Here is a 144,179-nt window from a genome sequence, read left to right as displayed (position 1 = left end):
GGCAGCCAAAAATTGGGAGGCTCCACATTGTCCCTGGATAGAGACGTGCATGATGGCCTGTAAACCTGAAGTGCCCATTGGAAGGAAGCGGGTCTATTGTAGTATAGCCCTTAGGCAGGGCAGCCAAAAATTGGGAGGCTCCACGTTGTCCCTGGATAGAGACGTGCATGAGTGCCTGTAAACCTGAAGTGCCCATTGGAAGGAAGTGGGTCTATTGTAGTATAGCCCTTAGGCAGGGCAGCCAAAAACTGGGAGGCTCCACGTTGTCCCTGGATGGAGACGTGCATGAGGGCCTGTAAACCTGAAGTGCCCATTGTCAGGAAGTGGGTGTATTATAGTATAGCCCTTAGGCAGGGCAGCCAAAAATTGGGAGGCTCCACATTGTCCCTGGATAGAGACGTGCATGATGGCCTGTAAACCTGAAGTGCCCATTGTAAGGAAGTGGGTCTATTGTAGTATAGCCCTTAGGCAGGGCAGCCAAAAATTGTGAGGCTCCACGTTGTCCCTGGATAGAGACGTGCATGAGGGCCTGTAAACCTGAAGTGCCCATTGGAAGGAAGTGGGTCTATTGTAGTATAGCCCTTAGGCAGGGCAGCCAAAAATTGGGAGGCTCCACGTTGTCCCTGGATAGAGACGTGCATGAGGGCCTGTAAACCTGAAGTGCCCATTGGAAGGAAGTGGGTCTATTGTAGTATAGCCCTTAGGCAGGGCAGCCAAAAATTGGGAGGCTCCACGTTGTCCCTGGATAGAGACGTGCATGAGGGCCTGTAAACCTGAAGTGCCCATTGTCAGGAAGTGGGTGTATTATAGTATAGCCCTTAGGCAGGGCAGCCAAAAATTGGGAGGCTCCACGTTGTCCCTGGATAGAGACCTGTTAGGTTCTTAGTGCCTCCGTGCTTGCATTTAAAAACCGCACGTGTGTGCCTGTTGGTGGCAGCTTTCCGCTGCATTTGTGTGAGTTTTGCAAAAACTTGGATATAACGCACAAGTCTAGTGAATACACATCAGCACAGCATTGCAAAATGCGCAAGGGCGTTGTCAACGAACAAGGAAGTGGACGTGATGGTGGTGCAAGCAGAGACCGAGGTTGTGTGCAAGCTCTAATTTCGCCACAACAAAGGGCCACATCTAGTCGCTCGCACGTCCTGTCCCAAATTCTTGGGGACCGCAGCAGTACACCGCTCTTGAACCAAGACCAGTGTCAACAGGTTGTTAGTTGGATAGCGGATAATGCTTCCAGTCAGATTGGCACCACCACAAACACTCTGTCTTCCACACGGTCAAGTGTCAGTAGCCGTGATACTGCACCGCACATTTCAGAACCTGATCCTCCTTCCTACCACCAGGCCGAGTACACGTCCACGGACATTACTGATCCCACACTTGGACACTCGGAAGAGCTGTTCGTTCACGTTTCCATTCACAAATTCTGGCCTCTCGCCAGCTCCTGTTGAAGTGGGCCATGACGAGATTGTATGTACAGATGCCCAAATATTTGAGCAGCCACGTTCTCACGAAGTTGGCAACGTGTCTCAACAAGGGGTGGACGATGATGAGACACAATTGTCAGGAAGTCAGGAGGAGGAGCAGGGTGCGGAAGAGGAAGACGACGTGGTGGATGATCCAGTAACTGACCCAACCTGGCAGGAGGATATGCAGAGCGAGGACAGCAGTGCACAGGGGGAGGGAGGCGTAGCATCCCAACAGGCAGTAAGAAGCAGAGTGGTTGCCCCAGGCAGACGTCAGGCAACTGTTCCCCGGAACAACACGACACAAGGTGCCTGTACAAATGTTAGGTGTTCCCGAGTCTGGCTGTAATACTATTGTATGTATTGAGGATTTCGATTGCGTTAGGGCAATGACAACCAGAGACGAGTTCTTGGTGCAAGACGTTTATAATATGCAACCAGCAAATATGTACATAAACGGAACGAAAACACAGTAGAACATAAATACAGGAAATACCTTCCAGGGACGGAGCGAAAGGGAATTCCCGGGACCGCGCACCGGACTCCCCCAGGGAGACCACCAAGAGCGAACCCCTATACAGGGACTGTCTGGCAATCACCCCAGAAGCCCTAAATGCGCAGCAGCCGGGACACAAAAGGGCAATAGGTAAGTCCAAAAATGTCCGTACGTGATGTGAGTCCAGAGTGGTATTAAACGGAAGGAACTGGGCAGAAGTGCCGACCAAAGACGGCAAACAGAGTCCGGGCACAGCTAGATGATACCAGATGAAGTCCAGAGTCGGTGTCGGTTGTTTTCCAAGAGGATCCGAATAACAATCAGGAACCAAAAGCAGCAGGGCAGGAGCACACAGGAAGCAGTATACTCAGGCACTGGACTAAGCTTTAGGGGCGGCTTTTAAACAGATGGACAGGAAGTAGGGCAACAGAACAGAAAACTCCATGTTAACAAAGGGCAAGCTCTTTCAAAAGAAAACTGGAAAACCCGGAACTCTGACACTGGCAGTTTTTTAAGTTGGCTCCAGATGATTCTAAAAAGGCCATTTGCAACACCTGCCATGCCAGCATCAGCAGGGGTACCAAAACTAGCAGCCTGACCACCACCAGCATGATCAGGCACATGTCAGCCAAGCACCCGACTTTGTGGGAAGTACAACAGAGTCGAGGAGCAGTGCTTGCTGATGTCACTGCTACGTCTTCGCTGGTTGTGCATGCGAGCCAATCCCCTGTCCATGCTGCCTGCGAACAAGCCTCCTCCACTCCTGCACCTGCAGTTGCCTACGCAGAAAGAACACTATCATCAAGCACGTCCTTGTCCCAGCGCAGCGTTCAGTTATCCATTCAGCAAACCTTTGAACGCAGGCGCAAATACACTGCCAACACCCCACATGCCACAGTTCTAAATGTTAACATTTCGCGACTGCTTGCGCTGGAAATGTTGCCTTTTAGGCTGGTTGAGACAGAAGCATTCCGCGACCTGATGGTGGCAGCTGTCCCACGTTACTCGGTCCACAGCCGCCACTATTTCTCCCGGTGTGCCGTCCCCGCATTGCATAACCACATGTCACAAAACATCACACGTGCCCTGAACAACGCTGTTTCAGCCAAAGTCCACCTAACCACAGACACGTGGACAAGTGCATGTGGGAAAGGCCGCTACATCTCGTTGACGTCACACTGGGTTAATATTGTGCAAGCTGGGACCCAGTCTGAGCGAGGGACGGAACACGTCCTTCACACACCAAGTTTTGCAGGCCCTACCTCAGTCAGGGTTTCACACACACTCTACAGCTCCGGAATGTCATGCTCCTCAGCCTCCTCCTCCTCCTGCGCATCCTGATCCACTTTACCCTCCACACCAGTCCCAAGCTGGAAGTGTCGCGGGCGGAGGAGGGGACGGTGCGCTCTCCCACTGCTCGGGTCCGGCTGACGCTGCTCTACGGCTGCTGCTGCTCGTTGGCTCGAGCGATGGCCGGATCCCGGGGACTCGAGCGGCGCTACTCGCCCGTGAGTGAAAAGGGGTGGTTTGGGTTTTGGGGATATTGTCCGTGACGCCACCCACGGTTGTGGTGATTGTGTGGACACCACCGCTGCTCTGGACGGGGATCCCGGGAGCCTGTGACAGGGAGCAGCTTTGTTGTTATTTCTCCCCTCCGTGGGTAGGGGGGTTGGTTGTCCCGGGGCCTGGTGATGGGGTAGAGATGGATGACAGGTGGGTTGCGGGGCCTGATGAGGTGCAGGGTCGCAGGGGCAGCGCTGTGCCGCACGGCACGGAGGTACTCACTCATGATGACACAGTTCACGGTAAAACAAGTGGCTGGATGGACGGGTCACTTGGACGGCTGCGGTTGTTCCTCCCTGCAGGTTAGTGATGACTGTCTCTCCCTGCACCTAAGTTAAGTGTTGGTAGTGATGGTTTCCCAACGGTAACCCGCTCCCCGACCTGGATATGGGCCGGAGGAGCCCCTTTTGCCCACAGGCGCTGGCCCTGGGAGACGGTTGCCCTTGGCGGTGGCGGTGTCTCCCCTTCACGGTTGGACGGTTGCCTTCTATCTGGACTTGGCTGTTTGGAAACCCTGAGGTCCCCTTCACTAACGGATTTGGCAAATTCACGGCGACACCAAGCCTTGCCGGGATCCAAAAGTCCTCTGCCAATGGTGCTGGCTTCTCTTTGTATACCGGTCCGGTACGGCCGGGTCACCACCCGTCCACGATCCTTACGGCAGACTCCAATCGGCCTCCACTGCAGACGGTCACCACATCCTGCCAACCTTGCTGTCCTGTCCGGGCCACACACCCGGACCAACTTCAGGCTCTTTGCTGTCACTTTTCTCCTCTCTACTACTTTCCTCCTTCCACTTCCTTAGCTTAACTCTCACTGCCTGTGTTTTCCCTCCTCCTCGGTGGGTGGAGACCAACCGCCTGGCTCCACACCCTGGTGTGGACAACAGCCCCTGGGGAAGGCAACAAGGATTTTGTGTTTTGACTATGATATGCCTGCAGGGAGTGTGGGGTGTTTAAGTGTTGTGCTCTGTGGCCCCTGGCTTGTCCAGGGCGACACAGAAGCACTGCAGCACTGCCTCGGCGAAGCGGCAACAGGCAGTGCTGAAGCTAATCTGCATAGGTGACAAACCCCACAATGCAGAAGAGGTGTGGACAGCTCTGAAACAGCAGGCAGATCACTGGCTCACAACTCTGAACCTAAAGCCAGGAAAGGTCGTGTGTGACAATGGCCGGAACCTGGTGGCGGCTTTGAGGCGAGGCCAGCTGACACATGTTCCATGCGTGGCCCATGTGCTCAACCTCGTGGTTCAGCGGTTTCTAAAGTCATACTCAGAGCTGTCTGATCTGCTGGTAAAAGTTCGCCGCCTGTCTGCACATTTTCGAAAGTCACCTACTGCTTCAGCCGGCCTTGCCGGCTTAAGACGCCGTTTGCATCTTCCGGCACACAGACTGGTGTGTGATGTCCCCACGCGTTGGAATTCAACTCTGCACAAGTTGGTCAGGATATGTGAGCAGAAGAGGGCAGTTGTTGAGTACCTGCATCACCTAAGCCGTCGGGAAATGGGTCAAACTCCACACATAACACCTGAGGAGTGGAGATGGATGTCCGACCTATGCACCATCCGCCAAAACTTTGAGGACTCCACCAAGATGGTGAGCGGCGATGACGACATTATTAGCGTCACCATACCGCTTCTCTGCCTTCTAAAATGGTCTCTGCTCAAAAAACAACCATGATGCATTGCAGGCGGAGCGCGATGAGTTTGAGCAAGAAACAGTAGTGGGTGTGGGTGATAACACACAGCCCAGCCTCGTCTCATCACAACGTGCAGTGGAGGACTATGACGAGGAGGAGGATGAAGACATGGAGCAACTCTCTGGCCAAATTGAGGATATGACATGCAGTCATATCCTCGGTTCAGCGTGGCTGGCCAGAGGACAGGGTAGATGATGAGGAGGAGGAGGAGGAGGACAGCATGTTCAGTCATCGTGTTGGTCAGGATACTGAAGTGATGGCTGTTAAGAGTCTGGCACACATGGCTGACTTTATGGTAAGCTGCCTGTCTCGTGACCCTCGCGTTAAGAACATCTTGGCCGACAATCATTACTGGTTGGTAACACTGTTAGACCCACGCTAAAAGGAGAACTTTATGTCTCTTATTCCCGAGGCGGAGAGGTCAGGCAAAATGCAGCAGTTCCAGAAGGCCATAGTCACGGAAGTAGGCAAAGCATTCCCCTCACAAAACGCTAGCGGCATAGGTCAGGAATCAGTGGACAACCAAGGCGTACAGCCGAGAGGGGCACAAGTCCAATCCGCCAGAGGTAGGGGAACAGTCTTTAAGATGTGGGACAGTTTTCTCAGCCCCTCACATACCACAGCCCCTGAGGTGAGGGGTAGTGCCACAAGAAATCCTAAGTTTGGCCAGATGCTCAAGGAGTACCTTGCAGATCAAACAACTGTACTCCGACATTCCTCTGTGCCTTACAATTAATGTGTATCCAAGCTGGACACGTGGCATGAATTGGCTCTCTACGCCTTGGAAGTCCTGGCCTGCCCTGCCGCTAGCGTTTTGTCAGAGCGTGTTTTTAGTGCCGCAGGTGGAATCATTACAGATAAACGCACCCGCCTGTCAACTGTAAATGCTGACAGGCTGACTCTGATCAAGATGAACAAGGGTTGGATTTGGCCAGACTTCACCACACACCAACAGCAAATGACAGCGGAATTTAAAGTTTGTAACGGGAATTTGCCATGTACCTCCACTCACCCATGGTAACACACTTCTGGACTTTGGCTAATCGCTGGACTGCTCCTCCTTCTCCTCATGCGCCATCATGGTGACCGTTACAATAGTTAAGCCGTTGTTTCAGGTATACCCCCAGTGGTAAATTTTTTCGCCCATTCTTTCTGAATGGGCATTACAACGACAGGAGACCCGCTCCTTTGCAATGGGAACAATGTTTTGAGGCCCTCATGCACATCTCTATCCAGGGACAATGTGGAGCCTCCAAATTTTTGGCTGCCCTGCCTAAGGGCTATACTACAATAGACCCACTTCCTTACAATGGGCACTTCATGTTTACAGGCCATCATGCACGTCTCTATCCAGGGACAATATGGAGCCTGACGCTGCCACCGACTGCCACACACATGCTGTTTTTAAATGCAAGCACGGACGCAATAAGAACCTAACTGGTTTTTAGGAGCGACAATTACTGAGAAGTCTGACACTATCAGACACTGCTGACTGACGTGTATTATACACTAGACTTGTGCGTTATATAATAGTTTGTGCAAAACGTGCACCTGTACGCTGCCACCGACAGACACACACGTGCTGTTTTTAAATGCAAGCACGGACGCAATAAGAACCTAACTGGTTTTTAGGAGCGACAATTACTGAGAAGTCTGACACTATCAGACACTGCTGACTGACGTGTATTATACACTAGACTTGTGCGTTATATAATAGTTTGTGCAAAACGTGCACCTGTACGCTGCCACCGACAGACACACACGTGCTGTTTTTAAATGCAAGCACGGACGCAATAAGAACCTAACTGGTTTTTAGGAGCGACAATTACTGAGAAGTCTGACACTATCAGACACTGCTGACTGACGTGTATTATACACTAGACTTGTGCGTTATATAATAGTTTGTGCAAAACGCGCACCTGTACGCTGCCACCGACAGACACACACGTGCTGTTTTTAAATGCAAGCACGGACGCAATAAGAACCTAACTGGTTTTTAGGAGCGACAATTACTGAGAAGTCTGACACTATCAGACACTGCTGACTGACGTGTATTATACACTAGACTTGTGCGTTATATAATAGTTTGTGCAAAACGCGCACCTGTACGCTGCCACCGACAGACACACACGTGCTGTTTTTAAATGCAAGCACGGACGCAATAAGAACCTAACTGGTTTTTAGGAGCGACAATTACTGAGAAGTCTGACACTATCAGACACTGCTGACTGACGTGTATTATACACTAGACTTGTGCGTTATATAATAGTTTGTGCAAAACGCGCACCTGTACGCTGCCACCGACAGACACACACGTGCTGTTTTTAAATGCAAGCACGGACGCAATAAGAACCTAACTGGTTTTTAGGAGCAACAATTACTGAGAAGTCTGACACTATCAGACACTGCTGACTGACGTGTATTATACACTAGACTTGTGCGTTATATAATAGTTTGTGCAAAACGCGCACCTGTACGCTGCCACCGACAGACACACACGTGCTGTTTTTAAATGCAAGCACGGACGCAATAAGAACCTAACTGGTTTTTAGGAGCGACAATTACTGAGAAGTCTGACACTATCTGGACTGTTTTAGACTGTGTACACCAGCCCCAGATATGATGAAGGCTGGTATACGGTCACCACTAGGAATGGCTATATACCCTGCCTGCCTGCCTGCCTGTATACTGCTACAATAGTCCTGACAAGGACTCTTCTGGTCACTAGCCTGTATTCCGACCTGGCTATACCCTGCCTGTATATAGCAACAATAGTCCTGAGAAGGACTCTGCTACTGTACTCCGACCTGGCTATACCCTGCCTGCCTGTATACAACTAGAATAGTCCTGAGAAGGACTTCTGGTCACACTGTTTGCAGCCCTGCTCCGGAACTAACTATAAAGGGCCGCAAAGCTTTCCCTGAATCAGCGACACTCTCCCTGCACTGACTGTCTGGATAGCTGTGAGCAGAGCACAGCGCGCCGGCCGGTATAAAGGCTCGGTCACGCTGTGCAGGCCGGCCAATCACTGCAATTCCACAACTAACAGGGCTGTGGCATTGCAGTGGTCTGCCAGCCAATCCCTGCATGAGGGCTGGCTCTCAAAAGAGCGCCAACATGCAGAAATGAAGACCACGAGTACAGCACGAGTATCGCGAGATTACTCGGTCCCCGCCGAGTAGCCCGAGTACAGTGATACTCGTGCGAGTACCGAGTAGTTACAAGCATGCTCGCTCATCACTAGTGCTGCCGCAGGAACGAGGAACAACATCGTTACTTCTGCAGCAACGATATTTGAGAATGGACCTCCATGTCACCGATGAGCGATTTTGCACGTTTTTGCAATGATGCAAAATCGCTCAAAGGTGTCACACGCAACGGCATCGCTAAAGCGACCGGATGTGCGTCACAAATTCCGTGACCCCAACGAGATCGCTTGAGCGATGTCACAGCGTGTAAAGCGGCCTTAAGTCTATGTCAGTCTTTTGCAATACGTTTTGTACCGCTGGACGCAGTTGAGACCCGGGTTGCCTCCGTTGAGGTCTCTTACTCACTACGGTGGGATAGAGGTACTCTGCTGTCCTGTCCTGCACTTGAATTTGTACTTCTGGTGTTGGGAACTTGGTCTATTGACCTCCGGTGTTTCAGCAGGCTTTCACTCAAGTTCTCTCAACTTGACTCTAAGGGGCACTTTGCACACTACGACATCGCAGGCCGATGCTGCGATGCCGAGTGCGATAGTGCCCGCCCCCGTCGCAGCAGCGATATGTGGTGATAGCTGGCGTAGCGAAAGTTATCGCTACGCCAGCTTCACACACACACTCACCTGCCGTGCGACGTCCCTGTGGCCGGCGACCCGCCTCCTTGTTAAGGGGGCGGGTCGTGCGGCGTCACTGCGACGTCACACGGCAGCCGGCCAATCAGAGCGGAGGGGCGGAGATGAGCAGGATGTAAACATCCTGCTCACCTCCTTCCTTCCGCATATCCTACGGAAGCCGCAGTGAGGCCGGTAGGAGACGTTCCTCGCTCCTGCGACTTCACACACAGCGATGTGTGCTGCCGCAGGAGCGAGGAACAACATCGGACCGTCGCGTCAGCGTAATCATGGATTACGCCGACGCTGCACCGATGATACGATTACGACGCTTTTGCGGTCGTTAATCGTATCATCCAGCCTTTACACACTGCAACGTCGCATGCGATGCCGGAAGTGCGTCATTTTCAATTTGACCCCACCGACATCGCACCTGCGATGTCGCAGTGTGCAAAGTGCCCCTAACTCAACACACCTGTGTATTTTGCCTCCATCTCCACCCTTCTTTTTCTTTAATTGACAGTTTTGGCTTTGTAGAACCAGAGACGGGCGGAGATATATGGAAAGCAAGCAAGTGAAAGGTACACTTCAATGACTGGCCCACCTTGATGCATGCACTTGTTTCGATCAGTCATTCTGTGCTGACAGAGTCCCCTGCACCAAAATGCATGCATTTCCTTCCTCCAGCAAAGTCTATGAGATTTCTGTTTTGCTGTCTACACTGGGCATCTTTAGTTGGCTGCATTTTGGCTGTGTTTTTGAAGATGCAACATTAAATTCTTTTTGCAGCGTTTTTGAGTCCATCTAGTCAATAGATTTGACTTAAAAAAACGCATTGGGCAAAATCGCGGTAAAAATGCAATGCATTTTTTGCCACGGTGCGTCTTTAGTGCATTTTTGATGCACTGAAGATGCACTGGCAAAAAGATACCACGTGTGAACATAGCCTAATTAGTTTTTTTATTGGATTACTTTAAACCAGATTCAATTATTTCGCTTCTTCACAGCAGTCACATGCACATTTTTTATAATTTTTTTTATACTGTCTTTATCAAAACTTCTTCAGGATAAAAAAAGTTAAAAAATGTATTGGATTTATTAGTGGATTTCCCATAGAAATGAATAACATGAGTTTTTTCAGTATTTTTTTTTTAGACGTTTGGAGCCAATGTACTAAAACAACTCCACTGGATGAACATAACTTTAACGGATTTGAAAAAGTTAGTGATAACTGTGTATAAAACGGAGTTTTACACGCAACGACATCGCTAACAAGATGTCATTGGGGTCACAGAATTTGTGACGCACATCCGGCATTGTTAACGACGTAATGGCGTGAGAAACGTACAAACGACCGCTAACGATCAAAATTACTCACCTAATCGTTGATCGTTGACACGTGGTTCTAATCCCAAATATCGTTGCTGTTGCAGGACGCAGGTTGTTCGTCGTTCCTGAGGCAGCACACATCGCTACGTGTGACACCCCAGAAATGAGGAACAACACCGTACCTGCGTCCTCCGGCAACAAGGTGGGCGTGTCTTTCTTTCGGCTGCTCTCCACCCCTCCGCTTCTATTGGACACCTGCCATGTGACATCGCTGTGACGCCGCATGAACCGCCCCTTTAGAAAGGAGGAGGTTCACCAGCCACAGCGACGTTGCTAGGCAGGTAAGTATGTGTGACGGGGACTAACGATGTTGTGCACCACGGGGGGCGGGTGTGATTGGCAGCAACATCGCTAGCGATGTCGCTGCGTGTAAAGTGGCCTTTATAGATCAGGGGAGAGGTGGACAATGGCAAGAAAGCATACTTACTGATTTTTAAACCTTGCGTAGATTTCATGGTCTCTCATCACAAAATGGCACATTGTCCCTGTACCTGAGCGCCCCTCCATGTCTCACCTACCTGACTTTTGGCCCTGTGCAGTTGCTTTGGCTTCGACAGCTGTCAGGTACAACATAAAAAGATAAAAAAAAACTAGAAAAATGAAACTAATGAGCATAATGTAGATTGCAGAAGGTCCGACTACTTCGTAATGTTCCCAAGGCAACGTTCGGGTTGAATAAGAGTGTTTTCTTCAATTATAGGAAACTTTCATCTTCACTAGTTATATACAGAGCTAAGGAGCATTTCCATTAGGAATATATTTATACATACGTATATTTAGCTGGTATTCATGTATAATTATAGCATGCAGTCATTTTTTTTTTACAAGAATTACCATAAATCTTTTTCATGTACTTTGATTTTTCAGGAACAGAATACGTTGTGTTCAGTTCAATCTAAGAAAGTTTGTCCTTTCTCTGAGGGCATTCTGGAGATGACGGAGAACTCTTTGGGGCGGAGAGGTGGTGTAAAAATCCAAGGCATGATTGGGCATCGGAGAAATTTTTGTGCCATGAAAATTATTTTCAGCATTGGACACAGACAACTGGAATTCCAGATGTTTTAGTATTCTTATCTACAGACTTAGGGTGGCTTTGCACGTTGCAACATCGCACGTGCAATGTCGGTGGGGTCAAATCGAAAGTGACGCACATCCGGCGTCACTTTCGACATCGTAGTGTGTAAAGCCTAGATGATATGATGAACGAGCGCAAAAGCGTCGTTATCGTATCATCGGTGCAGGCTCCAACTTTTTCATAATTACGCTGCCGCGACAGGTACGATGTTGTTCCTCGTTCCTGCGGCAGCAGCTGTGTATGAAGCCGCAGGATGCGAGGAACATCACCTTACCTGCCGCCGGCGGCTATGCGGAAGGAAGGAGGTGGGCGGGGTGTTTACGCCCCGCTCATCTCCGCCCCTCTGCTTTAATTGCCCGCCTGCCGTGTGACGTCGCTGTGATGTTGTACGACCCGCCCCCTTAGGAAGGAGGCGGGACGCCGGCCACAGGACAGGTGAGTCCATGTGAAGCTGGCGTAGCGATAATGTTGGCTACGCCAGCAATCACAAGATATCGCTGCTGCGACGAGGGCGGGGACTATCGCTATCGGCATCGCAGCATCAGCTTGCGATGTCGTAGTGTGCAAAGTACCCCTTAGAGGTGACTTTGAAGCCAATCAATTCTTACCAAAGTCTTTTTCTTACAGAATGATTTACAAATAGTGTATTAGATCAGACCTCGACAAAGTGCTGTCCATGCATCTCATGGGGCCTCTTTGGTTGTTCTGGTGTATCCCGCAGACCAAGACAGCCAAAAAGCTTAAAACAGTACCCCTCACTAGAGTTGAGCGCGGTTCGTGGTTCGTGGTTCTCCAGTTCGCGGCTCGAGTGATTTTGGGGGCTGTTCTAGATCGAACTAGAACTCGAGCTTTTTTGCAAAAGCTCGATAGTTCTAGATACGTTCGAGAACGGTTCTAGCAGCAAAAAAAACAGCTAATTCCTAGCTGGCTTTCCGCTGTAATAGTGTAAGTCACTCTGTGACTCACACTATTATGACATTTCAGTGTATAGTGTGCGGGAACAGCGCCTTCAGATCACTGCTGTATGTATAATGGCGATCGCCATTTTTTTTTTTTCCTTGTCTTCCTTCCCTAAGCGCGCGCGTGTAGTGGGGAGGGCCATTTTGTCAGCCAATCCCAGACACACACACAGCTAAGTGGACTTTTAGCCAGAGAAGCAACGGCATGTGTGATAGGATGTCCATGTCACATGTCCCTGCATTATAAAAACGAGTATCTGCCCGTCCGGACGCCATTATCTCTTCTGCGTCCTTGGTGTCAGACATCACTGGCGCAGCTCCTATCGCCGATACAGCTGTATGCGCTCCATACACAGCGCTAGACAGCTTAGGGATAGCACTTTCTATCAGTCCTTTTAAGGGCTCGTACCGGCAGGGTCAGAACCATAGGTGACAGGTCCTGAAAACAGAGACAGCGTCTGTGTAGCTAAGGTCAGGGATTTCCTCGCTGCATTTCCCCATTAGGAGGGATAGAAAGGCAGGCTTCCATTCCTCTACCCAGAGCCCCACAACCCTGGCACTGTACCCTCCTGCCCTTTGCACAATCCAACTCATTGTTACTAAGCCATTATACTAGCAAACACTGAGTGTACCTAGTGTCATCCTAAACGTGGCTATTGGACATCTGTATAGTCCCAGTAGTGCACAGATATTTGCAGCACGTCTGCCTGCATTGCACACTCAAACTGATAGTTACTAAGTCATTATACTAGCAATTTATGCTGCCAGTTTAAGGGCCGTAGTTGCATTGTCAGGGATATTTATTCTTTATTATTCTGCTGTTAATAAAGCTAGACCACCGCTGCAATCTACACCACCTCTCAATTTTTACTACCACATTTTCAGTGCATAATCTTGTCACAATCAACATGAGTGACAAAATGACAGATGCTGATGGAAAGAGGAAGAGGCGTGGTGGAAAAGGAAAAAAAGGGTTTGTCCGTGGGGAAGGTGGCAAAGCTCCATTATCATCTGCTGAAGATAGACCATCTACCAGCAAAAGTAAGATGTCTACTACTTACCGTGGACAATCCGATGTGCTCCCTTTTTTACGGACACAAACAACAGGAACATAGGTAGATGATGGCCAAAAAAGGAAAATGCTTGAATGGATCTCAAGTGGTCCAACAAGTGCCCTCTCAGCCACTTCAAGTACCGCATCCAAAAAACACCTGTCCTCTGAGTTGTCATCCCAATCAAACTTGCTTTCTCCCAGCTCTGAAGTCTCCATCAGCCCTGCACAGTATGGTGGAACTGAGATGGCTGAGTCTGCAGAGCTGTTCAGTTACACTATAGCCTGGGAATCAGAGGTCTGCTCCCAAGCTACAGTGAGTACAGACCAGGAAATGGTCTGCAGTGATGCCCAGAACCTTTGTGACTCTGATTCAGGCCGTGAGGACCAAGTTTCTGAGCATAATGTTGACCCTTTGTCACAAACTGTAACACCTGTGGTTATAGACAATGAGGAACATACTGATGACGATGAGACGCAGATACCAGATTGGGATGACAACTTAAATATTCGGTCAGGGCAAGAAGAGGCTCAGTCTGAGGGGGAGGGGAGTGCAAACACAACAATTGATGATGAAGTTCTAGATCCCACCTACTGTCAACCCCCAGTCAGGCACTCGAGGAGGTCAACAGAAGCGGTGGAGGAGGATGCAACCGACGACGAAGTTACCTTGCGCCTTCCTGGACAGAGTCGGAGCACTGGTAGCACGTTTACAACTGCATCATCAGCCACCACTCTGCCTCTGAGCACTAGTCGGGGGGGCTCAGCAGGTCGCATGCCCTCTAAGCCTTGCCTAGCCTGGTCCTTTTTTGACATAGAAAAAGATCGCCCAAATTATGTGATGTGTAAAATTTGTCGTGATTCTGTTAAGCCTGCTTTACACGGTACGACCGATTGTGCGATTTCACAATCGATCGTACCCGCCCCCGTCCTTTTTGCGTCACACATACTTACCTCTCGTGCGACCTCGCTGTGGGCGGCGAACGTCCACTTCCTGGAGTGGGAGGGACGTTCAGCGTCACAGCGACGTCACACGGGCGCCGGCCAATAGAAGCGGAGGGGCGGAGATGAGCGGGACGTAAACATCCCGCCCACCTCCTTCCTTCCACATAGAGACGGCGGCGGCCGCGGGAGGCAGGTGAGCTGCTCATCGTTCCCGTGGTGTCACACGGAGCGACGTGTGCTACCACGGAAACGATGGTCAACTAAAGTAAACGATATTATGGAACCTAACGAGCAGTACCCGACTCACGATTTGTGAGCGATACTGCGTCGCTAGGAGGTGTCACACAGGCCGGCATCGCCAGCGATGCCGGATGTGCATCTCAAAAACCGTGACCCCGAAGATCGAACGCACGATAGATTGCCTGGTGTAAAGCAGGCTTTAGTAGAGGTCAAAACCTCAGCAGTTTGACAACTTCTTCCATGAATCGTCACATGAATAAATATCATAGGTCCCGGTGGGAAGCTCACCGTGCTGCAATGTGGCCTAGCGGAGCGAACCATCCACTGCCTGCCCCTTCCAGTGCATCCGCGCGCTCTTCATCTTCTAGGACTATTGGGACAGCTGTCACACCTGGTTTTCCACGCACAACTTCCACCACTGTAACCGCAACAGGCAGTTTGCTTGGTAGGTCGTCAGTTGGTTTGGAAGGGGAAACAAGTGAGTGTGTACAGCTCTCTCAGACATCGATAGCACCAACGTTGGATGAAGGCAACATCATGTCTCCGCCTGCACTTTCCTCACAAACCTGCATTTTTCCAGGGACACCCTACTCAACACCGTCTACACACAGCAGCCAGATCTATGTCCCTCAGATGTGGTCAACTAAAAGGCCATTTCCTGCGACCCATGACAAAGCTAAGAGGTTGACTCTATCCCTCTGTAAGCTCTTGGCTACCGAAATGCTGCCTTTGTGCCTAGTGGACACACAGGATTTTAGAGACCTTATGTCTGTCGCTGTGCCCCAGTACCAGATGCCCAGTCGCCACTACTTCTCTAAGAAAGGTGTGCCCGCGCTACACCAGCATGTCGCACACAACATCACCGCTTCCTTGAGAAACTCTGTGTGTGAACGGGTGCATTTCACCACCGATACTTGGACCAGTAAGCATGGACAGGGATGTTACATGTCGCTGACTGGGCACTGGGTAACTATGGTGATAGATGGTGAAGGGTCTGCTGCACAAGTCTTGCCGTCCCCACGACTTGTGTGTCAATCCTCTGTCTGTCCAAGTTCTGCCACTGCTTCTGCCTCCTTCACCTCATCTGGGTCCTCCACCTCCGCCCCAAGCCTGCCTGGTGAGGCCACCAGCGTTCTCACTGCGCAGAATGAATCACGCACCCCTCATTACTATGCTGGCAGCAGAGCGCAACGGCATCAGGCGGTCTTTAGCTTGACATGTCTTGGGAATAGGAGTCACACAGCTGAGGAGTTGTGGTCAGCTCTGCGGTCCGAGTTTAATAAATGGTTGTCTCCACTCAACCTGCAGCCTGGTAAGGCCGTGTGCGACAATGCTGCAAACCTGGGTGCGGCCCTTCGCCTGGGCAAGGTGACACGCGTGCCTTGTATGGCTCACGTGTTGAACCTTTTTGTCCAGCAATTTTTAACACACTATCCCGGCCTAGATGGCCTTCTGACCAGGGCACGAAAACTGTCTGCTCACTTCCGCCGTTCAACCGCCGCAGCTGAGCGACTTGCATCGCTCCAGAAGTCTTTCGGCCTGCCGGTTCATCGCCTGAAATGCAATGTGGCGACACGCTGGAATTCGACTCTCCACATGTTACAGCGACTGTGGCAGCACCGCCGAGCCCTGGTGCAATACGTCATGACGTATAGCCTGGGCCAACGAGATGCAGAGGTGGGGCAGATCACCCTGATGGAGTGGTCTCAGATCAAGGACCTATGCACCCTTCTGCACAGATTCGACATGGCGACGAATATGTTTAGCGCTGACAATGCCATTATCAGCATGACAATTCCAGTCATTTACATGCTGGAGCACACGCTAAACACTATTCGGAGTCAGGGGGTGGGACAACAGGAAGGGGAGGAACTACAGGAGGATTCATATGCGCAAGGGACAACAACATCACCAAGGTCCAGACGTTCATCATCACCAAGGCGGCAGGCATGGGACCATGGTGGACAGGGATCAACAAGGGCGCATAGTAGCAGGCGAAATGTTGAGGAAGGTGCAGGAGAACATGAAGAAATGGAGGACGAACTGTCCATGGACAAGGAAGACTCAGCGGATGAGGGAGACCTTGGTCAAATTTCAGTTGAAAGAGGTTGGGGGGAGATGTCAGAGGAAGAAAGAACGGTTAGCACCTCTATGCCACAAACACAGCGTGGACTTGGTCCGCATGGCTGCGCAAGACACATGAGCGCCTTCTTGCTGCACTACCTCCAACATGACCCTCGTATTGTCAAAATTAGAAGTGATGATGACTACTGGATTGCCACACTATTAGATCCCCGGTACAAGTCCAAATTTTGTGACATAATTCCAGCCATAGAAAGGGACGCACGTATGCAGGAGTATCAGCAGAAGCTGTTACTCGATCTTAGATCGGCTTTTCCACCAAACAACCGTGCAGGTGCAGGGAGGGAATCTCCCAGTTGTAACTTGACAAACATGGGACGGTCTCGTCATCTTCAACAGTCTACCCGTACCAGCAGGACTTTATCTGGTGCTGGTAACAGCAATTTTATGGAATCTTTTCCTAATTTTGTTAGACCCTACTTTGCAAGGCCACCAGAGACAACAAGTCTGACACATAGTCAACGGCTGGAGAGGATGATACAGGAGTATCTCCAAATGAACATCGATGCCATGACTTTGCAAATGGAGCCTTGCTCATTTTGGGCTTCAAATCTAGAAAAATGGCCAGAGCTCTCCACTTACGCCTTGGAGATTTTGTCGTGTCCAGCTGCCAGCGTTGTCTCTGAACGTGTCTTCAGTGCTGCTGGGTGTGTGCTGACAGATAAGCGCACGCGTCTGTCCAGTGACAATGTGGACAGACTGACGTTCATCAAAATGAACAAGTCATGGATCCAGAAGGAATTTACTACCCCGGTGTCATCCTGGGGAGAGTAAATGCTTGTGGATTTGGAATGTGCTTGATGCAAATCTAGCTGTGAAGTGTACAACTGGGGCACAACTGCTGCCACTGAAGGAGTGGGTGTGTGTGGGGCACAATTTTTGGAAAAAGGGACACTCCGCTTGGAGTAACCCTTGCTTACATTGTTTTTAAAATGATCCAAGATGAACAGAGCTGGGATCAGGAAAGACTTTGCTACCTACCCCGGTGTCCTCCTGGGGACGGTTAATTATGGCGTATTTTTGAATATGCTTGATGAAAATCTAGCTGTGAAGTGTACAACTAGGGCACAACTGCTGCCACTGAAGGGGTGGGTGTGTGTGGGGCCCAATTTTTGGAAAAAGGGACACTCTGCTTGGAGTAACCCTTGCTTACATTGTTTTTAAAAAATGATCCAAGATGAACAGAGCTGGGATCAGGAAAGACTTTGCTACCTACCCCGGTGTCATCCTGGGGACGGTTAAGTATGGCGTATTTGTGAATGTGCTTGATGCAAATCTAGATGTGAAGGGTACAACTAGGGCACAAGTGCTGCCACTGAAGGGGTGGGTGTGTGTGGGGCACAATTTTTGGAAAAAAGGGAGACTCCGCTTGGAGTAACCCTTGCTTGCTGTGTTTTTTAAAAATGATCCAAGATGAACAGAGCTGGGATCAGGAAAGACTTTGCTATCTACCCCGGTGTCATCCTGGGGACGGTTAAGTATGGCGTATTTTTGAATGTGCTTGATGCAAATCTAGCTGTGAAGTATACAACTGGGGCACAACTGCTGCCACTGAAGGGGTGTCTGTGTGGCCCAATTTTTGGAAAAAGGGAGACTCCGCTTGGAGTCACCTTGTGGTGTTTTACATGATTTTAGAAGGGCGTGCCATGCCTATATCTGTGTCTCGTCCTCTTTTTCCTCGTATCGCTGTTTTGTTTTCACATGAGAATTTGTCCTTGTCACTTTCCAATGTGTTTGTGTTGTGTTGTGAGTTGTTTGTCACCTTTTGGACACCTTTGAGGGTGTTTTCTAGGTGTTTTTATGTGTTTGTGATTGCCTGCCATTGTTTACTATGCAGTTCGAGTTCGGTTCGTCGAACGTTCGACGAACCGAACTCGAACCGGACCTCCGTTCGGCGAACCGACCTCGAGCCGAACCGCGACCGGTTCGCTCATCTCTACCCCTCACCACGCAGCCACCCTCTGCTAATCCATCAATCTGCAAATACACATTCTCTGATACACAAGCCTTGGTTTCAGGATTTTTCTTTAAGTACACAAAAAATTGACCGATACACATCTCGTATATTAAATTATATCCTAAACTGAAGCTACTCCATATGAAGCATATAAAAGGAGAATGAATGAATAGGAGCATTAAAGGCTAACTATAAAAATATTTCTTTATTTGTCATAAAAGATAAAAATTCACACCATTAATACATATACAGTTAGGTCCAGAAATATTTGGACAGTGACACAATTTTCGCGAGTTGGGCTCTGCATGCCACCACATTGGATTTGAAATGAAACCTCTACAACAGAATTCAAGTGCAGATTGTAACGTTTAATTTGAAGGTTTGAACAAAAATATCTGATAGAAATTGTAGGAATTGTACACATTTCTTTACAAACACTCCACATTTTAGGAGGTCAAAAGTAATTGGACAAATAAACCAAACCCAAACAAAATATTTTTATTTTCAATATTTTGTTGCGAATCCTTTGGAGGCAATCACTGCCTTAAGTCTGGAACCCATGGACATCACCAAACGCTGGGTTTCCTCCTTCTTAACAGCTTCCAAAAGCAAAACCACACACCTGTAATCAACCCCAGACCTTTTAACTACTTCATTGATTACAGGTTAACGAGGGAGATGCCTTCAGAGTTAATTGCAGCCCTTAGAGTCCCTTGTCCAATTACTTTTGGTCCCTTGAAAAAGAGGACGCTATGCATTACAGAGCTATGATTCCTAAACCCTTTCTCCGATTTGGATGTGAAAACTCTCATATTGCAGCTGGGAGTGTGCACTTTCAGCCCATATTATATATATAATTGTATTTCTGAACATGTTTTTGTAAACAGCTAAACTAACAAAACTTGTGTCACTGTCCAAATATTTCTGGCCCTGACTGTAATAAATAGAAAAGATGGAAAAAAGTGCTAGATGTCAAAAAAGGATGACCACCCATAAGCTTTCAAGGGAAAATAGAAGGTTAATAATTAATACAGGAAGTCTAAATGGGCGCAATATCCCTTAAAAAATTCTGTATAGCCCTATGAGTTAATAGCTGTAGCTATAGTAGGGATGGAGAATAAATTAAATTAAAGAACACACATGAAGCCACACAGGCAGAGCTCTATATATGTACAGTCCCCCTATAATGACTCTATAGGCCCAGTCACACACAATGACTTACCAGCGATCCCCACAACGATACAACCTGATAAGGATCGCTGGTAAGTCGCTGGGAAGTCGCTGGTGATATGTCACACAGTCAGACCTTACCAACAACGCAGTAGGGATGAGCGACCTGTATAACGATCTCGGCGGTCATTGGAACCCTGTTAGGAGGTGGTTGGTAGGCGTCAAACTCAGTGATGCATCCTGCCCAGCAGGACATCGCCTTTGAAGAAAATGGTCTGGACCATTCAGCAACAACTATCAATCTCACAGCAGGGGCCTGATCGTCGGTAGGTGTCACACAAAACGAGATCGTTGGCAAGATCGTTGCTATGTTACAGAAACTGTGACTCCGCAACAATCTCATTAGCGATCTCATTGTCTGTGACGGGGCCTTATCAGTCTAGCAATAAAGTAATAACCAAAGGGGTCATAACAATCAAAAGAATTTGCCCAACAGCTTACCTGTGAGTCAAAGGTAAATGTTCAAATCCCTTGCAAACAGATTAAACAACCCTAAGGGTACCTTCACACTTTAGCGATGCAGCAGCGATCCGACCAGCGATCTGACCTGGTCAGGATCGCTGCTGCATCGCTACATGGTCGCTGGTGAGCTGTCAAACAGGCAGATCTCACCAGCGACCAGTGAACAGCCCCCAGCCAGCAGCGACGTGCAAGCGACGCTGCGCTTGCACGGAGCCGGCGTCTGGAAGCTGCGGACACTGGTAACTAAGGTAAACATCGGGTATGGTTACCCGATGTTTACATTAGTTACCAGCGCACACCGCTTACCTGTGTGTGCAGGGAGCAGGGAGCCGCGCACACTGAGTGCTGGCTCCTTGCTCTCCTAGCTACAGTACACATCGGGTTAATTAACCCGATGTGTACAGCAGCTACATGTGCAGAGAGCCGGAGCCGGCAGCACAGGCAGCGTGAGAGCTGCAGAGGCTGGTAACTAAGGTAAATATCGGGTAACCACCTTGGTTACCCGATGTTTATCTTGGTTACAGCTTACCGCAGCTGCCAGACGCCGGCTCCTGCTCCCTGCTCGCTTCATTTGTCGCTCTCTCGCTGTCACACACAGCGATCTGTGTGTCACAGTGGGAGAGCGCCTTTGAAGAAAACGAACCAGGGCTGTGTGTAACGAGCAGCGATCTCGCAGCAGGGGCCAGGTCGCTGCTCAGTGTCACACACAGCTAGATCGCTAATGAGGTCACTGCTGCGTCACAAAAAGCGTGACTCAGCAGCGATCTCGGCAGCGATCTCGCTGTGTGTGAAGCACCCCTTAGGCAGAGTAATACTAAAATGCCTTCCTGATTTTCATTTGGAAGAAGAAAGAAAAATGGTGCAGTATTTCAATATATGACAGATCAATCAATTCCCAGTCACACTGATTCTGCAGATTCGGCACCTCTCTATTCAAAGTCACACTGATTCTGCAGATTCAGCACCTCTCTATTCACAGCCACACTGATTCTGTAGATTCAGTACCTCTCTATTTACAGTCACACTGATTCTGCAGAGTCAGCACCTCTCTATTCAAAGTCACACTGATTGTGCAGATTCAGCACCTCTCTATTTACAGTCATACTGATTCTGCAGATTCAGCACCTCTATTCGGTCTCACTGATTCTGCAGATTCAGCGCCTCTATTGACAGTCACACTGATTATACAGACTCAGCACCTCTCCCTTCACAGTCACACTGATACTGCAGATTCAAATGTCTCTATTCACAGCCAGACTGATTCATCAGATTCAGCACCTCTCTTTTTTCAATCATTATGATTCTGCAGATTCAGCACCTCTATTCGGTCTCACTGATTCTGCAGATTCAGCGCCTCTCTATTAACAGTCACACTGATTCTTCAGATTCAGCACCTCTCTGTTCACAGTAACACTGATTCTGCAGATTCAGCACCACTATTCACAGTCACACTGATTTTGCAGAGTCAGAACCTCTCTATTCACAGCCACACTGATTCTGCAGATTCGGCACTTCTCTATTCACAGCCACACTGATTCTGCAGCTTCAGCACCACTATTCACAGTCACACTGATTTTGCAGAGTCAGAACCTCTCTATTCACAGCCACACTGATTCTGCAGATTCGGCACTTCTCTATTCACAGCCACACTGATTCTGCAGCTTCAGCACCACTATTCACAGTCACACTGATTTTGCAGAGTCAGAACCTCTCTATTCACAGCCACACTGATTCTGCAGCTTCAGCACCACTATTCACAGTCACACTGATTTTGCAGAGTCAGAACCTCTCTATTCACAGCCACACTGATTCTGCAGATTCGGCACTTCTCTATTCACAGCCACACTGATTCTGCAGCTTCAGCACCACTATTCACAGTCACACTGATTTTGCAGATTCGGCACTTCTCTATTCACAGCCACACTGATTCTGCAGATTCGGCGCCTCTCTATTCACAGTCACTCTGATTCTGCAGATTCAGCACCTCTCTATTCACAGTCACACTGATTATACAGCTCCAGAACTTCCCTATCACTTGAATGTTTTGGATTATTGTTCACAGACTGAGACTACAACTCCCATTTTCAATCTTCTTGAACACTGCAATAGTAAAGCACAAGGTTTAGGCCTTTTTTTATTCCTGTGTTTGAAATACCAGTTTTTATTTTTTCTTTTATAATCTTTTCAAATTGTAAATTTTTCACATTCCCCGGGACCTGCGAATTTCAGGAAATTCAACTCAGTTTGCAGCTGATTGATCTGCTCATTTCTAATTATCCATTCTTGCACTTATGGACACAAAGACTTTACGCCTAATCATTAATTTCTCCCAGTTACTAAAAAATTGATCATCAGCAGCTGATGTATTTTGGGCTGACCTCTATTGCTCTTTCACCCTAAAATGGTTCCTGCTTGGCTGATCCAATTATTTTTCTCCCCTTCTTCATCCTCTCCATGAAGGAAACATTTTATTACTTCTGTCTATATGTACAATATATATGCTCCATAGCAGAACAGCCCCTTTTTCCTTGACCGCTGTCCATTAGGATCTACTGTAAATGTGCAGAACATTAGGATTAGCAATAATGGATGAAAATCCATGACCATCAGTGAAGACAATCTCATTATTTTGGTGCGCCCACTTCACGTATAATTGCTGTTCCATAAGGATTAAAGAACCAATGTGTGTACTGAATGATCGTTAGGATAATGGATGAATTACATAGACCTGATCCCTTCGTAGACTCATTATTAGCAGCCATAATGAGTTTTTATACTATCCACACTCTTATCCTCACATATTGATTTCCTTATAACTCAGATGACGATGTCATTGATTTATCAGTGACATCATCAATAGCTCCAGTGAGATCTCCTCAAGATAATTACATTCTTATCTGTCTGGAATGAAAAAAGAACATTTGATACTGAAGATGACTCTTTATAGATACAGCTTCTAAATTTAGCCAATTAGCTATCAGTTACATTTGTTTCCAGAAACAGCTCCTAAAGAAAAATAAATACACTATACAGTCCCTGACAGAAGTTCTGTCACTTATCCTTGTTTTGGAAATAAAAGCTTATAACCTGACTTTAAATTCATCCATTGGTTTTATAAATTACTCTTTTGAAAGCTGAAACCCTCCCAAATTTGGTTTAGGTTATGAAAATAAAGTTGCTGCAAAGCTGAAATATTGATCATTTAATGAACACAGAAAGGTCAGATTTTGGCAAGACAAAAGTTTTGTAACCTTGTCATATAATGCACCCAATCCTAGTTTACATCCTCACCTGTGCTCACTAAATGATTGGTTAATTAGTGGGTGTGCATAAAAAGAGACCCAGCACCCCAGACCTTCACTTGAACTGCAACTTGACATCTGAAAACATGCCAAAAATCTACCCTGCGACCAAAGCCTTGATTATCAAGAGGCTGAAGACCAGATCCACTGCAGAGGTGGCTGGCAACTTTAATGTGTCTCAGCATCAAGTACAAAGAATTAAAAAAAGAATTGAAGAGACTGGAGATGTTTTGACAAGCCCAGGTCCAGCAGACCCCGCAATACAACTGTTCAGGAGGAACGTTTGTTGGTTAGAAAATCCAAAGCCAGCCCCTCTTCCACTGCAGCAGAGCTCCAAAAGACCTGGTCACCTGAAGTCCCTGTGTTAACTAGAACAGTTTGTAGGATTCTGTCTCGAAACAGCCTCCATGGTCGAATTGTGACGCCCTGGGCAAGCCAGGGGTCACAGGTCATCACACCACCACACCCTACACCCCAGTTAGGCACATCAGCTAACCCAAAAATCCTTGTTGCCTTCCTCCAGGAGCTGGTGTCCACACCAGGGGGTGGGCCAGGCGGTTGGCTCCGCCCACCGAGGAGTTCACAGCTCTGGAGGCGGGAAAACCAGGCAGATCAGTTGAGGAGTCCAGCTAGGGATGGAAAGGAGAAAACAAGCAGATAGAGTTTGGAAGTGAAAGTAGAAGGAAGCGAAGTGGCAAAGGAGGAAAGCTGAAGTAAAGTAAAAAGTGACAGTTAGTGAAGCCTGAAGTTGGTCCGGGTGTGTACCCCGGGCTGAGAGACAGCAAGGTCAGCAGACGGCGGTGATTGTCCGCAGGGGTGACTGCTCGGAGGTTACTGGAAGGACCGCGGACGGGTGGTGACCTGGCGGTCTGGAGCAGTGTACAAGGAACGGTCAGCACCAGGGCAGGGGCCTTTCGGATCCCGGCAAGGCTAGGAGTCGCCATAATTTGCCAAATCCGTCAGTGAAGGGGACGACTGTCTCCAAACAACCAAGTCCCGATTGAAGGCAACAGTCCAACCATTAAAGGAGAGACACCGCCACCGCCAGGGCACCAGTTTCTCAGGGCCAGCGCCTGCGGGCAATAAAGGGCTCCTCCGGCCCATAACCAAGCCGGGGAGCGGGTTACCGGTGGGAACCCATCGCAACCATCATCATCTTAGGTGCAGGAAAAGGGACTGTCACCGTCAACTACTGGGGAAAAGCAAGTGCAGCCGTCCGTGGGAACCGTCTTTCCAGCCGTGTGTTTTACCGAGAACTGTGTCATCGTCTCAGGCTGAGTGAGTACCACAGTGCCGCAAGGCACAGCGCTGCCCCCGCGTCCCTGCTCCCACCAAGCCCTGCATCTCCCACCACATCACTGGGCCCCGGGATCACCAACCCCTACCCACGGAGGGGCAACACAACAACTTGCTGCTCCACACCATCATTCCCGGGATCCCCATACAGAGCAGCGGTGGTGTCAACAAATCACCACAACCGTCGGTGGCGTCACGGACAATAGACTATATCCCAAAACCCAATCCCCTTTCACTCACGGGCGAGGAGCGCTGCTCGAGACCCCCGGGATCCGGCCCACCGCTCGAGCCACCACTGAGCAGCAGCAGCCGGACCCGAGCAGAGGGGTGAGCGCAGTGCTGACACCCTCCTCCCCGCCCGCGACAGAATCAGTGCCCAGAAGCCAGCACTAAATAAAAGGCAATTAAAAACCATGTGTCATTTGCCAAGTCCAACAGCCTGCTAAACAGATGGATGTTGGAAAAGTGGCAGAAGGTGGATTTCTCTGATAACTCTTCAGTTGAATTACACCACAGCCGCCGCAAATACTGCAGGAGACCTACTGGAGCTCGTTTGGATCCAGAAAACAGTTAAGTTTGGTGGTGGAAAGATCATGGTCTGGGGTTACATTCAGTATGGGGGTGTGCAAAACATTTGCAAGGTGGAAGGCAATATCAATAACCTAAAATATCAAGAAGTATTAGCTACCTCTTACATTCCCAATCATAAAAGGGGTCAAATTCAGCAGCAGGATGGTGCTCCATCTCATACATCCATCTCTACAACAAAGTTCCTCCTGGCAAAGGAGATCAAGGTGCTCAATTACTGGCCAGCCCAGTCACCAGACATGGACATCATTGAGCGTGTTTGGGGTAGGATGAAAGAGGAAGCTTGGAAGACAAAACCAAAGAATCTAGATGAACTCTGGGAGGCGTGTAAGACTGCATTCTGTGCTATTCCTAATGACGTCATCAATAAATTGTATGAACCATTGTTGTACCGCATGGATGCATCCTTCAAGCTCATGGAAGTCACACAAAATATTAAATATGGCTCTAATAGCACCACAACTTCATTCCCCAATGTTATGCCACATATCTTTGCATTAGAAGTTAATTATTTGTTTGAATTTCACATTACTTTCTATGGGCGACAAAACTTTTGTCTTGCCAAAATCTGACCTTTCTGTGTTCAATAAATGATCAATATTTCAGCTTTGCAGCAACTTTATTTTCATAACCTAAACCAAATTTGGGAGGGTTTCAGCTTTCAAAAGAGTAATTTATGAAACCAATGGATGAATTTAAAGCCAGGTTATAAGCTTTTATTTATATAACATGGATAAGCAACAGAAATTTTGTCAGGGACTGTATAGGACATTTATGTTTAAGCCATACCTAATATTATTATTATTATTATTGTAACATTATATCTCCCCAGCCTGTACCATATTGTAATCAGGCCTAGTTCAACATCTAGTGGGCGACTGTGTCTTTGTTCTTCTCCACATGGGACTCATCCAATGCCAGCCTGTAGTTCCTGGAAATCTCTCCATATAAAGTCAGATTTTTAAAATTGGGTGTGAACCCTTTCACATCCAGGGGGTGGATCTAAGGAGAGGTGGAAGAATCAGACACATGTCATTTAGTTGATGCTTTGCTGGCTGAAGGGCCAAGGATCTGTTGCTGAAGCCAGATTCTGGCGCCTGTATATGGACTATGGGACATTGAAGATCAGCTGCTACATGGGATTGTATTGTCTCAGCCACGGTACCGGATTTAAGGAACTCATCTAAGGACTGTTGTTGCATTTTCCTTGGCGTCGGATTGCTGGGGGGCGCCCTGGATCTGTTTGCTTTGTGTGAACTCATTGTGGACTTTAAAGAATCATTGGGATCTTGGATGTTTTATGCTCCCTGTCTCAATAAAAATTCTTGGATTGTTCATTGGCTTGGTGTCCCTGCCTGCTCTGTGGCATACCGCGTCAAAATTATTATTATTATTATGAGATAGATAGTAACACTGACAAGCAAAAGGGTAACAATATTTGTTCTTTTAACTTTTAGGTTCCATAGGTCTCCATCCACTACAGCTTTGAGCGTGAGATGACCTTCATTTTATACACAATCATCTTGGCTATCTCATACATAGTTGTGACTTACAGCTATTTATCATGTGATTAGATATGCAAATTCTCGTCATGGCACTGCATTGTTACTGTTTTGTTCCTAAAAATCTACAATTAAATTTTTATTATTTTGTTAACATTTTGTAAATTCGCCTTTGGCTTTCACGTCTGCCTGAATACTTCTTGGCTCTCGATCAGATTCAAGCACATCCCAGTCTCTACTACACGTTCCCAGTGTTGGTGTATACTGGTCAGATCACTTGGGAATGTATACAGCTTTTTATTCAACTTTACCCACCAGTGTTGGATTGGGTTGAGGTCTGGGGACTGTGGGGACAATCCAGCTCCTCTACTTCATTGTGACTGAACCATTTCTTCGTCTGTCTCACAGTATGCTTTGGATCGTTGTCCTGCTGGAATGTCCTCCCTTTCCTATCCATAGCACTTAAGTATACAAGTAGCACGTCGAGTAGGACACTCACATATAGCTCAGCATTGAGACTACCATCAATCCTTGTCAAGTATCCAATGCTTTTGGCTGTGAAACAACCCCATATCTGTTGCGCCAGAACTGATAGACTTTGTGATGAGCTGACTTCTTGATGCTCATACTTTGCCTGGATGTCACTTCTTGGCTTTTGAATGGATGGATGGACTTCATTTCATATTCTTCCACCTGTCATGGCCTCACATGATGCAGTTTGGCAATGTTCTTGGCTGAGAGACCACTATCAATGAGCTGGATGATGTTGTTTCTCTTTTCTTGGGAAATCTTCATTGCTGCTCCTCAATTCAAACCAGTGACCTTACGGTTGAATGAATGGATGAACGGACTTAATTTTGTATTCTTCCAACTGTATGGCCCCACATGACGGAGACCGGCAATTTTCTTCATAGCTGCTCCTCAATTAGAACCAGTGACCTTCCACTTGGGAATCAATCTAATAACACACTGAGCTGTTAGTGAATGTGAGAACAGGTTGTAAGTTGTAGTATACAGGAAGAAAAAGATTTTTCCACCACCAGGAGCAAAACAGTAACAATCAAGTGTCATGACAAGAATCTGCGTAACTAATCATATGCCAAATAGTTACAAGTCAAATTTATGTATCAGATAGTTAATGTGATTGTCTATAAAATTAAGTATAAACTGAAGAATATCAAACCTGCAGTGGATGGTGAGATACGAAGCCTGAAAGTAAAAAAAAAAATTACAAACATTGTTACCCTTTTGCTTGTCAGGAAATATAGATAGATAGAGAGATAGATAGATAGCTAGATAGATAGAAAGATGGATAGATAGATAGAGGGATAGATAGATAGATAGATAGATAGAGGGATAGATAGATAGATAGATAGATAGATAAAGGGATAGATAGATAGATAGATAGATAGATAGATAGATAGATAGATAGATAGATAGATAGATAGATAGATAGAGGGATAGATAGATAGATAGATAGATAGAGGGATAGATAGATAGATAGATAGATAGATAGATAGAGGGATAGATAGATAGATAGATAGATAGATAGAGGGATAGATAGATAGATAGATAGATAGATAGATAGATAGATAGATAGATAGATAGATAGATAGATAGAGGGATAGATAGATAGATAGATAGATAGATAGAGGGATAGATAGATAGATAGATAGAGGGATAGATAGATAGATAGATAGATAGATAGATAGAGGGATAGATAGATAGATAGATAGAGGGATAGATAGATAGATAGATAAAGGGATAGATAGATAGATAGATAGATAGATAGATAGATATGTGGCGCCCCTGACCTGGTCAGGCACCACTGAGTACTGCACCCATGCTGGGGACAGTACAATACAGGTAATCCAGAAGGCTGACAGGGGTGTGGAACACAGGCGCATAGTGATCAGGTCTCACACATGTACCTTTGAGAGGACCCCTGGGGATCCCAGGAGGGGGCAAGCCTTCACCTTCACTGGAATAGTGGAGGGGGTAGAGCCTCCATCTCCTCTCAAGGGGTGTGGTGGAGAGTCTGGTTGCTAGGTGGCGTAGGCAAGAACAGGAGAGGAGGGGCAGTGAGTCAGTTAGAGTGAGAACTCCATAGGGCTCAGTGAGGAGCAGACCTGTGGGGCTGATGCTGTCTAACAGCGCCCGCGCAGTGACTACAGACGGGGGAGAACGGTCAACTAGGAGTGCTGCCTGAAAGCCAGCTTCAGCTAGAGAGTGCACGGAGTGGGAAGTAAGGAGACTTCTAGAGAGCACCAGGCCCAACCGGGCGGCAGATCCCGAAGCGAGGATAGATTCACCTTTCCCTGCTAAACCTGCCGGTGTGGGGCTCTTACAGCCCACACCACAACAACCAAAAGCCGCAGCCACGTAACCGCAAGATTGGGCCCATAGGTCACAGGAGGCAAGAGGCTGGAGTGGCCTGGTCCGGGGAACAAGCACACGGCAAAACAAGAAGGGGAGAGAGGCTTGGAGCATCTTCCCTGGGTGACCCCCATAGGGACTCAAAGTCGGGGTTACCCCAAACCACCAAGGGCTAAGGAAGGCGAGTCGGTAGTCACCCTCATAACGTCAGCCTGAAGGATACTTGATTCCCACCTGGTTCACCCCAGCTACGCCCGGGCTACTCACCCTGCCATCAATTGTGAGTAAAGCCCTTGAAAGACACTCTGCCTGTGTGGTTATTCTGCGACTTGTAGTACTACGCATCTACACCGGGCCCTGGGGCTTGCCTCACTCTCAGGAGGCTACTACATCTGACTGCACATATCATCAGCCCCAGGCACCCCTAACCTGCAGTGGCGGTCCCCACTGACCGCAAATACTGAGAGTGGCGTCACGATCAAAAACCGAAGATTTCCTACCTGTGACCAGATCCAGACTAACCGTGGAGTCCCTGAAGGTATGCACCGATACAACACCGGTGGGGCTTCACATCTGGCGTCACGAACAGGATAAGGACTAGACCTGTTCAGACAGGTGACCATGTGCCTAGGCGGTCCGCTTGGAAAATTGGAAGCGCCGCCATATTGCCACCATGAAAAGCGCGCTGAAAAACAACAGCAGCCCGCGCTGGAAGAAGTTACCGCCCACGAAGAGGTGTGGCTACCCAGAGATCCCCTGCAGAGTTCTGACCTTGCCAGCTATGAGAGTGGAAGCGTCGAGAAACGGCGGAACAGAAAGGGAGCCACAAGCCTGCTGCTGGGAGAGGAGCTGCTGAAAGAGGCAGAGCAGAAACTGGACAGCTTGCTACAGGAGGCAGCGACGAGCCCACTGCTGGGAGACCGTGCAGAAGACGGCGCAGAAGGAATGGCGTCTGACCGCAGGAACCCAGAACCAGGCTCCGCTGCCTGGTGGTACCGAGAGCTGGCCCAGTTTTGCAACCGGCTGGAGACCCGGGTCGTGGAGCAGATTCGGGAGGAGCGGATGGAACTGCAGGAGATGACCGCGGCGGTTCGGGCCTATGAAGGGAGAGCTGCGCGCCGAGTGTCAGACAGGACGGCGACGACGCAGACCCCGATGCTGCCACCGGTGGGTGAGTCAAGTGATGCCCCGGCCAGCGCCAGTGCCCCGACCCCTGCTGCCACGTCCGCGGTCCCTGAAGAGGCGCCCGGCGCGGCGACGCTGAACCAGGCCGCAGCCACGCCAGGTGCGGCCCGCCAAGCCCCGGCCGCCGCAGCGATGCCCTGCTCGGCCCGCCAAGCCCCGGCCGCCGCAGCGATGCCCTGCTCGGCCCGCCAAGCCCCGGCCGCCGCAGCGATGCCCTGCTCGGCCCGCCAAGACCAGGCCGCAGCCATGCCGGGTGCGGCCCGCCAAGACCAGGCCGCCGCCATGCCGGGCGCGGCCCGCCAAGACCAGGCCGCCGCCCTGCCGGGCGCGGCCCGCCAAGACCAGGCCGCCGCCATGCCGGGCGCGGCCCGCCAAGACCAGGCCGCCGCCAAACAGGGCGCGGCCCGCCAAGACCAGGCCGCCGCCATGCCGGGCGCGGCCCGCCAAGACCAGGCCGCCGCCATGCCAGGCGCGGCCCGCCAAGAAAAGGCTACCTCAGCATTTACCCCGGCCTGTAAGGCCAGAGCAGACACCGCTCCCCGGTTCACAGAGGTTCCTGATAGGCAGCCCACGGTGGGTGAAGACCCTGCATATTGGCAGATGAGGGCTGACCTGGAGGCCAAATTTCCACAATGGTTGGTGAGCCAGTACATACCCCCTCCGCATACCCCAAAGAGTCTCCTGATAACTCCTGCAGCAGCTACACCAAGGAGTCCCTCACCTGGGCCGGCTGAAGAGCATCCATCCCCGGCACTGCCACAGCTGGAGTGCCAGGAAGAACTAAGGGGGAGAGGAGGCCAGGAAGCAGAAGGGTTGACTCCGACTCCAGTGCCACCCGCGGCAGATGTGTATTCAGAGCCGGAAATGCTGCCCTATTCCCGCTGGGACGAGGAGGACCTGACCCCCTCTGCAGAAGAAGAGCTGCCTAAGAGCTTCACCTGGGAGCCCACAGGCATGGATCCAGCCCGCAAGACACGGCGCAGAAGAACACAGTTAGCTCCAGCACCACAGTCTCCTGAACAGAGAGCAGTCACCGCCAGAGACCTGCAGGAGAAAAGGAGCCTAAGAAGGTCCAAAGCCCAGGCCAGAGGACCCCTGTGTTATGGCATAGTGGAAGACTTTAATCTGCGAAGTGGTTATGGCTTCATTGTGGCACCAGGAATAAAAGAAGGGATATTTGTAAACCGCAGAGATGTGAACGCTCATCTGCCAAGAGGACACCCTTGCAGAAATCTGAAAATGGGAGATTCGGTACAGTTTACCATGCACCAAGGTGAAAGGGGATTGTACGCACTTGATGTAGCGCTATGTCCCAACAAACCTTACAGCCACCCCATGCAACAAGAAAGACAAGAAAGACAAGAAAGACAAGAAAGACAAGAAAAACAAGACAGAGATGGAGAAACAGATACAGAAAAGGAAACAGATGAAGACCAAGAAAGGAAAGATAAAGATCCTGATGAAACAACCACAGATGAAGAAAGAGACAAAGAGCAAGCAAGTCACAGGTGCCGGTGCCCTACATGCCCACGCCCTGTTGAAAAAGAGGAGTAAAAAGTAAAGTAAAGTAAAGTAAGAAGTTACTGTTTTGACCAGTTTTGAAAAGTTTTGTTTGCAACGTTTAAGCATGTGCCCACAAAAACTATTGTGAGAAATCAACTTTAAGGCTATGAACTTGCTATAGCCACAAACTCTCGCAGTGTAAATAGTTACACCAGTGGCACCACCACCAGGGCCAGCCTGTTTAGGGGCTTGGCTCGTCTGCAACCAGGGGGGCCCGTCCGTAGAAAAGGGCCTTGGCTCACCTGCGACCAGAGAGCACGCCTGTTTATGGGGCCTTGGCTCACCACCACAAAGAGGGTACCTGGTCAGCACCACCTGTGGAGGCCGCCTCTGCATCCTGCCAGAAGAGGCTGAAGGCGCGGATCCACCAGGCCAGGTATACCCTGAAACCACCAGCCCATGAAGGCCGCCTCTACATCCTGCCAGAAGTGGCTGAAGCCGCGGCCAACGTGAAAGGGTTTTGGGTGGGTTAACGGACTTGTGGGTGGAGGGTGGTGATGTCTGATACCTGGTGCTTTTAAAAATGTTTTACATGTTTTAATGTTTTATGCATTTTAAAATGTTGTCTTGCAGCCCGAGGACGTGCTGGTGATAACTAAGGGGGAATGTGGCGCCCCTGACCTGGTCAGGCACCACTGAGTACTGCACCCATGCTGGGGACAGTACAATACAGGTAATCCAGAAGGCTGACAGGGGTGTGGAACACAGGCGCATAGTGATCAGGTCTCACACATGTACCTTTGAGAGGACCCCTGGGGATCCCAGGAGGGGGCAAGCCTTCACCTTCACTGGAATAGTGGAGGGGGTAGAGCCTCCATCTCCTCTCAAGGGGTGTGGTGGAGAGTCTGGTTGCTAGGTGGCGTAGGCAAGAACAGGAGAGGAGGGGCAGTGAGTCAGTTAGAGTGAGAACTCCATAGGGCTCAGTGAGGAGCAGACCTGTGGGGCTGATGCTGTCTAACAGCGCCCGCGCAGTGACTACAGACGGGGGAGAACGGTCAACTAGGAGTGCTGCCTGAAAGCCAGCTTCAGCTAGAGAGTGCACGGAGTGGGAAGTAAGGAGACTTCTAGAGAGCACCAGGCCCAACCGGGCGGCAGATCCCGAAGCGAGGATAGATTCACCTTTCCCTGCTAAACCTGCCGGTGTGGGGCTCTTACAGCCCACACCACAACAACCAAAAGCCGCAGCCACGTAACCGCAAGATTGGGCCCATAGGTCACAGGAGGCAAGAGGCTGGAGTGGCCTGGTCCGGGGAACAAGCACACGGCAAAACAAGAAGGGGAGAGAGGCTTGGAGCATCTTCCCTGGGTGACCCCCATAGGGACTCAAAGTCGGGGTTACCCCAAACCACCAAGGGCTAAGGAAGGCGAGTCGGTAGTCACCCTCATAACGTCAGCCTGAAGGATACTTGATTCCCACCTGGTTCACCCCAGCTACGCCCGGGCTACTCACCCTGCCATCAATTGTGAGTAAAGCCCTTGAAAGACACTCTGCCTGTGTGGTTATTCTGCGACTTGTAGTACTACGCATCTACACCGGGCCCTGGGGCTTGCCTCACTCTCAGGAGGCTACTACATCTGACTGCACATATCATCAGCCCCAGGCACCCCTAACCTGCAGTGGCGGTCCCCACTGACCGCAAATACTGAGAGTGGCGTCACGATCAAAAACCGAAGATTTCCTACCTGTGACCAGATCCAGACTAACCGTGGAGTCCCTGAAGGTATGCACCGATACAACACCGGTGGGGCTTCACAGATAGATAGATAGATTGATAGAAAGATAGAGGGATAGATAGATAGATAGATAATGGATAGATAGATAGCTATGGATAGATAGATAGATAGATAGATAGATAGATAGATAATGGATAGATAGATAGATGGATAGATAGATTGTTACGGTTGCTGTGGCACTGGAGACTATGTTCGGATTTCTTGCTACTGCACATGTGCAAGCTCTGGAGACTAAGTCCTATCTTGGAGCCATTGCACATGTGCGGGTGACATCATCGCTGACACGAGGTCACATGTCTCTGACACCTTCTAAGCTGATTGGCCGCTGGTCATGTGCTTGTGACACGTGGTCACATGTCTCTGACACCTTCAATGCCGATCAGTCGCTGGTCATGTGCTTGTGACGCTTTGCTCGGTGATAGGCCAGCGTGACGTCATTCCTGTCGTTCTGGCAGCGGATTGGCTCTGGTGTCCTCCATCTTGGAAGAGGCACAAAGTCTATATAAGACCCTGACGCACGCCGCCCGGTGCTCAGTCCTCTTGGCTCATGCATGAGAGTAGATGCTCTGTGCACGTCCCTCTAGGCATCTCTCTGTCTATGTTGGGTGAGCGCTACCGGCAGGGTAGCGTTCTTATACCTTACAGCTTCGGCTGCGGTCCGTATCCTTACATCTTAGTGGAGCGGACATAGGCAGGTGCCTGAGGCACATGGTCCGGCTGGGCCTTGTGATTCTACTCGTAGGTGGACGTTGCCGCTAGGGTAACGTTCCTTATACTGCATCTGGCAGTTGTTCGTATCCTCGCACACTAGGGGAGCGAACATAGGTAGGAGCTTTGTGCGGCTTATGCTGCTGTCCGTCTCTTTTGCACCACTAGTGGAGCGGACCCAGGCAGGTGCCATATCTAGTGGTTCGTGTCCTCGCACACTAGTGGAGCGAACGCAGGTAGGAGCTTTGTGCGGCTTACGCTGCTGTCCGTCTCCTGGCACCGCTAGAGGAACGGACCTAAGTAGGTGCCATTTCACACTCACTGCTTTTGTCTCTGTGATCTTTAACAGAGACCATACCACACACCCTCCAAGTAAGGGAGGAATTGCTTTATTTCCTAATTATATTCCTCTGTGAGTTTAACAGAGGTATTGCACTCTGCACTTGTGCTATTACTATTTACAGTGGCACACTTATATACCCCTTATCCTCTGCCATAGTCTGCAGCAGAGTCTTTGCACGGTGGACCCTGACTGTCTGATACTCCTTTAGGTTATTATGAGACAGCCCCCTGTAACATTAGGACTGAGCCAAGGGTCTGGCAGTTATGGCAGAATATCAGCAGTTACACCGTTACATACAAGTACTTGAGTCGCGGCTTAAGACTATTGAGGATAAACCTCAGACCATGGTGACATCTGCACATGATCCTCGACTTGCTCTGCCAAACAGATATTCTGGCGATGCCAGATCATGTCGTGGTTTCATTAGTCAGTGTCAGATACACCTAGAGGTCAACTCTTCTCGCTTCTCTACGGAGAGATCTAGAGTAGGCTTTATCATATCCTTACTTCAGGACAAAGCCTTAAAATGGGCGACTCCCCTATGGGAGCGCTCTGATGTGGTTGCTCTGAGACATCAAGACTTTCTTGAAGCTCTTAAAGCGGTATTCATGGGTCTGCAGGTTACCCATGATGCGGCCCTGAGACTGTTAGATCTATCTCAGGGTTCGTTATCCACTAGTTCGTATGCCATTGCTTTTAGAAAGCTGGTGGCAGAACTAGATTGGCCAGAAAAGGTGTTGATTCCTATCTTCTGGAGAGGGTTGGCAGGCTATGTCAAGGATGCCCTTGCTACTCATGAGGTCCCTGCTTCTCTGGAGGACTTAATCACTGTAGCAACAAGGATCGACGTACGCCATAAGGAACGTAGACTCGAGGTCTCTTCCTCACGCCCTAAGCATCGGGCTATTTCAGTTGTTGAGGGTCCACTACCATCTTCCTCAGCATCTGAGATATCTCCCACTCCTATGGAGTTAGGTCATACGTCCTCCAGACTACGCAGGTCTGGTCCTCCTATATGTAACGTATGTCGTCAGACTGGGCACTATGCCAACAAGTGTCCTAGCCGTCAGGGAAACTCCCAGGCCTAGTAACCATTAGAGGGGGGTTACTAGAGACGTCTTCTGCACCCTCTAAGTGTAGTATCCCAGGTCAGCTCTCATTCTCTGAGAATACATGGCCTATTATGGCTTTTGTGGATTCTGGAGCTGACGGGACTTTTGTGTCCTCAGGATTTGTAAAGAGACACAATATTCCCTCTATCATGTTAGAGGCGCCTATTCCTGTCCGTGTTGTTAATGGGACTATGTTGTCTGACTCCATTACATTGAGGACAGTTCCCTTGCGCCTTTCCTTGTCTCAGGGTCACATAGAGGAGATTTCTTTTCTTGTTTTGCCTGAGGGTATAGACGACGTTCTTCTGGGTCTCCCATGGCTTCGGACCCATGCTCCTCTAATTGACTAGGAGTCTGTCAGCATTATTAGTTGGGGTTCGAAATGTCAGTCCCGATGTCTTCCCTTACCACCTAAGGTCATTGCGGTTGCATCAACTGATCTCTCTCCCATACCTACACCCTATTTGGATTTCGCTGACGTGTTCTCCAAACAGGGTGCTGAGGTTCTTCCACCCCATAGGCCGTATGACTGCGCCATAGACCTTATCCCAGGTTCGGTTCCACCTAAGGGCAGGGTTTACCCTCTGTCAATACCTGAGTCGGAGGCCATGTCGACCTATATAAGAGAGAGTTTAGATAAGAGGTTCATTCGTAAGTCTGTCTCTCCCGCGGGAGCTGGGTTTTTCTTTGTTCGGAAGAAAGAGGGTGATTTGCGTCCCTGCATAGATTACAGGGGTCTCAACGCAATCACAATAAAGAACAAATACCCGTTACCTTTAATTTCAGAGCTCTTTGACAGACTGAGGGGAGCTCAGGTTTTTACGAAGTTGTATCTGCGGGGTGCGTATAACTTGGTACGAATTCGAGAGGGTGACGAATAGAAGACCGCTTTTAACACCCGAGACGGTCACTATGAATACCTCGTCATGCCTTTTGGTTTATGTAATGCACCTGCAGTATTTCAGGACTTCGTAAACGATGTGTTCAGGGATTTACTGTTATCCTCTGTCGTGGTGTATCTGGACGACATCCTGATTTTTTCTCCTGATCTGGAGACTCATCGTCAGGATGTCGTTCGTGTCCTTTCCCGTTTAAGGGAGCACTCATTGTTTGCTAAACTCGAAAAGTGTGTATTCGAGCAGTCATCCTTGCCTTTTTTGGGTTACATTATCTCACAAGAGGGTCTGGCTATGGATCCTGCGAAGCTCTCTGCTGTCCTGGAATGGTCCGAACCTCATTCCTTGAAGGCGGTGCAACGCTTCTTAGGATTCATAAAGTATTACCGGCAGTTCATACCCCATTTCTTCACTTTGGTGGCCCCTTTGGTGGCCTTGACTAAGAAAGGTGCTAATCCAAAAGTCTGGTCTACTGAGACATCCCAGGCTTTTGAGGCAGTAAAAAGACACTTTTCAGCTGCTCCCGTTCTTCAAAGACCCGATGAGAATAAGCCCTTCCTCTTAGAGGTTGATGCCTCTTCAGTGGGTGCTGGTGCGGTCTTGTATCAAAAGAACGGTGTAGGCAGAAAAAGGCCGTGTTTCTTCTTTGCTAAAACCTTTTCACTGGCAGAGAGAAACTATACCATTGGGGATAGGGAACTGCTCGCCTTGAGATTAGCCTTGGAGGAGTGGCGTCACTTGCTAGAAGGAGCAAAACATCCTTTCCAGGTCTATACAGACCATAAGAATCTGACGTACTTACAAACCGCTCAGCGTCTGAATCTTCGCCAAGCCCGCTGGTCCTTGTTTTTCTCCTACTTTCACTTCTCCATCAACTATCTGTCTGGGAGTAAGAATAACAAGGCAGACGCCCTGTCTCGCTCTATGGTTTCTACCCAGGAAGAAATTGACGAACCTCATCTTATCCTTCCCTCCAGGGTTTTTCATACGCTCCCCCCTGTGACGTTAGACCAAATCCCACCGGGCAAGACCTTTGTTCCGCCGGATCGACAGGATGATATACTGTCGTGGGCCCACACCTCAAAGGTGGGTGGGCATTTTGGTATTAGACGGACACGAGAGTTACTCGAGAGGTGGTATTGGTGGCCACACTTAGCCAGCCACGTCAAGAGATATGTCGGTTCCTGCTACTCGTGTGCTCGCAACCGTCCAGTACGGCAGAGACCGGCTGGGCTCTTGCATCCTTTACCAGTGCCAGATAGACCATGGGAGATGGTAGGCATGGACTTTGTGGGTGATCTTCCGTGTTCACAGGGACATAGATTTGTGTGGGTCATTACGGACCATTTCTCCCGGATGGTTCATCTCGTACCGTTATCGAGAATCCCATCTTCCAGGGTACTAGCCAAACTATTCCTCAAGCATGTCTTTAGGCTTCACGGGATGCCAGATCGTATCATTTGTGATAGAGGTCCGCAATTTGCTTCCCGTTTCTGGCGAGATCTTTGTAGCCTTCTGCAAATTGAGTTGAATCTCTCTTCCGCATACCATCCGGAGACCAATGGTTTGGTTGAGCGTACCAATCAATCCATGATTATATACCTTCGACACTGTGTTGCTGAGAACCACAATAACTGGTCCTCCCTCCTACCCTGGGCAGAATTTGCCCTTAACAATTCGCTGGCTGAGGCCACTGGGCAGACACCGTTCGTACTCAATAATGGGCAACACCCTAGGGTACCGGTACCGTTTCCCGCTGCTGCACCTCCTCCTCTTGTGGCTGACTGGGCAACTAATGCCAGAGAGGTTTGGGATCGGACTCAAGATTCGATCCAAGCAGCTAAGGACCGTATGAAGATGGTGTCCAATCGGTTTCGTCACCCGGCTCCTGTCTTTTCTCCAGGGGACTTTGTGTGGCTCTCTGCCAAACACGTGAAACTTAGAGTGAGCTCTGTCAAATTTGCTCCTCGCTTCCTGGGTCCTTATGAGGTTCTTCGACAGGTAAATCCTGTAGTCTACCAATTGAAGTTAACCGTCCATCTTAGGAGCCATGACAAATTCCATGTCTCACTGCTAAAGCCAGCTATTTTACCTCACGCTCGTGAAGTGCACTCTCCTGCCTCTGATTCCTCTCGCTCTAGCTATGAGGTACGAGCCATAGTTGGTTCTAAGATGGTTAGAGGGCGCAGGTTCTTCTTGATAGATTTGGAGGGCTATGGCCCGGAACATCGCTCTTGGGAGCCTGAGGAGGCTGTCCATGCTCCCGACTTAGTTGCCGATTACCTGCGTCACCGGGAGGGGGGCCCTTGAGGGGGAGGTACTGTTACGGTTGCTGTGGCACTGGAGACTATGTTCGTATTTCTTGCTACTGCACATGTGCGAGCACTGGAGACTATGTTCGGATTTCTTGCTACTGCACATGTGCAAGCGCTGGAGACTAAGGCGGGCTTTGCACGCTGCGACATCGGTAACAATGTGTTACCGATGCTGCAGCGATAGTCCCACCCCCGTCGCACGTGCAATATCTAGTGAAAGCTGCCGTAGCGATTATTATCGCTACGGCAGTTTCACACGCACATACCTGCCGTGCGACGTCCCTCTGGCCGGCGACCCGCCTCCTTCCTAAGGGGGCGGGTCGTGCGGCGTCACAGCGACGTCACACGGCAGGCGGCCAATTGAAGTGGAGGGGCAGAGATGAGCAGGATGTAAACATCGCGCCCACCTCCGTCCTTCTCATTGCAGCCGGCGGCAGGTAAGGTGAAGTTCCTCGCTCCTGCGGCTTCATACACAGCGATGTGTGCTGCCGCTGGAGCGAGGAACAACATCGCACCTGTCGCTGCACCGGCATTATGGAAATGTCGGAGGCTGCAGCGATGATACGATAACGACGCTTTTGCGCTCGTTCATCGTATCAAAAAGGATTTGCACGTTGCGATATCGACTGCGACGCCGGATGTGCGTCACTTTCGATTTGACCCCACCGACATCGCACGTGCAATGTCGCAACGTGCAAAGCCGCCCTAAGTCCTATCTTGGAGCCATTGCACATGTGCGGGTGACTTCATCGCTGATACGAGGTCACATGTCTCTGACACCTTCTAAGCTGATTGGCTGCTGGTCATGTGCTTGTGACATGTGGTCACATGTCTCTGACACCTTCTATGCCGATTGGTCGCTCGTCATGTGCTTGTGACGCTTTGCTCGGTGATAGGCCAGCGTGACGTCATTCCTGTCGTTCTGGCAGCGGATTGGCTCTGGTGTCCTCCATCTTGGAAGAGGCACAAAGTCTATATAAGACCCTGATGCACGCCGCCCGGCGCTCAGTCCTCTTGGTTCATGCATGAGAGTAGACGCTCTGTGCACGTCCCTCTAGGCATCTCTCTGTCTATGTTGGGTGAGCGCTACCGGCAGGGTAGCGTTCTTATACCTTACAGCTTCGGCTGCGGTCCGTATCCTTACATCTTAGTGGAGCGGACATAGGCAGGTGCCTGAGGCACATGGTCCGGCTGGGCCTTGTGATTCTACTCGTAGGTGGACGTTGCCGCTAGGGTAACGTTCTTTATACTGCGTCTGGCAGTTGTTCTTATCCTCGCACACTAGGGGAGCGAACAGAGGTAGGAGCTTTGTGCGGCTTATGCTGCTGTCCGTCTCTTTTGCACCACTAGTGGAGCGGACCCAGGCAGGTGCCATATCTAGTGGTTCGTGTCCTCGCACACTAGTGGAGCGAACGCAGGTAGGAGCTTTGTGCGGCTTACGCTGCTGTCCGTCTCCTGGCACCGCTAGAGGAACGGACCTAAGTAGGTGCCATTTCACACTCACTGCTTTTGTCTCTGTGACCATTAACAGAGACCATTCCATACACCCTCCAAGCAAGGAAGGAATTGCTTTATTTCCTAATTATATTCCTCTGTGAGTTTAACAGAGGTATTGCACTCTGCACTTTTGCTATTATTTTTTACAGTGGCACACTTATATACCCCTTATCCTCTGCCATAGTCTGCAGCAGAGTCTTTGCACGGTGGACCCTGACTGTCTGATATTCCTTTGGGTTTTATTATCAGACAGCCCCCCGTAACATAGATAGATAGAAGGATAGATAGATAGATAGATAGATAGATAGATACTGATAGATAGATAGATAGATAGATAGATAGATAGATAGATAGATAGAGGGATAGAGGGATAGATAGATAGATAGAGATAGATAGATAGATAGAGGGATAGATAGATAGATAGATAGAGGGATAGATAGATAGATAGATAGATAGATGGATAGATGGATAGATGGATAGATGGAGAGATGGATAGATGGATAGATGGATAGATAGATAGATAGATAGAGGGATAGATAGATAGATAGATAGATAGATAGATAGATAGATAGATAGATAGATAGATAGATAGATAGATAGATAGATAGATAGATGCACATACTACTTTTTGGATTAAGTTTCCACATCTGATTTTTGCCAGGGTTTGGATAATCACTCAGGAGCGTCAGGAAAACCAATCACGTCAGCTTGAAAATCGTTTGACAGTGATCAGTTGTTCCTTATAGTCTCAAGACACCTAACAAAGCAGATTTTCAGTGGACCAAAAAACTCAGCAGAAAATGTAATAAATTAATTTCTCCCCCCCTGAACTCATAGTTTGATCCCAAAATTGAATCCACTATGTTTGATTGTTCAAATTCTATTTTGCGTGCAGTTGTAATTATGATAAAAGGAGACGTCCAGTTTAGAAATAATCATTTTAAATAATTCAATGAGGAATTGTGAATCACAGTAATATTGTGAAGTCCCCACTCCAGGATCCTCACCCCCGACCATTCTGGAGGTCAGGTGCTGATGTGATGGATGATAAATCTGGACTGTTATCTATGATTATGATTTTCATTGTTTATTAAGTTTGGGTTCTTCCACAGCTCATTTAGCAAATGATGATAATCATTGTCTTCTTTGAGGCACAAACCATGCCGAATAAATACCGTAATACCTCCATGATAGTTTACAGTTGGCATATGTAGCCAGGGGGTATCATCAGGTTTTTCTTCACATGTGCACACATTGAGTATTCGGTTGCAGAAATTTCTGTACCATTTCTTCATCTGTTGGCAGGAAAATGGCAGAGCAAAAACATCCTCTCAGCTGTGGTTGGTGACAGTGTTGGGCTCTACATCCAACCTTGGCTGTGGCCAGTTCCCTCTTCTCCGGTGTGTACCAGGAAATTGAAGCAACCAGGAACACATCCTAAGGTCTTATAGGCCGGTTTCTGTGGCCATCCAGAACTCTGCTACCTCACTGGGCTCTGCTAAACTGCCTCTAAAGTACCTCCTGATGTATCCAGCAATGTTGCCACTCCTAAGCTGTGCTACATCACATCTTTCTGTTACCTAACTCTTCCTCTATTTGAATCACTGGGCTCTGCTACATCAACTCAAGTGTGCCTATTGAGTCTTGACAATCGCAGCATAGCTGGGTTTTGCTATATCACCACAAGTTTGGCTCCCTCTTATGCTGTGTGTACCAGGAAATTATAGCAACCAGGAACACACTCTTGATGTCACTACCTAAAGGGGGCTTTACACGCTACGATATCGCTAATGCGGAGTCGTTGGGGTCACGGAATTTGTGACGCACTTCCGGCCGCATTAGCGATGTTGTTGCGTGTGACACCGATGAGCGATTTTGCATCGTCGCAAAAACGTGCAAAATCACTCATCGGTGACATGGGGGTCCATTCTCAATTATCGTTACTACAGTAGTAACGAAGTTGTTCCTCGTTCCTGCGGCAGCACACATCGCTCCGTGTGACACCGCAGGAACGAGGAACCTCACCTTACCTGCGTCCCGGCCACAATGCGGAAGGAAGGAGGTGGGAGGGATGTTACGTCCCGCTCATCTCCGCCCCTCCGCTTCTATTGGGCGGCGGTTCAGTGACGCTGCTGTGTCGTCGCTGTGACGCTGAATGAACCACCCCCTTAGAAAGGAGGCGGTTCGCCGGTCACAGCGACATCGCAGGGAAGGTAAGTCCGTGTGACGGGTCTGGGCGATGTTGTGCGACACGGGCAGCGATTGGCCCGTGTCGCACAACCGATGGGGGCGGGTACCCACGCTGGCGATATCGGGACCGATATCGCAGTGTGTAAATCGGCCTTTAGACTTAATACAATGAGTTACCGACTACATGATTGGGTCAGAGGGCTCAGATAACTTCGACCAAGGTTTCAGACCTTAATGAGCCTGTTACGGTTAAGCTTGTTCACCCTCATCATTAGGAAAAGCCAGGTGATGAAAATGTAACAGTTTTATACAAACCCAGCCTCCTCTAACCTTGTGTCAAAAAACAGCAGCCACGGATTCTTCTAAGCAGCTGCCTGGCACTCTGAAAATAAAAATGGTGGAGGCTACAAATCAGGAGAAGGCTGTAAGAAGATAACAAAGTGTTTTCAAGTAGCCCTTTCCTCAGTTCAAAACATAATAAATGGCAGCTACCAGGAATAGTGGTACCAGGAGCGGGGTATATGATTGGGAAGACCCCTGTAAGGTCTTCGGTCTCGTGTATGATAAAAGTGCTGAGTGTTATTATGGCGCCCTGGACTAGCCAGGTCGTCACAGGTAACATACATACACCCCCACCCCCACTAGACAGCAACATTAGCCAAACACAAAACCATTGTTGCCTCCCTCCAGGGTCTGATGTCCACACCAGGTGGGGCGGAGCCAAGCGGTTGGCCCCACCCACCGAGGAGTTCACAGGCCTGGAGGCAGGAAAAGTGACAGATTTGTCCTGGAGGTTGAAGTGAGAGGAGTAAAATGGAGAGTGTCTGGGTTTATGGCCCAGGCACTGACAACAAGGTTGGCAGAGGGTGGTGGCCGTCTGCAGGAGTGGTGGATCGACGCGGAACCGTAGGACCGGGGTCGGGCGAAGGCCTGCCGGTACCAACCGGGGAGCGAAGTGAAGCCGGCACACACAGGCAGGGCCATCGGACCCCGACTAGGCTTGGAGTAGCCGTCAACAGTCAAATCCGAGTGTGACAGGAACCCCAGGGGTTTCCTAACAACCAAAGACCCGTTAGAAGGCAACCATCCGCACCGTGAGGGTATACAGCTACCGCCAAAGGCTAGAGACCCAAGGGCCAGCGCCTGCGGGCAAACGGGCTCCTCCGGCATCCATACGCCGGGGAGCGGACTACCGTTGGGGACCCATCGTAGTCAAGACAGTACACAAAGGTGCAGGGAAAGACAGCCGCCGTCACCTGTCCGGGGAGAGACACTGCAGCCGGCTACGGGACCCGTCCATCCAGCCGTTTGGTTTACCGGAGACTTTGTGCATCTCTTGCTGTGTGAGTACACCCGTGCCATCCGGCACCGCGCCGCGCTGTCCCTGCAACCCTGCACCTCACCTACCCTGCCTCCCCGTTACACCACCGGGCCCCGGAACCACCAACCCCTACCCACAGAGGGGGAAAACAACATCCCAGCTGCTCCCTACCATCGCTCCCGGGATCCTCGTCACCAGCAGCGGTGGTGCCCATCTTCACCACAACCCGTGGGTGGCGTCACGGACTAACTCCCCAAACCAACCACCCCCTTTTCACTCACGGGCGAGGAGCACCGCTCGAGTCCCCGGATCCGGCCCACCGCTCGAGCCACCAAGCAGCAGCGCCGGACCCGAGCGTTAGCGAGCGCAGCGCCCCTCCGCCCGCGATAACTTGGTGTCACGAACAGGTTAGAACCCATCTACTTACCAGTAGAATTGCGCCTTGTGATCTCCGCCGGCGGCGGACGAAAATTTTGAAGCGCCGCCATCTTTGGCGCGAAAATCTCCCTCTCAAGCGTCTTCCCCAAGCAGGGAAGGCGCAAACGCGAAGCCCCGCCCCCAACAAGCGGAAGTGCTGAAGAGAACCAAGGGGGGACGGGAAAAAGATGTCTGCGCCCAACGGAGCTGTTGGAGGAGTGGCGGTCGCAGCCGCCGCCGCACCCGTAGATGGAAATGGGATAGCTCGTGCTCCGGCCGCAGGAGCGGGGGAGGCCGCAGGCCCAGCGGTCGCCCAGGTGATGCCATTCTCCCTGCCCTATGTGCCCGGTGCTACCTGGCTACCGCAGTACGATGGGAAGCCTGATGCTTTGCAGATGTTCAGGAAAAAGATTAGCCCGGTCCTCGATTTATAGCCCTTGGCTGATAGGCAACGGGCAGCGGTAGTGCTAGGGCAGCTAACCAGCGCGGCTGAGCAAGAGGCGGAGACCTGGACCGACGCGGACCGGGCCTCGGTGACTACCATTTTTGAGAAACTACAAATCGCTTTTGAGACCCGCACAGAAGCGGAGCTGCGGATGCAGTTCTATCAGTGCCGACAACGGCCTGCGGACAATATAAGAGACTATGCCCTGCGCCTGCAAACAGCCCTCCGGGTGGACACTATTAATGATGCGGACAGCAATAAGATGCTAGTGGAACAATTCCTGCAAGGGCTGGGGTTCGCGGAAGACCGCAAGCAGCTGCGGCTGTGGGCCCTAGAACACCCCAATCTGGACTTTGCAGTGCTGAAAGAGCGGGCCATCAAGGCCCTGCAGGCTCCAACGCAAGACGCTCCTGAGGCGGCCCCGTGGCCGGCTGAAACCACTCCCATCACGATGGCACCTCCTCTCCCGGCTCTACCAGCCCCTGCAGCGCCCGTCGGGATGATGGAGGAGCTAGCTGCCCAGGTCCGCCGCATGGATGGAGACCTAGCCAAGATCCTTGCCGCACTCCAGCTTCCTTTGAGAGTCAAGCCCCCAGGGGGGATCCAGCTCGCCGACAGCCCGGAGGACGTCCCCTGGATGCAACGGAGAAGGACCATTGACTCACGGTATGGGCCTCCTATTTGTTACAGGTGAAGCAAGCCTGGCCACTACTCTAGGCGGTGCCCGTTAAACGAGCAACCCCTGGGGCCAAGGGCCAATCCTCAGGAGTAGACACCAATGGCCCCCCTGATTGGCGAGACCGGTACGTCGGAGCTCGCCCCATCATTCCTCTGTCGGTGGATGGCATCCCGCTCATGGCCCTCTTGGACACAGGATCACAGGTAACCACTATACCATATACACTGTACCATCGGTATTGGGGTACTGACGAACTTGCCCCCTCTGATGATAGCCTGACCCTGGTCGCAGCCAATGGACTCCCTCTAACCCAAGTGGGATACAAGCAAGTGACCCTGACCGTGGGACGTGCGGAGTTAAAGGACCAAAGGATGATTGTGGTGATGAATGAACCCAGTGACCATAACCCAAAAGTAATCCTAGGGACCAATGTGATGGAGCATTGTATGAGTGAGGTGCTGAGTCTGTTGCAGCAGTTGGCCGCCACGGCAGTAGGAGGTAGACAAAGGGCTGTGCAGCGCGAGATCCGGGCCCTTCTGTATCGGCAGCAAGTGAACTCAACTGGTGGAGAGATTGGTGGATTAAGGGTGATGGATGTGGCCCCCTTGGTAGTGCCACCCCGAAGTGAGATGATGATTTGGTGCAGGGCAGCAGTAGGCCCCAAGGGGCGCGACTACCCGGCGATGGTGGAACCCAAACCTTCTGAACACTGGACCACGGTGATGGCGGCCAGAGGGGTGGTTGACGTTAAAAAGGGGAGAGTGCCTGTAAGAGTGCTGAATTGTGGAGAGGAGGAAGTCAGGCTCCCCCGTTATGCTACCCTCGCCAAGTTGCTCACCTTAGACCCTCACACCATTCACGAAGCCGTCCCTCCTACCTCAGCAACCCCTGACAGTAACCATACACCCCCTGAACAGTTAGAGGAGTGGTGCCAGGAACTACACGTAGGTACTGAAACCACACCCACGCATCACAAAGAGGGGGTATACAGGGTAGTGCAAGAGTATGAACAGGTTTTCAGCAAGCACCCATTAGATTTTGGGAGGATTAAGGGGGTTCAACACCATATCCCTACAGGCCTACACCCACCCATCAAAGAGAGGTATAGGCCCATTCCGCCAGCACACTATCAATGCGCCAAAGACATGTTGAGGATTATGAAGGAGGCAGGGGTCATTCGGGATAGTTGTAGTCCCTGGGCAGCCTCACTGGTGCTGGTAAAGAAGAAGGACGGCACCATGAGAATATGTGTGTATTACCGGAAGATCAACCAGATCACGCATAAAGATGCCTATCCTCTCCCCCGTATCGAAGAGTCACTAGCTGCGCTGAGAACTGCTAACTTCTTCTCTACCCTTGACCTTACTAGCGGGTACTGGCAGGTAGCGGTCGCACCAGAGGATCGTGAGAAGACGGCATTCGCCACTCCCATGGGACTTTGCGAGTTTAACAGCATGCCGTTCGGGCTGTGCAATGCCCTGGAAACGGTCCTACTGTACCTGGACGATGTGATCGTGTATTCCCAGACGTTTGAGGCCCACCTGGAACATCTGGCTGAAGTGTTCGCGTCCCTAGCCAAATATGGGATGAAATTGAAGTCCTCTAAGTGCCACCTACTGAAACCCAGAGTGCAGTACCTCGGACATGTGGTGGGCGCGGAAGGCGTCTCCCCAGATCCCGAAAAGATCACTGCCATTCAGGACTGGCCGAGGCCGACCACGGTGAGAGAGGTGAGACAGTTCCTGGGCCTGGTGGGCTACTATCGCCGCCTCATTAAGGGATACACGAAGATGGCCGCCCCCATGCAAGACCTCCTCGTGGGACAGACCAAGGGTGGCAGGTCCCCTGGAACCCTGTTGGCATGGGAAGAGAAGCATGAAGAGTCCTTCCGCCAGCTGAAGACGGCCTTGACCGAGGAGGAAATCCTGGCGTACCCCGACTACAGTCTCCCATTCATCCTCTACACCGATGCCAGTAATGTAGGCTTGGGAGCAGTCCTGTCCCAGGTCCAGAACGGAAGGGAAAAAGTGATCGCCTACGCCAGCAGAAAACTCCGGCCCACGGAAAAGAACCCTGAGAATTACAGCTCCTTCAAGCTTGAGTTCCTAGCCCTGGTGTGGGCCATTACCGAGCGATTCCGCCATTACCTCGCAGCAGCTAAGTTCACCGCCTATACGGACAATAATCCGTTAACCCATCTGGACACGGCCAAGCTGGGCGCGTTGGAGCAGAGGTGGGTGGCCAGGCTGTCTAACTATGACTTCACAATCAAGTACCGAGCCGGCCGCAAGAACACCAACGCGGACGCGCTATCCCAGATGCCCCACCTACCGGATGAGGGGTCGGAAGGCGATGATCTCGAAGAAATCGAGTTGCCCGCATTTCACCGGCCACCAGTTGAGAAGTTGAATGTCAAGCAGCAACAGGCGAACCTGGACCCGCTATGGCAAGAAGCCCAAGACCAAGGGCCTGCCGTCCAAGTGGTCAAGACCATGATTGAACAAGGTTCTGCTAGAATGGACCCTGCTGCTCCTCCCGAGGCCCAACGGCTGTGGAAGGAACGAGCCTGGCTGCATCTGGACCAGGGGAAACTGTATCGGGAACTGATCAACCCGAAGACTCATGAGAAGGTTCGTCAGCTGGTGGTTCCTCTGGTAGTGTGCCCACAGTTCTACGGGCTTACCATGACGGTGCCGGGCACTTTGGGTGGAAGAAGCTGGAGATGCTGTTAAGAGAGCGGTTCTATTGGAGTGGGATGAGGGAGTCTGTGGAGGCCTGGTGCCAAGAGTGTGGTCACTGTGCACTGAGAAGAAGGGACGAGGCCAGCCAGAAGGCCCCTCTACGCCCAATCATCACCCATCAGCCGCTGGAGTTGGTAGCTCTGCACCACGTCAAACTCACCCCTAGCCGAAGTGGGTACACCTACGCCCTGACCATCGTAGACCACTATTCGAGATTCATGGTGGTTGTCCCAGTCAAAGACCTGACCGGCCGTACCGCCGCTAGAGCATTCCAGGCCTACTTTTGCCGACCGCACGGGTACCCGGAGAGGGTGCTTACCGATCGGGGCCCGGCTTTTGAAGCGGAGGTGTTTCAAGAATTCTGCCAGTTATGCGGCTGCAAGAAGATTCGGACCACGCCTTACCATGCCCAGACTAATGGCATGTGTGAAAAGATGAACCATCTGGTCCTGGGTCTCCTTAAGATGCTACCGTTAGAAGAGCGGAACCTGTGGCCAGAAAAGCTGCCTGACCTGGTCGACATGTACAATAACATTCCATCTAGCTCTACCAAATGTACACCAGCGTATTTGATGAGAGCCCGGATGGGCCGGTTGCCGGTGGACCTAGAAATGGACTTCGAAGCTCCAGAGGCCTTTCCTTCGACTGCTGGTTGGGACACTCGGCAGAGAGCGCAGTACCGACAGGTCCAAGAGTACGTGGAAAGGAACCTGTGTCGGAGGCGGGAACAACAAGAACAGTACTTCAACAGGCGGGCTCCAGCTGGTCCCTTTAAACCTGGGGATGTAGTACTAAGGCTGCTTTCACACATCCGGCTTGAGCTCTGCGGCTCAATCCGGCTGTGCAAGCTATGCAACGGATGCGGTGAACACACCGCATCCTTTGCATAAGTTTTTCCTTTTGCGGCCAGTCCGGTTTTTGCCGCTTGCGGCATGCTACTGAGCATGCGCAGTGGCAAAAAACGCATGCGGCGGCCGGATGCAGTTATTGCCGCATCGCGCCGCATCCGGCCGCCATAGGCATGCATTGAAAAATGCGCCGCATCGGCCGAATGCGGCGCGATGCGTTTTTTTTTGCCGCACGAAAAAACGTGCCAGGCAACGTTCCATCCAGCCGCCGCATCGGCTAAATCTGCCGCATGCGGCAAAAACCGGACGGACCGCAAGGCCATGCGGCACAATGCGGCACTAATTAAAGTCTATGCAGGAAAATCGCAACCGGCAGCAAAAAAAATACGGTTGCGATTTTCCTGCAAAGTGCCGGATTGTACCGCATTGCAGAAACCGGAGGTGTGAAAGCAGCCTAAAACGGAAAAGAAGAACCCACAAGCTTGATGACCAGTGGGAGAAAACCCCGTATGTCGTGCAGCCCACTGAATGGGAGAATGAGAAGGCCTACCAGATTAGTCGTGACCAGGGGAAGACTTCGGCCACAGTTTCCAGGGACCACCTGAAGAAGTGCCCATCTCCATTGAAGGTGGCAGCTGAAGTTCCGGCCCCCAGACCAACCCAGCGGACTGGCCTACGCAGAATGGCGCGGTGATTATTCCAGTAATAATGTTCCCACAACCCGTGGAGGAAAAGGAGACGGAAGTAACCGCCAGTGAACCAGTGCCCAGGGCTGCATCTGTACCTAGTCCCCTTGGGTCTCCGCCTGCCCCACACGATATATGGGAAGAGGAACAGGTCGTTTCCTCTGTCCCCTCACCTGTAACCACCGACATTGGGCCCCGAAGGTCCACACGCTCCAACCTAGGTAGGCCTCCGCTTAGGTATAGGGAAAACGACATTTAGGGGAGCAACCTGTTGATTGTGTAAATGACAATGAATCAAACCGAAAAATCACCTGATTACCGTCCGAGAAGAGAACCGTCCCCGTTGGGACTGGAGTAGTCCTTGTTAGTTAACACCCCCATACCCACATGAGAAACTGCTCATAAACATGGCCGAGAACTGGCAGGCCACCCACGAACTTGTGGGCCTGTAAATAATGTTGTGGGATGGAAACCGTTGCCGCCTCCGGAGAGGCAGATTGGAGGAAGGGCCCGCAGCAGAGCAGGCTGGGGCCCGGCCACCACCAAAACCGGTGGCCATCCTCTGGGGGTCAGGGGTCCCCCTTGGACGTGGGGTCCCCTGAAGTGACAGTCGGGTGCGAGTAACCGTACCCGTTCCCGCTCGGGCAGCCTGAACCTGGACTGGGGTCAAGGGGTGCTGCCCACTTCTTAGGGGCAGCATCAGGGCTAGGTTGCTTGGGTGGGAGAGCGGAAGACATCCGTCCGTCCGTCATTATTAAAAATGTTTTTATGTGTAACGTTCAAGTGATCTGAAAAGAATGCTTATGTTTTATATGTTTACTGTTTACATGTTATTTATATTTTACAGTTTTGAAAAATAAAACCGGTGATGGACGGGCAGCCTGCGGACGGTCTGCATTTCACCAAGGGGGAATGTGGCGTCCTGGACTAGCCAGGTCGTCACAGGTAACACACACACACCCCCACCCCCACTAGACAGCAACATTAGCCAAACACAAAACCCTTGTTGCCTCCCTCCAGGGTCTGATGTCCACACCAGGTGAGGCGGAGCCAAGCGGTTGGCCCCACCTACCGAGGAGTTCACAGGCCTGGAGGCGGGAAAAGTGACAGATTTGTCCTGGAGGTTGAAGTGAGAGGAGTAAAGTGGAGAGTGTCTGGGTTTGTGGCCCAGGCACTGACAACAAGGTTGGCAGAGGGTGGTGAGTGGTGGATTGATGCGGAACCGTAGGACCGGGGTCGAGCGGTGGCCCGCCGGTACCGACCGGGGAGCGAAGTGAAGCCAGCACACACAGGCAGGGCCATCGGACCCCGACTAGGCTTGGAGTAGCCGTCAACAGTCAAATCCGAGTGTGACAGGAACCCCAGGGGTTTCCTAACAACCAAAGACCCGTTAGAAGGCAACCGCCCACACCGTGAGGGTATACAGCTACCGCCAAAGGCTAGAGACCCAGGGGCCAGCGCCTGCGGGCAAACGGGCTCCTCCGGCATCCATACACCGGGGAGCGGACTACCGTTGGGGACCCATCGTAGTCAAGACAGTACACAATGGTGCAGGGAAAGACAGCCGCCGTCACCTATCCGGGGAGAGACACTGCAGCCGGCTGCGGGACCCGTCCATCCAGCCGTTTGATTTACCGGAGACTTTGTGCATCTCTTGCTGTGTGTGACACCCATGCCATCCGGCACCGCGCCGCGCTGTCCCTGCAACCCTGCACCTCACCAACCCTGCCTCCCCGTCACACCACCGGGCCCTGGGACCACCAACCTCTACCCACGGAGGGGGAAAACAACATCCCAGCTGCTCCCTACCATCGCTCCCGGGATCCTCGTCACCAGCAGCGGTCGTGCCCATCTTCACCACAACCCGTGGGTGGCGTCAAGGACTAACTCCCCAAATCAACCACCCCCTTTTCACTCACGGGCGAGGAGCGCCGCTCGAGTCCCTGGATGCGGCCCACCGCTCGAGCCACCGAGCAGCAGCAGCGCCGTACCCGAGCATTAGCGAGTGCAGCGCCCCGCCGCCTGCGACATTATTATTTACAGACCCAAGCCGGCTCCATCGCATTGGTGTTGATGGGAATACAGAATTATCGGACTCCTGGGTATGTTGTGTAAATATAATGTTACCTTTGTGGTGTGTGATCGCTGGGATGAAACAAGTGGAGCGATCACAAGACACCAGTGTGGGCGGGTGACACATCGATTACAATGGAGGTGCGTATCATCCGGTGCACCCACTTTCTGCCACGAAATGCCTAGAAAATGTGGGGGCTCGGCTAAAAACAACCACTATACAGCCCACCAAAATGTGGCATTTGGTTTTCACAATGTAAAGTTGGGAGGGGTGTCCTGAGCAATCAACTAGTGACCCATGAGACCACCCAACCCTACCAAACGGAGCGATGGAGACGACAGCACAATCACAGCTGATCCCTCTGCTCCTTTAAGAAGACACTTTCTTATCTCCTACTAGACATGGTTCAGTCCTACTCACTAAGGTCAATATTCTGTTTACAAAACAGAAAAAAGCTGAATTACTGAAGAAACTTCCTCCAAATCCAAGGGCACCGTAGTTAAAGAGAAGCCCTGAATAGCTGAGAGTCGGAGCCCCTTATAGTATATGCGCTGCCCAAAAAGCTGACACAAAACCCCCTCATGGGACCTCGAAGAATGAAAGATTCAGGCTGAGAGTCATTACTGACTTATTTAGTATGGGCTGATTCCAGATCACTCTGGATCCAAAGGTGGATCCAAAGTGCAAAAATTTAATATCTACCACTGCTAATGTGATTTAGCAACATAGAGTGGTCTGCCAGCGTGAGGGGCAAGGGAAGCACCCCTAACCTATGGATCATCAGCACTCCCTTCCACCAGATCCCCTTATTGTAATGCCCATACCGGCCTCCCCATTGGGGAAGAGGGGCAGGACAGTGCGGGGACGCCGGTATGGGCACAATCACCCTCCGGGTCGCTCAGCAGTGGCTGCGCTGTCTCTGGTCCTTGCCACCGACTTCCAGGGCACACACTTGCACTTTTTCTTAAAGGGCCAGCATGCCCTAACCCGGATGTGCCTTTCTGCCTATGGCTGAGAAGCACCAAGTGTTTGAGGCACCCTTCCCTAATGTGAGGTGCCTGGGCAATGCGGTCTAATACTAGAGACGTGTTGTAGTTGTGCCGGTCCCTTACCTATGTGCTGCTGCTGTGTTATTTACACTTGTCTGTTTTGTAGTGCCGGCTGCTGCTGCATTATACCATATCTTCCGCGCTGTTGTACTGGCCCCCTCCTGTATCGTTAAATATCGACCAACCCTGCTGTACTGGCCACTACAGCATTGTACCAATTCGAACAACACAGCTGCTGTTGCATTGTACTATATCGGCCTAAAGGGTGCTTTACACGCTGCGACATCACTAGCGATTGCTAGCGATGTTGCGAGCGTTAGCACCCGCCCCGTCATTGGTGCGATATGTGGTGATCGTTACCGTAGCGAACATTATCGCTACGGCAGCGTCACACGCACATACCTGTGCAGCGACGTCGCTGTGACCGCCAAACAATCCCTCCTTCAAGGGGGAGGGGCGTTCGGCATCACAGCGATGTCACAAAACGGCCATCCTATAGCAGAGGAGGGGAGGAGATGAGCGGCCGGAACATGCCGCCCACCTCCTTCCTTCCTCATTGTTGGTGGAGGCAGGTAAGGAGATGTTCGTCGCTCCTGCGGTGTCACACGTAGCGATGTGTGGTGCCGCAGGAACGAGGAACAACCTCGCTACGTACGAGACAACGATTTTTGGTAAATGAACGACCTCTCATATACCAATGATTTTTGTTGTTGGGTCACGTTGTTTCTGACGCACATTCGGCGTCATTAATGATATTGCAGCGTGTAAGGGCGGCTTTGCACGTTGCAACATCGCACATGCGATGTCGGTGGGGTCAAATCGAAAGTGACGCACATCCGGCGTCACTTTCGACATTGTAGTGTGTAAATCCTAGATGATACGATTAACGAGCGCAAAAGCGTCGTTATCGTATCATCGGTGCAGGCTCCGACTTTTTCAAAATTACGCTGCCGCGACAGGTCCGATGTAGTTCCTCGTTCCTGCGGCAGCACACATCGCTGTGTGTAAAGCTGCAGGAGCAAGGAACATCACCTTACCTGCCGCCGGCGGCTATACGGAAGGAAGGAGGTGGGCGGGATGTTTACATCCTGCTCATCTCCGCCCCTCCACTTTGAGTGGCCGCCTGCCGTGTGACGTCGCTCTGACGTTGTACGACCCGCCCCCTTAGGAAGGAGGCGGGACGCCGGCCAGAGCGACGTCGCAGGGCAGGTGAGTGCATGTGAATCTGGCGTAGCGATAATGTTCGCTATGCCAGAAATCACAAGATATCACTGCTGCGACGGGGGCGGGGACTATAGCGTGCGACATCGCAGCATCGGCTTGCGATGTCGCAACGTGCAAAGCCCGCCTAACAGTTCTGTGCAATTTAAAACAATTGCAAAAGCGCACAAAAATCGTTTGCCGTGGAGAGGTTGTCCTAAAGCAAAAAATCGTTTATTTCTCATTAGCGATATTGTTCCTCGTTCCTGCAGCAGCACACATCGCTGTGTGGGACACCGCAGGAGCGACGAACATCTCCTACCTGCCTCCATCGGCAATGCGGAAGGAAGGAGGTGGGCGGGATGTTACGCCCCACTCACCTCCGCCCCTCCGCTTCTATTGGTCGCCTGCCGTGTGACGTCGCTGTGACGCCGCACGACCCGCCCCCTTAGGAAGGAGGCGGGTCGCCGGCCAAACCGACGTCGCAGGACAGGTATGTGCATGTGACGGGGGTAAGCGATGTTGTGCGACACGGGCAGCGATATGCCTGTGTCGCTCAACTGACGAGGGCGGGTACGATCGCTTGCGACATCGCTAGCGAGATCGCAGCGTGTAAAGCCCGCTTCAGTCTTCTCCATCCCTATATATCTCCGTGTCCGTAACTAGTGGCAACACCCGATTCACAGAGTTGGCATTATGGATCGGTATTGGATTCCAGTCCATCAGCATCAAGGTCCAATTGCAGTGTCGCCTGTGGATGGAAAGCCTCTGTCAGCTGCTATCCAGTTTGTCACGTAGCAAGTTGATCTTCAGGTGGGAATGTTGCACACAGAGAGAATTGTTTCCTAGGTGGTCCCAGGAATGTCGTATCCGCTGTTATTGGGCCTTCCGAGGTTTCAGAGACATGAACTGGTTTTAGACTGGAGATCTGGAGAGGTACTCAGGTAGGGTCATTCATGTCACCAAAAATGTCTTCACTCAGTTCAGCCTGTGAGGCCCTTAAATCTTCCGGGTCTGCCATCCGCCTACTGGGTCTACGAGGGGATCTTCGAAAAGAATGAGACTAAAGGCTGCTTTACACGCAGTGACATCGCAAGCGATGTCGCTGGTGTAAGCACCCACCCCCGTCGGTTGTGCGTCACGGGCAAATCGCTGCCCGTGGCGCACAACATCGCTAGGACCCGTCACATCTACTTACCTGCCTCGAGAAGTCGCTGTGGCCGGCGAACCGCCTCCTTTCTAAGGGGGCGGTTTGTGCGGCGTCACAGCGATGTCACACGGCAGCCGTCCAATAGAAGCGGAGGGGCGGAGAGCAGCCAAAAGAAAGTGACGCCCACCTCGATGCCGGAGGACGCAGGTACGGTGTTGTTCAGGAACGACGAACAACCTGCATCCTGCAACAGCAACGATATTTGGGATTAGAACAACGTGTCAACGATCAACGATTAGGTGAGTAATTTTGATAGTTAGCGGTCGTTCGTACGTTTCGCACGCAACAACGTCGCTAACGAGGCCGGATATGTGTCACAAATTCCGTGACCCCAACGACATCTCGTTAGCGATGTTGTTGCGTGTAAAGCCCCCCTTTAGACTCTTCTAGCACTTTGGCCGTATAACTGTCCTATCGACCTTCTTTCTGGTTCCACTCCTCTCTGTGGCCGTATCTACCCTCTGTCTCAGGTGGACATCCAGGCCATGTCTGAATACATCAGTGGGAACCTGGCAATGGGATTCATCCAAAAGTCCTCCTCACAAGAAAAAGTAGGCAGTTCCTCCTTTGGGACCGGTGTGGTTCTCACGCAGCAGTTTGCTGCCGGTAAGATGGTAACCTGCATCTGTTTTCCAAGGCCTTCTCAGCTTCTGAGCGCAAATACTCGATTGGCAACCAAGAACTGCTCGTGATCAAGATGGCTCTGGAGGAATGGCGATACCTTCTAGAGGGTGCGGTGCATCCAGTCATCATCTACACTGACCACAAAAACTTTGCCTACCTACAGTCGGCTCAGAGGCTGAATCCGCACCAAGCCTGGTGGTCTCTGTTCTTTACCGCTTTGATTTTGTTTTACATTTCCGTCCGGCTGAAAAAAACGTCAAGGCAGATCCACTTTCCAGGTCCTTTCTGTTGGCGATCAAGAAGAAGAGCCTCAACATATTATTGAGCGCTCTATGATGCTCCGGCGAGCGTTTCAGGTTCCCCCAGAAACTCGTTAATTGCTGAGGCAGATAGGAGCTGTGTGTTGGAGCAATAATCTAAGCTGGCCAGTCACACAAGACAAAAGAAAACAATGAATCTCTGTTCTACATAGTGTATGGACAGCAGCCGAAAATCCAGTTCCCTATGGCGATCACCTCTGGCAACCGGCCGGTGTTCTCATCAAAAATGTTTCCAAAATCTGGACGGAGACAAAGTCCTTCCTGGATCAGTCTTCCATCCGTATGAAAAGGCATGCAGATAAAGAGATGCCTAGACCGTCCTTGTTCCAACCTGGAGACAAGGTATTGCTCTCTTCCAAATACGTCCGCCTGAAGTTGCCATCCTACAAGTTGGGTTCCCGGATTATCAGTCCCTTCGAGGTGCTCCAGCTGATGAATTATGTCTCCTACAAGCTAAAAGGTCCCGGCCTCCTTGCGTATTGTCAACTTGTTCCATGTGTCTCTCCTTAAACCTGTCGTCCTGAGCTGCTACTTCAGGGATCCAGGTACTTTGCCTCCCCCGATCAGTGAAGAAGACGTCTTTGAGGTAACATCCATCTTTTCTGTAAAAAAGGTTAGAGGTAAAGCCCTCTTCTTTGTGGACTGGAAGGGGTTTGGTCCTGAAGAGAGGTCATGGGAACCCAAGGAGACAATTTATGCCCATCTTGTCCTTAAGAGATTTCTGGAAAAGGGTGGTTGTAAGGGGGAGGGTACAGTAATGCCCTTATTGGAGTCCTTGCACTGTCCAGCCCCCTCACCCGATGGGGACACCAGCACACTCACCCTCCTGGCCGCTCAGTGGTCGTTGAGCTATCCTCAGTCCCTGTTGTCGGCTCCAGGGGCCTGCACACGCCGCACTGGCTTTCTGGGAACATTCCTGAGGCCTGCACACACTAACCTGGAAGTGTGTCTCAGCCTATGGGTAAGAAGCAGCAGGTATTTAAGGCACCCTCCCCTTATGGAAGGTGCCTGGGCATTGTGGTCTATTCCTAGAGACATTTTGCTAGTTCTATAGGTCTGTTACCTATGTGCTGCTATGTTGTTGTGCTGCTTACACTTGTCTGTTTCGTAGTCCCAGCTGCTGATGCAACATCGTTCCATAATGGCCGAACCTGCTATCCTGGCCACTGCTGCATCATAACACATTGGCCAAGTCTGCTGTACCAGCCGCTGCTGCATTGTACCACATCGGCCAAGTAGTTCCAGCTACTGGTGCTACATCGTTCCATAACGGCCGAACCTGCATCATCACACATTGCCCAAGTCTCATGTCCCAGCTGCTGCGGCATCGTACCACATCGTCCAAGCCTTTTTTTATAGGCCACTGCTGCATCGTACCATATTGGCCAAACCCGCTGTACCGGACACTGCTGCATCGTACCATACCAGCCATGCCTGCCACATCAGCCGTCGTGGCTGCACCTGCCACATCAGAGACTGTCAGTGTCCATGCCCCTGGGGTCCGCTATCACAGGACCGAGTCTACTTGAGTAGCACCTGGTTTCTACGTGCAGTGCAATCCATCCTCACCATTAGAGGCTCGGGAGAAAATCTGGCATGAACCATCAGATATTCTGTGTGCTGTGGCCCAGTGGGTCCATGTCATGATGTATTTTACCTTCTCACTGTATTTGCTGTAATACTATGTCAGGATGTGATGTCACTTTCCTTTGGTTGTACTTACTGAACACTTTGAAATGTCTTGGGATGTAAGTAACCATACCTTCCCCCCATCTCCTGTGTCTCTGGGCCCATAATGCAATTATCTCTTGTCCACACAGCCAGGGGAACTTCTCATTGTTTCGTAAGCAGTGGATAACGCCAACTACACAAACCTGTAGACATCTCGGAGCCAACCTTCTAGAATCTTCTAGTGGGCCCAACCATTGCATAGACCCCTACCCTTGAGGGGCGGGCCCACGAGCTCAAACAATTCACTCCTGTTTCTAAATGCAGTTGGGAGTTGAGTTTTTGAAGAGGAAGGGAGCGAGATCTGAATCTGCGGACAGACCTCGCCGTCCAGTGGATTGTGTGGGATTTCTGGGACTCTGAAAAGGACTATTACGTTGTGATCTGGCACTTTGGATTATCGGGAGGTGCCCCCGAATCTGTTTTATTTGGACTTGTCGTGTGCTGTTCCTGTATTCCTGTTAGTAAACCTGTTGGATCATCCTCGGCCTGTTGTCTCTCTTTGCTCTGATGTACACCCCGTCACAAACTGGTGGCAGCGGCGGGATCAGAGCAGAAGAAATGGAGGACAACAGCCAATCGACGTCTGAAACCAGAACCTCAGGATACAGGAAGTGGACTGTGGCGAGTCTACAAACAAAGGCCCGTGAATTAGGTGTCGGCTACAAAGGACTCTCTAAGGAGCAACTAATTGAGGCATTGGAACACGCTTGCCTGCAAGATGGCACCGAGGAACAATTTCCACAGCAAGAGGAGCAAAGACGGGAGCCGGAGGTGAATACCCAAAAAAGTCAATGGGTTGTGTGGTACAAGGAAAAGATGGCACTGCTTGGAGATGAGGCCACCATAGAAGATAAGAGGGAGGCCATGCGTGGAGCTGAAGAGAAGGAGCGCAGGATGGAGGAGATGGCATTGCTGGATAAGCAGCTCGCTGTGGAAGCCGCGAGAGGTTCCAGACAGACTGTAACCCCAGCACCCATCATGAGGGAACTTCCCAGAGTGTCCCGCAAAGACTTCAAGCAGTTTAATGAGGCTGCTGGTGACATTGAGGGCTTCTTCCAGGACTTTGAGCATCAGTGTCGATTAATGGAAGTCCCAGAAAGGGAGCGCGTCCGGCATCTGGTTGGGCTCTTAGAGGGTGGAGCTGCTGCAGCCTATAGAGCTATGGACCCTCGGTGGAACTGTGAGTATGCGGATATTAAACAGACTATTCTAGAACATTATGCTGTAACGCCAGACACTTACAGGACTCAGTTCCGTACTCTAGCATGTGATGAGGAAGTGTCCTTCAAGATGTATGCCCACAAACTCAAACATCTGTGGCATCGTTGGCATCGCTATGTATGACGCCGCAGGAACGAGGAAGCTCTCCTTACCTGCCTCCCGGCCGCTATGCGGAAGGAAGGAGGTGGGCGGGATGTTACGTCCCGCTCATCTCCGCCCCTCCACTTCTATTGGGCGGCCGCTCAGTGACGTCACTGTGACGCTGCACGGACCGCTCCCCTAGAAAGGTAAGTAGTGTGACGGGTCTGGGCGATGTTGTGGGGCACGGGCAGCGATTTGCCCATGTCGCACAACAGATGGGGGCGGGTACCCACGCTAGCGATATCGGGACCGATATTGCAGTGTGTAAAGCGGCCTTTATGCCTTATAGACTGGTTTCTGTGGCCTTCCAGAACTCTGCTACTTTGCTAGGCTCTGCTAAACTGAACTGCCTGTAAGATACTTCCTGATGTATCCAGCAATGTTGCAACTCGTAAGTTCTGCTACATCACATCTTTTTGTTACCTAACTCATCCTCTATTTGAATCACTGACCTCTGCTACATCATCTCAAGTGTGCCTTTTGACAAACGCAGCATAGCTGGGTTTTGCTATATCACAAGAAATTTGGCTCGGTATTTGTGGCGCCCCTGAGGCCCTGGTCGCCACAGGGTACTTCACCTCAATTAAGGTGCGGTATCTATCTCAGGTAAGGAGGGGGTTAATCAGTGGTGTTCCACATTCACACATGACATACAGCTTAGGAGCCTTCACGTAGGGTGGGTTGGCACAGGGTAATGGTCATGGGACTTCCCGATCACTGAAGCCAGCCACCTGGGGAGCGGGTTCCACCTGGAGTAGAAATAGGTGCAACACACTCACATCAGGGAGAGACCCGTCAGGACTATTGTTCTAGCAAGACATCTCTGGAAAACTTGGACTTTACTGGGCCCGGGGCTTGGCGTGGGAGCTTAGCCAAGGTACCTAACTGCTGAGGGGGACACCCTAGAAATAGGACTCTCTCACACCTTCTCTCTCAAAACATTGGTGGTGACCCCTTAACGGATCTGGGATTGACCTGAGCCCATCATGGCAGTGACCAGTGTGACCGGACTGGCAGCTGAAGTTGTGAGAAAACTACACCCTGAACCCACAGAGACTGTGTTGGCTTGTCCTTACCAGTGCCGCCGCCAAGCGCTTAGGCGCCAACAGCCATTGCCTTCCCTCTTCATCTACCCAGGGCCCGCTCCACCTGTGGGGAGCAACACTATCCCAGCTGCCATAACACCTACCCCGGAGAGGAATACTGCAGCGGCGGCTACTCTTGGCCGCATACCACAGGTGGCATCACGACAAACTTTTCCCAATACCCCACTTCCCCCACCATTAACTGTACGCCTCGGGGCAACGGAACCGGGCAAGGCCACCCCGTGACAATGCTTCTGACTCGCCCACCCCAGGGCTATGGGACACCCGGTGCCGGGCCGGACTAGTCCGGGGGGTCGTCAGTGGTGGCGGGGCCCGACTCCGTGACCCTGGCGGGAGTCAATTAATATGGCGGATGTGGTGGGGGTGATTAAAGTTTATAATATTCGTGACGCCACCTGTGGTTTGCGGCTATTAAGCCGCCGCTGCTGTATGGGGCCTCCGGGGCTGGTGGAATGGCAGCTTAGATGGTCTTGCTCCCCACAGGTGGAGCGGTGCCCCGGGGAAACTGTTGGTGCTTGTAAGTGTCGATGTAGTTGCGGTGTAGTGCAGGGCCGACAGGGCGGTGAAAGTGTCGCGGGCGGGGAGGAGGGTGTCAGCACACCGCGCTCACCCCTTCTGCTCGGGTCCGGCAGCGGCTCAGTGGTGGCTCGAGCGGTGGACCGGATCCCGGGGTTTCTCGAGCGGCACTCCTCGCCCGTGAGTGAAAGGGGGGTTGTTTGGGGTGTTGGGATAATGTCCGTGACGCCACCCACGGTTGTGGTGATGTGTAGCACCACCGCTGCTCAATGCGGGGATCCCGGGGATGGTGATGGGGAGCAGCCAGGTGTTGTGTTGCCCCTCCGTGGGTAGGGGTTGGTGATCCCGGGGCCCGGTGATGGCTTGGGAGGTGCAGGGCTTGGTGGGCGCAGGGACGCGGGGGCAGCGCTGTGCCTTGCGGCACTGTGGTACTCACTCAGCCTGAGACTTGGACACAGTTTGTACGGTAAACCAAACGGCTGGTAGGACGGTCCCACAGACGGCTGCTTTGCTTTCCCGGTAGGTGACGGTGATGTCCCTCTTCCTTGCACCTGTATGTACGGATGGTTGCGATGGGTCCCCACCGGTAACCCGCTCCACGGCTTCAAGCTGGGCCGGAGGAGCACTACACTTTGCCCGCAGGCGCTGGCCCTCAGAGACTGGTGTCCTGGCGGTGGCGGTGCCTCTGTTGTACGGGTTGGGCTGTTGCCTTCAATCGGGACTTGGTTGTTGGGGGAATCTACGTCCCCTTCACTGACGGATTCGGCAAATTTGGCGACTCCTAGCCTTGCCGGGGTCCGAGAGGCCCCTGCCCTGGTGCTGACTGTCTTTCGGAACACTGCTCCAGACCAGTGTCCAGTCGCTGACCTTGCTGTTCTGGCCCTACACAAAGCTGGGCTCTCAGGCTTGCACACTCTCTGCTCTGTCACCACTTCTTGCTTTCCTCCTTTTCCACTTTTCTTTCCTTCACTTTCACTTCTCTGCTGTTTACTCTAGCCCTACCCGGGCTAAACTGCTGTTGACACAGGCTCACCCTGGGCTAATCTGCTCTTCACTCTTGCCCTCCCCGGGCTACTCTGCCTGACACTTCCTGCCTCCAGAGCTGTGAGCTCCTTGGTGGGCGGAGCCAACCGCCTGGCCCACCCCCTGGTGTGCATCATCAGACTCCTGGAGGAAGGCAACAAGGATTTCTGGTTCAGCTTAGGTGTGCCTACCTGGGATGTGGGGTGTGGTGGTGTTGTGACCTGTGACCCCTGGCTTGCCCAGGGCGACACATTCCCCCTTAGCAAAATGCAGACCGTCCGCGGGCTGCCGTCCTACACCGGTTTTATTTTTCTGTAAAAAGGGGTAACAGGGTTAAACAAAACATAAGCATTTTTAATAAATCTTCCCAAGACGGGAGGCACATTTTACTTTTAACGTTTCAACGGTGTACGGTCACGGTTTCCGCTCTCTCCCACCCAAGTAACCTGGCCTTGATGCTGCCCCTAAAACCCAGGCAGCACCCCTTGACCCACAGTCCAGCACACGGTACCCGAGCGGGATCTGTCCTTCCCTCCAGAGGGTAGCCACCGGTTCCTTTGGTGGCTGGGCCCTAGCCTGCTCTGCTGAGGGCCCTCCCTCCAACCTGCCTCTCCGGAGGCGGCCTGCGGAAACGGTAACGGTACCCAACATATTTACAAGCCACTAACGTTTGTGGTTGCCCTGCAAAGTTCACGGGCTTGTCCATAGATAGTTCTCCATGCCAAATAACTTTTTAAACGGTCCCCACGGGGACAACGGTGCTCCGCTGCCCTTTTGCGGCTCAGCAGTCCATTCTTACTCGTGGGGCTATAGTGCCACCTTCACATGGTGCACCGCTCTGGACCCCAATGGTAGCTCGCTGCAGGCGATCTTCTTCCATATACATGCGGGCATGCACATCCGCTCTACACCCCTCTCGGGCATCGATCCCCCTGCGCAGCTGCTGTTGCCGCCGCTCCCAGCCGGGAGCACTTTCTGTTTGCTCCGGTTCAGCGTGTGCGGGGGACGGACCCAGCCAGAGTCCCTCCGTGTCGGCTACGACCGGCACCTTCAGTAATGAGGGACCCCGCTGTGACATGGCCTCCTCTGCCTCCTGGCAGCTGCATCCCCGCCGTGCCTCCGGTGCATCTTTGCTGACGGGCTCAGCCTTTGGCTTCTTCCATAGAAGCGGTTCAGGGTGGTCATGAGCTTCTGCTGCAGGTCGGTCCGCCGGGGCGGATTGGCAGGGTACCGCTACCGGTGGTGGTGGTGGCGGGCCTAGTGGCGGGGTAGCAGCAGCTAACGCGGGTAGCGGGAGAGGCAGCAGGGTGAACGGGTGTAGGCCGGGCCCCTCAGCCGCAGTGGCCGATCCCTCGGGAATACAGGGACGTGGGTCTCTTACCCGTTCCTCCAAATCTTCCTCCACCTCGCATCTCCACATAGCAGCCACCACTTCCACCATGTCGGCCTCCCACTCCTCCAGGAGGAGCTGCATGCGGACCTGCAGACGGCTGCTTAGCTGGGCGGTCCGGACTTCCACCCACGCCGCCATGCCGGGCGCGGGGACCACGGTGTTGTTGGTCGGACTCAGCATCTTTAGCAGTGGCCTCTTCCAGGAACCAATAAATGGCCGCAGGGTCCTGGCGTCCCTGCTTCCACAGCCGCGCTCACATGCGGCCAGCCGCCATTTCGTCCCCCTTAGCTCTTTCCGGCCCCTCCTCTCTTGGGGCGGGGTTTTGGCCTTCGCGCCTCCACTGCTCGAGAAGACGCTCGAGCGGGAACTTTTCGCGCCAATGATGGCGGCTTCTGAAATTTTTCTGCCGGATACCTCCGGCGGTAACAAGGCGCACCTCTACCAGACGGCAGAGCGGTAAGATCCTGTTCATGACGCCAAGTTGTCGCGGGCGGGGAGGAGGGTGTCAGCACACCGCGCTCACCCCTTCTGCTCAGGTCCGGCAGCGGCTCAGTGGTGGCTCGAGCGGTGGACCGGATCCCGGGGGTTTCTCGAGCGGCACTCCTCGCCCGTGAGTGAAAGGGGGGTTGTTTGGGGTGTTGGGATAATGTCCGTGACGCCACCCACGGTTGTGGTGGTGTAGCACCACCGCTGCTCAATGCGGGGATCCCTGGGATGGTGATGGGGAGCAGCCAGGTGTTGTGTTGCCCCTCCGTGGGTAGGGGTTGGTGATCCCGGGGCCCGGTGATGGCTTGGGAGGTGCAGGGCTTGGTGGGCGCAGAGACGCGGGGGCAGCGCTGTGCCTTGCGGCACTGTGGTACTCACTCAGCCTGAGACTTGGACACAGTTTGTACGGTAAACCAAACGGCTGGTAGGACGGTCCCACAGACGGCTGCTTTGCTTTCCCGGTAGGTGACGGTGATGTCCCTCTTCCTTGCACCTGTATGTACGGATGGTTGCGATGGGTCCCCACCGGTAACCCGCTCCCCGGCTTCAAGCTGGGCCGGAGGAGCACTACACTTTGCCCGCAGGCACTGGCCCTCAGAGACTGGTGCCCTGGCGGTGGCGGTGCCTCTGTTGTACGGGTTGGGCTGTTGCCTTCAATCGGGACTTGGTTGTTGGGGGAATCTACGTCCCCTTCACTGACGGATTCGGCAAATTTGGCGACTCCTAGCCTTGCCGGGGTCCGAGAGGCCCCTGCCCTGGTGCTGACTGTCTTTCGGAACACTGCTCCAGACCACCGGGCACACAGCCAACGGGTTCCTTCCAGGAACTTCCAAACGGTCCCCCTCCGGACAGTCACCGCCGTCGCTGACCTTGCTGTTCTGGCCCTACACAAAGCTGGGCTCTCAGGCTTGCACACTCTCTGCTCTGTCACCACTTCTTGCTTTCCTCCTTTTCCACTTTTCTTTCCTTCACTTTCACTTCTCTGCTGTTTACTCTAGCCCTACCCGGGCTAAACTGCTGTTGACACAGGCTCACCCTGGGCTAATCTGCTCTTCACTCTTGCCCTCCCCGGGCTACTCTGCCTGACACTTCCTGCCTCCAGAGCTGTGAGCTCCTTGGTGGGCGGAGCCAACCGCCTGGCCCACCCCCTGGTGTGCATCATCAGACTCCTGGAGGAAGGCAACAAGGATTTCTGGTTCAGCTTAGGTGTGCCTACCTGGGATGTGGGGTGTGGTGGTGTTGTGACCTGTGACCCCTGGCTTGCCCAGGGCGACACAAAAGGACCGGACACAAACAACAGTCTCTTTACCTTCTCCTCTTTTACTGGGCAAATTGTTAGTCCTGGGAGACCGTTACAGGTGGTAGAGGGCTCCGGTCGGCCTGGAAGTAGCTGAGGTCATCTCTTTGGCCAGTCGAGTATGAGGCCTACTCCGTGCTCTTTCTCTGCTTCAACAGGACCCTGCGTCCGAGGTTTAGCAGTGGCCCTTTCGCTGCTGGGACTTGTGGTGCGTCCTGTTCCCGCGTGGTATGCTGCACAAGCCCTCTCTGGTGCTTCTCTGCTGGAGTCCACACCGGGCCTTGGTGATGCAGCTGGAACCTCAGGTTATTTTTGGGGGCCAGGAGACCTGCAGTCCTCCTGCCCTTCGGATTCGGCTACCAGGGAGGATTTTAGGCCCTGGTGGCCACAGACTCCGATGTCCACTTCTGTTTCCTTGCCTCTCTGTAGCTCTTGCTTCACTGGACTGAGCTAACCAGCTCCAGCCCCAGTTCCACAGACTGCACTACTCTGCGTCTTCACTCTCCAAACTTTCCTCTCAGACTGAACACTAAGGCTATGTGCCCACGCTGCGGATTTCTCACGGATTTTGCCGCGGATTTACCGCGGATTTCCTGAAAATCTGCAGCAGCTGCACTTCCCAGCCATTTCAATGGCATTTTGGAAATGCTGTGTCCATGCTGCGGATTTTTCCACGGCGGATTTGCCGCGGATTTTGATCCGGAAAAATCTGCAGCATGTCAATTATTGTTGCGGATTTTGGTGCGGATTTTGGCTATAGAATTGGGGAAAAAAAAAAATCCGCATCAAAATCCGCGGCAAATCCGCGGTAAATCCGCGGTAAATCCGCGGCAAATCCGCGGCAAAAAAAAGGTGTGGATTTGCCGCGAAAGTCGCGGATTTTCATGCAGAAAAATCCGCAGGTACATTCTACCGTGGACACATAGCCTAACTCCTCCCTCAGGTCAGGCTTGAGGAATGCTCCCTGGAACTCCAGGTTCAGAGCTCCCTCTGCTGGCCTGAGGGAGAAACTGCGTTGGATGTTGGTACTTACTGGCCAATGATTTCCCCAATTACCTCCAGGCTCAGTATTAACCCTTTTGAGGGGGCAACACTGTTGTGGCAACCCGGTGCTGGGGCGCCACACTTCACCCAACCCGAAATGGCCTGGGGATGAGTAGGTTAACCGCTTACCTCGTGGGGCACTACATATGTACCCAGCCATGCCGTACCAAGGGACTCTGCTTTATCACCCAAAATGTGTCTCTCTTGAAGTCCCAGATCTGCTACATCACTGGACTCTGCTACATAATTTCATGCATTTCTTCTGACATATTCAAATCTGCAGTTCTGCTAAGCTCTGCTTCATTATCACAACTGAGAGTTCAGCCATATCTAATTCTGCGGCATTGTTGGGTTTCACTACTTCACTTTATTCTGCTACTTTCTTAAGTCTCTGGGGTCCCCTATTGTTCACAGCTGCTTCTAGGCTCCCGTCCTCTGTCTGCCGTCCTCTGTCCGGGGCATTTAGTTCAAAAGGTGACGTGATACAGGTCAAACCTCAATATTCTGGTGACTTCTTTTCTGGAATAAAATATCTAAATTGTTCATTATTTTAACTTGTACAAATAATTGAAAATTTTAAAACAATTGAAAAATAATTGTTATTGAGCTCAAGAAGCGACGAGGAAAATAAACCGCATTACTATTGATCGTAGGAACCTGTCAGAGTAACGATTATATTACCCCGCTCGGGAGATTGACCTCATGATAGAATTAGCCAAATTAGTAGCAAATGTTAAATTTTCTCATTAATATAAGACAGCGTGAAATGTCACCCAGAATTCCCCGCAGCAAGACGCGAGACGCAGACATTTTACTCGTGTTGGATGAAATTTTCATTTTAATTATTTAAGAAGTAGAAGGATTTCCACTTATCATTTCTCACAGACTTTAAAACTAATTCCATGCTACAAAAACACAGAATGTTGATTTGGGAATTAATATTTGAAATTGGGTGTAAAGAAAAAAATAAGACAGACGGTTCCTAAAATGTTTAAGTCACTTTATTTAATCACTTCAAGACAGAACCGTTTTTTTTCCTCGACACATTTTGAGATTTTTTTCACATGCTGTGTTAAGTGCTCTAAAAATGTTCTTGCTCAGATATTAATTTATTTTTTGCATTTTTTATGATAGCTGGGGCCTTATTTTTCTGTTTTATTTTTTTTTCTACCAATACAGGCAATACAGAGGGAGCGGAAATACATGTATGTTTTTAACTGTTTTTATTTTTTTATTTTATATGCTGTCCCTCACGCTATTGGATATTATGCTATCCATAGCCTCAGGATTACTCCTAATGGTGGAGATGCCTCAGTTCATTGCTATTCTCCTGACTACATCTAAGCTGTGGAAGGAAGGGGCAGGAGTGAGAAGATAACACAGATAAAGACAGACAGGGGAAAACTAAGACTCAGACACACTGCAAGCTCATAAGAACAGACAACAAGCAGTAGGAGGAGTAAGGAGTAAGGAGAAAAGCAAGAGCAGGAAGGTAGCAACTAAAAGAAAACAAAACTTAACACCATAACTGATCACAGCAATAATGCACAACAATCACAAGTAAAGGCCCTGTCACACGCAACGACGTATCTAATGATATATCACTGGGGTCACAGATTCCGTGATGCACATCCGGCATAGTTAGCGACGTCATTGCGTGTAACACCAACGAGCAACTGATAATGATGGAAAATACTCACCAAATCATCCATCATTGACACGTCATTCATTTTCAAAAAATCGTTGATTGTTGAGGACGCAGGTTGTTCGTCATTCCCGAGGCAGCACACATCGCTACGTGTGACACCTCGGGAACGACGAAATGCAGCTTACCTGGGGCCGCCGGCAATGAGGAAGGAAGGAGGTGGGCGGGATGTTACGGCCGCTCATCTCTGCCCCTCCGCTTCTATTGGGCGGCCGCTTAGTGACGCCGCTGTGACGCAGCACGACCCGCCCCCTTGGAAAGGAGGCGGTTCATCTGCCACAGCGACGTCGCTAGGCAGGTATGTGTGACGGCTCCAAACGATATTGGGCGCCACGGGCAGCGATTTGCCCATGACACACAAACGACGGGGGCGGGTACGCTCGCTAGCGATATCGCTGCATGGGATGAGGCCTTTAGTCTGGATCACAACACCTCACCAGACTAGAATAGGTAAGCAACAGATGGCATTAATGAAATAGTCCAGCCAGTATATAGAGTGACAAGCAAAAAGGTAATGTCATGGTGAAGGTGGAGAACAGGGGTCAGCGGCATCTATACTGGCCCATAGGCTAGGGGATCCAAGCTATCTATAATCCCAGAGTTACCTCTGATAGTGATGACATCTGGGTCACCTTCCTTGCCCTGCTCCTTAGCAGTCCTGATCTTATATCCCTCCCGCAACCCCTTATGGGAGGGCTGGGGTAAAGTGATAAAGCCAACAGAAATAGACAAACAGGGGAAACCAAATCTCTATCTTACGGCAGACACACATGGAGGTATAAGACAAAAAGAGCTTAGGAGGAAAATACAGTTAGGTCCAGAAATATTTGGACAGTGACACAAGTTTTGTTATTTTAGCTGTTTACAAAAACATGTTCAGAAATACAATTATATATATAATATGGGCTGAAAGTGCACACTCCCAGCTGCAATATGAGAGTTTTCACATCCAAATCGGAGAAAGGGTTTAGGAATCATAGCTCTGTAATGCATAGCCTCCTCTTTTTCAAGGGACCAAAAGTAATTGGACAAGGGACTCTAAAGCCTGCTTTACATGGTACGATCGATTGTGCGATTTCACAATCGATCGTACCCGCCCCCGTCCTTTCTGCGTCACGGGCAAATCGCTGCCCGTGTCGCACAAAGTCAGTAACCCCCGTCACACATACTTACCTCTCGTGCGACCTCGCTGTGGGCGGCGAACGTCCACTTCCTGAAGTGGGAGGGACGTTCGGCGTCACAGCGACGTCACACGGCCGCCGGCCAATAGAAGCGGAGGGGCGGAGATGAGCAGGATGTAAACATCCCGCCCACCTCCTTCCTTCCACATAGAGCCGGCGGCGGCCGCGGGAGGCAGGTGAGCTGGTCATCGTTCCCGTGGTGTCACACGGAGCGGCGTGTGCTACCACGGAAACGATGATCAACCAAATTAAACGATATTATGGAACCTAACGAGCAGTACCCAACTCACGATTTGTGAGCGATACTGCGTCGCTAGGAGGTGTCACACAGGCCGGCATCGCCAGCGATGCCGGATGTGCATCACAAAAACCGTGACCCCGACGATCTATCGCACGATAGATTGTCTGGTGTAAAGCAGCCTTAAGGGCTGCAATTAACTCTGAAGGCGTCTCCCTCGTTAACCTGTAATCAATGAAGTAGTTAAAAGGTCTGGGGTTGATTACAGGTGTGTGGTTTTGCATTTGGAAGCTGTTGCTGTGACCAGACAACATGCGGTCTAAGGAACTCTCAATTGAGGTGAAGCAGAACATCCTGAGGCTGAAAAAAAAGAAAAAATCCATCAGGGAGATACCAGACATGCTTGGAGTAGCAAAATCAACAGTCGGGTACATTCTGAGAAAAAAGGAATTGACTGGTGAGCTTGGGAACTCAAAAAGGCCTGGGCGTCCACGGATGACAACAGTGGTGGATGATCGCCGCATACTTTCTTTGGTGAAGAAGAACCCGTTCACAACATCAACTGAAGTCCAGAACACTCTCAGTGAAGTAGGTGTATCTGTCTCTAAGTCAACAGTAAAGAGAAGACTCCATGAAAGTAAATACAAAGGGTTCACATCTAGATGCAAACCATTCATCAATTCCAAAAATAGACAGGCCAGAGTTAAATTTGCTGAAAAACACCTCATGAAGCCAGCTCAGTTCTGGAAAAGTATTCTATGGACAGATGAGACCAAGATCAACCTGTACCAGAATGATGGGAAGAAAAAAGTTTGGAGAAGAAAGGGAATGGCACATGATCCAAGGCACACCACATCCTCTGTAAAACATGGTGGAGGCAACGTGATGGCATGGGCATGCATGGCTTTCAATGGCACTGGGTCACTTGTGTTTATTGATGACATAACAGCAGACAAGAGTAGCCGGATGAATTCTGAAGTGTACCGGGATATACTTTCAGCCCAGATTCAGCCAAATGCCGCAAAGTTGATCGGACGGCGCTTCATAGTACAGATGGACAATGACCCCAAGCATACAGCCAAAGCTACCCAGGAGTTCATGAGTGCAAAAAAGTGTTACATTCTGCAATGGCCAAGTCAATCACCAGATCTTAACCCAATTGAGCATGTATTTCACTTGCTCAAATCCAGACTTAAGACGGAAAGACCCACAAACAAGCAAGACCTGAAGGCTGCGGCTGTAAAGGCCTGGCAAAGCATTAAGAAGGAGGAAACCCAGCGTTTGGTGATGTCCATGGGTTCCAGACTTAAGGCAGTGATTGCCTCCAAAGGATTCGCAACAAAATATTGAAAATAAAAATATTTTGTTTGGGTTTGGTTTATTTGTCCAATTACTTTTGACCTCCTAAAATGTGGAGTGTTTGTAAAGAAATGTGTACAATTCCTACAATTTCTATCAGATATTTTTGTTCAAACCTTCAAATTAAACGTTACAATCTGCACTTGAATTCTGTTTTAGAGGTTTCATTTCAAATCCAATGTGGTGGCATGCAGAGCCCAACTCGCGAAAATTGTGTCACTGTCCAAATATTTCTGGACCTAACTGTAAGAGCAGAGAAGAAACAAGACAACAGGAGACCTTCATAACAACTCCCCACACAAAGTAATATAATCATCAGCAGGACTGGGATACAACAGCACACAGATCACTTTTAGCAAAAGCTATAGTCAGCATGGGAAAACAGTCTCCAACATGTTAAAAATACGGGGAGTGACTGTGACAGGTCTCCCAAAACATGTGATCCAAGAGGTAACCAGCAGGTTAGAAAATAACTCCTGCAAGCTCAATCACTAATAAGAACACAGTGTAACACCTGCCTGGATCAACAGACTCAGGGGGAACGTAATGGACAGACTAGAGGGAAGCCACTCACCAAGCAGGACCCCCAGAACCCTGAAACCCTTTAACGCCTATACAGGGATTTGGAATTACACAGCGCCCTGAAGATCACTACCTGTGGAAGGCTGCAGTCCGATGAGAGTAGTCGTCAGGCAGGGTCAAACCAGGAATAGCAGAACAGGGACAGAATCGGCAGACAAGGACGCAATCAGAAAACGGAGCAGAGGTCAAATCCGGATCGGGCAGCGAGGTACAAAAACAGCAGACAGAAGGGTAGTCAGAAAACACGCAGAAATCAGCACACAGGAATCACACAACAGAATAGGGCGGACCAGGAGCCAGGAAATCAGAACTATCTCTGGCAGTGGTCATGTGACAGGAGGGGGAATAAGAAGGGTGTGGTGTCTTTCCATTGGCTATAGCTGAATACTGGCAACTTCAGCAGGAAGACACACGCCACCCACAGTCAGCCAGTGGTACTGCAGATCCCAAGATAACCCAGCCCAGTGGATGATCGGAGCCTGCGCCCACCAGTGCCGCTGGCATCGACTCCTCTCCCATCACCAACACCATCCACGGCAGGAACACGGCGTTGCCTGGTGATCGGAGCAGAAGTCGCTGGAGCAGATCCGGCGGTGACGTAACACACAGCTGGTCGACACCCGAGCCTGTTGGTGTAACTCAGAAGCATCAAAGCAGGCATAGCGAGGAGCGTCAGACTCTGCAGTGTGAACAGTATCAGATGCCGCCATGACACTTGGCAAGTTTAAAGCCAAACACTGTGTGGCAGTTAATAATGCTTTGAATTTGTATTACTTTCACCCTCTGTATCTCACCATCAACTACAGTTTTGAGTATGAGACTATCTATATTTTATAGACAATCATCCTGGCCATATCATACATAAATGTGACTTGCAGCTATTTAGCACATGTTAGTTATGTAGATTCTTGGCATGTCACTGCATTGTTACTGTTGTGCTCCTGGTGTTTGATTTTTTTTTTCTTAACGTAAACTACAAATTACAACTTGTTCTCTCATTCACTAATAGCTCAGGGTGTTATTATGTTGATTCCCAAGCGATTGGTCACTAGTTGGAATCGAGGAGCAGCCATAATGACAAAGAGTAACAGCATCATCCAATTCGTATATAGCAGTCTGTTGACCAAGAAAATTTACAAAATGCATCATGTGAGGCTATGACAGGTGGATGAATACAAAATGAAGTCTATCCATCCACTTGAAAGCCAAGAGGTGACGTCCAGGCCAAATATCGGAGTCAACAAGTCGGCTCATCACAAGATCTATCAGGTCTGGTGCAATAAACCCGGCAGTAGAGGCGGCTTATATGCGTCATAATGAGATCACAGACGTCCATGCAAGCACCATGCGATGAATGTTACACAAGTCTGGAATAGTGACCCAAAAAAAGATGAAGAAGCCTCGACTTTAATATGATCATAAGAAGCATTGGCTCAGGTTTGAATAGAAGTATGAAAAGTGGACAGTAGAAGATTGGAAACAAGTGATTTGGAGCAATGAGACAAAAGTCAGTAGACAAGGCACTGAAGGGTGAAAATAGGTCTGCAAGAAACAAGGAAAAAAGGGTCTAATGAATCGAGAAATTGAATGAACTGTCAATTTCAGTGGAGGAAGCCTGATGATATGAGGTTAGTTTAACGCCAAAGGCGTTTGATACTTGACCAAGATCAATGGTGATCTCAATGTTGAGCTTTATGAGAGTGTTCTACAAGACGAGTTACTTCATACCCTCGAGTACTATGGATATGAAAAGGGCGACATAGTGTTCCAGCAGGACAATGACCAGAAGCATATGGTGAGATTGGAGAAGAAATGGGCCAACGACAAAGAAGTAGAGGAGCTGGCTTGTCCTCACAGTCCCCAGACCTCAACCCAATCCAACACTTGTGGGTAGAGATGAAGGAAAAGCTGTATACATTCCTAGTGACCCGACCAGTCTACATGAACACTGGAAACGTTATGCTAATGGAATTGTTGCCTTGGAGGCTTGGCACCTACAGATTGAAGGTGAAAATAGTACTGCTCTAATTTTTAACATTGGGAACGTGTAGAAGAGACCTGGGATCAGATTTGAGTGGAGACATGCTTTAATTTGATCAAGAGCCCAAAAGGATTCAGGCAATCCTGAAAGCCAAAGGTGGAGTTACAAAATACTAACAAAATAATAAAAAATAAAATTTAGATCTTTAGGAGCAAAATAGTAACAATGCAGTGACATGACGAGAATCAATAGAATAAATGGACCCATTCACACAGAGACTTTTACTTCTTGTAAGGTAATGACTTGAGATGTTAGTAAGTATAGCTGGGAGCAGAACAGGAGTAAAATATGTTATACCTAAAAAACAATTCAAAGAAGAAATGTGAAGGCTACATCATCATGAACCATGGAAAATTATATTGATCCAAATTCATGTTGCTGCCTTCCAACATGTTTCACACTTGATTGTTCAGGAAGGAAGTTTTTTATGTCCACAAAGGACCTCTAAAATACATATTACATTTTTTATCCCCTTTTGATAACTAGAATCAGCAATTTGGGAAGACGGCAACTTTTTCACATTCATTATTCCTGGATCTCTTTATTACTTTGTTTCACAATCTTTGCCCCCTCTGATCAAATAAGGTCATAAAATAACTTTGGAAGGCAAATCAGCATGTAAAGATTTCTATATACATATACTTGCAATCACAAATTCTTTGGTATTATTATCTTCATTTATTTTGCTTGCAATGAAAAAACACAAAAGAGAATGAAACAAAAATCAAATCATTGATCATTTCACACAAAACTCCAAAAATGGGCCAGACAAAAGTATTGGCACCCTTAGCCTAATACTTGGTTGCACAACCTTTAGCCAAAATAACTGCGCACAACCGCTTCCAGTAACCATCAATGAGTTTCTTACATTGCTCTCCTGGAATTTTAGACCATTCTTCTTTGGCAAACTGCTCCAGGTCCCTGAGATGTGAAGGCTGCCTTCTCCAAACTGCCATTTTGAAATCTCTCCACAGGTGTTCTATGGGGTTCAGGTCTGGACACATTGCTGGCCACTTTAGTAGTCTCCAGTGCTTTCTATCAAACCATTTTCTAGTGTTTTTTGAAGTTTTTTGGTTATTGTCCTGCTGGAAGACCCATGACCTCTGAGGAAGACCCAGCTTTCTCACACTGGGCCCTACATTATGCTGCAATATTTGTTGGCAGTCTTCAGACTTCATAATGCCATGCACACGGTCAAGCAGTCCAGTGCCAGAGGCAGGAAAGCAACCCCAAAACATCAGGGAACCTCCGCCATGTTTGACTGTAGGGACCGTGTTCTTTTCTTTGAATGCCTCTTTTTTTTCCTGTAAACTCTATGTTGATGGCTTTTCCCAAAAAGCTCTACTTTTGTCTCATCTGCCCAGAGAACATTCTTCCAAAACGTTTTAGGCTTTCTCAGGTAAGTTTTGGCAAACTCCAGCCTGGCTTTTTTATGTCTCGAGGTAAGAAGTGGGGTCTTCCTGGGTATCCTGCCATACAGTCCCTTTTCATTCAGACGCCGATGGATAGTACGGGTTGACACTGTTGTAACAATAAAGCAAACTTGCCTAGAGGCAATAAGGTGCAGCCCAAATCCTGATATAAGCAACAATATATAGCAAGGATTAAAATATAACTTTTACTGTTATCTGTCTAAAAACAATAGACCTTAATAGAATAGTAGATAAAGTGCAGTGCATAAACAAGAGTGATAAAAAGGATGGATATCACCCGGTTTTTCTCTCCCGAGCAGATGACACACCACCGGAGCAGACTACAGGCGGAAGAGGGCAAAATCAGACAAAAGGGGAGGGAACAATAATTTCAATAATTCCTATCCCTGTCGTGCCCATGCAAAGTGCTTCAGCCCTTACAAGGGCAGCACCCAAGTCAGATAAAGCTACCCCAATGGAGATATACACCTCCCAACGCGTTTCCCTCTCCGCGTTACCAGAGAGTTCATCAGGGGAGATTAATATGTACAACCTGCAATGGCAGGAAAATACAACACAAAGCACGTTGGTGGCATATGTGTTCACACACAGCTCAATTTGCGTGTGTGCGCTTGTGGCCAGTGGGACCGCGTCGATTTATCTGGCGATATGTCGTCGGGATCACGGATTGACGCACATCCAGCATTGTTTGCGACGTCGTTGCGTGTGACACCTACGAGCGACTCTGAATGATCGCAAATAGGATGAAAATCGTGGATCGTTGACACGTTCATTTTTAAAAAAATTGTTCGTTTTGGGGAAGCAGTCGACATATTTCTCCGTTTGACACCCTGCCAACATCGAACAACATTCAAACAACTGCCTGGGTGCAACAATATATCATTGATCGCTGATGCGTCGATTTTGAGATCGTTACGTGTTAAAGCAAATAAACGACCTATAAGCGATACCGGTACATCGTAAATACGATCTGGGCGTGTCACGTCACACATGCGATTGCCAGATAAATCGACACGTGCAACGGGCCCTTTAGGCTACATCAACTAAACTACATATTTGGGTCTGTGAAATGGCTGAATTAAGTATTTCAGGTTACTCAATTCTTATCCTCAACACCTATGTATTCGCTTTTCCAGTGCACGAGGTAGACGAGTTTTGCGATGTCCTCAAAGCAGCGAGCCCCGGTTAATCTTAGCAATTGTTCAGCTTAAGGAGACTCTTCTTTCTTCCTAGAATGCACTGGAAATATGCATGTGAGGCTTCCTTTGAGAAGAGGTTTTTTAACCCTCAGAAAAATTGTTGTGGGTTTCAGCTTGTACTTTTGGGTGAGGAGCGAACAAGCTTGAAGAAGAGAAGGAGGTCTCTGGAGGACAGCAGATTACATGTTGGAAGATGTTGGAAGATTATTTTGGAGATCTGCAAGTAGACAGATTTGTAGATGGCTTTGTCAATGTTAGTGTTTTGTACTGGACACATTGGGGAATTGGGAGCCAATGAAGGTATTTTCAGAGGAGTAGTGAGGAGAGAGGTGGATTAGTCGGGCAGCAGAATTAAGGACAGACTAGAGAGGTGCGAGAGAATAAGCAGGGAGGCTACAGAGGCGGATATTGCAGTATTTGAGGCGGGAGATGATGAGGGTAGCACTAACAATTTAGAAGATTCTGGGTTGAAGAAAGGATGGATTCTAGAAATAATTTTAAGATGGAGGCAGCAGGGAGTGGTGAGTGGTTGGATGTCTGGTTTACAGGACAGTGCTGAGTTGAGGGATACTCGGAGGCAGCAGACTTCTGGTACAGGGTAAAGTGTAATGTAATTTATTGTGATAAATAGATCAGGTGGAGAGTGTAGGCGAGATGGAGGAAATATGATGAGTTCAGTTTTGCCCATATTGATCTTTAGGAAGCGAGAGGAGAAGAAGGAGGATATGGCCAATAGACACTCTGGGATTCTGGAAAGCAGAATGCCTTGAAGCAAGACAAATAAATAAATAAAATGCCAGAATTTCCTTTTTTTTGTTCATTTCTATTGCCCCCCCCCCCCAAAAAGGCAAACAGTATAAAAATCTGTCAATACAATTCATGCACCTCAAAAAAGCACCTACGAACACTGCAGCTTAAAAAAGTCTTCACTGTTAAAATCATGATGTTACGGATCCCAGAAAATGATATCACAAAACAAATTAAATTTTTTATTTCTAAACTTTTTTACAACAGCAAAAAAAAAGAAAAACTATACAAGTTTGTTATCATTATAGGTATTGATCTGGAGAATAAAGCTGCCAGCTTATTATTACTGCATAATGAGCAAAGTAAGAACAGAGCGCCGAAAAACACCGGCAGAAATTTTCAACATTTTTAAGGACATCATAAGGTAATGAAAGGTGTAATTCCAAAGGAAAAAAAAAAGTCCTATTAGGGAAAAATAAAAAAGTCATGGCTCTTGGAAGGAGGAATGGAAAAATAAAGAAAGGTGCAGGAATGGAAAGTGGCGGAGTGGTGAGGAGTTAAGGGCATTTCAACTGTCCACTTCTCTGCACTTTTATGTTAATGTGACCTACAGTGTAAATTGCATCATTGATTTTATCTATTCCCTAAAGTGATTCCAATTCTGTGTTTACAAACTAATTTTCTTTCAATGTCTCAAATGCAGTCACACAGAGGGGTGTCAGGGGTCTCATTAACACTCGGGGGAGGGCAAGGTGACCGCTCAGTCATCCTTCATAGTACTCAACCATTATCAAAGACCAAATTTACACATCACAGACAGATAATACCAGGTGATTAGGATAATGATTATCTGCTATCAACTATCTATACACCCACTATATCCAGTGTGGTCATACATTATTCTTCATTAGTCCAGGATCAATTATGCATAGTAATGGTTATTTAATGGTAAAGACAGATATAGATAGATAGATAGCTAGATAGATAGATAGATAGATAGCTAGATAGATAGATAGATAGATAGATAGATAGATAGATAGATAGATAGATAGAGGGATAGATAGAGGGATAGATAGAGGGATAGATAGATAGATAGATAGATAGATAGATAGATAGATAGATAGATAGATAGATAGATGATAGATATATAGAGGGATAGATAGAGGGATAGATAGATAGATAGATAGATAGATAGATAGATGATAGATATATAGAGGGATAGATAGAGGGATAGATAGATAGATAGATAGATAGATAGATAGATAGATAGATGATAGATATATAGAGGGATAGATAGAGGGATAGATAGATAGATAGATAGATAGAGGGATAGATAGATAGATAGATAGATAGATAGATAGATGATAGATAGATAGATAGATAGATAGATAGAGGGATAGATATATAGAGGGATAGATAGAGGGATAGATAGATAGATAGATAGATAGAGGGATAGATAGATAGATAGAGGGATAGATAGAGGGATAGATAGAGGGATAGATAGATAGATAGATAGATAGATAGATAGATAGATAGATAGATAGAGGGATAGATAGATAGATAGATAGATAGAGGGATAGATAGATAGATAGATAGATAGATAGATAGATAGATAGATAGATAGATAGATAGATAGATAGATAGAGGGATAGATATATAGAGGGATAGATAGAGGGATATATAGATAGATAGATAGATAGATGATAGATAGATAGAGGGATAGATAGAGGGATAGATAGATAGATAGATAGATAGATAGATGATAGATAGATAGAGGGATAGATAGAGGGATAGATAGATAGATAGATAGATAGATAGAGGGATAGATATATAGAGGGATAGATAGAGGGATAGATAGATAGATAGATAGATAGATAGATGATAGATATATAGAGGGATAGATAGAGGGATAGATAGATAGATAGATAGATAGATAGATGATAGATAGATAGATAGATGATAGATATATAGAGGGATAGATAGATAGATAGATAGATGATAGATATATAGAGGGATAGATAGAGGGATAGATAGATAGATAGATAGATAGATGATAGATATATAGAGGGATAGATAGATAGATAGATAGATAGATGATAGATATATAGAGGGATAGATAGAGGGATAGATAGATGATAGATAGATAGATAGATGATAGATAGATAGGTAGATAGATAGATAGATAGATAGATAGAGGGATAGATAGATAGATAGAGGGATAGATAGATAGATAGATAGATAGATAGATAGATAGATAGATAGATATATAGAGGGATAGATAGATAGATAGATAGATAGATAGATAGATAGATAGATAGATAGATAGATAGATAGATAGAGGGATAGATAGATAGATAGATAGATAGATAGATAGAGGGATAGATAGATAGATAGATAGATAGAGGGATAGATAGATAGATAGATAGATAGATAGATAGATAGATAGATAGATAGATAGATAGATAGATAGATAGATAGATAGATGGATAGATAGAGGGATAGATAGATAGATAGATAGATAGATAGAGGGATAGATAGATAGATAGATAGATAGATAGATAGATAGATAGAGGGATAGATAGATAGATAGATAGATAGATAGATAGATAGATAGATAGATAAATAGATAAATAGATAGATAGATAGATAGATAGATAGATAGAATAGATAGATTGTGCAGGTTTTCCCACTTATAAAGATGAGGTTGGCCTGTAATTGACATCATAGGTGACCACAACTAGGAGAGACAAAAGGAGAAAACAAATCCAGAAAATCACCGCGTCTGATTTGGCAAGATTTTTTTTTTTGCAAATTAAGGTGGAAAATACTGTAAGAATTTAGTCACCTAAAAACATGCAAGATTTCTGGCTCTCACAGACCTGTAACTTATTCTTTAAGAGGCTCATCTGTCCTCCGCTCATTACCTGTAGCAATGGCACGTGTTTGAACATGTTATCAACAAGTGTAACCTGTCCACAACCTCAAACAGTAAGGGTGGCGTCACACGCTACGATATATCGGGCGATATGTCGTCGGGGTCACGGATTCCGTGATGCACATCCGGCATCGTTAGAGATATCATAGCGTGTGACAGCTACGAACCACTGTGAACGAGCAAAAATACTCATCTTATCGTTGCTCGTTGACACGTCGTTCATTTTCATAAAGTCGTTCCTACTTCTGTGCGCCGGTTGTTCGTCGTTCCTGATGCAGCACACATCACTCCGTGTGACACCCCGGGAACGACGAACTCAGCTTACTTGCGTCCCGCCGGCAATGTGGAAGGAAGGAGGTGGGCGGGATGTTACATTCCGCTCATCTCCGCTCCTCCGCTTCTATTGGGCGGCTGCTGTGTGACGTCGCTGTGACGCCAAACGTCCCTCCCCCTTCAGGAACAGGATGTTCGCCGCCCACAGCGAGGTCGTTAGGAAGGTAAGTACGTGTGATGGGGGTTAACGACTTTGTGCACCACAGGCAACAAATTGCCCATGACGCACAAACGACAGGGGCTGGTACGATCGCTCATGCGATCGCATGATAAATCGTCTCGTGTAACACCGCCCTAACAAGCCCAAACTCCACTATGGTGAAGACCAAAGAGCTGTCGAAAGACACCAGAAACAAAATTGTAGCCCTGCACCAGGTTGGGAAGACTAAATCTGCAATAAGCAAGCAGCTTGGTGTGATGAAATCAACTGTGGGAGCAATAATAAGAAAATGGAAGACGTACAAGACCACTGGTAATCTCTTTCGATCTGGGGCTTCACGCAAGATCTCACCCTATGGGGTCAAAATGATCACAAGAACGGTGAGCAGAAAAAACAGAACCACACGGGGGGACCTAGTGAATGACCTGCATAGAGCTGGGACCACCGTAACAAAGGCTACCATCAGTAACACACTACACCGCCAGGGACTTAATTGCACAATTGGTAGCTGACTAAATACTTTTTTTCCCCACTGTAGATAGATAGATATGAAGGCAACACTCCAAAAATTTTATGTAAAACATTACTTTATTAGTACAAATGCTGTGGCGACATTTTGGTTCTTATGAACAAACAAAAGAGAAATCTAAATCCCATCAATATTTGGTGTGACCATTAGACATGGGGGAATTTTTTAAATTTCATATTTGTTGGGTTTGCCAATTTTTCTCCAAAAATTCAATCAAAAATTTCATGCAAATTGGAATATTGGAAAACCTTTAATTGCTTGCAAAAAAGGAATGGGAAAAGAAAGGGAGAGATAAATCATTTTTTTACACCCTAGTTTGTATGTTTTCATGGATAGGTGAGTCACTTGGCCTTGTTTCCATGTTAAAGTTTGGCATTTTGGCTGCAATTTTTCCATGGAGACAAATTCTGTTCAGACTTCTCCAAAAAGCAGATGGTTTTAGATGGGCCCCACTGGTTGCTGCTAGTTCTAAACTGATGGCACTGCTGAATATCTGCTCATTTCAAAGGGAAGTAAGCATCTGTCTTTCATCTGCTACAATAGGTTTCGTTTGCCAACCATTGATTCCTTGGTCCTCAATGTTGCACATTCCTTGGTGCTTCTTCAAAAGAGCTTGAGCAGTACAGCTTGAAACCCCAATCTGCTGTGAAATATTGGCCTGGGAGAGAAATTGCTAATGCAGTATAACTACCTTTGTCCAATTTTTGTGCTCAGTTTTTCCACTGTCCACTGTGATTTACTCTTTAGGCATGGAAAAAAACACAAAGCTGTGACATTTATGAAAATAATAAATAAAGAGAAACAGGGAAGACAAAAACCTATACTACCTATAGCCCAAAGCTTTTGAGACTACTCAGGTCTCTTCATCAGGCATGGTACCATTATCGCAGCATGCAGCGATTGCCAGCAAGAGTCTTGTCATTTGCACCCATACAAGTCTATTGGTGCCAGTGAAACATTGGACTGCACTCGGATGTCATCCAAGTGCAATGCGATATAAGCAGAGGCTGACAATGGAAGAGATGGGGGGATTAAGCCCTCCCTCTCCTCTGCAGCTGTGATCTGATGGTAGGATCGGATCACAGTCGCATGACACTCGCAGCAGAGTCCTAGCTGAAGGTCATTAGCATATCGCATCCGATGCACTCACATACGATGCCATACACTACTGTCACTCCGGCCTTTTTTTTAAAAAAAAAAATTCTATCCAGTGGCTAACACGGTACAAACATATAATACAAATAAAGGAAACTACATTATTAACATTCCCAGGAGTACCAGCTCTTTTTCTTAATTTTTATGTTCTATCAGCAAGCAGTGGAGTGGCACCCATTTACTGCACAGTGGTGAGATCGCAATACATGCACTGAGCCCAGAAAACCTTTTAATTTTACTGTAATGTTTACTATAATGTTGTAGCCCTTATGCTGACTGAAAGTATTGGGGAGTAAGATTAATTCCAGAGCCAACGGTGAAGATGATAGCAGCACCACAATGTTCTCACATTGGATGGGGTCTCAGGTGGTCACTTATCCTCTCTGCCTCATCTCAGCTATGGTTGCAGGTTGTTGTGATTTGTGGTGTAACAAGTCTAATGGGCCCCGATACCAAGTTTGGACCTCTCCCCCTATATGTTGGTGGGATATACAGGCCCTTAAAGAGCTCTAAATTCTATAAAGTTATATGTGTTGCCACACCCCATTCATTATATAGTAGTGTCCTCCATCTTGGTATGTGTTACGGGGGGCTGTCTGATAATAACCTAAAGGAGTATCAGACAGTCAGGGTCCACCGTGCAAAGACTCTGCTGCAGACTATGGCAGAGTGCAATACCTCTGTTAACTCACAGAAGGATATAATAAGTAAGTAAAGCAATTCCTCCCTTACTTGGAGGGTGTGTGGAATGATCTCTGTTAATAATCACAGAGACAAAGGCAATGTGTGCGAAATGGCACCTACCTAGGTCCGCTCTTCTAGTGGTGCAAAAGAGACGAACAGCAGCATAAGCCGCACAAAGCTCCTACCTGCGTTCGCTCCACTAGTGTGCGAGGACACGAACCACTAGATATGGCACCTGCCTAGGTCCGCTCTTCTAGTGGTGCAAAACAGACGAACAGCAGCGTAAGCCGCACAAAGCTCCTACCTCTGTTCGCTCCCCTAGTGTGCGAGGATACGAACAACTGCCAGACGCAGTATAAGGAACGTTACCCTAGCGGCAACGTCCACCTACGAGTCGAACCACAAGGCCCAGCCAGACCATGTGCCTCAGGCACCTGCCTATGTCCGCTCCCCTAAGAGGTAAGGATACGGACAACAGCCGAAGCTGTAAGGTATAAGAACGCTACCCTGCCGGTAGCGCTCACCTAGCATAGACAGAGGAATGCCTAGAGGAACGCGCACAGAGCGTCTACTCTTATGCATGAACCAAGAGGACTGAGCGCCATGCGGCGTGTGTCAGGGTCTTATATAGACTCTGTGCCTCATCCAAGATGGAGGACAGCAGAGCCAATCCGCTGCCAGAACGACAGGAGTGACGTCATGCTGGCCTATCACTGAGCAAGGCGTCACAAGCACATGACCAGCGACCAATCGGCATAGAAGGTGTCAGAGACATGTGACCTCGTGTCAGCGATGATGTCACCCGCACATGTGCAATGGCTCCAAGATAGGACTTAGTCTCCGGCGCTCGCACATGTGCAGTAGCAAGAAATCTGGACTTAGTCTCCAGCGCTCGCACATGTGCAGTAGCAAGAAATCTGGACTTAGTCTCCAGCGCTCGCACATGTGCAGTAGCAAGAAATCTGGACTTAGTCTCCAGCGCTCGCACATGTGCAGTAGCAAGAAATCTGGACTTAGTCTCCAGCGCTCGCACATGTGCAGTAGCAAGAAATCTGGACATAGTCTCCAGTGCTCGCAGCAACTGTAACAGTATGTATGTCATTATCCTGGACACCTTCCTAATATATATGTCCCACATCCTGGGCTCATCCTGGTATATATGTCCGCCATCTGGGTATTTATGCCCCCTTCATGGTATATATGTCTCCCATCCTGGTACTTATATCCCCCATCCTGGTATATATGTCTCTCATCCTGGTATGTCCCCCATCCTGTTATTTATGCCCCCATCCTTTCAATTATCTCCCCAATCTACCACTGTTCTCTAATGCATAAAAAAAAAACTTCTTACCTTCTTCTGCCCCATGACACATCATTGTCTTCTGTCGATAACAGCTGACATCGGTGTGCCTGCTAAGGGCGATGTATGACATCATTGCCATGTGACCCCAATGCCTGGCATGATGATATCAGTTGTCAGCCTCTCTGATTGGCTGGTGGCATGAATGGTGATTTTACATCTGCCCTTGACCACAGACTCAGGATGACTGTCACGAACAGACTAGGGTTAACCAAAAAGTCGGCAGGATTTCAAGAACCCTGAAACCCTTTAACACATTTACAGGGATTTGGAATTACACACGGTCCAGGACATCGCTGCGTATGGAAGGCTGCAATCCAGGAAAGAGTGGTCATCAGGCAGGGTCCAAACCAGGAGGCGCAAAAGGACAAAATCGGCAGGCAGGAGCGTAGTCAGGAAATCAGGCAGAGGTCAAAACCGGAGATGGCAGTGAGGTACATAAACTTCAGGCAGGAGTCAATGAACAGGCAGAGGTCAACACAGGGATCAATAGACAGAACAGAACAGGAACCAGACACTAGCAGGAATACAAAACTATCTCTGGCAGTGACCAGCAGACAAGAGGGGGAATTAGAAGGGTGCGGTGTATTCCTATTGGCTGTAGCTGAATGGTGGTAACTTCAGCTAGAAGACACACGCCACCTACAATCAGCCAGTGGTACTGCAAGTCCCAGGGAAATCCAGCTTAGTGGATGACTGGAGCCTGCGCCCACCAGAGCCAATAGCACCGACTCCTCTCCTATCACCAGCACAGTCCATAGCGGGAATACGGCTGCACTGATGACTGAAGCAGAAGTCGCAGAAGCGGACTCCAGTGAGGATGTGACAGCGGTGTTGGGAACCGGCCGGTCACCTTACCGCGGTACATTTCAGCTGAATGTGCGTCATCGGATGCACATCCAGCTGTAATAGGGCTGACATTGGTTAGCCTCCCCCATCAGCACGGGCCCAGTTGTGCTCAAGTGCGATCATTAAACATCTTGGTGGGATCTTATCATATACTCAATGGCACGGCTCATGATGGGTTCAGACTTCTTGCATTGACAAGTCTTGACTTATATTCCAATTCTGACTTTCGGTTAGGTTTCTGACTGCTTCATAATTAAAGTCAATTCCATTACTGTAGAGCAGATTATGGGGGCTAGAGGGTCAGGAAGGGATAATACAGTAGGAGGGGGTGTCTACATTATCCTTTCCTTACATAGTAATCAATGGGGTAGCGGGTTAGAAAAACAGCATGTTTAGCCTCAAATGTTAATAGTTTGCTTAAAGAAATAGTGGCTTAAGACTCATGGAACATCTAAGAACAACTATAATACCACAACAAAGAAGGGATATAAATATATGTATAAAATAAAGGAGCCACGTGGCTTCACTGTACCCAAGGATTAGAGGCAAATCTCTTATTTCAGTTTACAGACAGGGGCGGTTTTAGTAATTACCCCCTATCGTGTACATACAAAGTCACAGGAGCAATCTACTGTACAGATGGTGATTAATATATCATAACTTTCAAGTAATTAACTACTGTATATTCAGAACCACTGTGATGGAAGCAGGGGCGTAGGCAGGATCTGTTGTGGGCGGTGGGGTAGGAAATGCATAGGCAGCATAAATTTGACAATTAATGATATTGTATAGAAAATATACAGTGGCATGTAAAGTTTGGGCACCCGTGTTCAAAACTACTCAAGCAAGTTGAAGATGAAATGATCTCTAAAAGGTAAAGTTATAAATGGCACATTTATTTTGTATTTTAGGCAAAAAAAATAAAATAAAAATATATATATATATGTATATAGTTATATTTATTTTCGTCTTTTACAATTTAAAATTAACAGCAGAGTAAAATGGGCATGTGCAAAAGTTTTGGCAACATGAATGGTTGTTACCTAGTAGCACCCCGTCTGGCAAGTATTACAGCTTGTAAACGCTTTTCGTAGCCACCCGAGTCTTTCAATTCTTGTTTCAGGGATTTACATCCATTCTCCCATAAAAAAGTCTTCCAAGAAAAGAAACATCCCATGATGGGTAAAACCAGTGAGCTGGTTCAAAACCTTTGTAACCTTATCATTGGAAAACATACTGAGGGCATTAATTATAGAAGGATTTTTCTAAACTACTGAATGCTCCAGTGAGCACTGTTGGGGTTTTAATCTGAAAGTTGAAAGAACATCATTTCACTGTAAACCGGTCACGACCAGGTGTTCACTGCAAGATTTCAGGTAGAGGAGGGAAAAGAATTATCAGAAGAGTTGTCCAAGAGCCAAGGACCACTAGTGGAGAGCTACAGAAAAACCTGAAATCAATGGGTACAATGTTTCAAAGAACACAATAAGTAATGCTCTTCCCCCTTAATGTCCTTTATGTACACTCACCACACAAGACTCCACTGCTGAACAAAAAGCAGGTTTAAGCGCACTTAAAGTTTGCTCAACAAATTTAAACAAGTCTGAGAAATACTAGAGAATATAGTCTGGTCGGATGAGACCAAAATTGAACTCTTTGGATGTCATAATACACACTATGTTTGGAGGTCAAAAGGCAAATCACCCAGTACAACATAAAACAGTGAAGTTCGGAGGTGGGAACATCTTGGTGTCAGGCAGTTTTACAGTATACAGCACTGGCAAACTTCATGGAATTGAAGGAAGGATGAATGAACACATGTACCATAAAAATCTGCTGACATTTACTAACTGTTGCCAACTTGACTTTTTATTTTATCTGGACAGCTTATCAAAAAATCATGGACAGACAATATTTTTTATGGACACATTTTAAAACCATAACAAATAATTATGATAAGTCATGTATAGTGATGGACAAACCGAACTGTAAGGGAAGTCCATTTTACTGTTCAGGTTTGGCCACCCAGATAATAACACTACATGTGGGTCCATTCATGCATATTCACTGCTTCCCCCACCCTACGTCAGTACCAGCATTTGATTAGTTGCAGTCAGACCGCACCCCCACCCTGTGTGACAGCTGTCTGCGTACCTATGGTTGTGTCAAGATAAATACATGAATCTAAATTTCCCCATATTGTGATACCCAACACTTATAGAGCATATGGCTACAGACTGCAGCCTCCATCTGTGTGCTTTCCTTGGCTGTGTATCATGCGGCTTTTCTTTTAATTATTTAAATAAGTAATTTTAAAAAGACGGTGTGTGGTCCCCCCTAATTTTGATACCCAGCCATGACAAAACCGACAGCTGGGAGCTGGTATTCTCAGGGTTGGGAGGCCAATGGTTATTGGGTCCCCCCAGCCTAAAAAGAGCAGCCTGAAGGCACCCAGAATTGTTGTATCCATTACATGCGACAATCCTGGCACTTTACCAGGATCATCTTGATCGCTCTGGTACCGTGACAACCAGGGTAATAGAAGGAGTTAATGACAGCTCACAGCTGCCACTAAGCCCTAGATTAGTGAAGGGTATGAGTCTATGAGACCCAACAATTACTAATCCTATAAGTAAAGAAATAAACACAAACACCGAAAAAATCCTTTATTTTAAATAAAATACAAAAGCACTCTCTTTCTCCAATTTATTAACCCCAAACACGCAGGTCCAATGTAATCCACACGAGGTCCCATGACGATCCTGGTTCTGCTACATACTGAAGTCACACCGTGCAAGCACATTAAAGAACATGACTGCCCGCTATGAGTTTAGGCACAGACTGAGCTGCAGCTGTGAGCAGTGACATCACTGAGTTTAACTGTGGTCACAGGTAAAGGTCCCCACAGTACCCCACCTGTGACTGTAGGTTGACTCGCGTCAAGTGAACTAATTTAACTCAATGAGCTAACCTCAGGTGAACTGAGCTCAAGCAGACCTGCATCTCTTAGCAGAAAACCACATTTTTTTTGGCAGGAGATGGAGATATAGTACTGAAATTTATACACCAAATTATTGCATCAATATTGAATCTCCTAGCAAAAAAAAAAGCATCAAAACGCTGTGCGGTTTTGATGTGATATTTTGACCTGACATGCAGATTTGTGGCTGAAATTTTTACACCAAATTCCTGCACCAAATATACATCTTCTGGCAAAAAAACATATGAAAACACAATGCGGTTTTGATGTCATTTGATGCATTTATTTGCCAGAAGATGCAGATTTGGTGCAGGAATTTGGTGTATAAATTTCAGCACCAAATCTGCATCTCCTGGTAAAAAATTGGATCAAAACCACATCATGTTTTAGTGCATTTTTTTTTCCAGGAGATGCAGTATTGGTGCAGGAATAGGGTATATAAAATCAAATCTACACCTTTTGGCAAAAACACACAAAAACAATTTTCATGTCGTTTCGATGCAGGTTTCTGCCAGGAGATGCAAATTTGACGCAGAAATCTGGTGCAGACAATTCAGCATCAACATTTGCATTTTCTGGTAGAAAACCACACAGCAACGGCATCAATACAATTTTTATGTGTTTTTTACCAAGTGATGCAGATTTGGTGCTGAATTTATACACCAAATTCCTGCACCGAACCTGCGAACCTGCATCTCCTGGCAAAAAAAAGTTGCATCAATGCCGCATCAAGATATTTGCATGCGTTTTTTGCTAAAAGATGCAGATTTAATGCATACATTTGGTGTATAAATTTCTGTACCAAATCTGCATCTATTGGCAAAAAAACACACAATTTTCTGCCAGGGGATGCAGGTGTGATTGAATTCAGTTCACCTGAGGTGAGCTAACTGAGTTCAATCAGTTCACCTTAGGTGAGTTTACTTGCAATCACAAGTGGGATACCGTGAAAACCTTCATGTGTGACCATAATTAAACTCAGTGATGGCACCGATCACAGCGGCAGATCAGTCAGTCTCTGCCTGAAGCTGCAGCATGTGGTCATGTTCTATAATGTGCCTGCGTGCTGCATCTTCAGCATGTAGCAGAGCTGGGATCATTGTGAGAACTCATGTGGATTATGCCAGGCTTGGGTGTTTGGGGTTAATAAATTGGAGAAAGAGGGGGGTTTATTTTGTATTGTATTTCAAATAAAGATTTTTTTCGGTGTTTGTGTGTATTTCTTTTCACTTACAGGATTAGTAATCGGGGATCTCATAGATGCCTCCCATTATTAATCTAGGGCTTAGTGGCAACTGTCAGCTGTCACTAACCACTGATATTACCACGATTGCCATTGCACCAGGACAATTATAAAGAGCTATGTAAAGTGCCTGAATTGTCACATCTACTGGATGCAACAAATTTAGAGAGGCTGTATGCTGCTATTTTTAGGCTGGGTGGGGCCTATTAACCATGGGCCTCACCAGCCTGAGAATACCAGCCTTCAGTTGTTGGCTTTATCAAAATTGAGTTCCTGTGCGTAGACAAGAGATTCCATCTTAGGGTCAGTTGGAGCTAATGCCAGAGAGAGCCGAGTGTGGTCCGGTGTGCCCTGTACCGGCAGAGAGGGATCCCAAACGCCCAGGTGTGAGGACTTCTAGATATCTAGAGTATAAGCCTCAGGGCTGATGGTAAGAAGACACCTGAAAGTCCCTTTCAGTATACTGATAGGAGACATGAAATTGCTAGAAGAGAGGGTCAGGGAGAGAATGAAGGCTGGTAGAGCTAGTGAGGACGCTACGTTCCGTGCAGTATAGTCAGCCCAGTTGTCTATCACAAACACTCCTGAGATGTTTGGAGCTTGAGGCTCCAGTAGGATGACTCCAGGCAGGCACCTGAATTCACTTACAGCAGAGAATGTACCCATTGCGATGCATTTCTAAAGAACAATACTGTTGTTACCAAGTAAAAGTTATTTTATATAAAATTAAACCAATTGTTGAATGAATTGCGCATGGTGGACTAAGTGTACCGCACCTCAAACAGTTCACCAAGAACACGCGTTCTCCGTGATGTGCCAGGGCGTGATACTGAAGTCCCAGCTCATCCACGATTACTGCCCTCAGGCTATGCTACAGAAAGAACGAAAATCAAAGAAGAAATAGACTTATTGATTAATATCTCTAGTACTGAATAAAATTCTAAAAGGTCAGTTATCAACAAGGGACTTCATTTTCTACCAACGCTTTCGAGTTATTGGATTTTGTTACAGATTTTTTTATAAATTTTGTAAAGGTTTAAGTGTCAAATTATTTTTTGATGATAAAAAAATGAATCAGAAGCAATCTTGATATACCAACTAGACTAAGACAAAAAAGTTTTTGACCCTTCCAAGACGCCATCATTTCTGAAATGAAGAATAATTGGAATAACAGTAATAATAATAAAAAAGAATTCCAGAATTTAAGAAGGAAATAACTGCTTTGAAAAATTTAAAGGATAATAATTCCATCGTTATCAAAAAAAGCCGATAACGGGGGAGGAATAATCGTTCAAGACAGAAGCAGTTCTGGCAATGAGGCATAGACAGCTTGCAGACAGTAAGGTATATACATTACTTTCAAATGATCCAACCACTGAGATCAAGCAATATATTCTTCAAGAAGGGGTTAAATTAGGGGCTATTGACACCAATATCAAAAAAGTGTTGACTATGGAAAATTCTAGAACATCATTGTTATATTTATTACTTAAAATACATAAAAGTATTAACGCTCCTCCTGGTAGACCGATCGTGTCAGATGTCAATTCTATTTTTCAACAGATTGCTATTTATGTAGATAGATTTTTCGAAGTATCAATAGATATTTACCCAATTGCCTTAAACATACAGAGATTTTATACCTAAAATAGAAAAAGTAGATTTTTCTCAGGTTAACTAGCCTAGCCTATATATATCTAGCTTATATATCAACATCCTACATGCCAAAGGCATAACATCTGTAAGGGAAAGATTGTTTGAATATCCTAACTGGAGCACCCCACGGGGCCGGGGTTCTACTCATCAACAGGTCGGTGATAGAAAGGTCTTTGGGGGATGTCACGGATGGCCTGGCTTGGCTTCATGGCCCTGAGGTGTCCACGAAAGGGAGGTGAAGGAAAGGAAGATGGTGAGATAGTTGTCTCATGACGCCACCTGTGGTATACGGCCAGGGATTAGCCGCCACTGCGGGTGTTGTCCTCTGGGGCGGATGGTGTCGCAGCTCAGATGGTTCGGCTCCCCACAAGTAGAGCGGGCCCCAGGGAGGATGGTGGGGGAGGTAGTGGCCGGTGGCGCCGAAGTGCTGGGCGACGGCGTCGGCAATGATGGGTTGACACAGTGGATGCGGTTCAAGGTCTTTACTCACTGTTAGGTCGTCACCCTTGGAGTGCCGGTTTCCACCGTGATGGGCCCAAGCCGATCCCAGATAGTTCAGAGGCCACCACCGGTGTTGTGGAGTGTGAAACCTTCCTTCCTTGTGCTTTGTAGTGTAGATCCCCATTGCGTGAAGCTACTTGGGGACCCCTGCCTTTGGTGGTTAAGTTCTTGTCCCATTCGCCGGCAGTGTGAATCAAACGTGGGCCCGACCGTGGTCCTGACTCCTCACTCTGTATGCTGCTCTGCCCCGGGATCTTTGGTGGCTAGAGAGACGTGAAATCCCCCTGTCCAGCAGATTCTGATGACACAACATGAAGTGTATGCCACCCTAGGGCTCTGCACTCTGAACTGTGCTGGCACTGAGGGAGCTATTGATCTCAACCTCCAGCTACCATGTTTCTCCTCTGTCTCACCAATTCCACCGGTTGTCTCCTGCTTCTTCCAGTCGGGCCGGTTCTAACTAAGGAAGCTCCAAAGCACTCTCCTCAGTGACCGTGTTGCTGTGTTCCAGACTATTCTGAGGTAAAAGTCTGTGTGTTCTCTAACTTCCCTCATGCTGCCCCCACCTTCCTGATGACTCACTAGTGCTGGGAAGGTCCCGTTGCTATAGTAACCAAGTTTAGCCCAGTTCCTGTGGGAAAGTACCTAAACTGTGTTGTGTAAGACACCAGTGATTAACCTCTTCCTTACCCGGGATGAGTACTGCACCTTAAGTGAGATGCAATACCTTGTGGTGACTGAAGACTCATGGGCGCCACATTAACCTTAGCAAAAAATTGGATTCATATTGTCCTTCTTGGAGGTTATTATAGAAATATTTTAGATTTGGTAAAGAATTTTACCTACAGCTGCAGGGAACAACGATGGGGTCCCCTGCAGCCCCAGGTTTTGCTAATATTTTTATGATGGACTTTAAAGATAGGTTTGTGCTTCATGTGAAATGAGTTCAGTTCACCCATTAAAGAGGTTGTCCACTATTTTTACATTATTGGTCTATCCTTAGTCTGATCAGCCTGGGTCTAACATTAAGCTTTCCCGCCAATTAGCTGTTCTTGGTGCCAGCCAGAAATGCTCAGCTGCCCCGTCTTCTGATAGTCGCCATGGCTGAGTATCCACCTCTTATTCAGATCAATAGGAAGTGGATGTGCAGTACCCGGTCGCGGCCACTAAGGCTAGGCCATCAATGCAAATGTAATGGACAACCTCTTTAAGTTCTGGGTGCATTTTTTTATGACATTTTTGTTTTTTGGTCTGGTTTTGGTGATGAGATCATTGTGTTTAATCGTTACATCAATAATTACTATCCATTTATCAAATTTACACTTAAACACTAAGAGGAATTGAAATTTTTAGATGTTAAAGTCGTGATTGAGAATGGCACTCCAAGGACCAGCATTTATACAAAAGACACAGATAGAAACAGTTTGCTTGATAAACATTGCTATCATGCCCCTCAGGTTTTTTCTGGTATACTGAAGGGACAATTTAGATGATTAAGAAGGATTTGTTCTGAGCACAGAGATTATCAAGAAAAGAAGGAAGGGATGATTAATAGATTTGTACAGAAAGGGTATGATAAAAGAGTATTGGTTAGGATAAGTGAGGATATTGCTATGGAATCGAGATCAGAGATCACAGGGAGAAAGGAGGCAAAAGTGATGGAAAATAAAGATATTTTCATTACTGTTTGTGGTGGACATTCTAAATTAAATGAAAGATCTATTAAAAAATACTGGTGTCTGCTGCAACATGATGCCAGATATGAGAGACTTTTTATGGGTTGACCTAGGTTTGGTTTTAAAAAAAGGGAAAACTATTTGGAATTGTTTTGTTTATATTCCTAAATGGAAGTAAAATAAGAAAGAAACATATTCATGTATGAATTGTTAGCAGCTCTATCATTAAAGGTGACCACATTTCCCATCCCACAATATGGAATTGAAATAACAGTGGTGGTTTGGTAGCAGGGACAGTGTGCATGTAGCGCTCCCTCCAGCTGGGGATCCGGTACTCAGGATTACCACTGATGGTGGAGATGGCTAAGTCTTGTACCTTGCTAAGCTCCTGGCTACGTGTTACGTTACTACCGAAGTCTGCTCCAGCGACTTCTACTCCGATCTCCAGGCGACGCCATGTTCCTGCCGTGGATGGTGCTGGTGAAGGGAGAGGAGTCGATGGAGTGGGCGCAGGGTCCGCTCATCCACTGGGCTGGGTTTCCTTGAGATCTGCAGTACCACTGGCTGACTGTAGGTGGCATGTGTCTTCCAGCTGAAGTTACCATCATTGAGCTACAGCCAATGGAAAGACACCAGACCCTTCTTTATTCCCCTCCTGTCTGCTGACCACTGCCAGAGATAGTTCTGATATTCTGGCTCCTGTTCTGTTTTGTGATTCTGGCGTTCTGACTTCTACTTGTTCCTGACTACCCTTCTGCCTGCTGTTTATGTACCTCGCTGCCCGATCCGGATTTGACCTCTGCTACGTTTTCTGATTACGTCCTTGCCTGCCGATTCTGTCTCTGTTCTGCAATTCCTGGTTTGACCCTGCCTGACGACTACTCTCTCGGACTGCAGCCTTCCACAGGTAGTGATCTCCAGGGCCCTGTGTAATTCCAAATCCCTGTATAGGGGTTAAAGGGTTTCAGGGTTCTTGGGGTCCTGCTTGGTGAAGTGGTTTCCTCTAGCCTGTCCATTACAGCCCATCTGAGTATGTGGATCCAGGCAGGCGTTACACTACGACTCACCTAAATGTCCCCCTTTTCCTTCCCAAGGGAGTAAAAGGACAAGAGAGCAAGGAAACATACAGTCAATTCAGGCAAGGAAATAGGTATGACAGGGATCGAAGAGCTCCATTTAGAAGCTGCACTACTGCTAAAGGAACGAACTCCTCTGCTTAACAAGAAATGAGCTCCTCCACTGTGATCAGAATAGAAATTCTATATCCGGCATGGAGTGAAACCAGGGGTGGGTACATATAGTGAAAGGGAGAGGTAATCACAAGCTGCAGCTGAAATTAAGGCTGAGATTTCTGAAACAGCGGGGGAAAGGTCCTTAACTCCTTCAGTATAGAAGGAAAAGTACATATACAAGACAACAGTCAAGTGAGCTCTACAGAAGGCCTGCGATTAATTAACTGCTGAGACCTCCTGAGGTTACAACAGGATGCAGCACACTCATGACAGGTATAAGATCTGTTTAAAAGGTTTTTCACATGTATCTCTTTGAATGTTATATATTAGTTACAATGCCCAAGTGGGATGGGATGGACAAGCAAGATGTCCTATTAAAGGTGAATGCTAACAGAGGAGAAAAAAGCATGATGGGGATGAAAAAGATAGGAAATTCAGGGAAACAACAATTGACTAGACATTTTTGGTAAAACAAACAATCAATATCTGAGTTAAAATGGATGATATTGCAACAAGTATAAAATATTGATGTTAATTAAATTATGAAAAGGTGATTGCAAAGAGAAGTTTTCTGGATATACTCTTTAGATATGATTGCTCCAAAAGGGTTAAATGAGGTGTACAATATTAATGTATTTATGATTTTAGTGTAGTTGCTGCATCTGAGTTTTTAAAGCAAGCCTAGCCATCAAAGTTGATGGCTGCTCACTCTCCCCAGTCTCGCAAGCTCATTGCCTCGGAGTAACCCTCGACTCTGCTCTATCAGTCAAGCCAAACATCCAAGCCTTCTCCATCTCCTGCAGACTACAACTCAAAAAATATCTCCTGGATCCGTGCATTCCTTAACCAAGAATCAGCAAAAACATTACTGCATGCACTCATCATCTCCCGCCTCGACTACTGCAACCTCCAGCTCTGTGGCCCACTTCTAACACTCTTGCACCCATCCAATCTATCCTAAACTCTGCAGCACGATTAATCCACCTTTCCCCTCGCTATTCCCTGGCCTCTCCTCTCTGCCAATCCCTCCACTGGCTTCCCATTGCCCAAAGAGTCCAGTTCAAAACACTAACCATTACACTCAAAGCCATCCACAACCTGTCTCCTCCATATATCTGTGACCTAGTCTCCTGGTTCCCCCCCTACATGCAACCTCAGATCCTCACAAGACCTTCTTCTCTACTCCTCTCTTATCCCCTCCTCCCACAATCACATACAAGATTTCTCCCGTGCCTCCCCCATACTCTAGAATGCTCTACCCCAGAATATCAGACTTTCTCCTACTGTGGAAATCTTCAAAAGGAACCGAAAGACTCACCTTTTCTGACAAGCCTACAATAACACTCAAACCAGTACCTCACTGTGCAACCAGCTCTGTCCTCACCTACTGTATCCTCACCCATCCCCTGTAGACTGTGAGCCTCATAGGCAGGGTCCTCTCTCCTCCTGTAGACTGTGATCCCTCGTGGGCAGGGTCCTCTCTTCTCCTGTCTGTAGACTGTGAGCACTTGCAGGCAATGTCATCTCTCTTTCTGTACACTGAGCCCTCGTGGGCAGGGTCCTCTCTCCTCCTGTAGACTGTGAGCCCTTGTGGGCAGGGTCTTCTCTCCTCCTGTAGACTGTGAGCCCTCGCTGGCAGGGTCCTCTCTCTTCCTGTAGACTGTGAGCCTTCACGGGCAGTGTCCTCTCTCCTCCTGTAGACTGTGAGCCCTCATGGGCAGGGTCCTCTCTCCTCCTGTAGACTGTGAGTCCTCATGGGTAGGGTCCTCTCTCCTCCTGTAGACTGTGAGCCCTCATGGGTAGGGTCCTCTCTCCTCCTATAGACTGTGAGCCCTCATGGGTAGGGTCCTCTCTCCTCCTGTAGACTGTGAACCCTCGCGGGTAGTGTCCTCTCTCCTCCTGTAAACTGTGAGCCCTCATGGGTAGGGTCCTCTCTCCTCCTATAGACTGTGAGCCCTCATGGGTAGGGTCCTCTCTCCTCCTGTAGACTGTGAACCCTTGCGGGTAGTGTCCTCTCTCCTCCTGTAAACTGTGAGCCCTCATGGGTAGGATCCTCTCTCCTCCTATAGACTGTGAACCCTCTCGGGTAGTGTCCTCTCTCCTCCTGTAGACTGTGAGCTGTCATGGGCAGGGTCCTCTCTCCTCCTGTAGACTGTGAACCCTCGCGGGCAATGTCCTCTCTCCTTCTGTAGACTGTGAGCCCTCATGGGTAGGGTCCTGTCTCCTCCTGTAGACTGTGAACCCTCGTAGACAGGATCCTCTCTCCTCCTGTAGACTGTGAGCCCTCGCGAGCAGGATCCTCTCTCCTCCTGTAGACTGTGAGCCCTTGTGGGCAGGGTCCTCTCTCCTCCTGTAGACTTTGAGCCCTCATGGGCAGGATCCTCTCTCCTCCTGTAGACTGTGAGCCCTCTTGGGTAGGGTTCTCTCTCCTCCTGTAGACTTTGAGCCCTCATGGGCAGGATCCTCTCTCCTCCTGTAGACTGTGAGCCCTCGCGAGCAGGATCCTCTCTCCTCCTGTAGACTGTGAGCCCTCGTGAGCAGGATCCTCTCTCCTCCTGTAGACTGTGAGCCCTCGCGAGCAGGATCCTCTTTCCTCCTGCAGACTGTGAGCCCTCTTGGGCAGGGTTCTCTCTCCTCCTGTAGACTGTGAGCCCTCATGGGCAGGATCCTCTCTCCTCCTGTAGACTGTGAGCCCTCTTGGGTAGGGTTCTCTCTCCTCCTGTAGACTTTGAGCCCTCATGGGCAGGATCCTCTCTCCTCCTGTAGACTGTGAGCCCTCACGAGCAGGATCCTCTCTCCTCCTGTAGACTGTGAGCCCTAGCGGGCAGGGTTCTCTCTCCTCCTGTAGACTGTGAGCCCTCGCGAGCAGGATCCTCTTTCCTCCTGCAGACTGTGAGCCCTCTTGGGCAGGGTTCTCTCTCCTCCTGTAGACTGTGAGCCCTCATGGGCAGGATCCTCTCTCCTCCTGTAGACTGTGAGCCCTCGCGAGCAGGATCCTCTCTCCTCCTGTAGACTGTGAGCCCTAGCGGGCAGGGTTCTCTCTCCTCCTGTAGACTGTGAGCCCTCGCGAGCAGGATCCTCTTTCCTCCTGCAGACTGTGAGCCCTCTTGGGCAGGGTTCTCTCTCCTCCTGTAGACTGTGAGCCCTCATGGGCAGGATCCTCTCTCCTCCTGTAGACTGTGAGCCCTCGCGAGCAGGATCCTCTCTCCTCCTGTAGACTGTGAGCCCTAGCGGGCAGGGTTCTCTCTCCTCCTGTAGACTGTGAGCCCTCGCGAGCAGGATCCTCTTTCCTCCTGCAGACTGTGAGCCCTCTTGGGCAGGGTTCTCTCTCCTCCTGTAGACTGTGAGCCCTCATGGGCAGGATCCTCTCTCCTCCTGTAGACTGTGAGCCCTCGCGAGCAGGATCCTCTCTCCTCCTGTAGACTGTGAGCCCTAGCGGGCAGGGTTCTCTCTCCTCCTGTAGACTGTGAGCCCTCGCGAGCAGGATCCTCTTTCCTCCTGCAGACTGTGAGCCCTCTTGGGCAGGGTTCTCTCTCCTCCTGTAGACTGTGAGCCCTCATGGGCAGGATCCTCTCTCCTCCTGTAGACTGTGAGCCCTCGCGAGCAGGATCCTCTCTCCTCCTGTAGACTGTGAGCCCTAGCGGGCAGGGTTCTCTCTCCTCCTGTAGACTGTGAGCCCTCGCGAGCAGGATCCTCTTTCCTCCTGCAGACTGTGAGCCCTCTTGGGCAGGGTTCTCTCTCCTCCTGTAGACTGTGAGCCCTCATGGGCAGGATCCTCTCTCCTCCTGTAGACTGTGAGCCCTCGCGAGCAGGATCCTCTCTCCTCCTGTAGACTGTGAGCCCTAGCGGGCAGGGTTCTCTCTCCTCCTGTAGACTGTGAGCCCTCGCGAGCAGGATCCTCTTTCCTCCTGCAGACTGTGAGCCCTCTTGGGCAGGGTTCTCTCTCCTCCTGTAGACTGTGAGCCCTCATGGGCAGGATCCTCTCTCCTCCTGTAGACTGTGAGCCCTCTTGGGTAGGGTTCTCTCTCCTCCTGTAGACTTTGAGCCCTCATGGGCAGGATCCTCTCTCCTCCTGTAGACTGTGAGCCCTCGCGAGCAGGATCCTCTCTCCTCCTGTAGACTGTGAGCCCTAGCGGGCAGGGTTCTCTCTCCTCCTGTAGACTGTGAGCCCTCGCGGGCAGGGTCCTCTCTCCTCCTGTAGACTGTGAGCCCTCTTGGGCAGGGTTCTCTCTCCTCCTGTAGACTGTGAGCCCTCATGGGCAGATCATCTTTCCTCCTGTACCAGTCTGTTTTTGTAATGTTCATGATTGTTGAACTTGTTTTTTATGTATATCCTGTTGACTTGACGCTATAATAATAAATAATAATATATTAGAATAAGAAACATATGGACTTAGTTGATCCAAGCTGATAAAATAATAAAGTGTTTTTATGCATTTTTATTGTTTGGTGATGAGATGGGTGCTGGGTTACATGGTGTGCACTGATTTAAGAGTCAAAAGATGGAAAGATTGTAGGGTGATAAATGGGGAGAGGTCCCTAAGAGCGTCGCTTTAGATGTCCTCACCGCCTCCATAGTTGTACCCTGCCAGCTGACGTCTCTGCTGGAAGGCATGATCTTATGAGTATATGGATCCCACTTCACATGGATTACCTGGACCGACTGCACTGAACTGACCCCAACTGCAAACTATTCTGTGATAGATGTATTATATCCAGACTCGTGGATAGATTATCCTGGCATTCCTTCTGCTTATTGAAAATGGACATTTCCATTTATTGTTAAATCCCAACTGGATGCACCTTATATATTAATATCGGCCATGTTTAATTACAGCGCTGTTTATTCCCGGAGGGGTTTGTTTGAAATTATAAATATGGAAAAAATATATATAAAAATATAAAATGAGAAGAATATAAACGCTATATACTGATCGAAGTAATCCTGGTGCAGTTTTTTTTATTTATTGATAACACATTAACTCTATTCACTGTAAACTGGATGATAATAATAATAATAATAATAATAATAATAATAATAATAGTAAAAATAATCTGTAAAAGTTTCTTCAGCTTAAAAAAAAATCACGGAGATCTTACATTTTTTTTATGCACATAGCAAAAAAAAGTGGCCTATTTTTACAGACTGTTCTGGAATTTCTGGCCGGTTGTAAACCCAGCGTCTACCAGGCAGATGGAGATCAATGATCCCAATCACACGGCCAAGAAAACTATGAACTGGTTTCAGGAGAAAAAACTATATCTGCTAGAATGGCCGAGCCGATCACCTGGAGCTGAAACCAATAGAAAATGTATGGTTGGAACAAAAGCTCCAAGTTCATATAAGGTGTCGGGGCCTGCAGGATGTGAAGAGTGTTTGTGAGGAAGAATGGGCCAAAATCTACCTGAGCAATGCAGGCGACTCATTTCTTCATATAAGAGGTGTAGTGAAGCTTCATCACCGAGAAAGGCTTTTGTATGAAGCATTAAATAAATGTCAGTAAAGGGTGCTTTACACGCTGCGACATCGGTAGCGATTGCTAGCGATGTCGTGCGCGATAGCACCCTCCCCTGTCGTATGTGCGACATTTGGTGATCGCTCCTGTAGGGAACATTATCGCTACAGCAGGGTCACACGCACATGCCTTGTCAGCGTTGTCGCTGTGACCGCCAAAAAATCCCTCCTTCAAGGGGGAGGTGCATTCGGCGTCATAGCAATGTCACAGCAGCGTCACTATGCGGCCGCCCAATAGCAGAGGAGGGGCGGAACATCCCGCCCACCTCCTTCCTTCCTCATTGCCGGTGGACGCAGGTAAGGAGATGTTCGTTGTTCCTGCTGTGTCACACGTAGCGATGTGTGGTGTTGCAGGAACGACGAACAACCAGCGGCATGCACCACCAACGATATTATGAAAAGGAGCGACGTGTCAACGATCAACGATTTTAGATGTTTTTGTGATCGTTTATCGTCGCTCCTTGGTGTCACACGCTGCAATGTTGCTACTGGCGCCGGATGTGCGTCACTAACGACGTGACCCCGACGATATATCGTTAGCGATGTCGCAGCGTATAAAGCACCCTTAAGCATATTCAATACTTTTTCTCTGTGTCATTTCTCTTTATTACACATAACTTAATTTATGAACATCTATGGTTTGATTGTTTTTTGCCTTTGTGGATTGGATGGGTTGTTACTGACATCTGGTGAGAAATTCATGTCAATAGCACCTTTAGAAATATGTTTAATTAGAAAATTGGTGACATGTTCAATATTTAATTCACCTGTTATAGTAACATTGCTGTACTGGACATATAAATACCTTTAGAATATGGTGTATATGAATAGCAATAATGTATTTCACAAATAAAGAATGCTGCTATAAAGTGCATATAAATAACTCCGCTGTACTGTACAAGTAATGATACTTAGCAGAGTGTATAAATAACACCGCTATAATGTACAAATAATGTTACTTAGTAGAGTGTATAAATAACACCGCTATACTTTACTAATAAAAACCTTCGACATATAGTGTGTAGGATAACACTGCTAAAAATACATCTTCTATACACAACATATAAATAAACACTGCAGTACTGTACAAATAATGTTACTTAACGGAGTATATAAATAACTGCTATAATGTACAAAAATGTAACTCACAGAGTATATAAATAACACTGCTATACTGTACAAATAATGTTACTTAGCAGAGTGTATAAATAACACCGCTATACTGTACAAATAATGTTACTTCGCAGAGTGTATAAATAACACCGCTATACTGTACAAATAATGTTACTTCGCAGAGTGTATAAATAACACCGCTATACTGTACAAATAATGTTACTTAGCAGAGTATATAAATAACACCGCTATAATGTACAAATAATGTTACTTAGTAGAGTATATAAATAACACCGCTATACTGTACAAATAATGTTACTTAGTAAAGTATATAAATAACACCACTATAATGTACAAATAATGTTACTTAGCAGAGTATATAAATAACGCTGCTATACTGTACAAATAATGTTACTAGTAGAGTATATAAATAACACTGCTATAATGTACACATAATGATACTTAGTAGAGTGTATAAATAACACCGCTATACTGTACAAATAATGTTACTTAGCAGAGTATATAAATAACACCGCTATAATGTACAAATAATGTTACTTAGCAGAGTGTATAAATAACACCGCTATACTGTACAAATAATATTACTTAGCAGAGTGTATAAATAACACCGCTATACTGTACAAATAATGTTACTTAGCAGAGTATATAAATAACACCGCTATAATGTACAAATAATGTTACTTAGTAGAGTATATAAATAACACCGCTATACTGTACAAATAATGTTACTTAGTAAAGTATATAAATAACACCACTATAATGTACAAATAATGTTACTTAGCAGAGTATATAAATAACGCTGCTATACTGTACAAATAATGTTACTAGTAGAGTATATAAATAACACTGCTATAATGTACACATAATGATACTTAGTAGAGTGTATAAATAACACCGCTATACTGTACAAATAATGTTACTTAGCAGAGTATATAAATAACACCGCTATACTGTACAAATAATGTTACTTAGCAGAGTGTATAAATAACACCGCTATACTGTACAAATAATGTTACTTAGCAGAGTATATAAATAACACCGCTATAATGTACAAATAATGTTACTTAGTAGAGTATATAAATAACACCGCTATACTGTACAAATAATATTACTTAGTAAAGTATATAAATAACACCACTATAATGTACAAATAATGTTACTTAGCAGAGTATATAAATAACACTGCTATACTGTACAAATAATGTTACTAGTAGAGTATATAAATAACACTGCTATAATGTACACATAATGATACTTAGTAGAGTGTATAAATAACACCGCTATACTGTACAAATAATGTTACTTAGCAGAGTATATAAATAACACCGCTATAATGTACAAATAATGTTACTTAGTAGAGCATATAAATAACACCGCTATACTGTACAAATAATGTTACTTAGTAAAGTATATAAATAACACCACTATAATGTACACATAATGATACTTAGTAGAGTGTATAAATAACACCGCTATACTGTACAAATAATGTTACTTAGCAAAGTATATAAATAACACCACTATAATGTACAAATAATGTTACTTAGTAGAGCATATAAATAACACCGCTATACTGTACAAATAATGTTACTTAGTAAAGTATATAAATAACACCACTATAATGTACACATAATGATACTTAGTAGAGTGTATAAATAACACCGCTATACTGTACAAATAATGTTACTTAGCAAAGTATATAAATAACACCACTATAATGTACAAATAATGTTACTTAGCAGAGTATATAAATAACGCTGCTATACTGTACAAATAATGTTACTAGTAGAGTATATAAATAACACTGCTATAATGTACACATAATGATACTTAGTAGAGTGTATAAATAACACCGCTATACTGCACAAATAATGTTACTTAGCAAAGTATATAAATAACACCACTATAATGTACAAATAATGTTACTTAGCAGAGTGTATAAATAACACCGCTATACTGTACAAATAATGTTACTTAGCAGAGTATATAAATAACACCGCTATACTGTATAAATAATGTTACTTAGTAAAGTATGTAAAAAACACCGCTATACTGTATAAATAATGTTACTTAGTAGAGTATATAAATAACACTGCTATACTGTATAAATAATGTTACTTAGTAGAGTATATAAATAACACCGTTATACTGTATAAATAATGTTATTTAGTAGAGTACATAAATAACACCGCTATAATGTATAAATAATGTTACTTAGTAGAGTATATAAATAACACCGCTATAATGTAAAAATAATGTTACTTAGTAGAGTATATAAATAACACCGCTATACTGTGCAAATAATGTTACTTAGAAGAGTGTATAAATAACACTGCTATACTGTGCAAATAATGTTACTTGGGAGAGTATATAAATAACACCGCTATACTTTACTAATAAAAACCTTCACCATATAGTGTATAAAATAACTCTGCTATAAATACATCTATGAACAGCATATAAATAACACCACTGTGCTGCAAAAATAATTACCTCCGTTATGCAGAGAATATAAGCAACACAACTAAGAATAAGACTCTGAGCATAAGACGGTGCCGAAAGTCAGTAACATAAACATAAAAGGTGGTATGGATGTGGAGAAATAAAACAACTCTGGAATTCTATCTACATCATAATTCCAAATTTTACAGCCTCAGCCTTAAAGGGGAAGTCTATAATTTAACATAAAGGACTTCTTTTTATTTTATAAACACTATCACTCCTGTCCACAGATTATTTCCATTTTTTCAGCTCAGCTCCGATCATTAGAATAGGGATGAGGAGCCTTTAAGACATAGCCATGGAATAGTGTTGTTTGTGCAAAAAATGCTGACCGGGAGCAGCCTGAATGTGCCCAGCCATTATATAGCTATGCAGGAGGTGACCACCAGGTGGAGCCTCTGAGTCTCCACATGCCTTTGTCATATATTCACACATTATTCTCCACTGACTTTTGGGCGGTGATTTTTCAATTTTTTTTTAAGCTCAATAGGACGTCATGTTTTATATGTATAAATGTGTGGTCAATACAAAGGACTGGCACATGACTTATTCCTTCCAAATACAATACTAAGGACCAGGGGGCACTCACTGCGAGTGGAAGAAAAGCGATTACAACAGCTAAATAGGAAAGGGTTCTTTACAGTTAGAGCAGTCAGACTGTGGAATGCCGACCACAAGAGGTAGTAATGGCAGATACTATAACAGCTTTTATATCAGGGCTGGATGATTTCCTCACTACACACAACATTGTTGGTTATAAGTGACTTAGTGACCAAAGGTAGAACTGGTGGAGAAAGGGTGAACTAGATGGACCTAGGTCTTTTTGCAACCTATGCAACTATGTCTTCCTTTAGGATAATTGTAGGTGACCACCACAATTTCTCACTCACACACAGGCGGATTGAAATTTTTGCTAACAAGCCAATCATTTATAAGTGTATAAAGATTGGAGCACTTTTTCTTTCTGCAAAAGGAGTTAACTGAGGATCCATCAGTGAGCTCCTCCTTTTTCTGAGCCCCTCTCATCTGATTTATCACTACATCAACTTTCATCTTGTCTTTGATCACATATCAGATAAGATAGAAACAAAAAACAGTTTTTTACTGTGTACTGCGCAGAACATAGTGTCTTCACTATCTCTATCTGCCTGCACTCCCTAAGTCTCGCGCTCACTGACTGTTTCTCCCAGGAACTCCTTGTCTCCAACCATCATACGGAAGGGGGATTTCGAGTGTCTCCTTACCACCTGAGCCTTATGCTTCAGACATCCCGATGTCCTCACACCTTGGAATTTGGGATTCCTGCCTGGCCGCCATCGGGTACACCTGGCCACACTCAGCTCTCTCTGACCCTAGCTCCAAATGACTCTAATATAGAGTCTCTCCTCTACCCACAGGAATAAACCCTTCTATTGTGGACTACTCCCACAGCTTAACTCTTTTCTATATCCCTGTCACCCCTGTCATACAGCACTATCCAAATCGGCCACTAGATGGCAGCATCTTCCCTTTTACATTATAATTTACTATCATATTACTCTATGCAGGAATAATAATAATAATAATAATAATAATAATAATAATAATATTTATTCACTTATATAGCGCCATTAATTCCAGAACACTTTACATACATTGGGGCTCAGAAGCACTTCACCTTCAACTGCAACACCATATTATGACAGTGCGGTTGGTGTCACCGGAGGCAGGACCTCGGCCACCTCCGTACACCATCATCGGCAGCACTTATCACCTGACAGGACAAGGAGCCTTCCTGAAGCCACGCTGCTGACAATAGAAAATGGCAGAGAAACTTCAGGGGAGCTCCCGTCGCCTTCTCGGTGGTGTGACTCAGCCCGGGCCAGCGCTGACGCAATGACATCTTCGCTCCAATATATACGTGCCGTCCACAGGAGGAAGTGGAGCCACAGGAGATCGGATAGAAAGGTATATAATGAATGAAATGGGTGTGGAAAAGAGGACATTATAATGAATTGAGGGGGGAATGGGAAAGATGACAGGAGGGGGAGGGGAGAGAGGACATGATAATGAATTAGGGGAGAGGGGTGGGAAAGAGGATATTATAATGAACTGGGGTGGGGGTGGGAGAGAGGACATTATAATGAATTGGGGGAGGGGGTAAGAGAGAGGATATTATAATGAATTGGGGGAGGGGGGTGGGAGAGAGGACATTATAATGAATTGTGGGAGGGGGAGGGTAGAGAGGACATTATAATGAATTAGGGGAGAGGGGTGGGAAAGAGGATATTATAATGAACTGGGGTGGGGGTGGGAGAGAGGATATTATAATGAATTAGGGGAGGGGGTGGGAGAGAGGATATTATAATGAATTGGGGGAGGGTGGTGGACGAGAGGACATTATAATGAATTGTGGGAGGGGGAGGGGAGAGAGGACATTATAATGAATTGTAGGAGGGGGTGGGAGAGAGGACATGATAATGAATTGGAGGAGGGGGGTGGGAGAGATGACATTATAATGAATTGCGGGTGGGGGTGGGAGAGAGGACATTATAATGAATTGGGGGACGGGGGTGCGAGAGAGGACTTTATATCATAATTAATTGAGAGTAGGGGGTGGGAGAGAGGACATTATAATGAACTGTAGGGGCATGTAAGTATAATGAATCTGAGGGGACATTGAAAACACAGGAAAGTGAATGCTAATAAATATGGGGAAGAATACAGGGGCTGCTTAAATTATATACTTATTGGGTAGTGAGTAGTGAATCATTATAGTAAGGGAGGGGCGCAGTGATGGAATAATTATAGTAAGGGAGGGGCGCAGTGATGGAATAATTATAGTAAGGGAGGGGCGCAGTGATGGAATAATTATAGTAAGGGAGGGGCGCAGTGATGGAATAATTATAGTAAGGGAGGGGCGCAGTGATGGAATAATTATAGTAAGGGAGGGGCGCAGTGATGGAATAATTATAGTAAGGGAGGGGCGCAGTGATGGAATAATTATAGTTAAAGAGGGGTGCAGTGAAGGAATAATTTACATTCTGAATGGTGGGTTGCATATTGGCTAATTATATGGTGGGTGCCCGCCTGTATTCAGCAGTGCAGTGTGGGGGGGTTTATATATAGGTATATATACAGTATATGTAATTTTGTTTACTTTCAGAGCTGTGATGATTCGCTTGCTAAATGGTCATTAACCAGTAAATCACTATCGAGCCATCCCGTCATCCCAATGTTTGGTGGAGCCAAGAATTCATGTGCACGGGGGGGGGGGGGGGGAGATGAATGGCCGTTCAGCCAGTATTTGGCACATTATCTGCTATGGGGTGTGTGTCAACCAGCCCTAGAAAGGGGCTCCATTTTTGGTCACCACTGAGTTCACCCTCGTATGGGTAATAATATGCCCATTTCTTGGTTCTCTTTGAGGAAGTTTCACACGATTGTAAATCCACTTCACCTCTATAAGACTTAGTAAAAATAATGAATGGGCTATTTTAAAAAGCTCCGTATGTCTCTCCATATTGTTGGCTTTTCATGCTAAAATACCAACCGGATTCCTCATTTGCGGCTGTAATTAACCCCAGGCTTGTTTCTCTCTATAACTTGTGCAGTAATCCTCAGGAGACCAATTATAAAATTATCAAATGATAGAACTCGTGTCCCTTGATACCATTTATTACTGTGTTTCCTGGTAATGGAGCCATCGCCGTCCCCGGGCGATCTCAGACCCAGACGGTTGGCTTCAGCACTCTAATGTGTTTTATTTTGGTTTTACGTCACATTATATAAATGGAAATTGCGTGGACTATAGATAGCTTGACTTTTATACATCGCCCACTTGGATATCATCCATAATGTAATGACGTCTTATTTTAGTCCTGATTTCCTCCCTAAAAGCTGTGTTCAAGATAATTTGTAGGTCTAGTGTAACATAAAACATAATAATAATAATTAGACTAATTAAGTAGAGAATATATATTGTATCTTGTGGCATTAATATACATAAAAAGAAGACAAAGCCTCAGGGCAAAGATCAAACTGATCACTTCCCACTGAGGGTGCTGATTTTTTTTTTTTGCCTAGGAAATAGTACACAGTTAATATTAGGTTCTTAGTGTGGCACCCCTGAGGCTTCAGTCGCCACAGGGTACTGCGCCTCACTTAAGGCACAGTATTCATCTCGGGTAAGGAGGGGGTTAATCACCGGTGTTTATACATTTCACCTTACATACAGTTTAGGTGCCTTCTCACTGGGGACTGGACTAGGGTAGATAGGGGGGTGGCCATCACGAGGCATGGGACTTTCCCGGTCACTAGGAAAACCACCTGGGGGGGCACAACTTGGGGTAGAAGTGGGTGCAAATCTTACACAAACTTCATTCAAGTCGGGACTACAGTTCTGGCAGCATGACACTATTCTTCTTCTTGTTTTTCTTCACGGAGCCTGAGGCTTGGAGCGGGAAGCTCAGCTCGGGTTCTACACTTCCAAAGGGGCATCCCTTAGGAAAGGACACTTTCAAGCACCGGTGGCTATCTCTAACTTATCCGGGATCGGCTGGAGCCCATCACAGTGGAGACCGGTACTCTTAGAGCAGCACTTGAACTGTGAGTAAAAAGACCTGGAACCGCAGCAGCTGACTCACCCTCTTATTGAAGGCACCGGCACCCCACACGTCGCCCCGGCCATTACAGTCCCTCATCATCCTCCCCGGGGCCCACTCCACCTGTGGGGAGCAGAACCAATCTTGCTGCAACACCATCCGCCCCAGAGGACAGCGACTGCAGCAGTGGCTAATCCCTAGCCGCGTACCACAGGTGGTGTCACGAGACAACTACCAACATCCTCATCAACTACCCCCCACCATCATCCCATCCTTCTTCCTTCCTTTATTGTACACCTCGGGACCACAAAGCCAGGCAAGGCCACCCGTGACATCCCGCACCCGACATCACGACGAATAATTTAACCCCTGCCCCGTGGCTGCTACGTTAGATCTTAAAATGTAACCTCTGATAACAACACATGACAAATCAATGTTATTAGTTATTAAAAAAAATTATAAATCACAATGAAAAAGCAATGTAGAAAAAATGAATCACGCACTCCTTCCAAAGGCTTTAAAAGGGCAAATCACTGGTGTAATCATGTACTAATAATGATTCTGGAGCTGTGTCTGTGTAATGTTTGTAGTTCTGGTGCAAATGCCCCAGCACCGGTCTGCTACTTTGAAGCATCTAGCAGACGCGGTCTTGCATAGCCGGTTACGTAGCCACGTCTGCTGTACTGTGATGCTGCCAGGCCGGTACAGCCTCAAGTTTAAAGGTACAGTACCAGCCCGCTACCACCAAATGTTATCCGAGTGTGACCCATAGAATTGAATGGGCGAGTACAATCCAATTCAAATCATGCATGCTGTGATTTTTTTCCCCAGACCGACTCAGTCTAAGATAAAAACAGCGTGAAAAGCTCCATAGAAGACTGTAACAAGTGCCACCCGTCAAAGCCACAGATAGCATTCATCCAATTTTGCAGTGATGTGCACAAGCCTGTCGTACCCTGCAAATGCCAGCTGTGATACACAGTCAGCATCTGCCTGTAACCACAGCAATCAGAACTAGCCTCAATCCCTGCTGTTTAACTAGTTAAATACCATTGTTAATTGCTGACAGCGGTATTTAAAGGGAACCTGTTGTGTCAAAAATTGCAGATGACATAAAACTGCAGGTCAAGGGTTACTCCCACTAGATTGTCATAAATCGGTCTGATTTTCATCCAGAAAAGATGGCTATGTGTCCTGCGTATGTCATTCCATATGTCATGTGAGTGCAATGCGAGTGTGTGATATTTTTTTTTTCTCCTAGCATGCGTATGACATGCATTTTTTGTTTCTCAGCAGCGATAATTCCACAGTCATTTACAGGACCATTTACAGTGTCCTGTGCCACAGAATGATAAAGTATCCGTAAAAGAATGGACGGTATACAGATGGTCCATGTGGCCTCTGTTTTTTTACTCGCACCCATAGACCCCCATGGATTGTCCAGGTTTGGCACGGAAGCCCATAGACTTATAGACTGCAGACTTATGAATCATCACAACGCGCACAGTACATACTGTCAGGATTCTCCAGTGCAGAATCCGACTAGACATGTCCAGCCTCACTCAAATCAAGCGAATTGAATCAGACTGCACATGTCTAGTCAGAACACAGCCTGAAGTTTGCATATTGTATGCTTAAAGTTACATGATCTTGCCGCCGGAGAGTCCTGACAGCATGCACTGTGCGCATTATGATGATTCAAAAGTCTGCAGACTTTCTTGCCAAACTAGGACATCCCCTTTAAATGACTACTGATTAGCTTGTACAGCCGATTGGTGGTCATTTAATATCTCAAGTTGTACAGTGTAAAGGGGGCTTTACATGCTGCGACATCGCTAATGCGGAGTCGTTGGGGTCACGGAATTTGTGACGCACATCCGGCCGCATTAGCGATGTTGCTCCGTGTGACACCGATGAGCGATTTTGCATCGTTGCAAAAATGTGCAAAATCGCTCATCGGTGACATGGGGGTCCATTCTCGATTATCGTTACTGCAGCAGTAACGATGTAGTTCGTCGCTCCTGCGGCAGCACACATCGCTCCGTGTGACACCGCAGGAACGAGGAAGCTCTCCTACCTGCCTCCCGGCCACAATGCGGAAGGAAGGAGGTGGGCGGGATGTTACTTCCCACTCAGCTCCGCCCCTCCGCTGCTATTGGGCGGCCGCTCAGTGACGTCGCTGTGACGCCGCACGGACCGCCCCATTAGAAAGGAGGCGGTTCGCCAGTCACAGCGACGTCGCCGGACAGGTAAGTATGTGTGACGGGTCTGCGCGATGTTGTGCGGCACGGGCAGCGATTTGCCCGTGTCGCGCAACAGAAGGGGACGGGAACCCACACTAGCGATATCGGGACCGATATCGCAGTGTGTAAAGTAGCCTTTAGATCGTCCTACTACTCACATTGTGGTCTCACATTGGCTGAGTGTGTACATTTTCTAAAATCACAAATAAGGTATGAGCAGCGTCGCTCCGCTGAGCCATGGATTGTAGTGGTCAGATATATTCACTCATGCTTGTGTCTAGCTTGGGTTCACATGTAGAGATAGTTGGCCATAAACATGTCAGTGCAAAATGAGACTATTACTATCTATGGCTCTGCACAGCGCTAATTTTGAATATGCTTTTATGAGGGCAGTTCACATATATTCACATGACTGATACTGATATTTCAATGTAGAGACCCTCTTATTCTAGATTTGTACCCTATTTTATATGTATCAGGTTTCCAACAATCAAGGGAATGTACAGTATGCTAATTATGTACCATTTATATAAATTTGTATTTTCTTTACAATATATTTTTCTTCTCATTGCACAGTGTTATCCCTTAACATGTGGAATCCTAACAGTGTATAATACACTGTGAGGATTCAGCTGTTTTTACACTCTCCGCGCTCGTCACATAACTGCTCCATATTCTTTTTGCATAGGATGATCATGCTGCGTTCTCTTCTGCTTTTCTCAATAGTTTCAAAAGAAAGAAGCAGAAGAGAAACAGGTGGGCACAAGATTGTAAGTATGCAAATTACATATGTGACATCATGCGACGAATGCGGAGAGTGTGAAAACAGTCGAATCCTATTAGTATTCTAACATATTAGAATTTATTTTTAGTGAGAAAAAAAGTTTCCAAAATCATACTTTTTGGGTTTTTTTTAAAGTTGGTGTGCAAAAGAATCTCCATCCGATTCTGTTCTTGGATGTCTGTAGGATTATAATATGACATTTAGCTTTAAATTGGGTCTGTTCCCTTACCTAAGCAGTAAACTCATTTCTGTTGCTTTATTTATGTAGTAAGCTTGATTCTGTTCTCATATCTATGTATGAAGTTTGGTTCTGCTCCTTTACTTATGTAGTAAGCTCGGTTCTGTTTATAAATCTATGAGTAGGGTCAGTTTTGCTGTCATATGTAGTAAACTTGGTTCTGTTCCTGTGCCTATGAAAGAACCTGTCATGCTGTACAAAGGCTAGTAAGATGTAGTACAGCGTATTCCCCACTAGGTGACAGCAGAGTAGTGAAGGAGAAACAAGGTAACACTGTAACAGAAAGGCAGCTGAAATACAGCAGAGTAACATCAGCTGGCAGTTAACAGGCAAACCACCAGGGGGCAATAGAGTACTCAAACAGTCAGGGTCTAGCCAGGAAAGTCATATTTTTATGTATCATAGAGCAGTTATGCTTATTCATATATGACGCTCCAGGGACTGTGGGGTACTCGGTCCCGGGCGTGCGGTGCGCAGGGGGGAACAGTCGTGGTCGCGGCTGAGGCCCGGTTCCGTGACCCTGGGGGTCGGTGCGATAAAAAAGGGGTGAAAAATGAAAAGGGAATAAAAATAAAAGAGTTCTCGTCTACGCCACTTGCGGTGTGCGGCCAGGTTATTGAGGCCACCACTGCAGGGTCCTGCTAGGGCTGATGGAGTAGTGCAGCTTAGGTGTTTTGGGCCCTTCGCAAGCAGGGCCAGGTTCCAGCAGTAAATGATGAGGGGCAATGGTAGAGGACAGTCAGTGTACGTGTACAGAGGCAAAAAGGAAACAGTCCACACCGGTATTGCAGTTTCAACTTGCCTTTAGTGGAGGCTGGTACCTGGACCCGCTGGTGCCGGTCCCAGGTCTTCTTGCTCCCCTTGTTCTCTCTGCCAGGTGGACCTGGGTTGGCTGTCCTCCGTGCACACTTGTTGGTAGTGGGCTTCCATGGCCTAGAGCTTCTGAGGAGTCCCTTCTTTTCAGTCTTGGTCCTATTGCAGGCTGCCTGGACTATTTAAGGGCTTCAGTCCCCAATCCCCTCTTTGCTGCTGATGCTTCAGACTCTTTGGGTTGGTGAGGGACCCTGGAGATCCCCTCACCTGACAGAATTAACAGTTGACCATAAAGTGTCCCGCTATCCTAGGGTCTGGACCCCGCCTTGTGTTGAGTCCTGTGAGCCTTAGCTCCAGACTTCCACAGGCGTCCCGCGGCTCCTGGAGTATTCCACTTCCACAGGTAACCCACGGTTCCTGGAGTCCTGGTTCGTTAGTCCATAGTCCCTAACTCCTGCTACAGCACTCCGGTGTTACTTCAGGTCTTTTCCTTTCTTTCTGTACTTTCACTCTCAACTCTCCTTGACTTCTTCCTCCACACTTCTCTCAACTCCTACTCCTCACTACTTCCTTCTGCTAACGTCCCAACCACTAGCCCCTCCCCCTCACTGGGTTTCTCCCTACAGATTGGGTGGCAACCAGCCAATCAGTGCCCATCCCTTTTTCTGTTGCTAGGCAATCTCCCAGTCTGGAATTGGGGTTGTGTATGTGGCCTGAGGGTGCTGGTGTGTTGACTGGCATTGATATTCCAGGGTTTGGGTTTCCACAGGTTACATTTTGTGGCACCTGGTACCTCAGAGGTGCTACACATATTTCTCTGAATTTGGTGTGCAGCTTTCACTTTATATAAATTGTGCATTTTTAGCTAGCACCCTGTTCACATTTGCAATGGTGTTCCAGCAGTCTTTTTGATTGTTAGCCAGGAAAGTCAAGTCACTGCAAAGGGAGGATCAAAATCAAGTTAGAAGCCGGGAGATCAGGTATGCAGAGGGAAACACAAACAACAGACAGGAACGAAAGTCAGGGCCCGGACAGGCAGACGAACGGGGGAGGGTACAAGTCGGGACACAGTAGCAGGGAGGCAGGACAGATCAGAAACACTCACCAGAGCCAGTATACACGCTGCAAGGCAGAAATATCACTGGCACTGACCCATAGGTAGAGAGGCAATATATAGCGTCCTGGGATCCAGAACAAGACAAGGGAAGTTAACCCCTGACATGACCAGGCCAGAGCTGGGTGTAACCACAGCAGGGGAAACCGGCCTGGATGATGACAGAAGCCTTCATTCTGTTCTCATCTTATGTAGTAAGTTCAGTGCCTCTCCAATATTCATTTAGTAAGCTCGGTTCTGTTCCCATAACTATGTAGTAGGGTTGGTTCTGCTCTGTTATCTATGTAGTAAGCTCATTTATGTTCGCAAGTCTATGTAGTAAGCTAGGTTTTGCTCCAGAATCTACTATGCAGTAAACTCAGTTCTGTTTCTATATCTATGTAGTAAGCTTGTTTCTGTTCTTTTATGCTCGTATGTTGTGAGCTCGTTCTGTTTCTGTATCTATGTAGTAAGCTTGGTTTGTTCTTGTATCTATGTAGTAAGCTCGGTTCTTCTCCTGCATTCATGTAGTAAGTTCAGTTATGTTCCTGTATCTATGTAGTAACTTGGACTCTGTTCCCTTATTTATGTAGTAAGCTCTTGTATTCATGTAGTATGCTCGGTTCTGTTCCTGTATCTTTGTAGTATGCTCGGTTCTGTTCCGGTATCTTTGTAGTATGCTCGGTTCTGTTCCGGTATCTTTGTAGTATGCTCGGTTCTGTTCCTGTATCTTTGTAGTATGCTCGGTTCTGTTCCGGTATCTTTGTACTAAGCTTGGTTCTGATCTTGTATGTATGTTGTACACTGGAGATCAAAATTAGAAAACAACACACAATTTCCTAAATGTTGTGGTCATTGTCATCCTATGTGATTTATGTCCTGACATGAGGAAACTCGCAGGATTTTCCGCCTATTTCATAAACTGAATTTATTCCAAAGCAAATAATAAAAATGAAAATAAGATAAATGAAAATGAACACTGATCACAGTTAGAGAACACTTTCAGATCCCTGCAAGTTATTGGTGTTAATCTGCACCCGGTGCTAATTTCCATAATTATCTGACAAACCTTATGTAAGTCTGCACTGACTTTGCAAAAATGGCTAAATCAATGTGTAGCAGACTGAAAAGACATAAGGTGCTAATAGGGTACTAATGTTACAAATGTTTTTAGGAAAAATCAGATGTGCTCACCTGATGCAGTTGCGAAATATAGTCACAACTGCTACTGAAAGCATATAGGTTATGGCTGCAGTAGGCACCATGAGGAGATGGCATCAAAAGATAAAATAGAAGTGGATTCTCGCGTTGTCGTAAGAAGATGGTCAGCAGTAATGGTTAAAATGTGATTTTATTACGTGTTTCAGAGATCACATCTCCTTCCGCAGATAAATCACACATGTACATGATTTATAGAGGAAGATGTGATCTCTGAAACATGTAATAAAATCACGTTTTAATCATTATTGCTGACCATCTTCTTACGACCGCGTGGGAATCCACTTCTATTTTATCTTTTGCAAAAACGGTGCGCCTTTCCAAAGTGACTGAAACCTTCCGGCAGCAGGTTGTCCAGGTGAAGGCCAAATGGGTGACCCTATCAGCCATAGTAAGAGAAGTTGGTCGTTCCAAGTCTGTGATTTTGAGACTATTGTATCTTTACAACATCACAAACTCTTTCAAGTCCCCCAAGAAGGCTGGTCGCCTTCAAAGTGCAAGAGAGGACAGGATAATGCGGAGAATCACCATGTGTTAACATTTCCACACTACAGCTGCAATTGCTCAAGAGTTCAGCACTGAACAGGGTAAGGATCTGTCTCATCATACAGTCACAACACTTAAGAGCATTTGGACTGAAAGCCCACTCTGCAGTGACCAAACCTCTCATTAGCAAAAAGAATCAAAGGGCTAGACTCACCTTTGGTGAGGAGCAGGTCGTGTGGACAGAGGAGAAGAGGTCACAGTTGATTTTAGTGATGAAAGCAAGTTTAATTTATTTGGGTTTGATGGGAATTATTATGTTCATCGACAAACTGGGGAAAGACTGAACCCAAAGTAGGTTAAGAAGTCAGCGAAAGGCAGTGGAGGCAGTGTTGTGGTTTGGGGAATGTTTCTGCAGCAGGAGTTGGACCTCTCATACAGATACATGGCAGAGTGAATGGAAGTGTGGATCAGAACCTTCTTCACAACACGTGGCTCCTTACTTGCGTTCATCACTCAATCAGACAGCAATTTTCATGCAGGACAATGCCCCTTGTCACACAGCAAAACGGGGAAAGCAGTTTCTTGAAACAGAAAACATTCAAACAATGAAATGACAGCCCAGAGTCCTGATCTAAACCCAATTGAAAATCTCTGGAAAATCCTTGGTGACAAAGTTATGGGTAAGAAACCCACAACAGTCAAAGAACTGTGGAAGAGACTGGAAGAAGAGTGGACCAAAATCCCCCAGAGCAGTGTGAGAGACTAATGATGTCCTGTGGCCGCAGATGTGCTGAAGTCATTCACAGCGACGGCCGGTGCATGTCCTACTGATTGTGACTGTTGTTACCTGCAGAACATTTACTGATCATCTCTCTCTGTGCTACAGTTATTGCTGTTCACCAATTATCATCATCATGTTTTTGGCAAAATAAAGGTTTTCGATGTTCGAAACGCATCTTGTGATTTACGCTTTTATGGAGATGGTGTATTCCCCTCTTTTTCCCTTATTTTAAACAATGAAATAAAGAAGAAATTTTAAATTTTATATGGTGCTGGATCATCACTTATTTTGTATAAAGGTACTGTTAGTGCTAATGGTGTTCTGTACTGAGGTTGATTCCGGTGATGTATTTATGTAATGATGGTGGCAAGAACCACCATTAGAATAGGGATATGGCACCAACACCCTCAAAAATATATTAATACATCGCCAGAACCAGCATTTTTCAGTACAGGAATATGGCACCATCAGTTTCTTACATTATACAGGGCGTGCTCTCTCTCAATACAAGTATATTGAGTGAGGCTGTGCTCAACAGTCGGATTCCAGCCAGGTGTATGTATATTGCATATTTGAACACCGTTTCTGGAGCAGACACCAATGAATCTTCATGTGCAAGGGGGATTCACAAGTCTGCAATCACACAGAATCACTGCAAACTGGACAACCCCTGTAAAGTCTATTAAAATTAAAACTCAGCATTTGCCTTCTGTCTTTTGCTGAATCATCCTCAATTAAGCCTTTCTGACATCTTTAGTCTCTTTTTTCACTGCTGCTAAATCACTGTGTTTGTGTGTATATATATATATATATATATATATACTAGAAGGTGGCCCGATTCTACGCATCGGGTATTCTAGAATTTACGTATTGTGTAGTTCATGTATGATTTTTGTTATATATATAGATGTTGTTATGTGTAGTTACCAAGTGTTTGTGTAGGCGCTGTACATGTTCTGGGTGTTGTCTGGGTGTGACGGGGGGTGAGAGCGGTGTTGTATGTGTGTTGCGTGTGTTGCGTTGTTTGTGGAGCGCTGTGTGTCTGTAGCGTTGTGTGTGTATGTGTTGCGCGGTTTGTGTGTGTGTGGTGTGTTTTGGGGGGAGGTATGTTTTGTGTAATGTGTGTGTTGTGCGGTATGTGCGTATATTTATGTATGCCGCGGTGTTTGTGTGTTGGGTGTTGTGTGTGTGCAGCGTTGTCTGTGTGTGTGAGTGTCTGTGTAGGGCGGTGTTTGTGGTTCCCAGTGTGTGTGTGTGGTGTGTTGTGCAGTGCGCGTGTGTGTGTGTGTGTGTGTTGGGGGGAGGTGTACCTCCCATCGTGCTCCATCCCCCATGCTGCGCACCCCCCATCGTGCTCCATCCCCCATGCTGCGCACTCCCCATCGTCCTCCATCCCCTATGCTGCGCATTACCCATCGTGCTCCATCTCCCATGCTGCGCATTCCCAAATGTGCTCCATCCGCCATGCTACGCACTCCCAAACGTGCTCCATCCGCCATGCTACGTACTCCCAAACGTGGTCCATCCGCCATGCTGCGCACTCCCAAACGTGCTCCATCCGCCATACTGCGCAGTCCCCATCGTGCTGCATTCCGCATGCTGCGCACTCCCAAACGTGCTCCATCCGCCATGCTGCGCACTCCCAAACGTGCTCCATCCACCATGCTGCACACTCCCAAACATGGTCCATCCGCCATGCTGCGCACTCCCAAACGTGCTCCATCCGCCATGCTGCGCACTCCCAAACGTGGTCCATCCGCCATGCTGCGCACTCCCAAACGTGCTCCATTCGCCATGCTGCGAACTCCCAAACGTGCTCCATCCGCCATGCTGCGTACTCCCCATCGTGCTGCATCCCCCATGCTGCGCACTCCCAAACGTGCTCCATCCGCCATGCTGCGCACTCCCAAACGTGCTCCATCCGCCATGCTGCGCACTCCTAAACGTGCTCCATCCGCCATGCTGCGCACTCCCAAACGTGCTCCATCCGCCATGCTGCGCACTCCCAAACGTGGTCCATCCGCTATGCTGCGCACTCCCAAACGTGCTCCATCCGCCATGCTGCGCACTCCCAAACGTGCTCCATCCGCCATGCTGCGCACTCCCAAACGTGCTCCATCTGCCATGCTGCGCACTCCCAAACGTGGTCCATCCGCCATGCTGCGCACTCCCAAACGTGGCCCATCCCCAATACTGCACACTCCCAAACGTGGTCCATCCGCCTTGCTGCGCATTCCCAAACGTGCTCCATCCCCCATGCTGCGCACTCCCCATCGTGCTCCATCCCCCATGCTGCGCACCCCCCATCGTGCTCCATCCCCCATGCTGCACCAGCATCAGCCTCTCTGCCCGCAGCATCAGCCTCTCTGCCCGCAGCATCAGCCTCTCTCCTCCCAGCATCAGCCTCTCTCCTCCCAGCATCAGCCTCTCTTCTCCCAGCATCAGCCTCTCTCCTCCCAGTATCAGCCTCTCTCCTCTCAGCATCAGCCTCTCTGCCCCCAGCATCAGCCTCTCTCCTCCCAGCATCAGCCTCTCTCCTCCCAGCATCAGCCTTTTCTGTCCCCAGCATCAGCCTCTCTCCTCCCAGCCTCAGCCTCTCTCCTCCCAGCATCAGCCTCTCTCCTCCCAGCATCAGCCTCTCTCCTCCCAGCATCAGCCTCTCTCCTCCCAGCCTCAGCCTCTCTCCTCCCAGCATCAGTCTCTCTCCTCCCAGCATCAGCCTCTCTCCTCCCAGCATCAGCCTTTTCTGTCCCCAGCATCAGCCTCTCTCCTCCCAGCCTACCCCAGCCTCAGCCTCTCCCAGCATCAGCCTCTCTTCTCTCAGCCTCCCCCTCCCAGCCTTCCCCAGGATCAGCCTCTCTCCTCCCAGCCTCCTCCAGCACGCCGTGCTCCTCTGCCGACACTCACAGATCCGATCGCATACACTCACACACACACCCGATCGCATACACTCACACACACCCAATCGCATACACTCACACACACACACCCGATCGCATACACTCACACACACCCGATCGCATACACTCACACACACCCGATCGCATACACTCACGCACACACATTGACGATATTACACATATGCGCTCACACTCACAACATCCGGAGATACCACATGCTTCTGGCCATGTGATCCTCCGGCAGGTCCTGGAAGCTCACTGCACAGTATCGCCGCCGAGAAGCAAGCGATATCCCAGGATGTTGTGAATGTGTGGATGCGATGTGATGTGTGTGTGAGGTGTGTGTGAGAGTGAGTGTGATCTGATGTGTGTGTGTGTGTGTTGTTATGTGTGTGCGTGTGTGTATGTTCCGCCTCTGCAGGACCTTGATGCGCTGGTAACTATGCTACCATGGTTACCAGCGTATCCCGTCCCCCGCTCGCACGGGAGCCCACACCAGCATACGCCGGCAGCCCCAGCAATGCGAGGGTATGTGTCGGCTGGGTTGGCGGCGTACGCTGATGTGGGCTCCCAGGGGTACAGTACTCACCTGGGAGTCGTGGCTCCGTGTTGGTTCAGGGAATGCATGGGGGGGCGGGGCCAGAGCGAGCGTGCATTGAGTGAGGGGGGCGGGGCGTGGCCGAGTTGCCAATGCCTGCAGGGTGCCGGGGCGAGAGGCCAATCCGTGTGGGGGGCGGAGCCTGGGCGAGCGGCCGGCCAATCCGTGTGGGGGCGGAGCCTGGGCGAGCGGCCAAACCGTGCGGGGGGGCGGGGCCATGGCGAGCCCAGCGGCCAATAAGCTTTGTGTCACCGTAAGGACACAATTTTGGAGCAAGACAGACAGACAGACAGACAAACAGACAGACAGAATAAGGCAATTATATATATATATATATATATATATATATATATACCTTATTAACACCTCATTAGTGTCTCTGCTAGATGCTACTTCCCAAATCTACACCCACCTAGCCAACTCTTCACTGTCATTCCTCTCTGTTGTTGAATATTTGCCCACTTACCCTAACTGATAGCTTCTGTGTCCCTCTGCTCTGCAGCCAACCCTCTGTCCACATTGTGTGATTGATAGCATTTCAGTGTCTCTTCTCCCTGTTGCTAAATATCACCCACCTAATCTGATTGTAACACTCACCACTGGTGTTGAGGTGGCTAGCAAGAGTGGACCCACTGGACCACAGGGGGAACATGGGCTTACCATTTAGTAGAAGGGCCTAACTAAGTGCCTACCGCAAGGCAGATGCCAGATACCACTCCCAGTGCAGTAACCGGGACTGTGGAGTTGACCCCCAAGTACAGGTGGGACAGCTGAGGCCGACAGAAAGGTGGGTACAGATAAGTATTGTGGTCAGGACAGGGATAGATAGGTATGAGAAGGCGTACTCAGATGTAGGTAATTGAACAGGAGCACAGAACCTGACAACTAGCTAGCAGATGGAAAGCCTGACTAACTAAAGGTATTGCACAGGCACCTTCCCTCGTGGTAGGATGCCTTAACCCTAGAACATGCAACCATAGAAATCAACCATAGAAAATGGCACACAAGCCCTTTAATAAGAGGGCAGGTGTGCGCTCGTGTGTCCTAAGCCTATTCCCGGGAGACCTGTGCTTGCAGGAGAAGGAGAAAGCAGGAGCACATATTGACAAACATGGGAGTGCTGGGAAAGACATAGTTCGGCGGCAGTGAGTACTTTGGCGTCTCTGCTGGGGAGAAGCAGGGAAATTCTTGTACACCGGCACTATACTGATTGACAGCCTCTTAGTGTTGTCTGTTTCTCCTCCTTGCTACAGCTGCTGGGATCTCACACTGCTCAGTCAGTAGAATCTGAAGCAGTCAGTCAGGCTGTGTGGGTGAAGACTAGGGATGATCGAATACCTCAAATATTCGGCTTTGCGAATAGTTGCCGAATAGGTCGCCGCTATTCGGCTATTCGCGAATATTCGATGCGCAATGTAAGTCTATGGGATACCCGAATAATAACTATTTGGAACTATTCGGGCTTCCCATAGACTTAGGCGGGCTTTGCACATTACGACATCGCAGGTGCGATGTCAGTGGGGTCAAATTGAAAGTGACGCACATCCGGCATCGCATGCGACATCATAGTGTGTAAATCCTAGATGATATGATTAACGAGCGCAAAATCGTCGTAATCGTATCATCGGTGCAGCGTCGGCGTAATCCATAATTATGCTGACGCGACGGTCCGATGTTGTTCCTCGCTCCTATGGCAGCACACATCGCTGTGTGTGAAGTCGCAGGAGCGAGGAACATCTCCTACCGGCGTCATCGCGGCTTCCGTAGGATATGCGGAAGGAAGGAGGTGGGCGGGATGTTAACATCCTGCTCATCTCCGCACCTCCGCTCCTATTGGCCGCCTGCCGTGTGACGTCGCAGTGACGCCGCACGACCCGCCCCCTTAATAAGGAGGCGGGTTACCGGCCAGAGCGACGGTCACAGGGCAGGTAAGTGCATGTGAAGCCGGCGTAGCGATAATTTTCGCAACGCCAGCTTTCACAAGATATTGTACCTGCGACGGGGGCGGGGACTATCGCGTGCGACATCGCAGCATCGGCTTGCGATGTCGCAACGTGCAAAGCCGCCCTTACCTTGCGCATCGAATATTCGCATAGCGGCGACCTATTCGTCGGATATTTGCAAAGCTGAATATTTGAGGTATTCGATCATCCCTAGTGAAGACTAACTAACTGGATTTAATCTTTATGTTGACTTATTAAATATTGGGATAAAACAGCTATCATGACATGGATTTTATAAGTAAGTACACCAAATTTATCAGGTCTAACTGATCTGTTTAATAACATGCAATTTGTATTCTGAAATATGATGACAGATCCACTTCCATCAGTCCATAATTCGAGAACAAGCAACTGTATACCAGACATTGAAAAAATAAACGGTCTCCTAAAAATTAGTACAAAAACATCTCCATTTTTGGGAAGTTATGCATCCAATATAGCAATTGATATGTCAAGCCACGAACCTAATGACTGAAGAAAGGGTTCAGAGATGAGGTTTCATAAGAGTAGGAGACACCATCTTATCTGATACTCAGAGCCTAATTTTCTGCTGAAATAAAAGAATGTTCTAATGAACACGAGAAGCTGCAATCAGCAACGAAACAATGTTCTGTATAAACTCGGATGAAATCAATGCCAGATCTGAGAAACCAGATGAACTGTGCATGTAGAATGGTCAAGAGACTTACATTTTACATCACGTCTGACCTTATCCTGGGTAATGTCTATGAAACATGGAAAACAGAAAAAACAGATTTATTTATTTTTTCATGGATCTCAAGTTTAATATTCATCAGTCTGTAAAGAAAGAAATCACATTACCAACTACAGAACAATATTAATAATTTAAAAAAAAAAAAGTTTATCAAGAATACATTAGAAAGAAAAAAAAATCACAAAACCACAATAGTTTTAATAAGTTAATGTACAGGCAAAAGTAACAGGACTAGAGAAGATAAAATCAATCTGATGCCCATCAAAAATTTGTCCAAATATTTAAAAAAATTTGAGGTTCCAAAAAATTGGAAAGAATTTTTTCCATTTGATTAGACTTACATTGACCAAAGGCACGACTGTTCACGAATCCCCATAACAACTAGTAACTATCACATCACATGAGGGATTATCCTTGTCATGGTTCGTCTCCCCGTCCACATGGCTAGGGGGCGGAGCTTTCTCCCGGGCCTCACTTCCGGACCCTGGATGCCTTAAAAGCTGACATTTCCAGTGAACCAGCCCCGGCTATAAGCTTAGCATTGCTTTGCCTGTGATTGCTGGTCCTGTGAGTGATATCCTGATCTGTCTATTCCTGTGCCCCCGTGCCCTTGTCTGTGTTCCATCCCCTGGTCGTCCCTCCTATCCTCTGTCCCCTCTCTTATTTCCCCACTCGGTTACTTCCTCCGGTACTGACCTTGGCCTGACTTTGACTCCGCTTCTGCTCGTTCCTCCGGTCCTGCTTCTGCCCATACGGTGTTTGACCCAGCCTGCCTGACTATTCCTCGCATGCCCCGCAGCTCTGCTTCTCAGCTGTGCTGTGAGGCAGTGTATGAGAACGCTGTGTATTTACTTCCTGGCTCTCATTGCTCTGTGTAGTGTCTTCTGCTGCAGAGCTCCGGCTCCCCCTGCTGGCAGCTTGACAATCTTTCCATCTATTAAAACAGAGGCAGGGAAGGCAGACACAGTTTTACTGTGATTTAGAATAGTAAAAGAACATCAAAGCTCAAAACTCAGCCATAGAGATAGGAAGAATACTCCAGACTATAATATGTTAAATAGCTTCAGCACTGAAGAAGATGACTGCAGTAGATTGGGAATAATATAGAGATTGAATTAGTAGGGGACAGACTCAGTGTAATTGATCAGTTACAGTATATGATGTATGTAGAACCTGTCCTACTGTGTTTGAATTACGATTACACATTTTGTTCTTAATTTTAATTCACTAGAATTCAGGAGCAAGACGGCACAATAAAATAACCTGAAATCAGTATCAGAGATGTATACTTGATTGTCACAATTGATGTTACTGAGCTTTTGATTTTCTTATGCAATACGAGGGAATATTTGCCTAATAAAACTACAAAAGAAAATTACAAAAAACTCAGGCATTTAACTACGATTGTCTACCTCGTAAAATGTGGGCAATGTGTCTAATGGAAAGAGGAATGGAGGCTGCATCAGATGACATAACCTCTACAATCACTGACCTCAACTCAACTGAGAAGCTTTGGGTCGAGTTGGACACAGAGTGAAGGCAAAGCACCCAATAAGTTCTCAGCACCTCTGGGAACTCCTTTCAGACTGATGGAAGCCAATCGAGGTGAAAATCTGATGAAGCTACTGGAGGCAATGCCAAAAGGGTGTAAAGCTGTCACCAGAGTAAAAGGTGGATACTTTGAAGAATCTAATGAAGAATCTAAGATTTAACACATTACAGTTATTGTTTCATACATTTTTGTTTACTCCCCCGCCACTTATTTTATAAGTAAATATATCATTGACATGATGAATCTCTCTTCAAATGTTGGTAACAACCGATGCAATTTACACAGAAAAATGAATGAGAGGTGCAAAAATCCATGAAAAGTCATGACATGAGTTGAAACCTATCAGCAATTAGAAAGCAATCCTGCCACTTAGTGATAAATAATATTAGCGGGTTCAACTAATGGTCTATAAAAAAATGTGTCCTTGCCAAAGTGAAACACAAGAAACATCTAATGATGGGTAAAACCAGTGAGCTGTCTCAAGACCTTCGCAACCTTATGGTTGCAAAACATAGTGATGGTATTGATAATAGAAGAATTTATGAACTACTAAAGCTTCCAGTAGCACTGTTGGGGCCATGATCCATAAGTGGAAAGAACATAATTTCACCATACACCGGTCATAACTAGGTGCTACCCACAAGTTTTCACACAGACGACAGAGGAGTAAAAAAATTATCAGAAGAGTTGTCCAAGAGCCAAGGTCCACCTGTGGATAGCTACAGAAAGACCTGGAATCAGATACAGCAGATACAATTGTTTCAAAGAATACAATAAGAAATGCACGCATGCTTCATGGCCCTGTATGCCCACTCAACACGCAAGATTCTTTTGCTGAAAGCATGAGTGCTCAGCAACATTTAGATAAGCCTGTCAATACTGGGAGAATATAGTCTGGTCACAGATTCATGTTATAACACGCACCATGTTTGGAGGCACTGCATATCACCCCAAATAGACCATAAGAACAGTGAAGTTTGGAAGTGGAAACATCATAGTGTGGGGGGTTTTCAGCATATGGTGTGGCACCCCTGAGGCTTCAGTCGCCATAGAGTACTGCAGCTCATTTAAGCTGCGGTATCCATCTTGGGTAAGGAGGGAGTTAGTCACTGGTGTTTCCACATTTACACTTTTCATACAGCTTCTCACTGGGGATCTGAACTAGGGTAGGTGGGGGTGGTGGCCATGATGAGACATGGGACTTTTCCGGTCACTAGGACAACCTCCTGGAGTCGGGTTCCACTTGGGGTACAAGCAGGAGCCACCTTACACAATCTGCAGTCAGTCTAGCCGGGCCCTCCGTTCTGGTGACAAGACACCACTCTCATCTTCTTTTTCTATCATGGGGCCTGAGGCTTGGAGCGGGACGCTCAGCCCAGTTTCTTCACCACTGGAGGGGCAAATCTTAGAAAGGGTAGTTTCAAAATACCGGTGGCTACCTCCAACTTAACCGGGATTGACTGGGGCCCATCATGGCAGTGACCAGCACTCTAGGACTGCACTGGAACAGTGAATAAAGACACCTGGAACTGCAGAGACTTTGTGAGCCTGTTATTGCCGGCACCACCGCCCCGTGCTTCAGCGCCAAAGGCCATCACTACTCCCCTCATCATCTTCCCCGGGGCACGCTCCACCTTTGCGGAGCGAAACCTTCTTTGCTGCTACTACCATGTGCCCCGGATGACAGTGACAGCAGCGACAGCTAATCCCTGGCCGTGTACCGTAGGAGGCGTCACGACAATCATCCCTATCCATCCATTCCATCCCTTCCGTGGACACCTCGGGGTCACAAAACCGGGCAGGCCACCCGTGACATACCCGGACCCTACACCGGCCCGGCGAAGAGTAACCCCCAGGCCCCGTGGGGTGCTCAAATGGCACTGGCAAACTTTATATAATTAAAGGAAGGATGAATGGACAAATGTACTGAGACATTCTTAATAAAAATCTGTTACCATCTACCAGGATGATAAACATGAAATAAGGGTGGACATTTCAGGAAGACAATGACCCCAAACACAGAGCCAAAGAAACTCTCAACTGGTTTCAGAGGAAGAAAATAAATCTGCTAGAATGGTCGAGCCGATCACCAGACCTGAATCCAATAGAAAATGTATGAAAGACACTAAAGCTCACAGAAGGAGCCCACAAAACCTTCAGGATTTGAAGAGTGTTTGTGTGGAAGAATGGGCCAAAATCATACCTGAGCAAATAATGCAAATAGTTTGTCCATACAGAACGCATCTTGAAATTGTCATCACCAACAAAATATTTTGTATGCAGTATTAAATAAATTTCAGTAAGCGTGTTCAATACTTTTTTACTGTGTTATTTCTAATTATTACATATCACTAAAGTGATGGACATCTATGGTTTGATTTCTTTTCCTGTGTGGATTGGATGGGTTATTATACCAAGATCTGTTGAGAAATTCATGTCAACAGTAGCTTTAGAAATATATTTAATTAGAAAATTAGTGTTGTGTTCAATACTTATTTCACCCGCTGTATATTACCTATACATTTATTTAGTTATCTATTTTTATTTATTTTTTTGCTGATAGAAATAAATGATGAATATTTTTGAAATTAGTGTAAGAAGTATTTTAATAATCACAAAGTGTAAAGTGATTTATGAGAGGATACTGTACCTGAAAGAGAGAATTTTCCGCGTAATTACAGCAGTGACATTAGTGAAGCAGAAGTCGTCAGAAGAACACTTAATGCTCCCTCTGTTTAACTAATGGCATGCATTGATTATTGCCTCTAATGTGACTGAAGCTTTTCCGCCACCAACAAATTAACTTCTGTATCACTGTAGCTCTTCTGACCGTGGTATTTTAGCACCCAGAGTTTCCAGTGGACTCTCGCACTCCCATGCATTTCGCACCCATTAACATCAACAAATTCTTTCATTGCATTGTCTGAAATGTAGACACCTCTATCCTGTCCCTTGTGTCTGAAAACTAATTATGTGACTGATTTAGGGATTCTCTAATTTTAGGATGTACAGATGACAAATCAATCGTGTACTTCAGTCCGAATAAACTCTAATGATACAAATTACAAAGATTCCTGTTTAGACAGATTTAGCATAAACATTAGTGGAGCATGGTGTTTTGAATACACAAGTGCATACAAAGGAGACAGAGGCACTCTCTCACTCTCCCTGTCTCCCACTCTCCCTCTCTAACTCTCCCTCTCCCCCACTCACACTCTTGCTTTATCTCTCTCCCTCTCTCCCTTTCTCCCACTCTCCCTTTCTCCCACTCTCCCTTTCTCCCCCTCTCCCACTCTCCCTTTCTCCCACTCTCCCTCTCTCCCACTCTCCCTCTCTCCCACTCTCCCTTTCTCCCACTCTCCCTCTCTCACACTCTCCCTCTCTACCTTTCTCTCACTCTCCCTCTCTCCCACTCTCCCTCTCTCCCACTCACCCTTTCTCCCCCTCTCCCACTCTCCCTTTCTCCCACTCTCCCCCTCTCCCACTCTCCCTTTCTCCCACTCTCCCTCTCTCCCACTCTCCCTCTCTCCCACTATCCCTTTCTCCCACTCTCCCTCTCTCACACTCTCCCTCTCTACCTTTCTCTCACTCTCCCCTACTCACCCACACTCCCACTCTCCCACTCAACTTCTCTATCTCTGTTTCTCTCCCACTCTTCTACTCTCCCTTTCTCCTACTCTCCCTCTCTCCCACTCTCCCTTTCTCCCACCCTCCCTCTCTCCCACTCTCCCTTTCTCCCACCCTCCCTCTCTCCCACTCTCCCTTTCTCCTACTCTCCCTCTCTCCCAATCTCCCTCTCTCCCACCCTCCCTCTCTCCCACTCTCCCTTTCTCCCACTCTCCCTCTCTCACACTCTCCTACTCTCCCTTTCTCCCACCCTCCCTCTATCCCACTCTCCCTTTCTCCCACCCTCCCTCTCTCCCACTCTCCCTTTCTCCCACTCTCCCTCTCTCCCACCCTCCCTCTCTCCCACTCTCCCTTTCTCCCACTCTCCCTCTCTCACACTCTCCTACTCTCCCTTTCTCCCACTCTCCCTCTATCCCACTCTCCCTTTCTCCCACCCTCCCTCTCTCCCACTCTCCCTTTCTCCCACTCTCCATCTCTCCCACTCACCCTCTCTCCCTCTCTCCCACTCTCCCTTTCTCCCACTCTCCCTCTCTCACACTCTCCTACTCTCCCTTTCTCTCACTCTCCCCTACTCACCCACGCTCCCACTCTCTCACTCAACTTCTCTCTCTCTGTTTCTCTCCCACTCTTCTACTCTCCCTTTCTCCTACTCTCCCTATCTCTCCCTTTCTCCCACTCACCCACCCTCCCACTTTCCCTCTCTCTCCCACTCACTCACCCTCTCACCACCGAAATTATATTAACTGACACATAAGCTGTCATACTAACAATGTCCTTTGTTGTCTATGGCAACCAATCAGAGCTCTTATTAGTGATCTGTAGCAAAATTGAAGCAGATCTGTGATTGGTTGCTATGTGCCACCTGATAAATATCCAGGCTAACTGTCAAAATAGTCCACATATTACATGACACATCCAAACAGTAAGTAAGCATGAGTTTTTTTGGTGAATAACTCTAAAGCGCGGGGTTAAAATTTCCTCTCAATACATAGTCTATGACATTCCCTGAGTCAAATGAGGTTGTTGTGCAAAACTTCACACACACAGACATACACATACTAGCTGGTGTCCAAGGCCCCGGGCCGGCAGAAGAGGAGCAGTCATCACTGCCGCCACTGGGTTTGAAAGGGGAGAAGCGGAGAGACAGAAGAAGGACACAGATTCGGAAATGTTCTTCATATTTGAGTGGAGATATAACGGCTTCAACAGTGTTCTGCAGTTTTTAGGATTATACAAGAAGTCTGGGAAACTAGTATTTTTAGGCTTGGACAATGCTGGTAAAACTACGTTGCTACACATGCTGAAGGATGACTTTGCTTGGCTAGCACGTTCCCACACTACAACCAACATCAGAAACATTAGTGATTGCTAGCATGACCTTCACAACTTTTGACCTTGGTGGGCACGAATAAGCTCATCATTTTTGGAAGAACTACTTACCTGAAATCAATGAAATTGTGTTTCTTGTGGGCTGTGTAGACCATTCACGCCTTATGGAGTTCAAAGTGGAGCTCAACGCTCTCATGACAGATGAAACAACATCAGACATCTATACCTGGCTGTGTGGCCTCAAAATAACCATACCCTCCCAGTCAACCGCTTATTAAACAATTCCCCTGGTAAGTTGCTTGAGGTGTAATTTGGGAAATGATAGTTTGTAGCCAGCCTTGTTGAAGGATGCCCCTCCCACCTCATTATTTTTGCAGAAAAGGGTACCTGCACTATGCTGTCATAGGGAACATATTTTGACTTGGCATTAAGCTCAAATGTGCACTGTAGACATGGAGTAGCAATTATGGACAAGGACAACACTTGTCTTTTATGATCCACAGGGTGAATGCTTTGAGCAGCAACCATGCACCACCACAATCAGAACAGATGGGAAAGCCTCCATGGTTGCACACTAGATTTTAAGGGGGCTTTACATGCAACGATATCACTAATGATGTGTCGTCAGGGTCACGGAATTCGTGACGCACATCCGGCGTCGTTAGTGACGTCATTGCGTGTGACACCTATGAGCGAGTGTTAACGATCAAAAATACTCACCTAATCGTTGATCGTTGACACGTCGTTCATCTTCAAAAAATCATTGCTGGTGCTGGACGCAGGTTGTTCATCGTTCCTGAGGCAGCACACATCGCTACGTGTGACACCCCGGGAATGACGAACAGCAGCGTTCCTACGTCCTCCGACAACAAGGTGGGCGTGTCGTTAATGTGTCTGGTCTCCGCCCCTCCGCCCCTCCGCTTCTATTGGCAGGCCGCTGTGTGACATCGCTGTGACGGCACACGAACCTCCCCCTTAAAAAAGAGATTGTTCGCCGCCAACAACGACGTCGCTAGGAAGGTAAGTACATGTTACGCGTTCTAGCGATATTGTCCGTGATGCACAAACGACAGGGGTGGGTGCTTTCCCGAGCAACATCGCTAGCAATGTCGCTGCATGTAAAGCAGCCTTCATTCCACCACCACCACCTCCTCTTACACTTCCACCGCATCCTCCTCAAAGCACATCACCCCATCTCCATCATCAATGGAGCAAAACATTGCATCCACTTCCCGTCCTCAGGCTTTTCACTCTTACAAGCATAAGCCTATGAGTATTGATGGCAAAGATCATACATCAACTAGCAAATTTCAAGCTGGATAAATCCCTGTCAACTGCAACTGTGCATTGTCAGAACCAGAAATATCTGAAATGCGATACTTGCATTACGTTTGTGTGACGCCCTGGACTAGCCAGGTAGTCACAGACAAGCTCTTGCACAAACACCCGTTCCCTAAAAAGGTAACAGCAGCCAACCTAAAAACTTTGGTCACCTCCCTCAGAGCTTAATGGACACACCAGGGGGGCGGAACCAGGTGGTTGGCCATGCCCACCGAGGAGTTCAGAGGGCCTGAGACAGGAAGTGCAAGTCAGTCAAGTTCAGTAGTGAAGACAGATTAGTTTGGAGGTGAAAGAGAGAGGAGTTGAGAGGAGTAAACGTCTGACAGGGGTCTGGGTCGTAGCCTGGACAGGGTAGTGGCTCGCCGGTACCGAACCAGGGAACCGACTGTAAACCAGAGCACAGAGGGGGTACTCAGACCCTGAAACGAGGTCCAGAATCTACCGGACTAAGTTAATTCACTGATTGAGGTCTGGACTTTAGGTCCTTTCCCAACCAATTCCCAACTGAAGACAACAGCCCAACGAGGGGGATAGAAAGCCACCGCTCAGGCAGAGAGATCCCACGGGCCAGCGTCTGTGGGCAAACGGGCTCTCCCGACACACACACAGCCGGGAAGCGGACTCCCGTCGCTGAAGTGCAGGCAGTCCACAGCTACAAAACAAGGTGCAGGAGAAAGGCGGGGACCACCAAACCGGGTGGGGGACCAGACGCAGCCGGCTGTGGGCACCGACCACCATCCTTTTGGTTTACCAGAGACTCCGGTGTATCTGTCAGAGTGAGTACAACTGTGCCCTCGGGCCGCACACCGCCCCTCACCACACTAATCCGTCCGCACCCTCAACACCGGGCCTCGGGACCATCAACCCCCTACCCACGAAGGGGTCAACACCTGGCTGCGCAACACCGTCCCCGGGGGCCTAGTAAACAGCAGCGGTGGCGTCTACATTCACCACAACCCGTGGGTGGCGTCACGAACTTAACCAAAACCACGGCCCCGGCCGTAAACCTACCTACCAACCCCCTACGTAGCGCCAGCATCCTTTCAGAGCGACGTGACCCCGGGTCCAGAGGCGCTCGAGCCACCCACCGACGAGCCTGGATCCGAGCGGCTCGGCTGCAGCCGAGCGCGGGGCGGTACATTTGGACAAAAAAGTTCACACTTCCAGCATGGTGCACATTCTAAATTTGATCATGCAATATGTTGTAAAGGTAGAAATGGACTTGAGCATGTGGATGGGTGCCCACTGAAGACCTTCAAAGAGGTTACTAAATTTGTTAGTATGGACAACTGTGTTATTAAAGGGCATGTTACACGCTACGATATATCTTACGATATGTCGTCGGGGTCACGTCGTAAGTGACGCACATCCGGCATCGTTTGACATATCATAGCGTGTTACAGCTACGAGCGACTGTGATCAAGCAAAAATACTCACCTTATCGTTGCTCATTGACATGTCGCTCATTTTCAAAAAATCGAACGTCCGGTTGTTCATCGTACCCGGGGCAGCACACATTGCTCCGTGTGACACCCCGGGAACAATGAACTGCAGCTTACCTGCATCCCGCCGGCAATGCGGAAGGAAGGAGATGGGCGGTATGTTACGTCCCGCTCATCTCCGCCCCTCCGCTTTTATTGGGTGGCCGCTGTGTGACGTAGCTGTGACGCCGAAAGTCCCTCCCCCTTCAGGAAAGAGGATGTTCGCCGCCCACAGCGAGGTCGTTTAGAAGGTAAGTACGTGTGATGGGGTTACCGACTTTGTGCGAAACGGGCAATAAATTGCCCGTGCCGCACAAATGATGGGGGCGGGTGCGATCGCACATGCGATCGCATGAGGAATCGACACGTGTAAAGCAGGCTTAACAAGGTCACCATCGGCCCATATTTATACTGGAAAAAAACACAAGGATGCAACAAACAAAGATTAGAGGAAATAAAACAACTTGTACATGTTCTTTGCTCCTGTGCATTCCCAGGGACCTCGAGGGACAATGTCATACAGAGCAGGATGAGCAGTAAAGGGAGACGGGGAAGCAGCCGGTGTACTGTATATATGGACATTGAGTAAGCCGATGAAGAGGATGAGTCCAATGGGAGATTGATGATGATTTAGATGACAAGACTCACTATGATGAGCAATTATTGCATCAGGGGCAGGAAAGGCAACCATGCGGGACCTAAGTCATGCTGGATTGCTGATGGGTTGACAGTCATATTGCTAGCATAATGCAAAGTGATGACTATTGGATAGCCATATTTTTAAAACCTCACTTTAAAACCAAAACTGAGGAATTATTTTACAGGTTCTGAAAGGGAATCAAATTACCAGGATAAGATAAATTCCGTGCTTGGTGAAGCTTTTGCATGTCTGACCAGGTGACTACTCTCGTATACCAGCAAAGTCAATGCTCCTCCACCTGTGACAACACTATGGCTACAATACATTACCTGTTTCAGCAACATCAATTACAGAATGTATGATAGGATGGAACAGATGTTTTTTCTGTCACTAAGTCAACCTGATTAGCACACAAGATGCACACAGGAGAGGGAGGAAGGTGTCTGCAGCACTAATGAGAAGCAGGGTGCTGCTAGGTATATCAGTTTTAGCAGTTTAGGAATAGAACCTCCAACTCAACTTTGTGAAGCTGAATACACAAAGGACAGAAAGAAATGAAAAAAGACACAATGGGACGAAAATGGAACAAAAAAATGAACATTATGTTAGGCTTAGTCTGTAAATTGTGAAAAATATACCAGTATAATGTGCTTTGTGAAAAATAATTTAATTGTAGTAATAACCAATTGAGGAAAGTAATGGCCAGCCTCTAATATTTATAACCACAGTCTTTTCTTCACATGTGCTATGCCCTCAATATCATCCACATAGAATGCAGCCACATATCACCACCTGCTCCTGAAGCTCTCTTTCTTCATGTTCTTCAGGCTTCTTATGCACGCACTTCCCCAGCAAGTAACAGGGCTACACAAGATATATAATGTACATATATGATAAAATATTTATGGAGGAGATGAGGTGATGCGTTGGAGCAGGGAAGTGACGGCACAGTATATTCCTAAGCAGCGCTTCTTGGCAGTGTAATTTCACTCTTTCTGATTGAATGCAGCAAATTGATCAATCAGAGCAGCAGCGTTCAACACGGATAAGTTATAAGTTGAACTTAATGCACTTATATCAACCTTAAAATCTAAGAAACTATGAAACTACATAAAGACAATATGAATACTATGCCTACCATTGCCCCAGAGGTGCTGATCTTATAGAAGATGCAGAGAAGCTTGTAAAACAGTTAAAGAAAATTCCTTGTCTTTGCTACAGTATCACCCACCACAACCCACTACCGTAATCATAGGACCTCCAGTGCATATTGGCAAAATACGGGATTTGTCTCAGTAAGTTCATCCTTAGCACACAAGGACACAATGCCAGCACCATGGACTTCCATAGCCCCCATTATTAACCCCTTATTATGCCAATTGCTACTAAGTCAATTAAGAAGAGCCGTGTAAAGTTTTGGGATGGTCACCTAATGGATGTGACAATCCTGGGCAGCTGCAGGCTGCTATTCATAGGCGGGGGGGCCCAATAAGCATGGGTCTTCCCATCCTAAGAACACCAGCCCCAAGCTGTTGGGCTTTATCATGGCTCGGTATTAAGATCAGGGGTGGGGAGGGGGGGAACTAAACACTGTTTTTTAAAATTATTTACTTTAATTTATAAATTTAAAAAAAGCTGCATGAGGTTTCTCATATTTTGATACTTAGCCAAGATAAGCACACGGCTGGTGGCTGAAGCCTGTAGCCATATGCTTTATCTGTGCTGGGTATCATACGAAACTTTTTTATTCATTTATTTTCATGCCACGATAATGACCCGCAGACAGAGTCTGTGATTGTAAGCAATTAAGACACTGTTACACAGGCTGGGGCCGCGATTGACTGCAAACAATCACAGATGTCAGGTCTGCCGGAGGGCATGATGAGAAGCTGTGAATATGGATGACCAAGAATGAGAGGCCCTGGAAGAAAAGTGAGTGTCCTGAACGCAGTGAATATGCATGAAGGTAAATGAGTGGCCCCGAAAGTAAAGTGAGCAGCCCAAAAGCAATTACAGCCATGCCAGTAAGTATAGCACGCTTGCTATAATCATCCCTCTCCTTTCTTCCACCATTTTTAAGGGTCGGATTCTGGTCCCCAAAGACTGGCCATTCGGTCAGATATCCAGGATTAATTCCAGGCTGGAACCACATTTTTTTTTCAAGTCCGTTTAGACCCACCAATCCCGGATATCTGCGAGTTCGCCCATCACTACTTATACTGCCATCGATTTTGTGAAGTGCACCAGTACCTCTTGAATCAAAACAACTCCACAAAATGATGCTGCCATCCTCATTTTCACAATTGGGATGGTCATTATGGCCAAACAGTTTAATTTTAGTTTTATCAGACTGCAGCACGTCTTCAAAAATTAAGATCTTTGCTCCTGTGTGCATTTGCAAGCATTAATCTGGCTTTTTTTATGTTTCTTTTGGAGTAATGGCTTCTTTCTGGCAGAATAGTCTTTCAGCACATGTTGATACAGTACTCGTTTCACTGTGGATAATGACACAATCTTACCAGCTTCCGCCAGCATCTTCACAAGGTCTTTTGAGTTTGTTCTTTTGTTGATATGCACATGTCTGACCAAAACACGTTCATCTCTGGTACACAGAACCCATCTCCTTCTTGAGCGGTACGTAGGCTCGACATTCTCATCTTGTTTGTAGTTGCGAATAATTGTTTGTACAGATGAATGAGGCAGAGGACTCACTCTCATTATTTTGGCATTTAGCAAATATAAATAAGTTTGGTAATCCTAATTAATCTAAAACGGGAAAGGTTTTATTTTGATTTAATGTTCAGTAGTAAGAAAAACGTGTCTTTTTGGATGGTGTATGCTACACCTCTGGTTTTAACTATATATACTGTATGTATATGTATGTATATATATATATATATATATATATATAGATAAATATATAGATAAATAGATAGATACTGAACTAAAAAAATAAAAGCAACACCTTTGTTGATACCTCTTTTGGTTCCTCCTCCCATTTTCTCAGGGTCACGGCTCTTTCCCCATAAGCTTTTCCAGAAGGGTGGGCTCTTCCTCTTTGGTGTGCCTGCCAGAGGCAAAAATCACTGAACATGAAGTGTTTCTTAATCCCTAGCTTATGGATACACAGGGCAGTGCTTTTCGCTATTTTCCTCACCCCCTGGTGTAACTGCCAGTGGCGGGCCCCACTGCACATCGACCGTTCCTTAATCCCTAGCTTCTGAGCACACTGGATAGTGCTTTGTGCTTTTTATTTGATTCAACCTGCAATCGGCTCCTAGCCATGTCCTGATGTCTTTCCATGACCTGTAGCTTGTTCTTTTTGGTTGTCTTCCCCGCAGCCCATCTTGACAGGTTGTGCACAGATCGGACGCTGGGCCATGAGGGCTTCGCCCCTCTTCACCAGAGTGACCTGGTACTTGTAGAGCACTTCAGGCTGGGTGTACAACACTTACTGTAGTCTTAAGGGTAACATCCATCACCCCGGAGCCAGTCGCCATCTTGGTGGGTTTAGCTAAACACAGGACACTTTGCTCTGGGTAAAACAACTGTAAAAATTTATTTAACTTGTTCTCCTTCACAACAGACATGGCCAATAATTTCCAGTTCTGCTGCCGCTGTTTCCTGGGCTACTTCATGTTGCTTAAAACCTTGCCTGGGACCTAGTCTTCCAGCTGCCGGGCATAAGCCTACTCCTCCCTCCTGATCTTCTCTCCACGGCTGCCCGTAGTCCACTCACTGCCTCATACGGCTTCTAGCTTACGACTTCCCTAGGGCAATCCTGAGGAGCTCTCTCCTGGGCATGTCCAATTAGTTCCTGGACACGTTTAAGCCTGAGTTGAGCTGTAGGCTCCGGACCTTTGGAGGATACCTCCAGGTTCCCCAACGGGCTTAAGTTATAAAACACCATCCACACTCCAGGAACCCCACTTCAGAACTCATCTCTCCCTTGCCTGTCTTTACAGCCAACCATCCTAGCCATCTGTCAGTCCTCCCACCTTTACTCTCAGCTCACCGATTACCCAGGAAGCATTCAATACTGCCAGACTGAGTCAATGTACATTATACAATACAACTATTACAAAATACACATTATGCAGTAAAATACACAATATACAGTAGAACATATTAGACTGTCGGCCGCTAGGTGGCGCGGACTGCTGCGCTCCTCTGGCTCTGCTACATCGCCAGCCTGCGTTCTCCAGCAGCAGCATTTAAATATTCACTTAAAGCACAACCGCATTACAGTACATTCGGTAGAAAACACATCAGATATCATGAAAACAACGTAGGAGTGGGAATAAGCTTTATTTCTTACAGTTCATCTCATGAAAATGGGAGCAAATCCAAAAGTGTTATGTTTACAATTTTGTTTAGTATATATTGGGGTTGATTTGAGCTCTTTCAAGGGCCGTGGTGGTTTCTATGAAGGGCTGCTAGAAAGATGTTAATGCTTCACGTAGTAACCTGTTAACATCAAGAGATAGCACAATACCTTTGAAATTGAAAATTAACTGTCTTTTTGCATAAGTGTTCTTGATAGATGATAATATAGACAGCATGTGTAATGTTTAAAAGTAAAGGTACTGTAATGGGGTTTACACCAAGCCCACAAATCACCTGAGCATTGTATATGAATATACAGTATAAACCTGATGTATTCTAATAAATTAGATTAAAAAACAACATTGGATAATACTGGATTTTTCTTTTTACTTTGTTACGTTTATAGCATACCATTATTATACACCAAATACTTAGACCCAGTTCATGTATATTGTTTTCACCATCTAATATATAAAGCTGAGCATATGTATGTGCATGTACGTGTGTGTGTGTATGTCCGCCAAAGGAATCTGCACCATCACATTTACAATCACAAAATTTTGCATGGACGCCTCATGTCATTGTGACGCCCTGGGCAAGCCAGGGGTCACAGGTCATCACACCACCACACCCTACATCCCAGTTAGGAACACCAAAGCTACTCAAATCCTTGTTGCCTTCCTCCAGGGGCTGATGTTCACACCAGGGGGTGGGCCAGGCGGTTGGCTCCACCCACTGAGGAGTACACAGCCCTGGAGGTGGGAAGAACCAGCAGTCAGCTCAGGGAAGAGCTTGAGTCAAGTGAGGGAAGTGAAAGTAGAAGGAAGTGGTAGAGGAGCTAAGTGAAAGTGAAGTGGTAGTAGAGCAAAGAAGAAAAGGAGTAAAAGTGAGCGTAGAAAGACCTGAAGTTAGTCCAGCTAAGTGCAGGACAGTGTCAGCAAGGTCAGCAACAGCGGTGATCGTCTGGAGGGGGACTGCTCGGAGGTTGCTGGAAGGACCGCGGACGGGTAGTGGCCCGGCGGTCTGGAGCAGTATACGAAGGACAGTCAGCACCAGGGCAGGGGCCTCTCGGACCCCGGCAAGGCTAGGAGTCGCCATAATTTGCCAAATCCGTCAGTGAAGGGGACGTCGATCCCCCAACAACCAAGTCCCGACTGAAGGCAAAAGTCCAACCATTAAGGTGGAACACCGCCACCGCCAGGGCACCAGTTCCTCGGGGCCAGCGTCTGCGGGTAAAGCAGGGCTCCTCCGGCCCATATCCAAGCCGGGGAGCGGGTTACCGGTGGGAACCCATCGCTACCAACACAGAAACACTAGGTGCAGGTCAAAGGGACATCATCGTTACCTACTGGGAGAGCAAGTGCAGCCGTCCGTGGGAACCATCTTTCCAGCCGTGTGGTTTACCGTAAAACTGTGTCAACGTCTCAGGCTGAGTGAGTACCACAGTGCCGCAAGGCACAGCGCTGCCCCCGCGTCCCTACGCCCACCAGGCCCTGCACCTTCCACTCCATCACTGGGCCCCGGGATCACCAACCCCTACCCACGGAGGGGCAACACAACACCTGGCTGCTCCGCATCACCACTCCCGGGATCCCCATATTGAGCAGCGGTGGTGCTACAAATCACCACAACCGTGGGTGGCGTCACGGACAATAAACCATCCCCACACCCAACAACCCCCTTTCACTCACGGGCGAGGAGCGCCACTAGAGTCCCCGGGATCCGGCCCACCGCTCGAGCCACCGAGCAGCAGCAGGCCGCAGCAGCCGCGGCAGCCGGACCCGAGCAGCAGTGGGAGAGCGCGGCGTCCCCTCCTCCGCCCGCGACATCATGACTCAGGAAACGTCACAAACTATGTATTGAGGGGAAAATCTAACCCCGCACTTTACAGTTATTTGCCAAAATAACCTGCTTACATTAAAGTCAATCGAGCTGGGAGCTACAGGTCATTAAGAGGAGCTGTGATTGGTTGCTATATGCAACATTCTTATTATAAGAAGCTTATGTGTGAGGTAAAATGATTTTGGTGAAGAGACAGATAGAGAGAGACAGACACAGAGACAGAAAGACAGAGAGACATAGAGAAACAGGGAACAGACACAGAGAAACAGAGAGTGACAGAGAGAGATGGATAGACAGACAGAGAGATACATATCTATATACTAGAAGGTGGCCCGATTCTACGCACCGGGTATTCTAGAATTTACGTATTGTGTAGTTAATGTATGATTTTTGTTATATATATATATATATATATATATATATATATATATATATATAGATGTTGTTGTGTGTAGTTACCAAGTGTTTGTGTAGGGGCTGTACATGTTCTGGGTGTTGTCTGGGTGTGGGGGGGTGAGAGCGGTGTTGTTTGTGTGTTGCGTTGTGTGTCGTTATTTGTAGAGCGCTGTGTGTCTGTAGCGTTGTGTGTGTGTGTTGCGCGGTTTGTGTGGGTGTGTGTGTGTGTTTTGGGGTGAGGTATGTTTTGTGCAATGTGTGTGTTGTGCGGTATGTGCATATATTTGTGTATGCCGCGGTGTTTGTGTGTTGGGTGTTGTGTGTCTGCGGCGTTGTCTGTGTGTGTGGGTGTCTGTGTAGGGCAGTGTTTGTGGTTCCCAGTGTGTGTGTGGTGTGTTGTGCAGTGCGTGTGTGGCAGTGTGTGTGTGTGTTTTGGGGAGAGGTGTGCACCCCCCATCGTGGTCCACCCCCCATCGTGCTCCATCCCCCATGCTGCGCACCCGCCATCGTGCTCCATCCCCCATGCTGCGCACCCCCCATCGTGCTCCATCCCCACTCCCCATTGTGCTCCATCCTCCATGCTGCGCATTCCCCATCGTGCTCCATGACCCATGCTGCGCATTCCCCATCATGCTCCATCCCCCATGCTGCGCACTCCCAAACGTGCTCCATCCCCCATGCTGCGCACTCCCCATCGTGCTCCATCCCCCATGCTGCGCACTCCCCATCGTGCTCCATCCCCCATGCTGCGCACCCCCCATCGTGCTCCATCCCCCATGCTGCGCACCCCCCATCATGCTCCATCCCCACTCCCCATTGTGCTCCATCCTCCATGCTGCGCATTCCCCTTCGTACTCCATCCCCCATGCTGCGCATTCCCCATCATGCTCCATCCCCCATGCTGCGCACTCCCAAACGTGCTCCATCCCCCATGCTGCGCACTCCCCATCGTGCTCCATCCCCCATGCTGCGCACTCCCCATCGTGCTCCATCCCCCATGCTGCACACCCCCATCGTGCTCCATCCCCCATGCTGCGCACTCCCCATCGTGCTCCATCCCCCATGCTGCGCACTCCCCATCGTGCTCCATCCCCCATTCTGCGCACTCCCAAAAGTGCTCCATCACCCATGCTGCGCACTCCCCATCGTGCTCCATCCCCATGCTGCGCACCCCCCATCGTGCTCAATCCCCCATGCTGCGCACCCCCCATCATGCTCCATCCCCCATGCTGCACACTCCCCATCGTGCTCCATCCCCCATGCTGCGCACTCCCCATCGTGCTCCATCCCCCATGCTGTGCACCCCCCATCGTGCTCCATCCCCCATGCTGTGCACCCCCCATCGTCCTCCACAGTCACACATCAGACAGTAAACACGCACATATCTGATCGCATACACTCACACACACACCCCACTTCTCCCTGTGCCCACCGATGAGCGGTCCCAGCAGCTGTGCTGCACGCCGTGCTCCTCTGACGACACTCACAGATCCGATCGCATACACTCACACACACACATCCGATCACATACACTCACACACACACACACACACACATCCGATCGCATACACTCACACACACTCACACACATCCGATCACATACACTCACACACACACACTCACACACATCCGATCGCATACACACACACACTGACGATATCGCACATACGCGCTGACACACTCACAACATCCGGAGATACCACATGCTTCCGGCCATGTGATCCTCCGGCAGGTCCTGGAAGATCACTGCACAGTATCGCCGCCGAGAAGCAAGCGATATCACGGGATGTTGTGAGTATGTGGATGCGATCTGATGTGTGTGTGAGGTGTGTGTGAGAGTGAGTGTGATCTGATGTGTGTGTGTGTGTGTGTCTGTTCTTATGTGTGTGTGAGGTGTGTGTGTTCCGCCACTGCAGGACGTGGATGCGATCTGATGTGTGTGTGAGGTGTGTGTGTTCCGCCGCTGCAGGACAGGGATGCGAGCTGATGTGTGTGTGAGGTGTGTGTGTTCCGCCGCTGCAGGACGTGGATGCGATCTGATGTGAGTGTGAAAGTGTGAGTGTGCGTGTGAGTGTGAGTGTGCGTGTGAGTGTGAAAGTGTGAGTGTGCATGTGAGTGTGAGTGTGAGTCTGAGTGTGAGTCTGAGTGTGAGTCTGAGTGTGAGTCTGAGTGTGAGTGTGAGTGTGCATGTGAGTGTGAGTGTGCGTGTGAGTCTGAGTGTGAGTCTGAGTGTGAGTGTGCGTGTGAGTGTGAGTGTGAGTCTAAGTGTGTGTGTGTGAGTGTGCGTGTGAGTCTGAGTGTGAGTCTGAGTGTGAGTGTGAGTGTGTGTGTGAGTGTGCGTGTGAGTGTGCGTGTGAGTCTGAGTGTGAGTGTGCATGTGAGTCTGAGTGTGAGTCTGAGTGTGAGTCTGAGTGTGAGTGTGCGTGTGAGTGTGCGTGTGAGTGTGCGTGTGCGTGTGAGTGTGCGTGTGAGTGTGCGTGTGAGTCTGAGTCTGAGTGTGCGTGTGAGTGTGCGTGTGAGTCTGAGTGTGAGTGTGAGTCTGAGTGTGAGTGTGAGTGTGCGTGTGCATGTGAGTGTGAGTGTGCGTGTGAGTCTGAGTGTGAGTCTGAGTGTGAGTGTGCGTGTGAGTGTGCGTGTGAGTCTGAGTGTGAGTCTGAGTGTGAGTGTGAGTGTGCGTGTGAGTGTGAGTGTGCGTGTGAGTCTGAGTGTGAGTCTGAGTGTGAGTGTGAGTGTGCGTGGGAGTCTGAGTGTGAGCCTGAGTGTGAGTGTGAGTCTGAGTGTGAGTGTGCGTGTGAGTGTGCGTGTGAGTCTGAGTGTGAGTCTGAGTGTGAGTCTGAGTGTGCGTGTGAGTGTGAGTGTGCGTGTGAGTGTGCGTGTGAGTCTGAGTCTGAGTGTGCGTGTGAGTGTGCGTGTGAGTCTGAGTGTGAGTCTGAGTGTGAGTGTGCGTGTGCATGTGAGTGTGAGTGTGCGTGTGAGTCTGAGTGTGAGTCTGAGTGTGAGTGTGCGTGTGAGTGTGCGTGTGAGTCTGAGTGTGAGTCTGAGTGTGAGTGTGCGTGTGAGTGTGAGTCTGAGTGTGAGTCTGAGTGTGAGTGTGAGTGTGCGTGTGAGTGTGCGTGTGAGTCTGAGTGTGAGTCTGAGTGTGAGTCTGAGTGTGAGTGTGCGTGTGAGTGTGCGTGTGAGTCTGAGTGTGAGTCTGAGTGTGAGTCTGAGTGTGAGTCTGAGTGTGAGTGTGCGTGTGAGTGTCCGTGTGAGTCTGAGTGTGAGTCTGAGTATGAGTGTGAGTCTGAGTGTGAGTGTGAGTGTGCGTGTGAGTCTGAGTGAGTCTGAGTGTGCGTGTGAGTGTGAGTGTGCGTGTGAGTCTGAGTGTGAGTGTGAGTGGGAGTCTGAGTGTGAGTCTGAGTGTGAGTGTGAGTGTGAGTCTGAGTGTGAGTCTGAGTGTGAGTCTGAGTGTGAGTGTGCATGTGAGTGTGCATGTGAGTCTGAGTGTGAGTCTGAGTGTGAGTGAGTGTGAGTCTGAGTGTGAGTCTGAGTGTGACTGTGCGTGTGAGTCTGAGTGTGAGTGTGCGTGTGAGTCTGAGTGTGAGTCTGAGTGTGAGTCTGAGTGTGAGTGTGCGTGTGAGTCTGAGTCTGAGTGTGAGTGTGAGTCTGAGTGTGAGTCTGAGTGTAAGTCTGAGTGTGAGTGTGCGTGTGAGTCTGAGTGTGAGTCTGAGTGTGCGTGTGAGTGTGCGTGTGACTCTGAGTCTGAGTGTGCGTGTGAGTGTGCGTGTGAGTCTGAGTGTGAGTCTGAGTGTGCGTGTGAGTCTGAGTCTGAGTGTGCGTGTGAGTGTAAGTGTGCGTGTGAGTGTGCATGTGAGTCTGAGTGTGAGTGTGCGTGTGAGTGTGCGTGTGAGTCTGAGTGTGAGTGTGAGTGTGCGTGTGAGTCTGAGTGTGAGTGTGCATGTGAGTGTGCATGTGAGTCTGAGTGTGAGTCTGAGTCTGAGTGTGCGTGTGCGTGTGAGTGTGAATGTGCGTGTGAGTCTGAGTGTGAGTCTGAGTGTGAGTGTGCGTGTGAGTCTGAGTGTGAGTGTGCGTGTGAGTCTGAGTGTGCGTGTGAGTGTGAGTGTGCGTGTGAGTCTGAGTGTGAGTCTGAGTCTGAGTGTGCGTGTGAGTGTGAGTCTGAGTGTGCGTGTGAGTGTGAGTGTGAGTGTGCGTGTGAGTTTGAGTTTGAGTGTGAGTGTGCGTGTGAGTGTGCGTGTGAGTCTGAGTGTGCGTGCGAGTCTGAGTGTGAGTCTGAGTGTGAGTGTGCGTGTGAGTCTGAGTGTGAGTGTGCGTGTGAGTCTGAGTGTGAGTGGCGGCCAATCCGTGCGGGGGGGGCGGACCCGAGGCGAGGCGAGCGGCCAATCCGTGCGGGGGAGGAGCCGAGGCGAGCAGCCAATCCGTGCAGGGGGGCGGGGCCATGGCGAGCCCAGCGGCCAATCAGCTTTGTGTCACCGTAAGGACACAATTTTGGAGCAAGGCAGACAGGCAGACAGACAGAATAAGGCAATTATATATATAGATAGAGAGAGAGAGAGGCAGAGACAGAGAGACAGAGATAAAAAGAGAGGCAGACAGGGAGAGAGACAGAGACATAGAGAAACAGGGAGACAGACAGAGAGAGAGAAACAAAGAGAGACAGAGAGTGACAGAGAGAGATGGATAGAGAGACAGAGAGAGATATATATAGAAAGACAGAAAGAGACAGACAGAGACAGAGAGAGACAGAGAGACAGACAGAGAGAGAGAAACAAAGAGAGACAGAGAGTGACAGAGAGAGATGGATAGAGAGACAGAGAGAGATATATATAGAAAGACAGAGAGAGACAGACAGAGACAGAGAGAGACAGAGAGACAGATACAAAGAGAGGCAGATGGAGAGAGACAGAGAGACAGATACAAAGAGAGGCAGACAGGGAGAGAGACAGAGACATAGAGAAACAGGGAGACAGACAGAGAGAGAGAAACAAAGAGAGACAGAGAGTGACAGAGAGAGATATATATAGAAAGACAGAAAGAGACAGACAGAGAGAGACAGAGAGACAGATACAAAGAGAGGCAGACAGGGAGAGAGCCAAAGAGAGACAGAGAGAAAGAGAGAGACAAAGAAATAGAGGGATACTTAGTGAGAGAAAGAGAGACAGAGAGAGAGGCAGACAGGAGAGAGACAGAGACACAGATAGAGAGATGAATAGACAGGCAGACAGAAAGACAGACAGAGAGACAGGCAGACAGGGAGAGAGATAGTCAGAGACAGCGAGGGACAGAGGGAGAGTGAGAGCGTTCAAGAGAGGGAGAGTGGGAGAGAGACAGAGAGACAGTTGCTATCCCGGCAAACACAGGGTACTACAGCTAGTATATATATCTACAGTATATATATATATATATATATATATATATATATATATACAGTTAGGTCCAGAAATATTTGGACAGTGACACAATTTTCGCGAGTTGGGCTCTGCATGCCACCACATTGTATTTGAAATGAAACCTCTACAACAGAATTCAAGTGCAGATTGTAACGTTTAATTTGAAGGTTTGAACAAAAATATCTGATAGAAATTGTAGGAATTG

Source organism: Anomaloglossus baeobatrachus, chromosome 1 (genome assembly GCF_048569485.1).
Source record: "Anomaloglossus baeobatrachus isolate aAnoBae1 chromosome 1, aAnoBae1.hap1, whole genome shotgun sequence".
Classification (NCBI taxonomy): domain Eukaryota; kingdom Metazoa; phylum Chordata; class Amphibia; order Anura; family Aromobatidae; genus Anomaloglossus; species Anomaloglossus baeobatrachus.
Note: the sequence above shows the minus strand (reverse complement) of the source record.